General features: G+C 40.2%; 3 protein-coding genes across 3 annotated transcripts; 2 read left to right on the forward strand and 1 right to left on the reverse strand.

Annotated features, from left to right (window-relative positions):
• The first annotated feature begins 2,935 nt into the window (after window positions 1-2,935).
• On the forward strand, window positions 2,936-69,356 carry LOC124277767 (serine/threonine-protein kinase 38-like). The gene is given in 17 exon segments (XM_046713501.1): window positions 2,936-3,079; window positions 8,879-9,018; window positions 18,690-18,741; window positions 35,344-35,466; window positions 49,942-50,025; window positions 50,885-51,008; window positions 53,269-53,423; window positions 54,610-54,712; window positions 55,460-55,521; window positions 55,808-55,925; window positions 60,668-60,687; window positions 60,689-60,792; window positions 63,968-64,063; window positions 65,386-65,431; window positions 65,433-65,475; window positions 66,363-66,389; window positions 67,121-69,356. Coding segments are annotated over 17 exon segments (1,461 nt in total). The 5' UTR covers window positions 2,936-3,046; the 3' UTR covers window positions 67,252-69,356.
• Window positions 69,357-89,998: 20,642 nt separating this feature from the next.
• On the reverse strand, window positions 89,999-99,890 carry LOC124277768 (DNA-binding protein inhibitor ID-4-like). Its single transcript, XM_046713502.1, has 6 exons — window positions 99,804-99,890; window positions 96,319-96,474; window positions 96,131-96,209; window positions 91,549-91,706; window positions 90,951-91,194; window positions 89,999-90,539 (listed from the first exon to the last, which is right to left on the reverse strand). Exons 2-4 carry the CDS (start codon window positions 96,472-96,474, stop codon window positions 91,552-91,554), a joined length of 390 nt encoding a protein of 129 aa, XP_046569458.1. The 5' UTR covers window positions 99,804-99,890; the 3' UTR covers window positions 89,999-90,539; window positions 90,951-91,194; window positions 91,549-91,551.
• A 31,546-nt stretch (window positions 99,891-131,436) lies between these two features.
• On the forward strand, window positions 131,437-140,903 carry LOC124277769. The gene is made up of 5 exons (XM_046713503.1): window positions 131,437-131,529; window positions 133,173-133,325; window positions 136,283-136,361; window positions 140,035-140,222; window positions 140,501-140,903. The coding sequence occupies exons 2-4, from the start codon at window positions 133,182-133,184 to the stop codon at window positions 140,178-140,180; spliced, it is 369 nt and encodes a 122-aa protein (XP_046569459.1). The 5' UTR covers window positions 131,437-131,529; window positions 133,173-133,181; the 3' UTR covers window positions 140,181-140,222; window positions 140,501-140,903.
• Window positions 140,904-144,179: the final 3,276 nt, after the last annotated feature.

Consider the following 144,179-nt stretch of genomic DNA (forward strand, 5'->3'; position numbering starts at 1 on the left):
ATTAAGTTTTAGTCTTGGTGGTGTTTTTGCCTATCAGTTTACACAAGAAATTGGTTAAAGTCTCAAGGGTGCTGTTGTCAAGTGACGTATGTAAATACATGGAATATTTATGTGTTCATCATATTCTTCATTCTCATGTTTACTGGGCAACATAGAGAAATGGTTATGCATGTATATTTCCTACAGATATGTTTTTCAGTCTTCATCACAGTAGTGAAGCATGTGTGTGTAGGTGGGGGTGGGGTGGAGAGGACCTCACGAGAACACAGCAGTATTACTCTTCAGGTGATCAATCTCTAGTTGGTGTGTATGTGTGAAGCTCAATCATTTACAGGGTCTGTTAAAATTGTAGAATATTACTGACTGGATTCACTCTCTTTAACGCTTGTAATGTCACCTTTTCTCACCTGTAAAGTTAAACAAAAAATCTACAGTATGAAACTCAAAGTAAAATAATCAACAGGTAGGATATTCTGAGGATTAAGGTTGTTGTTTTTTTCATTTCAAGTTCACTGGCATATTTAGTGTACTTTATCTTGATGATAGATTTCATATGTCAGAAACATTGAGTAGTCCATGGCTCTCAATGGTTATACTGAAAATCAGGATGTGGGAGTGGACAGGTATTTGAGTTCATCCATTTAACATGTTTAGTAAGTACATTGTATGTGTAAGCCTTGCAAGCTGGTTATAAGGTTAGACATTATATGTTACCTTTACTCAGTCCTTGTTTGAGTAGACCTCTCACACTTGCACTGTTTTTAGCAAAATCAATGTGCGTGCGTTGTGGATCAACTGTGATTTCCTGATTGTTCCAGTGAAACAAATTCAAAGAAGATCTTTGTTGTGTAATCTTTGTCATTCGATTAATTTTCCTGTAGGTCATGTTTATTCAACAAAAGCGTTCAGCAGATTTGTCTTGTCAGATTATTTCTGTTGGATACGGAATAGATGATGACTTGCTGCTTGAGCTTCTCAATGCATAAATGTTTGCGATCAATTCATTTGAAAATCGTATCAGTAATTATGCAATCCATTTGACTTAACAAGGCGTCGGTGTTTGTAAGGCTTGTTAATCACCATAGCAACAAAAGATCTCTGGTCTTTGTCGTGGCTCTGGCAGGAAGTAGAGCTGGTAGCAAGATGAATCATTCATAGGACATCCTGGTATTGATGTACAACCAACACTGCCAGGTCACACATCATAAAAGGGAACGTAACACAGTGAATATTGAAACTTGACAAGCTGTCTCAGATAGTAGCTGACTTAACGGCAATCCTTGTGATCAGAATTTTGGTTGGACATCACAGGGTCAAAGTCCGGTTAAGAATATTATTTTTGAGGTGAACCTTAACTGAAATACTACAGGTAAAACTTCAAAGAATGAAAACCCCCATTTCAACCCCAACCCCATTTCAATTTTGGTCACTATATGGCTGAAATGTACAAACATTTAAATTGTCATTATTAGTGTAGAATCTGGTTTGAAAGGCTAGCAGGTTATTTGTTTATGTAAAGTTAATGGAGTTCTTCTGCAATTTCCAAAAGGTAAAGGAGGCAATAGAATGATGATTAGTCCTTTGCTTGCAGGTATTTGAAATGACAGACTTTATTCTCTTTGTTTTGATGTCTTAGGTATACCTTACTTAATGCCATTTTTAAATAGGGTGAAACTTACGGCTATCTGTGTGGTGTTATTTGCTACCAGGTGCTATGAACATTTGTTTAAAAATGTAACTGTACAGTTGGCCTTATGGCGGTGGGGTAGCCTAGTGGTTAAAGTGTTTGCTCGTCATGCCGAAGATCCGGGTTCAATTCCCCACATTGGTACAATGTGTGAAGCCCATTTCTGCCATGATTTTGTAAAGGGGGGCATAAAAGTAAGCTCACTCACCCTATGTTTGTACCTATGAATAAAACTTTCTGTCTGTCTATATTGCATATTATTGAGAATAGTCTAATGTGGGTAATGTTTGATTGTATTAAACACATCAGATTTAACATTGGTAATAGCAAGGTAGTAGTGATGTTGAGGTTGGTGCTAGGATCGCTGTGTTGGATGTTTGTCTCGCAGACAGCAGCAATGTACCAGACTCTGTGGAGTTCAAATGCACACAAAGGTATTGAAACTAGGAGATTATCCAGGAGATTTTGTTGTTGACAGAATCCTGGAAATGTTGACCATTGTTGACACAACTCCACTGTCCAACATAGTGACAATGGACATCAATATTGGTTGTTTTAGACAACAACATGAACAAACCACATGAAATAAAAGCATATCGAATAATTAGTACGAGTGACCAGAGAGTTTTTGTATTTCTGTCAGACCAGCGTGTGTATTGTTATTGTATCAAACAGTGGTAGATAGGCGTCCCTCTGACGTCCAAGGGCTCTCCACAGGGTCAACATTCTTTCAGGGCTTCAAGTGTTTTATCAGGTAATTTGGGCGGTGGTGCTACACCATATATCCACTGCTGTGATCTGCTGTGATCCCTTGTGGTCCTCAGGGAGCCCTGTGTGACATTCAGCTGCCTCCTGTGACAAGCCACAGGGGCTTCTCCTCAGGTATCTGGCGTGGTTTTCTGTGATGGATGGTGACATCAAGTCGCAGGTATTCACATTATAGATACAGCACTGCTGCTCTTGTTAAGCAGCTCACGCAGATCGCTCCTGGCATTAGTACTACCTGAGCCATACTGTCGTTATCTGCTATACTGTATTGAATTTCCAATTCATATAGGTAACAGGCGAGAGATTCCGTGCAAGTCGTGGGCCTATGAAAGCGAGTAACGACTGGTTTATTGGGTTAACATGTGACTGCCCTACAGGCGAGCTCCAGCTGCCGTGATGGGTGGATTCTTTGCAACAAGTTGACAAAAGAATTAATTGTGGGGTGTTTTGTTTGAGCCGGCCAGCAGGTGTGACGTGAAATTAGTTATGTGGTGATGAGGATTGAAGGTAGACGTGGAGGAGAGAGGAGGGATACTGTCGGGGTCACTACCATGACCATAGAAGAGGATATTATACACCAACCATGGGAATATGCATTCTTGTTTTGATTTCCTGAAGACTAAGGTAAAGTTTGTCAGTGGAGGACTGTATAGAGTGTCTCGCTACAGTCCCTGCCTCTTTTCAGTCAGCGTTGATGGGTTGGTTTCCAGGTGAGCTGTGACATGGCCGAGTTCAGGGACTGTTGGATGTTATGTATTGGTAGTGAAGATTCGGCCTGGAGTATGTGCTGTGTTAGTTTTCCTGAAATCGTTCTTGGAGTATTGTACTTTCAGTTAAATATTTAATGCCACTGTGGAATGTAAAGATATTTCTTTTATGTTCTCCATGTATTCCTTTGTAAACATATAATTGTGATTAGGATATCTTGAATTTCTGACTTATGACTTTAACGGTCATTTAGACGTCTTTTTGATTATCTAACAGGGATGGCAATTTTCCGCAGATTTCCCGGATTTTATTTCAAATTGTTCAATTGTGAATCGTCTAAATCCATTGAGAATTCTCAACTCGATGACACAATATTAAGTTTTCAGCTGAAAATAGATTTTCCTGTTGCCATCCCTGATCTAAGAAAAGTGCCTAATGACGATTATGGAGCAGTTAACAACTCATCTTTCTAAATGTAGGATGTTTGAAGATCAATGTAATAAATACATCAAAGATGTTCATGGTTAACCAGTGAATTGCTCAACATTAGAGATTTGATATGGGACATATGATATGATTATTTGATATCATGCCATGTTTGGAAATTAAGTGTATAAGTCAAGGCATCCTTGTCTTAACCCTAATGTTATGAGTAAAAGAATCAGCTATGCCCTGTATTCAAATAGTACAGCTGGACCCCAGAATCCCCTTATTGTGGAAAACTCGGGTGATATGAATTGTCACAATCTGATACAGATTCCGACATGATGTTGCCCTATACACAACTCCTTTACTGTGGCTGTAGCCCAGAGTTAGTGACTAGCTAATGCTTACAATAGGCTTTGAAAGGAATCATTAGTGAACTAACATGTCTTTCTCAACTACATTGGGCTTTTTCTTTCATGGACTGCCAGATCTAGGACTACAGTTCTCACAACTTAAGAGGCCTACAATCACAATATGATACAGTATTTATGTAACTTGAGCCAGCAAGGTGTATGGGTGATCTATGTGTTTAAGTTACAGCACTACTTACATCACAAAGGCATAGTAGAAACCTATGAACATGATTTCCAATCTGATGATTCACTCTAATTCAGTTATTATTACAGGGTTTAAGCACCATATCTATATATATATTTTTATTAAACCAGAGTGGTATATACTCACTCACTCACTCTTTCACTCGTAGCATGATTTGAGAACAGGTACAGAGAAACATTCCACCATATTGTTTATACACTTGTGATCCACTTGTCACTGAATATGTTGAATACTCCCCTCGTCTTTCTTTTTAGAAGGTGAAAAGGTGATATTCTATTTTGTTCTGACCTGGGTAATCTACCATCGAAACCACTGTCTCTCCTGCTGTGCGTGCGTGTGTGTAGTGCGTGTGTGTGTGTGTGAGTGTGTGTGTGTGTGTGTGTGTGTGTGTGTGTGTGTGTGTGTGTGTGTGTGTGTGTGTGTGTGTGTGTGTGTGTAGGTGCATGTGCATTTGCATATCTGTGTGCGTGCGTGTGTGTGTAGGTGCATGTGTGTGTCTGTCTGTGTGCATGTGCATCTGTGCGTGTGTACGTGTGTGTGTGCGACAGTTGCCCATCTCCATATGCATATACATACAGCCATTGAATTATTCATGACCTGTCCCAAGTTAGCATTGGTTACCAGCAACCTATGCAGGTCTCAAGAGACATGTTAATGGATCAGAGTTTCAGGCTTTCACACGAGCTGATATTGGGTGATCATACTCAAAGTGCATGGGATGTTGCTGCTCATTTCAAGGATTGTCTGGTCCATTGTCTGGTCCATACTTATAATAAAGTTATATTATTTACTGGTCACAATAAGATTGAAATATTGCCTAAGTGACTTTAAGTTTTAGCTCACTATTATTTACTCTCAGCTGGAATATTGCTGAGTGTGTTTGTAAAAGGAACAGTGTATTAACCTTTCACAAGACACTTTAGATCCAAATATATCACAATATGTATCACAATAACAGTACCTGAATCAAAATATGTTGCAATGCAGTTTATTTGCAAATACACAGCCCTAATAATGATAGGTGAGGTGCATGGCAATATGGTTTCACATCAAAGTAACCTCCTTGCTTGCTCTTTGCAGTCTTCAGTCACAGCACAATGGGGATTAAACACATGTAGAAATAGTTTTTCGGATATTAAACATTTCATGATGTATCTTGCATTGTTGGGGCTCTGGGGTTACCCCATTGGTTAAAGCGTACACTTGTCATGCCATAGACTTTGTTTAATTCTCCAGTGTGAAGCCCATTTCATGTGTCCCCCCGCCGTGATATTGATGGAATATTGCTAAAATTGGCGTAAAACTAAACTTACTCACTCACTCACTCTTGCCTTGTCAACTCTGCTGTGGGGAGCTCTGTTGTTTTGCTTTGAGAATTGAACTCAGCTTGAATTGGAGGTGTAACGTCACGCTTGGAAATTATCTGAAATAAAACCAAAGGACTATTGGAGTACTGTCCTTTTAAAGTACAAATCGGGTTGAAAGACAAGAACATGTCCTTCTTCCAAGGAAGATGGATGTTGTACAGCCATAGTGCATCTGCTGCTCAATGCCTGTAGCTAAACATTAGAAAGCTAGTCTATTTTTGATGATTCTAGTTCACTCTAAGTGCCTGAAGCAATGGTTGAGTTTGATCCTATCTTTACATATCTATTCTTCATTTTGTCATGCATATTCTGTTTGTTTTGCCAGCGGCAAATTACTCACGTTTTTCACTGAAATGCCTGTGGATTATGGAGAATGTATCACTTATTATTACCCTTCAGATAAATTAGAAGACTTTTGATTAGTTAATAGCCAGTGCTTATAAAACTGTACTCAAAAGAATCACACATAGTTTGAATCAATCTTACCCTGTTCCAACAGGTAGTATGGACGACCATGACAGTTTTCAACCTTAGATATTGCTACCTTTGACATTGAAATCCAATTGGCTTGGAGAATTCAACTATCATTATCACAAAAAGTTCTTATTATAAAATGTTTTTGAGAATATAAAGGAAACAGAATTGGCCTAAAGATAGATGGTTGTAATATTTCAAAGAACAAGTCCCTTTGAATGTCGTTCATGATGTTCGTCTGTGGCAACAATCATGGTGAGACTCATTGTGTACCATACTGTGACAGAAATAGAAGAGAGATGGATGAAAACGGTCCCGGAAAACACAAATAAAAGCACCTAAAATTCTAAAGGGTAATAAATTTGTTATACATCCATTTCCCAGGTAGTATGGGATGGTATGGGATGGTATGGCCTGTTTGAATCTGTGTTACTATGGCCTCGGGGAAATACAGGTCAACCGGACTCTACCATCCCATACTACCTGGCAAAGATCCTTGTAACTAATAATGTTACCCTAAAATTCATATGTCATAGTGTTAGTAAATTTCAGTGTCAGAATTTTAACAGAGATCTTCTTAGATTCCATGCAAAATTCTTTCTCAGCATATTGGGATTTTTGTCATGTTATGTACAGAGGCATTGTGACTGCGTATATTTATGTTTCATTTTTTGTTTCAAATTATGCATGAATGCCTCTTCCTTCAGGTACTGTTGTCAGTGAAATACAAGTTGGCTGGACCCTATCAGTTAATAGAATGAATTGAGAGATTTTGAATCATTATTGTGACACTTGTATATTTTTCTGACTGAATTACCCTCTGAGCAGGTCTGCATAAATTCCTGATTATTCAGTAAAAAATATGAAATCCAATTGGTTTGAGTTTGTGCATCATAGAAATGGAACTCGGAGATCACTATGCCATTACTTTACCTTATTAGACATGCAGTTCAAAGCCAGAGATAGTGTCAAGTGAATTCATATAGTATGCTTCATATTTTCATACACTACTAACCAAAATGATCTTTGATGAGATTGACTTTGATCTCTACAAGGTTCAAGCCATTGATGTCAGTATTCATAATCGCAAATATCCTTCATAGTATGTTGAGTTATGTACTAGCCAGGGCATTCATGCAGTGTCTAATTCAGTAGAGCTGATCAATTTGTGTAATCCATATCAATGCACATGCTGTGTATGCTGGTCGCTTAATGGTGGTTTGCATTTCAGCACTGAAGTCAATACAGTGCAATATGATATTAACAAAGCATGTCACTTTAGATCGATTTTGCTGTAATCAATTTCTGAAGGTTTGAATAGGTGGTGTGGACCTCACCACAGGACTTGGGCAAGTTACCGTCACGCTTGTCAGTCATACTGTCACATGATATGAAGTATGACGCCATAGTTGGTAGAATTCAGACTTTCATCTCTCAGTTTCATGTCTAAACTAACTACTCCTTTCACAGATGTCAACTGAGTCTCTGGAGAACATTGATTTGCTGAAAGATGTAATCAACTGTTTTGGGTTACTTCTGTTGATTGCTGAACATGGCCCTTTCATATCTGAACTGACAATTTGGATTGTGATTGATGAGATCCGTAATTGACGACTTGATTTATTTAGGGAAAAGTTAATGCATAATGTAAAATCACACAGTCAGAATGTATATGTCATATAGGGGCCAAACACTTGGTAGGCATGCAAAAAGAATGCGTGTGATTATATATATATATTTTTTTTGAATATGAATATTTCATGAATTTCAAACTTGGTTGACATGTATGTCATCGTATCCCAATTTCGAAGATCAATGCCCATGATGCTGATCACTGGATTGTCTGGTCCAGACTCAATTATTTACAGAAAGCCGCCATATAGCTTGAATATCGCTGAGTGTTGCGTTAAACAACACACAATGAAAGTATTTCAAACCATTCCTTGACACATTAACTTTGTAATTTGAAAGAATCTGGTCAGTCTTCAACTTCTTGTGAGGTGTGAACGGGTGTCAGTGGGTTGATTAAAGCTAACACAAGTTTTGAAGTAGTCAGGAGACAGCCGACAATATCATTAGTAGGGAGAGCTATAAGTGATCTGTACATCTGACATGTCCTTCATAGAAAATTTGTCAGTCATTAACGTTGCATGATGGTCCTGTTTTATAAAGCAGATCATAAACTACATTCTATCTGAGAAAATACGAAGAAGTTGATTGTTTATAGATGATGTTTATAGATGATGTAACAAAGGAAGGACAACAAAGAGGCGGAGTGGAGTTTCTCTCTGGCTATATTTCAGCATCTGCAGATAACAGAAATAGTGTACTGTCAAATGCTGTAGATTGCCAAGCTAACTGTATCATGGAAATGTGGAAATAGTCACGTGATGGGATTAGACACGGGATACTATGATACAACAGCGGCAACACTTTCAGGGGATGTCTGTTCTGTATACATTGTCTGGTGGATATGTTACATTATTCAATACGCTTCCATGCTTCTACTGCAAAAACAATGCCTAAAAGAAACTCACGACCTGATTTTTTCATATTGCTATAATCAATCTGCTTTTATAATGGCATTATTCGTTAAATTTTTCTTTATAATAGAATTACGTGATACTTCTTTTGAGAAGAATATGTATTGACCAAACATAGCCTTATGAAGTTGTGTTTAAGTCATGATATCTGTTTATAAAATTTATCTCTTGGCTACTTATATTGAAAAACTGCAGTAGGATGTATTAACCTTTGTCTTAATCGATTTGGTGACAAAACTGCTTTTTATTTATCATCAGTAATGATGTATTATGACATTTGATTTCAGAGTCGTCGCTCCAAGATGGCCACAGTAGGAGAACAAGTGCCTATCTCAAACCACACCATTGACAAGGTGACAAAAGCCAAGGTTACCTTGGAAAACTACTACTCAAATCTCATTTCTCAGGCTGAGGAACGGGAAACAAGGTAAGCTAGATGTAACCACCACTACAGTAGACCAGTTGTCCAGTGTTGAGTGGATATAGTTTGTACTGTTGTATGTTCAACCTGCTGTTCATCTCACTGGGGGAATGGGCGGTAGGGTGGCACAGTGGTTATAGTGTTCGCATGTCATGACAAAGACGCAGGCTTGATTCCCCACATGGGTACACTATGTGAAGCCCATTTCTGGAGTCCTCCACTGTGAAATTGCTGGAATATTGCTAAAAGCACCATAAAAAGTCACTTATTCACTCACTCACTCACTCACCCACCCAGTATCCCTCCCACTCGCCCACCCACCTACCCACCCAGTCTCCCTCCCACTCGCCCACCCACCCAGTCTCCCTCCCACCCACCCAATCTCCCTCCCACTCGCCCACCCACCCACTCAATCTCCCTCCCACTCACTCACCCACCCAATCTCCCACTCACTCACTCACTCACTCACTCACTCACTCACTCACTATGGGAATGTGAAAGGGATAGTATGATCTATTTGAACAATGGAACATTCATACTCTGTAATACTCAGATAAAAGGTACTGAGTTCAGCTCAGGTACTTCAGATTAACTTAAAATCTGTTTTATTTTGGAAGAAATTTGTCCTGCAGGAAAGTTTGTGATTACTTTGGAATGCCTTCTTTGAAAAGGTCTGTTTTGAACAAATTTAAAGAGGAAAATGATTGAATATCATTCCTTAGGGGGTGTTGTATTGCACCTTGACAGCAAAAAGCGTTATCTTGCCCGTTTTTATTGCTTACGTCAATGAAAACAGACTGCGTCAATACAGATCTGATAACGCATTCAGCTTTGTTTGATGGTTATTTTTGATCTGCTCAAATAATTTACAGTTGCATAGAAGTCAATATTTGATTATTACTGTCATTATCAGTGACACAATTTCCACCCATTGTTGAAGTAACAAGTTTTTAAGCAGACTTGCTATCAGTATAAATATGGCCAACGTCCCTTTCATCATCACTTAGTGCTAGAGTATGATGCATGATAGAAAATGGTGGAAATAACTCGCATATTCTGTGTATTTTAAGCAGAATGAAATATTGGAATGCAAGAGCACAAAGTTTATCGTTGATGTTACCCAGTGGATTACAATGTTGAAGCGTGCAAGAATTTCTGCACAGATAAGAGCTTGTGACTACTTGTTGGAGCCCATGTAAACAGGTGGGGGAGAGGAGACATGGATGTGTTGTACAAAAACACTTAACAAGTGACTGATTCAATTCTCTGTCAGCTTGACGTTCAGCAGATTGCACACCTTGTAAAATCTATTATTAATGTCGCAAGTCAAAGGTTCCTTGCCTCTGTTAAAATGCTTGGTTCTACCAACCAAAGGCAGTCCTGTTCTTTCAGTAGATGTTGCCTCTTTCATAGGTCATATACTAAGCAAGGTAAATATCCTAAATCCGCCTGATCTTTGGTTTTGACCCGTTTTTTGCTAACATTCAGCTTAAGCAGATGCTATACCTGGGATAACACTTTCTTAGTTTAGTACAAATTCCAGGAGTTTGTGGTTAAGTCCTTCCTAGGATGTGAAACCACACTCTCAGGGTGAGGCAGGCAGCTAATCTCCAGGTCACAAAGTCTGCGATCTGACTCACTCAGCTGGTGTCTCACCCTGATAGTGTGGATTCACATCCCAAATGGGACTTAACCCCCAACTCCTAGAGTTTGTACTTAAAAGATGTTATGCCCATTATGACATATGTTGCATTTGACCACTCGATGTAAAGGTGTATCTATTCAGTGTTAAGGGTTATGACAGGGACCTATTAACTTTACTGCTTAATATTCCTCTTCATTTTAAAATATATTTAGTGTTTGGTAACTGATAGTGTTGGGAATTGGATAAAATCTCATAATTGATGATTGGTTCATTACAACCGATCAATCATCGAAAATAATTGGTCAGCATCATTTATCAAATTTTTCTGGTTATGTTTGTTACTGCACAAAAAAACAAAGAAAAAACATGTAGTTCTTATGAGTCTTTTTGCAAATTCCACAAAATGCATGTGCAAATTTAACATCTTTAGAGGATGACTAGTATGTTAGGAACATAAATTTCCTGGAGTCTTTAAGATAAATTCAATCCTGACTTGGAACGAGCTTGTAATGTTTATGAAATGTAATAGACAAAACCAACCTTGTGAAAAATATTGTTAATGCAAACAAGTGTTCCAGAATTGTTTGTGTTCGATTATGAGAAATGATCGATTGCTTGGTCGTTTAGTCATTGCGACCAATCTTCGATTATTTCAATTAATCGGACCACCACTAATAACTGAAGTGTTATATGATAAATGTTTTTAACATTTTACCTTTATCTTGTGCAAATTTGGAGAGAATTGTGATTCAAACTTGACTTAACATTGGGTAAAGCGTTGGTCTTTCATTGCTATGATCAAAAGTGGAATTCGGCCTTTATATTGGATCATACATGTGTGCATACATACATTCAAAACAAGTAACCTTCAGTAGATTTTTGTGAGAACTTTTTCAGAAGAGAAATTTGTTTTGATGTATAGTGTTATGAGGCAGTGTGTCGTGTGGCATGTTCGTATGATTGGGTGCTCCTCTACATGTGGAGGATATTTTGATAGAGATCAGTGTGTGTGTATCATGACAAGCATACATATTGCATGCCGAATCAATACACACAGGAGAATACGAGTATAAAACATAACTAAACCAGCTATGCCACAATGTAAAGGTATTGACCAGGAGAAGAGCCAGCAAAGTTCTTTGTCTGCATTTATTGAGTAATTCTTTGTTATTGCAACCACCGACACCTTCAATAAAACCATTGTATGTTTAACTGACACACCCAAATGCATGTAGCAGCAGTTAACTGGTTCTGCTTCAATAACAGGCAATAATGACTAGGTGACATCAGGTATATTAACCCACTCATGAAGTAATTTTACATATCTACCCCTAAATAAGCCTAATGGTTGCCTTTTCAGTGTTTAAAGTTAAGTGTGATCCTTTTTGGTTTCCTTCTATAGGTTTTGAATCTTGGATCCTTGGATTCACTTGTAGCATCAAGTCATGTTCAGGACACCTTGACATTCAGCTTCATTTTGAAAACTACTTTCAGAAGAAAAATGTCATTTTTGATAGTTTGCCTACACCAACTCAAAATGATTACTAAAACATCTACTCTGTCAGTTGGTTAAGCTTGCATACTGAAACTGTTCTCGTTAATATTTGGGGGTTTCATTTATGTAGTTTCCATGTCCGCATCAATAAGTGAACACAAATCTATGTATTACCAATAGCAGTGTTAGTTAAAGACAGACAGACAGACTTGATACTCTGATGCTATGTTTGTTGAAGGTTCTCCTCGATCAGATGTAAAGTTTTGTATTTTAGTGGCACTGCAACCATTTTTGTGTCTTATATAAATATCTACTGATGGATGAAACAAAAAACATGGGCACCAAGGTATTTTTGATAAGTAATACCTCTTGATGAGTGGTGTTGATCTAGGTGCCAAATGTATGATCTAAATGCATTATAGCCCAATACGATGCTTCTTAGAATCTAACTTCTGTACTTCTTCAAGAAGCTCAGATATTTCTGAATGATGCATATATTGTGAAAGTCAAATTAATTTTGAGTTATTTTTAGGCCTCAGTGTGGAGTTTTCATGGGTTATCTTTCGGTGTGAAATACTTTTTTACTGAAATATTTACACTTGTCCAGCTAATTTTTGGACTTAATTTGTACACATTAATCTTAAATTATTTGTCCTTTTCTGTGGAAATATTTGTAGCAGACCAACAGTATTTGAAACATCAATGCCTGTCTCAGGCTGTCGTGTTTGTGTTGGAATGTGGTTGGTTAATGTGCTCCACCAGCTGATCAACAGTGGAAACAGCTGTTTCTACAGACACACATTAATCGACTGTTCACTAAATATGAGTAATATTCAATGATTGATAGCGATCTTATTATGCTGGCAGGTATGACATGTAACCAGGATTATCCCTTGCTTTGACGCGGGGGGTCATGTGATGGTTGTTCATGGTGGTACGCCTGTAAATCTGGGAAAAGCTGCTCAAAGGCTTTCAACATTCATCCTGCCTGATTACCTTTGGTTGGTTTGTTTGTGTGTTGTATAACACCACAACCAGTAATATTACAGCAGAGACCATATAATCTAATATATGGTCTCTCAGTGTTCACGAATAGTGTCTGACCCTCTGACAAATCCGGCAGATTTGCCAACGGTCTGATAGAAGTGTACAACCCGCCGGCCCCAGTGTCTGACTGTATATTTCACAATGACTTTGACTTAGGTTGTTATATCTGACATGTGACACTTGTTTGCTGTTTATATATCTTGTGTTTGTTAATAATTTCAGTGCCAGTTATAAGAAATGTTAATTCTGAAATGTATGTTTAATTTTATTCTGTGGGTCCTGTGAATTTTCAATGGGTCAGACAGACACCTGAAACTTGCAGGACCCAATGTCCTGTTACCTTAAAACACCATTCGTGAACACTGGTCTCTGATTACAGCTTTGGACTGCAGTCTGTAAATAACTAAGTCATGCTCAGAGAGTACATTGAATGTAGATCCATGCTTTTGGGCTGTGATAATAATTATTATTAATATGCATTTAACCAAGTTACTCAACATGTCCAGCTAATCCTTTTTGTCACTTCTCATGACGAGCATGGTTCCTTGTAGACTAACATCTACAGTCTGTTTGCAGTGAAAACGTACCGATGAATTTCACTTTAAACTAAAGAGTAAATCAAATAAAGTGAAATTAAGATTGCGAATCCTCATGATTTTACCTTGCCAATTGGACATATAAATCTCAGAATTTTATTTAACTTAGGATAAAATTTGTTTAACAAACGATCATAGTTTCAAATCGCTATTATTGGTTTGTATTACAAGGGGATATGCACATTAAATGAAACACCGAAAACAAGTAGGGCTGGTCTAAATTAACGCTCACCATGTCTGCACGTGCTTTTGTTTCACTGTTCCAACTACTGTGCTTACCCCTTGTAATACAAATCAATAATAGCGATTTGAATCTATGATCGTTTGTTAAACAGACGATAGTCTCTGTTTGACACATTCCAGATACTCATGTTGTCGATCACTGGATTGTTTGGTCCAGACTCATTTATTTACCGACCGCTGTCATATAGCTGGAATATTGCTGAGTGCGGCGTTTAACAACAAACCAACCAACCAATCTAGTTTATGAAATGAAAACATTTTTCAGAGAAACATTTCGTAACTTAACGTAATAAAAATAATAAAAAGGAACCAACTTTATTGGAAAATCCTAGAAGTGCAAGGGTTAACTCTAGAACTGTACATTTACCAGGGTGCGGAATTATTTTATTTTGTTTTAACTGTTTCGTAAAATGATGTCCCACTGAGGTGATTTGTATCTAATAGTAAAAGTGTAATCCTGAACCTGACTAGCCCAGAGACCATTCCACAGACCAGCTTATAAGCTAAGGTGATTGTAACATACTTGAACATAGACTTATATAACAGTCCTAGCACTGAGATCACTTTGTGGACTAGTAGACCTACCGTGCTTACTGTATTAAATGCACTGCTCCAATAAACACCCCAGACTAACCAGTCTATAAGTATTTTTGTAAGCGCCCTCTTACAAGACCGAATATGGACATGTCAGTCTACCCGTGAAGAGGCGACTAACTGGATCGGGTGGTCCGACTAGCTGACTTGGTTGACTCATGTCATCGTATCCCAATTGCGTAGATCGATGCTCATTCTGTTGATGACTGGATTATCTGGTCCAGACTCGATTATTTACAGATCGCCTCCATATAGCTGGAATAGTGCTGAGAGCAGGGTTCAACAATAAACCAACCAACCAACATGTCAGTCCCTACACTCTTGTTGTTGTGTCAGTTTTCTTTGTACCGACTGCATACTGCAGTGAATATGGTAAATTCCCATACCTGTGGAACAAAATATTGGATGATCTTTAAACATGTCTTTCTCCAGTCACCCACTAACATGAATATGTCTGATCAATGTTAAAGATCTATTACCTTTAAACCAATACTGAAAGTAGAAATAGGCCATAGAAAGTCAGGAAATATTGTAGGAAAACTAGTTTGTGTTAGCTGATGGAGAAGAATTTCATACTGATTGTTGTAACTGTTATTCCGTAAAGAGTGATTTTAGGTGTATCAAAACACCACACATCATGTTTCATGTTTGAACAATGTTTTTATCAATCAATGTTGATTATATTAGAATTTAGAGAAAACATGCTTGCAAAATATTTGTTTGTTATCTTTCTTTGGCCTCCAGTTGGCAGTGTCCCAAACAATGATAAAACAAAAAATAAACAATTTTCCAGGCCAACAAACTACAAAGTATCCCAAAGCCCTTCTTTATCTCCAAGTGTGTGGTAACACAATGCAACTTCCTTCATGGTGTGTCAGTATTTCCTTGTATCCCCGGCTATAGTCTGTCTCACAGTCCCTGAACCACATTATTTTCCCTACTGCCTAGTCCTTCCTGCAATGCTGAAGCCCTATATGAAGCAAGTCTAGATTTCCTCCCTGAATCTCTGGTCTCACTGGGGCTCCTTTTCAATTTAAATGGGTTTATTTGCTACTATCAAGATTATATGTATTCAGGGACTAAACGTTAGTCTACCCCGGCTAATGAACTGTGTGCTATGTATAGGTTAGACCACGAGGGCCCCCATGTTTAACCGTTGAAATGCTGAGTTAAATCCCTCAGCGCGTACGCGTAGCACTAAGGGATTTAACTCAGCATTTCAACGGTTAAACACAGGGGGCCCTTGTGGTCTAACCTATTTAAACCATGGCCATCTTTAGATGGTATTAACTTCATTGATTATTCTGTAAATTTAAGTTAAAATAGCGATCTACATTTGCTGTGTAGGTATGTTTTCCGTTCATGCTTGTGAACAGGCTTTCCCATCGAAGCAACTGACGTCAGACGCTGGATAGCATGTCTTGCATAACCTGCACGTGCATTTCAAACTACTTCAAATTCTTAACGAATACTTATTCCTGTTTCGGGCTACTATTGTTTTCGCATGGGCCATTTGACATGAGTGATTATTAGTTTTCTGAATACCTCAAGGCACATGCATGCGTATCGCCACTTTGGTCCGAGCACATGTACAGTATGGAAGCACACGTATTTGACATTGACATCGCCTCCATCTTCACAAATAGGACTGGATATGTACGTTATGATGAATTCAAGCAGTGATGAAGATGTAGCCAGTACCTGTGAGTACATTGAGAATACTTACGCCGGGTTGTGCAGGGTGTCCCGGCAAAATTTCTGAAAACTGTTACAACCGACATGTTATAACTCCATCGAGCACAGTGGCGGCTCCGTCTGACGGCAGTGTTCACCTCGTGTTAATATCTCCCTCAATATCCACTTCAAGTGAAAAAAACCTCTTGAAAATGTAAATTATTCCGGAAAAACTTTGTCGCAAATTCCTTGTTTGTTGTTTGGAAAGTAGTTCTGGCCCGGGGTTTAACTGGTTTGGCGGTCAGTTAAACCCTGGTCTGAAACAAATGAGCCATGGTTTAAATGTTGTTATCTCATGGGGACCAGGACAGCAACAGCTGATGTTGTGTCCGGCTATCCAGCCAGGTTTCTGGTGGTTACCGACAACGTAGGAAGTGGGATGGATCCTGTTGTAGGCAATACTGCTCATCTTCTGTCTCAGGCTTCAGATATTACAGGACAACATCTGTACTTATACTTCTGCTGAGAACATAAATTGTTGTTACATGGTCGCATCAAGGGAGCCAAAACAAAATCAACTTGTCATTGGCACAACGACATTTTCGTATTTTCAGTATAACTCCATTTTTATATGATAACTTGGAAATAGCATGTTATCTTGGAATAGAGTAGAAATATATACATCTTGGAGCTTTAGGTTTTTCAGAGCAGTACAGATCCAGTTAGAAAGTTTTGTCTTAAATGTCAACTCAATCATGAACTAAAAAACATACTATTTTTTCAGGCCTCTTCATATAGTTTACTGTGGTAGAAACACAAATGTGCACCATTTTGATTAAAAGCAGCATATAACCAGTTATGTTAGTTTTACTAAAGAAGTTCAGTTCAAAGTGTTTTAATGCAGAAATCTTATGTCACTATCATCAGTCAGCATTTAGTGAGGATTATTGACTTCAACTCAAGTTATTAAAGTAGTCACAAAAGGTAAACATTTCTAAGATGATGTTGAAATAATCTACCTCATGGTTTCAATTCCAAGTCTGTAAACATGAATTTCATATCCTTAGGGTCAAGGAGTTTCTAGGGAAAAAAAAATTCACTTGTTGTGGTGTGAGAACGTTATCCCAAATACTGACACAACTTTAAACTGTGGTCTTGTAATCTTCCATGGGCTGTATTTATTGAGATGAGATGCATAGTAGAACACCCATCTGCTCTGCAGCGAGGCTGAGCAAATAGTGTCAGTGTTGTCAGAAATGTTTGCAGAACAATATAATTTTTGAGAATTGCATCTCCTCACATTTCATGTGAATCTTTGTTGGGGTTATTGACGTTCTAATACACCTTCTGGTTCAATATTGACTCTCTAAATCAAAAGATCTTTACATGAGGACCATGTTGCTGCTTGGCAAGGATTACTTGTTGAAAGAAACCATTGTCCAAAATATGAACAGGATGACCCATTTAGACGAAGAAAACGTGACGTGTGGATTTGTTTTGGTTTATCCTCTTCAGTGGTAGTGATATCAGAAATAGGAAAACAGAAGTTCTGATTCACTAACAACAGCATTATTGCTTACACCCTCCCAAACCAAATAGTTTTCATTGTCATGCAGGCCATTTCAAACATAATATTTTTTTTTCCTGGTTTGGAATGGAGCCTTGCCTAATTTTCTACATTATAGAGTTTTGTCTTCAGGTAGAGTTATCTTTCCTTGACTGACTGTTTTGTGGTATACATTCTTGGACTATTAATCTTTGAATGTTTTCAAGTTCATAATATGTGCTTTAGCTCTTTCTTTGTAGGAACCCGTGAAGATCGGGTTAGAATTAACCTTCAGTAACCCATGCTTGTCGTAAAAGGCGACTAATAGGATCGGATGGTCAGGCTCGTTGACTGGGTTGACACATCATCATATAACATTTGCGTAGATTGATGTTCATGCTGATGATGCCTGGATTGTCTGGTCCAGATCCGATTATTAACAAACTGCCGCCATATAGTTGGAATATTGCTGAGTGCAACGTAAAACTAAACCCACTCACTCACTCACTTCTTTGTAGGAATTGAATACTCATATTTTAGAGTCACTGTTCATCTTCTTTCACAAAAATGAAGGAAAGGAGAGAAACATTTGGTTTTCTTACCTGTCTGTCTGTAGTTGGATGGTCATTGAGTAAGAAAAGTTCTAGTTCAGTAAAATGAATGAATATGTTTGTCTTGTCACCTAAGGAAATTGTGGAAATTTAGGCATTTTTTGACAATTTTAAAAATTGTTTTTGACTATCATGATGCATTCTGTATCTGTTGAGCTTGTGCAATGACCCTGACCCTGATTAAGCTTACCTTGACCTAGACTAAACAACTGACTTTTGCATTCAGGTACCGGCTTTTGGAACAATCAATGGAAGAGGAAGGACTTTCAGACGAACAGGTGAGTCTTTTTGTCTTTGAGATTTACACTGAACAGAGGAGCTAATATGCATATTATTTGATTAGTTTATCATCAGTGCCACCTTTCTTACTGATCGCCAAATTAGGCTCCAAGTGTATACGACCCAACAGTGCACATATAGAAATTGTTTTTCATCACCAATTATGTCTGACCATAAGTAAACCTGAGATATTAGAACTTTCTTGAAACATGTTAACAGTCTACATGCGTGACATGGCTATAGAAAGTATGCAGACAGCAGAAATGAAGTTCTCAGAGTTGCTCATCATGCCAAAGACTTGAGTCCGATTCCCCACATGGGTACATGTTGTCCCTGTCATAATATAGCTGGAATATTACTTAAAGCAGTGTAAAACTAAAACTCACTCATTCTTTGAGGACAAGGACTGATTGGCTCGGTGTCTGTGTACTGTAAACACATATCCCTGCTATTCTCATTCTTCAGTTGAAAATTACATGTTATGAGCAACAGGAATGAATACAACAAGACAACAGTACATGAGTGTATAAGAGACGCTCACGTCCTTTTGCCGCATGGTCTTATCGTTATTGGTAAAGGTCAATCTGTGGGCGTAAACAAGTATTGGATGAACATAAGCCAACAAGATGTTTTTTGCCGAAGATCTCCTTATTGTATAGAGATAGATATCTGTCGTCATGATTCATTGATTGTTTCTTATCAGATCATATGGTAAACAAGCCTTTGTATGGCAAACCTAGGGTTATTTGTAAACTAAGTCATCCTTTTCAATTTTGCAGGTAAATGAAGTTATTACTTGGGCTTAAGCCAGTATGACAAGCGCAGACAGAAGGCTATTCATCATTGTACATTCAGTACATACTCTTGTTAAGTTTAGGTGTATATATCTTACTTGCTCTGCCCATTCAGCAGGGTCATGTGGCTTCATTACCAGTCCAGGGGAACAAAGAGATAGTTTCATGCGGCTATTGAGAAATGGAGGGAGTGGGGATAGTAGAGTAATGGTTTGCTCACTGACGCCCTGTATAGGGATCAGATCCCTACAGAGGAACAAAATGTAAAATGGCTTTTTGTCCTGGCCAGCTTAGTGCTGAGATCTGGGTAATATTAGGCTTCTCTCGAGTATGTAGAATAAGGAGCTATGATTTACTGGAGCAGTATCTGTCTCTGTTAGACGTTCTACACTTAAAGCTGTCAGTTTGGTCTATCAAACTGGAAACATCTTAAGTGGAATTGTTTACACGGATATGTCAGAAAAAATATCAACTGTGGATAAGTTGAGATAATGTAGATGTTTCCATCTTTTGTGTTTTCACTTTTTTTGGTTTGGGTAAGAAAATACATGCCAATCTCAAAGTTTGTTAAATGTTTCTTTACATTTATCTTTGAAACGTGAAATTGAAAAAAATATCAGTTTGAAATAATTTTGGTTCCTTTCGTATTATGGACATGTTGCCCTGTTTCCTTGTAACTGGTTGCCATACAAATTGAAAACCATGTTGTGTTTGTATGAGATAAGTATGTTTGTGTGGGTATCCTAGTAGCAGAGGACTGTTTCATGATGCCACAGCTCCATGGTGTCACAACACTCAACTTGTAGCGGACTGTTATGGACAGTAGCTAGGTTAAACAGTCTGTGTGTATTGTGCTGTGGTGGTTGGTGGAAACTGTGTATACATACATAGCGATGAGTATTGTGTTATCTCAGCTTTAGTCCTCCCACCGAATCAATTTTTCGATATTTGTTCGAATCAGCGACAGGTGTTGTGTAGATTATGAATAGTGTTTGCTTTTGATCAATTTCCTATTTTCTGTTCAGGTTTGTGATGCACGTTCAGAAATATTGTTCAAAGTTGCTTAGTGGGGCCAGGAGGAATATCTGAAGCATTTGGCTAGTATGTAACCCTATAATTGTTCGAGATGATTTGAAGCATTGGGTTGTTGGTTTGTTGTGAAGGACTAATGTATAATAGAATTTGTTGGTCCTTTGAGAGGTGGAGACCAAATAGTCTTGTTATGAACAGCAGGTGCACATGGCAATAAGGACTTGGTGGTTACAGAGTGTCGTTGAATGACTGTTAGTATCATTCCATGGACAAACATACTGGGTCGCCCATCATACTGTCAACCACTTCTCTGTCATAAGACATAAGAGCAGTGGGGTTGTCTGGTGGTTAAAGCATGTCAGGTGAATACAGTATGTGAAGTCTATTTTTCAGGTCCTCTCCCATGATTATTGGTAAAACAAGTTTGAAACTATGCCCCGTCCCTAACTCCAAACCATCAAATATATCCAAACTTTTAAAATTCCTGCAAGAGACTGATTGCTTTGAGAGGTGTCTTTCAAGTGAAAGAATGTGAAACATTGTGAATACTTGTGGGATAAAGTGGAAGTGTGTTTATTTATCACTATGCAGCAGTCACTCAGTTCGTATCGTTAAGTGACATTATACAATAGTAACTGACTGGAAGTTATACTACTGCCACAGCTGCAGTTTAGTGCCATGACCTTTGCTAGAGGTCACCTGGTTCTTCACTTCCTGTTATGTTTGAATACTGTTTACATCATCAGCAGAGAAGGCCACTGGTTAAAGCATTGCCTCATCATGCAAGAGACCTTGGTTTGATTCTTAACATTTACTGATTTAGCTAAACTCAAGTTTTATCAAATTTGTTCATATTTGTTCCTGAGCTCAGTTAAAATAGTCCATATGTTGGATTAGATACTTATCTACGAAACACAAGTTTGCTAGCAGACTAAAATATGTTTTGGCTGAGACTGTATGGGTACAAAGTTTGAAGCCCATTCTTGGTGACCTCTGCTATGATCTGGCTGCAGTTGTAATAAAAGTGGCTGAATAAAGTAATGCCATCCTGGATCATTCATTGTCATTATTCAATGATGGCTATCTGTGTTGTATATTTTAGTTAAATTATATTCATTTGGTGAAAATGTGTTAATATGCTCATCAAAAATAGGAAAACCTCAATGCTGGTGGAGTAGCTATAACTTATTATTTGGCCGATAATGTTTATGCCTGACAAAAATAAGGAAAAAGGTTCCAAATATGAATGGGGAACTGCACCAATAAACTTATTTTGATTAAATCAGGAGAGTTTTTCTTATCTTTGAACATTCCTTCCATAAGTATTTTTCTGGTGCAGTTGAACCACTAAAATATGTTTGGACAAATTTCATATTTATTCTATATGATCATAAAGTTGTGTCTGTTTGGTAGATAATTCCTTTAGCCTTTTCATATATTCTTGTCATGCCTCCTCACAAGAAAATGCTCAGAGCCATGAAATTGGACAAAGAAAGTCCAGGTCATCTGTGATACAGAAGCAGAGACCCAAGCAGAGGTAAAACGGCCTCTGAGCAAATGTTTGATGTCCGCTGAGTCAAGAGAGTGTGGAGTTCCCCACCCTGTAGACAGATGACGATACACATTGCAGTTCTGTTGTTATAAATCGGTCAAGTATTGAAGACCTCTATTTGGAGGCACCAGCATGGAATGACTACTTGGATAATAGTTGTGTAATATTACATAACATACGACAACTCCTGTACTGCAGTACATAGATTACATAACATTACAAATACAAGTTATTTTGATGTGAAAACGTGAATAGTAACAGAGACCGTTCAAGAACAAATGTAAGCAGATTCTCTAGTCTTGCCTTGTTGGCTATAAATAGCATTATTTGCACAGTGTCATGTGTTTCTCCCTTACAATATCCAATCTTTGCTGACTAAAATTTAAAAATAAACAAGTCAGGGCTGTGATTCAACTGTGAAGAGGGAGTGAATATGAAGTTATGAATACGAATCGTATTGCACCCTTATTATTGGGGATACGTATTATATCACAGCCTCATCATATTGTTACACCTGTAGATAATTACTCTGTGAACTAACAAGTTCTTCCTTGTTGCTGTTCAATGTATGAAAGTAATTAAGGTTAATGGGACTGAGTAATTGGTATTTCCAGCTGACCATGAAGATGATAGTTTCCTTATGTGCTCATATTCCGTTTTATACCAGTCAAACCTGTTTTTCCTTCTGGTCTGACGCTGTGTGAAGATTGGTGTCTGGTGATATGTACAATTAGAGTAAACAATCTGCATGAATTGTGATAAGAGGAAAATTTCTTTAATTAGTTTAATTTCATCTCAGCATTGTAGATCAGAGCCAGATATTTTAATGCCAGGACCTTCCTAACCTGGCTTGGTTTAATGTAGGATAGAGCTTGGCTTGACGCTGCTACTTGTCTTGTAGTTTTGCAGGTTTTTAGTAGGACAGAGTTTAGTTAGACATTGCGGCTGGTCTTCTAGTCTAGTTGTCTGGGCCAGACATTGGGTCTTCGTGTCTAGCTTTGTGATGAAGGATAGAAGTGTACCAGACATTGCCATTTTTATGCTAGTCTAAGACTAGTGAAACTTTTTCTCCCCTTTGTTCAGTCACCAAATCTATCAGCAGAAGAGCTGTGGACTACATAGATTAATCTTGTGGTGTCTACCATTTTTCACAACTGCCTTGCCAGCACCAACTAAGTGTTTCAGGGGCTCAGTCCAAGCCTCCCACATTGAAGTGTCAGTATATATTATCACAGAGAGAGAAGTGTTTGCATGTTACACTTTGACTCGATTATTGTCATTCCTGCAAGATCTAACACACAGTTTGCTCCTCAAATAGAGCTCCAGAGTTTACCTAAATCCTGCTCGTTCGGCACAGGTGTTTTCTTCACCTTAGGCAGGTCAAGTCTTACCTGTAATTGCTCAAATTAGCATAGCTAATGCAGTTTGCAGGGCTCTGACAGTGAACTCAAGCTTAGCACATTTTCCCAGCAGGAGAAGCACAGGCATTTCAGGATCAAACTTGATTTGTTCAGCATGTGAACCTGATTTTGAGTAGAACTTTGATGTTAAAGATGAAATTAACACCAGTTAAATTCACAATACCAAACTGATGTGCAGTATAAACAATCACTTTGTCTAGTGTATATTTTTGTATTTGTGCAAACTGAGAGGACTTTGCATGAAATCTACATGAATGGAAGAGTCTTGTGTAGAAAGCCTGTAGTTGAACCTATTAACTGGGACGCTGAAGACCCAGGTTCGAATCCCCACATGGGTACAATGTGTGAAGCCCATTTCTGGTGTCCCCGGCCGTGATGTTGCTGGAATATTGCTAAAAGCGACGTAAACCCAAAACATAGTCAGTCAGTATTAACTGGGAACCACAATATCATGCACAGTAATATGATAAGTTTATGTAATTACTTTTTTGATTATTTGGTTTCCCATAACTACAACAGCTGTTCAACACCAGTGTTAGGTCAAATATTGAAACTGATCAATCATGTTGGTTTTGAAGTTGTGGAATACACAAAATACTTGGTGTAGATACAAACAGCTTGTGTTGTTTTTACTTTGAATAAAAATATTATTTCTGGAAATCATACCATGTATCGTAATGATTTATCATTTCTGACTTTAATTAAGGAACAAGTGTTTTACCCTGAATGTGTAGCTAGAGTTAACAAACGAGTTTCATGCATGGCGTGGTGGACGAGCTGGCTAAGGTGCCAGGCAAGTGATCCAGTGGGCATAAGGTGCCGGGGATCGAGCCCACCTATGACCGGGTGTAAAAACCTTGGAATCAACTTTGTGTGCAGACTCTTTCAGTGTTGTCACAACCCCTAGTGTACAGTACACAACCCTGTGCACTTAAAAGAATATGACCAGATGGTGGCCACATGAATATGTGCAAACACCTAGTTGCAGATACAGCAACGTGCAGTAAACTTGGACAAAGTATCGGACTATGTGTCCCAGTCCACCCAGCTGTGAATGGGTACCTCGTAAGGATAGGTAAGCCACAATAACTCGGTGCGCCTTGTGGCAGCAAGAGTTGTATGCTCCCCAGTGAGTTGATATTGATATAAGATGTGCTGTTGAGATTGACATCCAATGATCGAGGGAAAAAAATACCAGCGCCTTGAGCATGCACTAGTGTGCGCTATATAAATATCCAATGATGCATTAAAGGTAAATCTTGTAATGTTGTTTATGCCTTTCAGTAGCCATTCTTGTCAATTGCCAGATCTTGTCATGATGTATGTCTTGTATCAGGATATTTAACCACGGTCACAGAGGATAAACAGGGTCAGTTTTATAACATTTAGTACCTGAACTGCTTCAGTATCAATAGTTAGCTTCAGTCCACCTCTACTAAACAGCATGTGGCCACTGATGTCAATACATGACTGTAAGTTGCACACCTGCCTCAAGAGCAGTGTGTGTGTGTGTATGTGTGAAGCCCATTTCTGGTGTCCCCCGCCGTGATGTTGCTGGAATATTGCTAAAAGCGGCGTAAAACCAAACTCAGTTAGTCAGTCAGTCAAGAGCTGTGGGTCGCTATTACAGGTAATAGGGAACTAAACACCAGTTACACAGTGTGTTTGACCTCATTTCAGAAATGGTCCCTGGATTGGTTTCAAGGGGAGACAAGATGTGTTAACTCTGAATGTAATAAATGTCACAAGCAAATAATATGAAGTTTGAGTTTTGCCAGACACCACTACTGTCCCAATCACAGCATTTGATTTGACAATACATCCGATTATTAATCTTTTTAGCCAGCCTAAATGTGGGTAGCTGTTCAAGAAATCAAGTACTTGCTTTACTCGTTTCAGATTCTTAATCATTTGCAGGAGGAATAATGCTCCCTTATTTCCAGTCTCAGCTGAAAAGCCAATCTATGGATTTATTTATGTGAAATGTTATGTCATGATCAGTATTCAAAGGCAATAGGATGATTGCCAATACGTGTTTGTCAGGAAGTGTATATGAAGAATGATTGCCTTGTGACTTTCCTTGCTTTCAACGATTGCGATCCTGTCAATACCGTTAAGTACTAAGGCAAACTTTGTGATTGGCATATGGTATGGTGTAATTGTTTGCTGTGTGCGCCTGGCTAGGTGATGGATTATCTGCATTGACAGATATATTGATATCATAACCATACACACCCAAAATTAGATTTTTGAGTCCTAAAGGTCAAACACAACACAGAAAGTTAAATTGTCGTAAAGAAATATATGGCATTTAAGATTTCTTGTCATATATTTGGATATGCAGCAGGTGACAGCATACTGTCCAATATATTCTTTGACTGTAGATGAAAAGCTGTGGTACGACATATTTATGATCAAGCATTATGGGGGTAGTGGGGAAGCCTAGTGGTTAAAGCGTTAACTCGTCACGCTAAGGACCCGGGTTCAATTCCCCACATGGGTACAATGTGTCAAGCCCATTTCTGGTGGCCCTCGTCATGATATTGCTGGAATATTGCTAAAATTGCCGTAAAACCATACTCACTCAAGCTGTATATGTGGACAGCAGAACAAACACCAGGGCAGACAAAATTGGTCGTATCTATGGAGTCCATGCCTCATGTTGGTCAAGTGGTTTGTGTATTATAGCTTGTTTAGGGGAGAAATCAACCAGTCCCTAGACTGCACTAGTCTTGGACAAACAAACAAGTGGCAATGTCATAGGCGGACCCAGAGATAGGGTGCAGAGGTGCGCACCCCCCCTTTTGTCTGGAAAGTTTATTAAATGACCATTGAAACTCCCGTGAAAATGAAGTGTGCAAATGGCTTATTTCTTAATGTTCCTGGTGATATTTCTGAACAGAAATTGGAATTGAATTCTTTCAGCCACACACCACATGGCATGAAGTATTAGAGATTTTAAATTCGAAGTGTTGCAAGTTATTTTGTTACTATTTCATACCACTAAGCGGGAAGTGACTGTAAGTATTTTCGTCAAAACTTGTGAATCAGAAGTCAGAAAACTGAAGCTGATCAAGCATTAAGAATGATTTTCCTTGCTGACAGTAATGAATTTAGGAAAATACTTTCTGGGACAGCATATCATGCTAATATATTGATTTTCTTTGATGTGATTAGAGCTATGTAAATAATTGATCAGTGATGTTAATGTACGACATGAAGTTAATCCGCTCTCTGATGGATCAGCTGTGAGAGAATAAGTACATCCTGTGATCAGCTGGTGTGGTTGTCCATCTTGATTTAAGAGGGATATCACGTCAGGATTTCCTTCCACATGAAGCTGACATGCTGTGATATAACTGAAATACTGTCCCTCAAAGTGGAGTTCAAACCAAATACACTCATTCGCTCCCTCACTTGAGCCAAAAGAATAAGTATGGTTTTAGAAGTCAGTGCAGGTAATTGATCTTTCAAAGTGTTCAGTCACGCTGAAGACCCGGGTTCGATTCCCCACATGGGCACAATATGTGAAGCCCATTTCTGGTGTCCCCCGCCGTGATATTGCTGGAATATTGCTAAAAGCGGCGTAAAACTGAACTCAGTCAGTCAGTCATAGTGTTCATGTTCAAGGAGAATTGATGTGTAGGTGCCAACTTAGATACTGACATTTTTGTGAATTGAAAAGGACAGTCATTACACTGTTTTATGTTAATGTGAGAGTTTTGTTACTGGGTTTTGTTCTTGTCTGAGGTAGACTGGTCTCTAGTATCTTGTTGCTTGTCATTAGAGCCTACTCATTAGCAGAGATGCCAACTCATGCAAATTTATCGTATTCATTACGATAAAAAACAACACTAAATACGCGACTATGATAGCAGTAAAAATATACGAATTTTCAAAAAAAATACATTAAATTATGTTATCAATAGCATATGTACTATACACAATAAATTGCAACTCAGTATCAAGCAATATGTGGATCATTACTGATTTAGGTGAGTACAATGTTAATAACAAGTTCTTAGAAGATCTATATATTCTGTATTAAATATGAAAATTCTTTGGAAAGGTTAATACTAATTTTTGCATCAGTTTTTGACCAAAATACTACTTGAGCTAAATTAGGGTTGGCATCTCTGCATTAGGATTTGGTAGTACCATCATGAGCTGGCTGAGAGATGCTGACACCATCCACACTGGTTCAGACCAGGATTAAATATTGCAGTGATATAGCCGTAAAATATTACATTAAATGTTCACCTTTTACTTAGTGAGGTTGAGATCTCCCTTGGTTGGTATCAGTGTGTAAACAACACAACATATTAGTTGTTATTTATCTCTTGTGCTAGAATAATGTAGGCATGTTTGGAGCAAATACTACAGCAGGTCGAGGTAATGTATTAATGTGTGGGGGTTTCCATAAGGCTAATGTTTTTCAGTCAATGAAGACCTCAACAAATGTATGCTGCCTATTTTAAGTCCGAGGAATTTTCACATCAATATTTGAAACCCCAATTCTAGTAATGCATGCCATGAAATTTGTATTTCTAGTATGTTTGCATTCTTGTTTAAATATTGATTACAGCTGTATTGTTCCCCAGTGTAATGGCATGTATGTATAGTATGCAGCAGGTTGTAGCTTCACTCTGGTATTATCAGGAAATGAGGTGAGTCTGCAGCCTCATTGTTTCCATCTTAGGGACCGTGTCATCAGTATTCAGTGCGTTTTTCATTTAGTGTCCCGGTGTGGTGTTATGTGTTTAAAAGGGATTAACTTTTAGATGTAGAAGGTATGTGTTGATTTTCAATGAAATTGGAAGAGTTTTATTGGCCTAAAATATTTATGATCCTGAATACAGTTTTCGTTCTTGATTCCAGGTAGTTTTAAATAATACAATTGTATAAATGAACAACTGTAAAGTAACCTGTTTGATTAGCGTTTTAGAAGTTGGTGAGTAATAAGAAAGTAAGATACTTTAGGTTGACAACTTCTTTATTATATATGATGCAATTTTTTGGTATAGATTCTTGATTGAAAACAGTATAAGAATCTATACCAAAACGTCGCATCATTTTTAGTAAAGAAGTTGTCATCCATAAAGTATCTTACTTTCTTGTAAAGTAACGAACGCACATATTTCATGTTATTATCATAACACACTTTACCTGTACTAAAGTCACTGCATCTAGTTTGAAGAGCTCCTGTCTATATCTGTTAGGTATGAAGTGGAATCAGCATCGAGTCACCCATGCATTTGTAGTGGTATATCAGTGTTCTGTTCCAAGGTTTAACACAGCTGACATAATGGTTCTGTTAAGTTCCCAGTGCCAGGCACTTGTTAAAGTCAAGTTTGTTCCATAATAAAACTTTCATAAAACCTCTTTTTGTGTCAAAACTAGTGGTAAGGGTTGTACATGTCAATAGGCTTAGTGTTGAGTGATTCACAAGAAACATTTTGGTGTTCAGCAATGAAAATGTCCCAAAATATATACTGCTTATCTGGCTTTTGTGAAGTGATATACAGTATAGAAAAAATTATCTACATTTGGAGGTTTGGATACAGCCCACATGTCATTGTTTTGAGGAAATGCTGAAGTATGAACAGTGAAGTACAATGTCATTGTGATGTTGAACAATGTTGACTAAAAACAATGCTGTGTAACACCTGGTGAACATACTGCTTGTAACAATCCTAGAAACTTCCATACGTTAGTACAGTTTTCAGGGTTGACTGTTCGTGGTTTGAACTGATCTTTACTATTGTAAGAAGACCTGAAGTACTGTCAAATTCTTACAGGAGACATGTTCAGGAAAACCCACTGATCTCACTCACTTTGTGCTATTGTAGTTTTGCTTGCGTGTGTCATGGTATGTGCACAAGGAAGATACTGGACACTTGCCGAAACTATCTGGCCGATGTTAATTAACAGGGATGGATATCCACACTGGCAGGCTATCCAGAGCTATTTTGTCAGATGTTAAAGTATCGCCAAGACTAATTGAATAGTAAGCTGTTCATGGGATATCTTCTATACAGACTAGTAATTACATTTCAGGTACATTTCAACTGGTGCTGAAGGTATCTCTCGGGCCAAAAGACTTTTCATTTTAACGACCTTAGTTCTCATTTGTTTTAAGGCAGGTGCTGAATAAAATATGTTTTTTTCCATGTGTGAGGCCTGTTGAATTTGTGACAACTAGACAGGCATTGATATGAACCTAAATAACACCCTTTTATGTTATTTCTGCTCATTAACTCCAGTGTCAGTTCACAGATTCTCACAGCATTGTTTCGCCCTACACAAGTTCACTGTCTTCAACATGTGTATTGGGCCTGAATCTGACCTACACAAATTGGCTGTCATGATGTGTTAACTCGGACCAGAGATAAGCCTTTATCAGCAAATATTTGTCACGAGAGGTTTGCACAAGGCTTGTTAATTACCTGATACAGGTTGCATAAACCTTTGGTTGCTTGGCACCAAACATGCGCAGGACACAGGGCACCTGTCAGAAAGAACTCTGTAAATATGGGTTTATAAATATTTCAGGAAAAGGAGGAGTGTTTGTTTCCTCATAAGCAAGTTTATTGATTTATGTATTATAATGTTATGTGATGTTAGTCATGGAAGTTTGAAATGTCTGAATAGGATATGGTAAGGTGTATTTCAATGACCAACAGAAATGCATCCATGTTTGTTTTGCATGAGTCCCTAATAATCTATAAACATTAAAAAAACTCTAAAATATATGTAGACATTTTTAAAACAATGATTTTTTTTTTAAATTTGAAATTATGAATTATAGTTGTAGATTCTTTGTACAAGGATTTTCGAGCCCATGGTGTTGAAATTGGGAAAAATGGTGTCACTTGTTGCTTCAATCTGTGTAGTGTGATACTAAACCGATTGTCAAAATCCTCCACTTTTACAGTCATGTTATCTATGAAATAAGTCGACCCGTGAAGGTCCGGGTTAGAATGAACCTTCAGTAAGCCATGCTTGTCGTAAGAGGTGACTAAAGGGATCGGGTGGTCAGGCTTGCTGACTTGGTTGGCACATGTCATCGGTTCCCAATTGCGCAGGTCGATGCTGATGTTGTTGATCACTGGATTGTCTGGTCCAGACTCGATTATTTACAAAGCACCGCCATATAGCTGGACTATTGCTGAGTGTGGCGTAAAACTGAACTCACTCTCTATGAAATAAGTCATTTTATAAAAAAACCTGAAGCAAATGCTTGAACTGTGATTGCCTAAATGGTGAAATTTGCTTTCTAATTTGGGAATTACAGACTGTTGCTGTGGACTTGTGGTTGAACATCAGCCTCAGAGAATGTCCAGATGATCCCTGTTGTGTTGCTGAAGTGTCTCATTAGTGATGAACAATGGACACTAAGAGTCAAAATTGACCCTGTACAGCCACATGCCTGTAAATGTCAGGAGCAGTAGGTCCAAGGTGGCCCTTGACTGATCCTCATGGGAATGCCAGAATGATAGAGTTTGAAGGAAATTTACAGGATAAAGTTGCTCAGATGTTTCTTGGTTGATTAGGACAGTTGCAGACCTTTTGGTAGCACTCTATTATTTGTTATCTCGAAGGGGTGATGGGGTAGCCTTGTGGTAAAGCATTCACTTGGCACACTGAAAGCCCCAGTCAGATTTCCCTACATGGGTACAATGGGCCTATTCCTGGAGCCCCTGCCTTCCTTTACTTGGTACAATGCTAAAAGTGGCCTAAAACCCAACTCACTTACACATTCCCCCTGCCTTAAGTCATGAGAATCCCTGTACAGAGTTACCCAATACATCCCAGTGTTACTTTGTGTATGTTCGTTGGTCACCTCTAACACTGTGTTTGAGGGGGTAATCTGCAGAGTACACAACTCAAGCTGTGTTTACAAGGCCAGGCAGCAGGGTAAACAACCACTTCTTGCTTGTGTGCTCAAAATTGGGCGACCACATCACTGTAAACGATAATTTTCGAAGTGTGAAACTCATTTTGCTTTGTAGGTTAAGAGATTGAAGCCACGCTGCTAATTGAGGTGGTCTGTACCTTTTGAGCATTTGATTTCAACTATGAGACACAGCTTAAGACAAGACTTTATTTTTGGTTTACAAATACACTGACTACAAAAGTTTGAGGCTTGAAAACAAAAACTGTTGACAGTTTTATAATTCTGTCGAGTAAAATTAAAAAGACCCTCAGATATTGTCTCTTGCAATTGACGTAAAGTGTCAGGTATACCATAATTAAAGCCTTTTGAAAACTTATCTAAATAATTTCAAAATATAACTTTTTTTTATCAAATCATATGTAACGCTCTTACATATCAAACTCACTCATTTCCAATTATTTGGCACAGTCTGCATGTTGGTGATTCTATGGCATGTTTCAGTGTAACATTTGACATAAATTTAAATACAATTTCAAGTTTCAAACCATTCTTCAAATGTCATTTGCGAGGATTCTTCTCTCATTTTCTTTGTCAAGTGCAGAAAAAAAAGAACAAATAAATTCATACACCTAAAGTCCACTTGGAAACAAGTTGACATCATCCTGCTTGTTGAGGTACTTTTACCACCTTCTAATTTACGGCATGTCCAATGTCATGGAGCAAGTCTTCTTTGCGTGTGTATTAATAGCGAGGGCTCTGTTCGATCATGTTGACAAAGGGTTCACTAAACAATTACGTTTACTGATAGGGTTCTCAGGGTTATCAGTATTGCAGCGTATCTACTGACAGAGGGGCTCCGTCCTGTATTGTGGCTCTGGTATTAGTGAATATGTAATGCGCACACCATGTTATTGCCCTTGGCCGGTTCCACAAATCTGTCTTAGCACTCAAGTGTTCTCACTCCCATGCTCTTCGATAGCTGATCCTGGATTGTGGAGGGGCGGTGGGGTAGGCTAGTGTTTGCTTGTCACGCTGAAGAACCAGGTTCGAGTCCCCAGAGGGGCACAATGTGTGAAGCTCATTTCTGGTGTCCCCCGCCGTGATATTGCTGGAATATTGCCAAAAGCGGCGTAAAACTAAACTCACTCACTGGATTGTGGAACGGGCCCTTGGACAAGAAACACACTACAATTCTGAAATGATAGCAGTTGAAGTGTATTTTAATCTCATCTATGTCCGTTACGACTGTTTGAGCACAGGTTTACTTTCAACTTGATGTCTACTTTGACCCCGTCACTGAGCTACGCAATCTGATAATCTGAAACCAGGGAGACTAGTGTGATAAAAGTGATAACAATAGACCTGTGTCGCAAGTATAGATATTTTTATCCTTATGTACCGGTAGTCTATTTTGTGTAGGGTAGATTTTGTAAACAGCCTTATATCTGACCTCTTGTGTTCAGGTTTACAAAGGCGTGTGGAATATCTGGTAGGAAAAATGTCTTGTGTTTGCCATTACATAGACATGTGACTTCATAAAAAGGTGAAAGGACATGGGTGTTGTGGCTGTCTAAGGCACTGCGATTCACATCCCTTACATCTGCCACCAGTTGGATATAGCTCGTGATGTTGACACCTTTTCCTTTATTCATTAACTTGTGAAATATTCTAACATATACGCTGGTCTTACAACCCATCCTCATTGGTGACACATGGCTTTGTTCCCGAAAACTGTGGTGGATTTCCTTATGTAAACATTTGTAATTAACGTCTTTTGGGGAAACTGTCCTGGACCAGCAAAGATTGGCTTGTGTGCAATTAGACAGGACATTAGCAGAGGAATGGCAAGACGACACGACAAGAATAAATCCATCAGCTCCTTAACCACCTGAAATACCTCATTTAACTCCGAGGACAGAGTATTTTTGTGATCTCAATGGAGTTTGAAAAGCCTAAATAGCAGACATTGTTGAACCAAAATGGTGTAAATTGATCCAAACAATGTTTCGAAGCCTGGTTATAATGGTATAATTCAAGTTAGAGAGCCACCTTGGTTCTATGATTGAGTGTCTCGTTAGGTTGACCACACATTTAGGTGCATGTTAAATAGTAATACATGTACCTGACTATGCTTTAGTAGGAATAGGAACAGCTAATTGGTTACGGCCTGACTCACAGGACTCGGTTGTTTCAGAATTGTAGTCATGATGTTATCTCATGTTTTAAATTAAATGACCAAGTTTATTATCCCTTTTTCATTTAGCTGAATTCACTGAAGGCATACGATGAAGGTTTTTTATTGCACATAATCCTTTTGCCATAGATGGTTGTGCAGTGTGCTATGGTGTGCTGCGCTGTACAGAAGGAAGAATGGTACTCGTTAGCTAAGCCCAAAACAGGCCTCAAATTAAGGGAAGTAAACAGAAATGGATTGACTGACAAATCCAATGTTGGAAAACAGGTTAGGTAAATATGAATCTTCGGACTATGACTTGCTTCTCGTGGTGGTCATAGATTTCAAGCCTAAATCAACTTGTCAATAGTTTCCATTTCCCTCAGGATCCTTCGAGGCCTGCACGCTGAGAGAAATACGGTCACCGTAATTGTTGTATTGAAGAATAAAACAAACTAAACTTTACTGCTATGATTCAGCTGAAATGTGTTTGCTGAAATTGATTGGTCAGTCTAGACTTTTGATGACATAATTGATAAATATCATCCACTCGCAAGCTGTTTCGTCAGAACCTATGACTACACAAATGTTAATGTACATCATCGTTAGGTAGGTGTTACAGGAAGAGGGTTCCCTTGCATATGGTGCCTAAAGGCTTGTATAGAATTTATCTGAGTGGTTTGTGAGAATGGCTGAACATTTTAATAACTGATGCACAGCTGGACAAAGAACTTGTAGACTGGTAGTTGAGCACTAAAATGAAATATTGATTTCAATGAATACTTCTTTGTTTCATACCTCCTCTGAAGTGAAATGGTCTGAAAAAGCTTGTTTATATAACAAACACATGCTAACAAAGAAACGTGTTGCTGTCTTGCATGTGCTTATTGAATTTACAACCACTACAACTGAAGAAAAGTGCTGCTGGCTCTTTGTTTCAAAACGGCCAATTTTATGTTCGATATATTTTCATATGCCAATGCTTACAAGCTTCCTAAACTTCTCTTTTGTGTAAACGTGAATTTGTGTAATGTTTTAGATAATGTTCTATGTATGAATTCTAACTTGGAAGTTTTAGTGTATTGAAGGTCCTCATAGGACAGTGGGGTAGTCTAGTGGTTAAAGCGTTGGCTCGTCACGCTGAAGACCTGGGTTCGAATCCCTAAATGGGTACAACGTGTGAAGCCCATTTCTGGTGTCCCCTGCCGTGATGTTGCTGGAATATTGCTAAAAGCGGCGTAAAACCAAACTCAGTCAGTCAGTCAGTCATAGGACAGGGTACAAGAGTAGAAAATGTAACATATCTGGCACCATAAAACACCGTATATTGGTACATAGAAAACTGTTCACAATCAGTTCAAATGTAAACAAGCGTAAAAGAGTGTTAGGAACTTTACACAGATTATATTGAAAATGTAAAAATAAACATTTGGTATTTGGTTGAGTGAGTGTGTTTTGTTTTACGCCGCTTTAAGCAATATCTGTTGCTTTTATGGAATCCTATGCAATAAATCTCCTAACTTATCTTATCAGGGACACCAGAAATGGTCTTCACACATATTGTACCTGTGTGGGGAATCGAACCAATGTCGTTGGCATGATGAGCAAACGCTTTAACCACTAGGCTACCCCACCCCCTTGGGTACATGGCATTGTAAATACTTTTTAATCAGAATCAAATAGAAATGTCTGGAGAGAAGTTGAAAACTATTAAGTATTCTTGTTTTCGCAGAAATCGGAGCGACGACAACAACATGCCACCAAAGAAACCGAGTTTCTTCGACTCAAGCGATCTCGCCTTGGTGTGGATGACTTTGAACCCCTCAAGGTTATCGGCAGAGGTGCTTTTGGCGAGGTAAGTGTCCTATATTAAGAGGACCATTTTTCTTTGTTCCAAGTAGGTTCTTATCTGCAGCTTGTTCCAGTTGAGATTTTGCAGCCATGGCTATACTGTTAAACTATAGACTACAGTAACTAATCTCGACTGACCATGTGTATTGCCCTCCTTGTATAGCCATGTGTGTGTCCTTTAACCCACACAGGCAGAGCTTGCCCTGGCACGAATGCTAATGAGCAGTATTATAACCACAGTTTCGTATATATGTTGACACTAAACAAGCAGGGTTATAGCCACAGTTTCGTATATATGTTGACACTAAACAAGCAGGGTTATAGCCACAGTTTCGTATATATGTTGACACTAAACAAGCAGGGTTATAGCCACAGTTTCGTATATATGTTGACACTAAACAAGCAGGGTTATAGCCACAGTTTCGTATATATGTTGACACTAAACAAGCAGGGTTATAGCCACAGTTTCGTATATATGTTGACACTAAACAAGCAGGGTTATAGCCACAGTTTCGTATATATGTTGACACTAAACAAGCAGGGTTATAGCCACAGTTTCGTATATATGTTGACACTAAACAAGCAGGGTTATAGCCACAGTTTCGTATATATGTTGACACTAAACAAGCAGGGTCATAGCCACAGTTTCGTATATATGTTGACACTAAACAAGCAGGGTTATAGCCACAGTTTTGTATATATGTTGACACTAAACAAGCAGGGTCATAGCCACAGTTTCGTATATATGTTGACACTAAACAAGCAGGGTTATAGCCACAGTTTCGTATATATGTTGACACTAAACAAGCAGGGTCATAGCCACAGTTGCATATAAATATTAACGCTTAAGACCCAATAAGCAGGATTATAGCTACGGTTTTGTATAAATATAATCACTTAACAGGGATAAATACGCCCCTCATCCATTAGCCACTGTCAAGAGGGACTCGTTGTTTCCCTCCAGAATCAAGTTCCTTGATCCACAAGTTCGAAATGAGCTGCAGTCTAGTGTATGTTTACATTTGTGTCTGTAATTAGGCTGATCCATAAGCCAACTGCACCCAGATCCTGCTGCCTAATCAAGATGTATTCACTATTTCACTGGACTAGTCACATGCCATCAATTGACTTACTATAATGTTCCCTGTGGAGAACTGAACCTGTAGGCTCTGCTCATCAGCTGGGCGAAGGCCTGGAGTAGTGAGCAGCATGGTGTAACACTGCTTAAGAGCGTAGATGAATAGGTTGTGATTCTACTGTTAACTGTTTGTGTGTACGATCATGATTTGGGAAAACTGATTAGTTCTTATGTAATTTACAATCTGCCCATACTGATTCTAGGGTAGTAGAGGTTCCTATTGCCATGTTGTATGCATCAACTGTTGAATATTAATGACAGCATAATATGATCTAGATGGTTATGTGTCATTATACCCCAGCTTTTGGATTCACTATTTCCCAGGACAAATGGTGACACTCACTCACTCACTCACTCACTCACTCACTCACTCACTCACTCACTCACACTCACTCACTCACTCACTCACTCACTCACTCACTCACTCACTCACTCACCTCACCCACCCACCTGCCACTCACTCCACTCACTCACTCACTCACTCACTCACTCACTCCACACCACTCACTCACTCACCCACCCACCTGTCACTCACTCACTCACTCACTCACTCACCCACCCACCCACCTGTCACCACTCACTCACCCACCCTCCCACTCACTCACTCACTCACTCACACATTTGACAACCACAATATACGCTACATGTAACTGCCACCTGCCCGTGTTGTTCTACCCGGAAGAATACACTATGCTCCAGCAAGTTAAATATCTGTGTGCAATTCAGCGTGATTCAGACGGTCTTGTATCAATCGGATGTGTAAATACAGGGCTGCATGATGGTGTTTGTGTAGTCCATGTGTACGTCCTTGCAAGCCAGTGAATAGCGGCATGGCTTGTCGAGTCACGCTGAGCTGCTCCAGTATCAACAATGAAGCCTTTTAAGCTTTGCAGATACAACTGGGCATGTCACTGCATCAGTTAGTGTACGCCACTGTTAGTGGCTGCTACCAGGACCATGTCAGTGGTCTGTTGGGGCAGTGGGGTAGCCTAGTGGTTAATGCATTTGCTCATCACACCAAAGGCCCGGTTCGATTCCCCACATGGGTACAATGTGTGAAGCCTGTTTCTGGTGTCCATCGCTGTGATGTTGCTGGAATATTGCTAAAAGCTATATAAAACAATACTCACTCACTGTTGGAAATAGACCCCAGTGAGCAGAAAGAGGTTCAGTCCTTTGAAACATCATAGCAAAAGGAGTTAAATATGGTAGTTATTGTTTCCTTGGCTGGTGCTCGGCAACAAGGACTGGTCAGCTCGATGTCAGTATCCTATATACCATTAATTCGCAACTAACAGGAAAATTTGATTTCTTGGTCAACTGAGCAAGATTGAAATCTTTAATACCAGGGTGATACTAGCTCCCTCACTGAAGATAATGTGCCATGTTTCAGCCAGGCAAAGATGTCTTCCAGGCAGCCATTATTAAGCTTTTAAATAAACCCTTATAAATGGAAAGAGAAATCTGTCCATTATCCTGTCCACACAGTCCCATGTGGTATTTATCTTGCTCTCCAGTCAGAGTGCAAAGTTCTTTAACTACTTTGTGCAGTTTTCATTTGATGACATGGTTACCGCTAACTCTTTTCAAAGGTTGACTCCAAAATTCTTTATCCTTCATTTTCATGTCATGGTTTCTTCAGTGTCAAGAGTTTGTTTGTACCATTGTTCAGTATTTCCGGCCTTGAAAGAGTAGGACAGATTTTATAGGTTGTTCAGCGGTTGGTCGGACCACCTGAAAATTCACCAACAGTCTTCTTTGATTGGATGATTTACTCATAAATCTCTCCCTGTTCGAATTCTTGAGTGATATTTCATAAATCTCTTGGAGCATTTGTGCAGGTGTTTCTGTATCATCTTGCTGTAATTGCCTGCTTGAAACCCTTCAAGATTTATTGCTCAAAGTGTCAGAATAGTGCCCTAGCTTGATGAGTTGTGAAATTCCAAGCTTTTTTTATACAACAGGTGTCTTAGCTTGTGACGAACCAGTTGCACATTGACAGTCATTGCAGGGACGTTTGTCAACTCAGATCTTATTGCTTTTTGAAAAGAATAAACGTATGACGTAACAAGATTTTTTTGTCAATTACAAACCTGTTATACAGTTTCATCTACGTCACTATAATGATATTTATATCTAGGCGGTTCCTTTTGCACCTTAGTTAGAAAGGCATTGAGTTTTCCCACCTGCCCATATATGCAGAATATAGTCATACATTTGACAGACATTTTGGACAGGTGTTTGGCATATGATGTTTTGTGAACTTTTCTTTTTCTGCTTCCATTATTTATCAATTCTATTATTTTTCCTTATCCTGACTCATGAGGTCAGCAATAAGCATGAGTCAGGATAAGTATAACATATCAATTTTATTCAGAAAATTACATATTTTTCCTTATCATGACTCATGCTTATTGCTTACCTCATGAGTCAGGATAAGTATAAAATATCAATTTTATTCAGAAAATTACATATTTAGGGATCGTAATTAACCAAGAGGTCTTCTCGGCTGAATACTGATATAATATAGAGATACTCGCTTTTAGGATACCTTGAACATTAGCAAAACTGGTCTGGACTAGTAGGCTTGTACTTATTTCCATCCCTGTTTATCACCTAGAAACCTGTTTCCTGTACATTCCCTAGGATATTACCTATGTCTGATAATCAACAATATGGATATAAAAGTAAGGCAATGTAAACTACATGGCTGGGACGGTATTTACTTTCACGCACTGATGAAATAAACAACAGCTTAATCACAATGTCAATGAAGGCTTCATGATCATATTTCATGACATTGACAGTTTGTGTTGTATATATCGCATGGCATGGCTATGTATCGCATATCGCATGTGATATGAACACGGCCTGTTTTATATGTTGACAATGGGATAAATGCAATAGGAAGGTTACTTTAGCCAATGGGAAGGAAGAAGGGAATTACAGCTCATTGCTGATTGTATATGGTGGTGTGTATATTTCACATTATTTCCTGATGTTACATGATGTATGTGCAGCGTGTCATGGACTGATACTAATTTGCAGAGGGCAGGGAAGTATAGGGAAGGGAGGGGCATGTTTTCCAAGCAACATACGTTTTAGTGTTTCTGTAATTAGATGCACTGTGCAAGATATATTGTATACATTTACCTATTGTTACTGAATATGAGACTGAAGACAATGGAGGATGCCCTTATATCCAGAACATCATCTTGTTGTTCAGATCGTCTGGAAGAATGGGTGGTGTGGTGGCCTAGTGGTAAACGCAAATGCTCATCACCCCAAAGACCAGGGTTCACTCACTTGCTCACTCACTCACTCACTCACTCACCTGTTTGTCCCTAGTTTGTTTCCGCCCCCTAACCCCTCCCCTTCCCAGAAGACCACAAATTTCACTTATTTCGCTCTCTATAAAGATGTGACTGGCACAATGTACATAATCCAGGTCTTTGGCTTGACAAGCAAATGCTTTAGCCAAAAGGCTACCTAATCACTCTTGTCTTGTGTGAAAGGAGAGAGTTATGGATATGAGATAATTGTGGGGTGAAAGGAGAAAGTTGTTTGGTTGAAGAAAATACTTGTTGGATGCAAGAAATTTGAAAAAGTGATTATGTTAAGGGAGCTTTCATTTTTAGTTTAAGATAGGTGCACTCAGCTTGTAGCTGGGAAAAGAGAGTTATCATTTAAAGGGAGGTAGCCTAAGGAGATTTAATGGCCAGGAATATCTTTGGACTAAAGCTGCATCTGGTGAAAACGTTATGGTATTTACTGGTGAGGGGCTAAAGGTGGGGAGAATGTACATAGTTCCTGCTAGTCAGTAGGTATGGGTGGAAGGAAAGGGGAGAATGTGATGGAAGGATTATGGAGGTCAGTCATCGTATTTGTCAGCTGGTTCCCACATGCCCCCACAAGACAGTACTGGCAGAATTTAACCCTCCCGGTGTTAAGCTGTTTGATTCAGATGGAGATAACTCACCCAAAGACTGACTGACTAAGTTTGGTTTTAAGCCGCTTTTAGCAATATTCCAGCAATATCACAGCGGGGGACACCAGAAATGGGCTTCACTCATTGTACTCATGTGGGGATTCGAACCCGGGTCTTTGGCGTGACGAGCCAACGCTTTAACCACTAGACTACGCCACCGCCCCACTCACCCAAAGACATATATTCATTGTTACAAGATACAGGTTATTTACTGTGCAAACGTACCATTCAGAGACAGTGACAATATTCGGGAAAACTAGATAAACCCGATACATATATAACAGAAACAATACATATACTAATAGAAATATTTATAATGACCTTGGATTTTCTAGAGATCTTTTAACTTTGGGTGAAGTTGTATATATGATAGAAGATTATTTCTATGCTATCCAGCTCATGATTTTTAAAAAGGAGGCTTAATTTGACTGTGAAGGGAAAGGGAATAAGGAGTGTCTTACATCTGAATATATAGTTCAAGACATGAAATAGAGTTTTTCATCCTCAAGGACTGAGCATTGATCACAGACGGTCCTCCAAAGATGTAGGTGGTCTTGTTCTTCACCCAGTCCAACTTTTGGTCTGTGATCACTCTGTCTTAGGTTAGTGAAGTGGGTACAATGTGTTTTATTTTATCATGCTGTATTCTATACATTCAAGTTGGAGGTGCTGTTTTACTGGGCTTTTTATCATTAGATGAAACACCTAGAACAAGCGGGGTTGGTCTAAGTTAACGCTCATCACATACCGCACGTGCATTTGTTTCCATCTACTGCGCTTATCCCCTTGTAATACAAACCAATAATAGCGATTTGAATCTATGATCGTTTGTTAAACAACTTTTATCCTAAGTTGAATAAAATTCTGAGATTTAAATGTTCATTTGGCAAGGTAAAATTATGAGGATTCACAATCTTAATTTCACTAAATTTGATTTACTTTTTTGTTTAAAGTGAAATTCATCGGTACGTTTTCACTGCAAACAGACTATAGTATTAGGCTCCGTCTGTCCGTCCATCCGTCCGAATTGGAATATCTTAAGAACCGTTGACTGGATTCTTTTCATATTTGGTACCTAGGTTCATGACAGTAAAAGAAAGGTCCCAGTTAGGTTTGGTGACCTTGACCTTCATTTCAAGGTCACAAGGGGACTTTAACGTTTTACCCTTGTCAGCGAGATATCTCAAGAACAGTTCACTGGATTTTCTTCATATTTAACACCAAGCTTTATCTAGGGAAGGCACAGGGCCCAGTCTATTTTGGTGACCTTCACCTTTTTTTAAAAGTCATGGCGACACTCTGAAGATTTCAGCATGTTAAGCTGCATGTTAAGCTTGCCAGCGAGATATCTCAAGAACCATTCACTAGAGTTTCTTCATATATGACACCAAGCTTCATCTGGGGAAGGTGCAATGCCCAGTCGATTTTGGTGACCTTCACCTAATTTTCAAGGTCACGGCAACACTTTGAAGACTTCAGCATGTTAACCTGCATGTAAAGATTGTCAGCGAGATATCTCAAGAACCATTCACTGGACTTTCTTCATATATGACACCAGGCTCTATCTAGGGAAGGCATAGAGCCCAGTCAATTTTGGTGACCATCACTCAATTTTCAAGGTCATGGCGACACTTTGCATGTTAAGCTGTATGTTAAGCTTGTCAGCGAGATATCTCAAGAACCATAAACTGGACTTTCTTCATATTTGACACCAAGCTTCATCTGGGGAAGGTGCAAGGTCCAGTCGATTTTGGTGACCTTCACGTAATTTTCAAGGTCACGGCGACACTTTGAAGATTTCAGCATGTTAGACTGCATGTTAAGATTTTCAGCGAGATATCTCATGAACAGTTCACTGGATTTTCTTCATAGACTTTCAAGACTTCCCTTGAATGTTTTTCAATAAGCAATTTCTTTCTTACTATTTTTGCATATTTCATACACTAAGACATTCATGTCAAGGTCAAAGTGAGTCTTGAAAATATTTGTACGTTTGAATAACTACAGATCAAGATATCAAGAGAGGTTGACTGGTCATGTTTTTGTTTACGTTTAACTTCATCTTAAATTATTACCTTCACTTTCATTACTTTTAAGTTTGATTTGATAATTTGTGGCGGGGGATTATGTCACCCTAGTGACAATGCTTGTTTGGTTTGTCTTAAATTTGTAAACGTTGTTGTTTTGGGCTGGAACTAAGCCCAGACAAGTTTTGTTTATGTTGATGGTATCCCTAGGGGTATCCTCAGGGCTGGTAGAATTTCAAACGTTTTAGATGGATATTGATGTCTGGTATCACTGTTCCATCTTGTGGACATTTTTGGTTAATTACGTTCATTGATTATTACGTTCTTAAAGATCGTCTGTTGGAACAAGCAGTTCAACTAACATAGGTCTTATCCTATCTTCATGATCTTGGAGAGTAGACTCTTTTCTCAAATCAGTAGTTCAACTCCCTGATCCCCTTAGTACGAGGTTTCAATTACTTTTGCAAAACCAGATAATGGTAGTTTAGTCATCAGAGATTTCATGCTGTTAACTCCACCAGCCCCCACTCTGGATGAAGAGTATGTCAACCAGTACTGCAAGAGATATCTCAATGCAATCTATATAAGCCATTGGCCACATGTGAGTACTGGTTATGTTTATCAGTAACATGTTGGTCAACAGATCATCTCTCCACAAACCACAGACTGATTCACCCCAAAATAAAGCAGTGAAGAACAGCCAGGTTGCTTGGAGGATGCTGTCTTGGCTAACCTACCAGTACAGCCACACAAATCTTAGACTTTAAAAGTCATGTGTATACCAGGGGGGATGGTGTGATGTTAGGACTGTACTACAGCTCAGTGAATTATGGTGTAGGATTTAGTTGGTGTGCGTGTGCATGTATGCCTGTGTGTGAGACAGACAGACAGACAGACGGAGACTGAGATATTTTCTATGGGACATGGCTTTGACTGAGGATGACTATTTTGGCCTTTAAAACATGTTGCGTAACAGAGGTACAGATAAGCTGCATATCTGCGTAAATTACGCAAATGTTTATGTGAAAACTCAATTCCTCAATTCAAGTACGCTTGAACTTTTGTAAATACTCAATAAGTTTGATCTTACATGCGTACACACAAAAATGTGATACAGATTACCAAGGACAGATCCAATAACTGACTGAGGTATATTGAAAGATTCTATTTCCGCACATGAACTTGGCAACTTGCAGTCTTTCTTATTGTTTCTCATATTACAGATCAAATATATATAACAAACACGTAAACCAACATTTAAACTTGATTATATTTTTACAATTAATGAAAAATGGCAAAATACCCAAATGAGTTTGAGTGAGGTGGGTACAATCTATTTATTTACTCAAAAGAAAATTAGGATACCCAATTGAGATGAACACAAGCGAGTACTCGACTCAATGACCCAAAACGTTATCTGTAGCTCTGGAGTAACATAACTATAGTGCAACAAATTTACATGATATTTTACAGGTCAAATCAACTAATGTAAGGGAGTATAATGTATATGTACTATGAGATTTGTAGTATTCATAAACACATATTGTACGTTGAACAGAGATTTCTAATGATTACTCAAAATATTTTATTGCCTGCCTTTAGAGAATGTGGTGTTTCAATACATTTAGTTCCAATGAATTATTTAAGTGGTTGATTCTGGGTACGTCATATTTCTTAGTAGTCATGGAAACCTTTAATAAGCCCTGTCAGTTACTTCCTTTCGCGATTGTGAGATATTTGAGTTGCCAATTGTTGAATGTTGACACTCGTAACCTGCCAGTTAACTCCCAATGTATTTTTTCTGTTAGTCATGCATGACTCACTGATCTCTTCCTAATTTGTTAAGCTGTCAGGTTATGGACTCAATTTATCACATGTATGGTTGCCAGTGTGCGTGGTTGCCAGGGTTCTAGAAGTCATGTTAAACAGGCAAATTGATCTAATTACAGCGTCTATTTGTCTTGTATGTACCAAATAACATAAAATATTTTGTATTCTGGTGCCAAATGTGAGGATGTTATTGCTGGCTCAGGATTCCACCCCGTGATCAACACTTGTATAGTGTATGATGTGTACAGGAAGTGAGGCTCCTCCACTTAGTAGCAGTATGAAGAAAACTCCCCTACGGTTCATCACTGAGACTGATACAGCTAACCTGGGTTATTCATTTCCTTAAAAAATTAATCTTAATCGAAGGCTTCAGACATTACTTTACAGGAGCTGCTGGCGGTGAACCATACTGGTTTGATCCATTCCCAAGAGTTATACAGTATTCAGAACAGTAATTGAGTAACTACAGGGAATATTAGATGGTGTAGGAGGAAGGCACGTAGTAATTAGTTATAGACATTTGAAAGATCAAGGATCATAATCAGCAAATCTGGGATTCAAACCTACAATCATAGGGCAAAATTAACTTATGGCTTAGACTAATGAGTTGATGACGATGGTAGTATTGATGATACTGGTGGTTGTCATAATGAGATGATGATGACATTGGTGTTTGTCATAATGAGATAATAATGATACTGGAGGTTGTCATAATGAGATAATAATGATACTGGTGGTTGTCATAATGAGATAATAATGATACTGGTGGTTGTCATAATGAGATAATAATGATACTGGTGGTTGTCATAATGAGATAATAATGATACTGGTGGTTGTCATAATGAGATGATAATGATACTGGTACTGGTGGTTGTCATCATAATTAGATAATAATGATACTGGTGGTTGTCATAATGAGATAATAATGAGATAATAATGATACTGGTGGTTGTCATAATGATATAATAATGAATGGAGGTTGATGAGATAATAATGATACTGGTGGTTGTCATAATGAGATGATAATGATACTGGTGGTTGTCATAATTAGATAATAATGATACTGGTGGTTGTCATAATGAGATAATAACGTTACTGGTGGTTGTCATAATTAGATAATAATGATACTGGTGGTTGTCATAATGAGATAATAACGTTACTGGTGGTTGTCATAATTAGATAATAATGATACTGGTGGTTGTCATAATGAGATAATAATGATACTGGTGGTTGTCATAATGAGATGATGATGACGACGACGATGATGATGACGACGGTAATTATATTGGTGGTTGTCATAATGAGATGATGATGATGACGATGACTATGATGATGACGGTAATTATATTGGTGGTTGCCATAATGAGATAAAGAGTGTGATGATAATGATGTTGATAGGGGTGATGTGGTCTTAAGTAATGTGATGGTCTGAAGATTCAATCCAGTCATCGACCTGGAACCCCCCTTGTTGTTGCCATGCTGATTGTTCTGCTGCTCCTGTAGTTAACATATTGATCCGTATCAAGCTCTGGTTTACTGCCTGGTGGATCTATCAAATGGCAGATGACATTTCATAAAATGCACCCTCTTCAGTAATTACATCTTCCACATCTCAATCAAATGTAGTTCACCTCAAAACAACAAAGACGTAATGTATTACTTTGTGAACAGCCCATTCTTGACAGAATTGCCTGATGGTCACCATTTCATGAATAATTTAACCTCGTTATCTACATTAACCTGCTTCATGCTTCCGGGTGAGCTGGTTGTAATGAGGCTTGGAACTTCTCTGCTGGATGCAGGAAGCTGATGATGTAATGCTGTCATTAGTGTATACTGTTGCTATGGCAACTACACCAGCCTATCACAAGCACCTGCTACTTGATAAAAGCCACCAGTAGTATTCATTAACAAAATAGGAAGAAAACTGTGTTGAGATCATGCCAGGCAATGGTTCTGGTGTGACGGGAAGTCAGTGGTTTCAATGCATCAGTCATGGCAAACTGTTGTCAAGACAATAGGAAATATGCAGACTAGAGTTATGGCTTTCTTTTGTTGCAGATATTGATTGATCAGGGAAGTGGTTTGAATGGAATTGGCGATTCCTTCATGGAACTTTCACAAGCCCAGGCTGGCCATATGGGGTCACTTAAAGGATTGGGTTGTATAGACTGTCTGACTTGGCTACCCGTGAAGGTCCGGGTTAGAATATTGATCTTCAGTAACCCATGCTTGTCGAAGAGGCGACTAACGGGATCGGGTGGTCAGGCTCGCTGACTTGGTTAACAAATGTCATTGTTTCCCAATTGCGCAGATCGATGCTCATGCTGTTGATCACTGGATTGACTGGTCCAGACTCGATTATTTACAGACTGTCGCTATATAGCTGACATATGGCTGAGTGCGGCGTAAAACTATACTCATTCACTCTAACTTGGTTGAGTGTGTGTCATTGTACCATTACTGTGAATCGTTACTCATAAGATCAATCACCAGATTGTCCGATACAGAAGGGATATTGCTGAGTGTGGCATCATAGAAACAAATGTTTTTGTGTTTCGGTTTATCTTCATGTTTTGATAGCGTAGATTGTCGGTCAAACCATTAACCACTGGTTTGCCAGAGACTAGTTGTACGTGATATAGACTGGTTATTAAGCTAGCAACTAGTTATAGAAACTATAGGCTTGTTATACACGCTACAGACTGGTTATTAAGCTAGCGACTAGTTATAGAACCTATAGGCTGGTTATACTAGCTATGGACTAGTTATACAAGCTATGGACTAGTTATGACACTAGAGATTAAGTTATACAGGCTGTAGACAGGTTTTAAAGGTAGAGACTAGTTATTCAAACTATAGTCTAGTTATTCAAGCTATAGACTGGTTATACATGCTATAGAATGGTTATAAAGGTAGAGACTAGTTATACAGGCTGTAGATTGGTTTTAATGCTAGAGACTAGTTATTCAAACTATCGTCTTGTTATTTAAGCTATAGACTGGTTATACATGCTATAGACTATTTGTACCAGCTGCCATGGTATAGCTCATAATAGCCGCATCTTTGGTGGAATACAGACATATTTTTCTCCCGCAACATGTTGCTGAGATTTACATGAGGCAGATAGGTTGAAGTCGCAGTGTGATATATGGGATAAGTTGCTGTAAATCAGTTGACCTTCCCGGATATTATATTGTTATGTGGGCACTTCAGTGTCCAGTGTATGTGACTACAGTCCAGGGGAAACCACAAGAGGGGTAATCAACCAGCATCACTTTTATGGCTTTATGTGTTTATAGTGGATGCTGTCAGTAGGATTATCCATAATTTATGGTTTTATAATGGATAAGATACAAACAGAGTTCAGCCACCTCTGGTGGTTGTAGCTCCGCCTGTGTTAACCTGGGGTCAGCTATAACAAGCCTTGTTAATCATCCGTGGGATCTGAGGAAGCCAGGGATAAAGAACTGTACAGGATGCTTACAGGGGGAGGGGGACTTCGGTTAACCCTTGCTGTGATTCCGCTCAATATTTCTCTTCTAAATATGCGGGCGGTGGGGTAGCCTAATGGTTAAAGCGTTGGCTCATCAAGCCGAAGACCCGGGTTCGAATCCCCCCATGGGTACAATGTGTGAAGCCCATTTCTGGTGTCCCCCGCCGTGATGTTGCTGGAATATTGCTAAAAGCGGCGTAAAACCAAACTCAGTCAGTCAGTCAGTCAGTCTTCTAAATATGCACATACTAGTTAACTTTTAGTTGAATCCTTAGAAGCAGTTTATTTTTTGTTGTTGACACTTTTAATTAATTGAAATGTTTTCATTTTTATATTCTTTAAACATTACTGAATTGTAATCTCTCATAATGTCAGTATTAATGGTGGAAGATTTTACCTCTGGAGTGACCTGGGCCCCGTTTCACAAAGCTCTCGTAGCACTACAACTATCTTAAGTCAGTGTTACAGTATAGGAGGTACAAATGCTACAAGAAAAGTTACGAGATCTTCGGCTTATGAGAGCTTTGTGAAACAGGGCCCAGGAAGCTACTCCTTTGAATGGAATCAGGGAATCGTGCAGTGAAGAGTAATATATAGTTTTAAATATATTTATTTAAGTTTACACAAAGAGTTGGTTAGAAAGACTTCTTAGTCTTCTTGTCCAATTTGGGCTCTTCATATCATTGTTAGTAGACTTTGGTGTTATTCTCTGGACTACTATCAGCAGAACTTATTACTATTAGACTAGGGGCGGTGGGGTAGCCTAGTGGTTAAAGCGTTGGCCCATCACGCCGAAGACCCGGGTTCGAATCCCCACATGGGTACATTGTGTGAAGCTCATTTCTGGTGTCCCCCGCTGTGATATTGCTGGAATATTGCTAAAAGCGGCGTAAAACCAAACTCACTCACTCACTATTAGACTAAACAGAGTTTTACTAAACTCTGGCTGGCTTCATCCTTGTGGCTTAAGTCACAGACAGCATAGGATGATTCTATAGAAGAGAATTAAGGAACACTGAAGCCTCTTAAATTAGAGCTCAAAGGGGAATGTGTATGGGCTGTTAGAGCTGAGAATGGAATAATGGTGATTGTTTTGTAGAATAATAAGCTGCAGGGTCTGTAAGTGAGACAACACATCAACATTACAGCAAGGGTTAACATGATAGTGGGAAGCCTCCAGCCTCTTGGAACTAATGCTCCCCCAGGATCAGACTAAACACTGTGGTCAGTTTGTGTGTGCGAGGTGGCCAAGTGTTACTGATGACTTGACCAGCTGACTAGATACTAATAGGGGGAACACTTGCTCACATGTTTACATGTGGTCTGGGGCAGCAGTTGGATGCATGATAGGCTTGAAGTGGCCAGACAACAGGAACAGAACAATACACACGGGGCATTCAGGGAATAATACACTTAGGATGATGGTCTTGAAGTAGATTGCTGCCACTTTGAAGAAGATGATAACGTCTTCATGGCATCTGTGAAGATTGGGTGGCATTATGGAAACAATTTGAACTTAAAGAGAGACAATGCTTGTTGACCTGCTTCCACGCTAGATCTTGATGTTGAACATAGTTCCATGTGTGAAGCGACATTGCCAGTCCAATTAATGTTGTTTAGTGCTGCCTTTAAATGGTCAATAAAATTTGGAACAAAAACACCAGGTGTGGACATCATTGGTAAAATCCAACTAGTCTGCTGTACATGTAAATTTTTTTGTGGTCCTGGGCCTAGATTTTCGAAGCTCTCTTAGCGCTAAGATAGTTGTAGGTTAATGTTAATGTATGTCACTTACGACAATCTTAGCGCTAAGAGAGCTTCGAAAATCTAGGCCCAGATAAGCACGGTTCCACTGTATTAGCAAAACCCACATTCCTCTCCAGTTCTGAAATACAGTATAGGTTATGAGAAGCACCTATGTTTTAGAGACTTCTAGAGACTGATGTGTTATTCCTGGAGTGCACTATTCAGTGTAATAAATGCCTTTGTCCCTGTTTCAGGTACGCTTGGTTCAGAAGAAGGACACTGGTCATGTCTATGCAATGAAGATTCTTCGCAAGATAGATATGTTGGAGAAAGACCAGGTACGGAGATTCTGACAAGTCTTGACATCATACAGACAGGGAATTGGGGGAAAAGTGTATAATGTGTACCGTGACGAAACTGGGTATATATCAACGCTGAAATATTTTGAAATAACCTGTTTGCATTATTTCCTCATGTTGTGGGATTTAGTAATGGGTAGGAATTGTTAGCAATGAATGGGACTTGTTAGCAAGGAATGTGACGTGTTAGCAATGAATGAGACTTGTTAGCAATGAATGAGACTTGTTAGCAATGAATGTGACGTGTTAGCAATGAATGAGACTTGTTAGCAATGAATGTGACGTGTTAGCAATTGAATGAGACTTGTTAGCAATGAATGTGACGTGTTAGCAATGAATGAGATGTGTTAGCAATGAATGTGACGTTGTTAGCAATGAATGAGACTTGTTAGCAATGAATGTGACGTGTTAGCAATGAATGAGACTGGTTAGCAATGAATGTGACATGTTAGCAATGAATGAGACTGGTTAGCAATGAATGTGACGTGTTAGCAATGAATGTGACTTGTTAGCTATGAATAGGACTTTAGCAATTGACAACTTCTTTTAAATGAGTTTGACTTGTTAGCAATTTGTATGAGTATGTAGCAATGTGTAGAACTAGTTAGCCATTAGTTGGGCTTGTTAGCAATGTGTAGGCCAAGTTAGCAATGAGTATGACTTAAGGGTAGGACTAGGGTAGGACTTGGGAAGAGCTTGCTAGCATGAATAGCAGTGGATAAGTGATTTATTGGTAATATGTAAAATTGCTTCTGATATGTAACACTAGTTTGATGTAATGTTGTTCAGGAAACAATGATTCTTGGACATTGTTTTGATGGCAAACCTTGTGTTGCAGGTGGCACATGTCCGGGCTGAGAGGGACATTCTCGTGGAAGCTGATCACCAGTGGGTGGTGAAGATGTACTACTCCTTTCAGGATGGCCTGAATCTCTATCTCATCATGGAGTTCCTTCCTGGAGGTAGGCCAAGGACCACACGACCAACAGTGTCCACAGTGATGAAAATAGATATGAAAATAGATATGAAAGGGGTCCTTGTTTGTTACTAATAGCCACAATGATTAACATTTACTCTATGATGGCGCACTGTCAGAGAGAGCCTAGAGATAATATTATGACTGACAAATCCATGTACAATGACATGCAAGCAGCAGAGTAACTGAACCTGGCCACCTGAGGCAACTTACAGCCATCATGGTTTGCTGGGCATCTTTTCTAACCCAAAGTCCTCATAGGAAGTCAATGTCATCACCCTAATCTAAAATATTAAAAGATTTGAATTAGTCACCAGAATCCTATGTGAAAGCAACAAATTCCAAAGACCCCGAATACCACATGATTTGAAACTCTGCATTCCTGTAAGAAGCCTTTATCAGTGTTGTGATGGACCATGTCTTGGGGTGTTTTAGTGTTTCGTGTCCAGTGGACTTTTAATGTTTTCTTGGATAAGATTTATTGTGCTGTTTAGGTCGGACCCGGAAGCCTGTTATCATTAATGTATGGTGGGGTGATAGTACTTGTATAAACTGCTTGTACTTGATGTTAGGCAAGGACCAACAGATTTACACTACACAGGACCAAAAATTGGGAAATCGTAGTTGTTTGAAGTGTTCTGTGGTATTTGAATCTAGGGACCCCTAAATCTTGTAAGTTTAACATAGGGGCAGCAGGGATTGGGAAAGGCAGGGGCCATGGGCCATTTTGCACATTAGAATAAAAAATGGACCCTTAAGATTTTGAAGTTTACTACTGATACAAGGGCAGTGGCTCATTCTGAATTTAGAAAATGGCTAATAATCCTGAAAATGGCCCATTGTCAAAGTTCTCTATCCCAATCCCTGGGTCAGGTAGAGGGACTGTGCATATTTCAAACACTGCTATGCTTGGTAGTGTATAAATCATACTGATATGTCTCCAGTAGTCCTGCCAGACACAGGAATGTCTATACTCTGGTGTCTGCTGATTGCTATGATAGTCATGTCACGTCATGGGTAGGATGCCTTCATTCATGTCATGTGAGAATAGATGGCCTGCTGCAGTAAGTATTATAAATAGTCCGGACTCGGACGGTTTCAGTCCCTGCAATGTTTAGACATTGCTTATTCATACTGTAATATGTGTTCTCAGCATTCAAAATAGAGCATGGAAGTCCAGGGGTCCATGTCATTGTCCTCATGCTTGAAGTTAAACATTTATGGTTCCCTTGATACGAAAACATACCTCATGCTGTAAAAATCATGTTAGTGTGGAAAGTGTCCTGAGGACACCACTCTGTCAGTAGTATCAGTAATATGAGTACAGCGAGACCCTGCTAAACCAGGGTACTCTGCAGTGGAATCTTGCATCTAGATGAGTTGTTTGTCTGAAGTTGTGGCCTCACTATGCGTGTAGAGGTGTCTAGCAATCTGTATCCAGATAGATATGATTCCAGATCTATGGGGTCAAGACAACCAGGCTTTAGGCGTAAAAAAAATAATGTTGTGGTTCTGATTGCCCGACCGACCCTTGGATTCTGGTGCCGACCCTATCTTTTTTAGGCAGTATGAATGAAATAAGCTTTCAGATACCATTTGTTTTTTCCCATCACCGACGGACATCGGTCACTCTGATAGAGAAAGTCGACATGATGGCCGCAAGCTTGATTGAATAAACAATTGCACATTGATAAATGTGTTGTTAGTTTGTACTTTACTTCTTAAAAAAATGTTTAACAAAAAAAAAATCCTACCTACCCTAAAATTCAAAGAGGTGTAATCGGAACCACAACATTTTTTTATTTGGCCTTAGCTGTGTGTGTTTGTCGTCTCCCTTAAAGTTCTTGTCTTCCTAAATTGAGAGGATATTTAACATTGTATTTTAACTATAATGCAACTTTAACTATAATGTAAGGCAAGCATTGAATGAGCTTTATCTACAAAGCAATAACTTTACTTATAATTTTATGTGATAGCATGGGTTCGTAATTTCCATTCACAGCTGTGTTTCTGTGTATGACTAGATAAAACCTTGTTAGAGTAGGCTCTCATGAGAAGGAAAGTATCGCAATGAGGTAATCTAGTTATAAAGCATTCACTGAAAGCCCTGGTTCAATTTCCTATATTTGTATAATGTGTTAAGCCTACTTTTTTTTGTCCTGCTGTGAATTTGCCAGTATATGCTTAAAAACAGCATAAAACCTGACTGACTCACTCACTCAGAAGTGGTGACTTTGTTGTTGCAGGTGACATGATGACACTGTTGATGAAGAGAGACACACTGACAGAGGAGCAGACCCAGTTCTATGTCGCAGAATCTGTGCTGGCTATAGATTCTATACACAAGCTCGGCTTTATACACCGAGATATTAAACCAGATAATCTTTTAATGGATGCTAAGGTAATATATCGAACATAACATTATTATTCAGACCAATGAAACGTGAAAGGTTTTATGAGGCACATGTTGAAATATCATGTCCATTTTTGTGTAGAATGTTGTAATGGGGAGGACACATTTTGGAGATTTCAGTTGTAGTAACAATGAATATCTGAATCCGTAAAAGGATGTAAATGTTTTGAAAACTTGTTTCCTCACTTCGAAAACATCCTTAACAAACACATTGTAAGCTGGTATGACTTAACCAAGCGTGCAAGGGGCATGATGTGTCCTTTGTTGGTTAAATTATATGTCTGAAATGTCAGCCATATCCCATTTAGTGTGTTCAGTGGACTTGCATGGACTTCCTTCTTCATGGTCATGTATGTTTCGTGTCAATCAATATTCATGAGGGTAGGTCCAGAAGGTTACTTTTTGAACATGCAAGCTAGGCAGCAGAACACTGACAGACATATCCACTGCAGTGAGCAGAACATTCAGATGTACAATGTAGTGGCTTGTATTATCTAGGTGTGGTCCTGTTTGGAGGCATGTTCATTAGAGTGTGACATAGGGGCACCTGTTTCCTTATGTGTTTATGTACCACCTGGATGAATCAAAACACAATTTAAACTCAAGCTATCTCGGTTGTCTTTATGTCCTAATGTCAGACTTGATCTTCAGTGTGAAAGATATCATCATAGAGTGGGTTTAGTGAAATAAATTGTTGGCAACAGAAATGTTTGTAGTGTCTGATCATCCCTGAATGAACCTCCGATGTAAGACATGCCTTGTTCTCTCCATGCTGGTTCTATCTGATAGTTGGATAGCCTAGTGGTTGAAGCATTCACTTGTCACTCCAAAGACCCAGGTTCAATTCCCCATATGTGTACAATGTGTGAATCCCATGGTGGCATGACATTGCTAAAAGCAACTTGAAGAAACTAAACTCACACACTCATTCTATCTGATTGTGAGGACCTTAGTTGTTTGAAACAAAATCAACACATTTCTCAGTCAGAGATTAGGCATGCTCTTAGGCACATCACAGATGTTAGCTGTCTGGCTTTATTTGCTCTGCTTGTAGGGCAAGTTTAGTTGTTTTTTTCTCTGTGACATATCAGTTTTTAGGCTGACATAAGGTTAAAGTTGTGTTCAATATGAAATGAAAGTTCCAAGACTTCTTCATTTCTGTCTTTTCTTTCAGGGACATATCAAACTTTCAGACTTTGGATTGTGTACAGGATTGAAGAAGTCGCACCGAACAGACTTTTACAAAGATCTCTCACAAGCCAAAGCAGGGGATTTTAGTGAGTTCAACTTGCATCAAGACTAACTGTGTATTGTTTTGATTCTTTGACTGTTTCCTCCATTTACAACATAGCAAGAATCTTGTGATAGTTCTTCAGATCAGGTATATTTAACCCACGATAATCCATACGCCAAGACGTGAAGCTGTTACAAAGAGTAATGTTGTGACTGCTTGATAGCAGTGGCACCCAGAGTCAGTGTTTGCAATACTTTATTTTGCCAGTTGGCCATCAGGGCAGCAGGCTTTAAAATCTACAGGCCCTGAATGAAATCTGCAGGCCCATTTTGTTAAAGTCAAAACAATATAGACTACACTGTACACAGTTTCACACTGTATCTACAAAATCAATTAGCGAAGCCTATGGCGCAGAGAGAAGTTTTTATTTGTTGAAGACTGGTGCTGACATTCCTATGCGCAAAGCGCTGAAATACCAGGAAATGAAACTATAAGTTATCGGAACATGATGGATCATGAATGATTCCCGAACGTTAATAAAGAAGAAAATATGGGAAAGATTCCAGTTGAAAAAAACCCACCAACAAATGACAGATAAGTTACTGAAGGCCACAAGGGCCGGTAAATATTTGAAACTGCCAGCCCGATGCAGTAACAACCGGCGATGGGTTTCGGGCCGGCGATTATTTTGAATGCTGCCCAGAGTGCTGCTTTAATTGTGTTGATAATAATGTTGTGTCTCAAGTCCTTCTCTCAATAACTACCTGCTAAACAGTGTTGAATGTTTCAGATGGGAATCCTATGGATTCAAAAAGAAGAGCAGAAAGCTGGAAGAGAAATCGAAGGGCATTGGTAAGAAGATTATGTGGCAATATTCTTAAATAATTCAAAGTAAATATTGACTCATAATTCAAAGTCATCATTCCTATATTGACATAAGACAGCATGCTGCTCACATTGGTAAGACGTTGAAGAGACTTAACTTGTTTCTACAGACATGTTTAGATTCCACCCAATCTGTGAGCCTATTGCAATATATTTGAAGATGTTCATACGAAAACAAAGACTTTATTCCTAAGTGCTTTGAATTTGGCTGGTATGTTGCAGTAAGGTGTCATTATGTGATGTTCTTTTCCAGGCCTATTCCACAGTAGGAACGCCTGACTACATCGCGCCTGAAGTATTTATGCAGAATGGCTACATGAGCACCTGTGATTGGTGGTCTCTCGGGGTCATCATGTACGAGATGCTTATAGGTCAGTATAGGTCACATTCTTCACTATGTTGACACAAGGCCAAAAGATAATGTGGTCTCAATCCAAGCAGGGTTAGAAAGTAGGACTTGTCCCATGGCCTTGAACAAATTACGATGATTAGGGTATCTAAACATCTATAAGAAATATGGTGGAGGTGTAGACACGTATAGATCCCACAGTGTCTGTCCGTCCATGCCGTCCATGGGGCTCTCCCACCCCACTTCCCCCATCCCCTGTCCCCAACCCCCTGTTCTTGGTTCAAGACACTCAACATTCCGCTCTCCTACCCAGGATGGGTACAGTTCAAAATTATGGGGATTCCCCTGAGGTTTGCATTACATGTAGTTGAATCCAGGGCCTTGCTAGGTCTTTAACTGTTGGCATGAGAGTAGCCTTACTCCAGGGCTGTGCTGTTGCTAAGCCCATGATATTGGCAGTCTGTTAGTTGGACAACATGTTCTTTTCATTTATATTTTCTAGAAATTAGCATTTAAACAATTATTGAATTAAAGACTAGCATTAGGGTTATAACTTGGATCCCCGGTGGTAATTTAGGGTTAGAATATGTCCTCAACAAGCTATGCTTGTATGGTTGTTATATCCTCAAGTGATTTTGTTTGGTTGTAAGAAGCTACTTAATGGATTGGTTGCTACATTCAGTGACTTTGTTGATTACATTTCACCCCACCTTGACTGCATGGACAATTGCTCATCATATTAGTCACAGGATTGTCTGGTCAAGACTTGATTATTTAAGTCTTGCCATCATATATTAATGATATCAATCACAGTATTGTCTGGTCAATACTGGATTATTTATATCTTGCCATCATTTACTAATAATATTAATCAAAAGATTGTATGGTCAAGATTTGATTATTTAAGTCTTGCCATCATATTGATAATATTAATCACAGGATTGTCTGGTCAAGACTTGATTAATTAAATCTTGCCATTGTGCTCTAATATCACTGAGGCTGACATTAAACAACAAACGTGACCCCCTTCACAATAATGCTTAACATTATTAACGAGGACATTCTCAGCCTTGTGGTCCTTGACCTGCCTCCAGGAAATATCTGTGTTATGAGATAGAGATTCGGGCATGAATGCAGTCTGTCCAAAAAATATGAAGATATCAGGACAAACTGGCGTAAGTTCTGTATGTACAAAAATGGATTAAAGCTGCATCTCCACATGTGATTGTGTAGTTTTAATGAATCACCTTTCATATGTAATTGACATACATGTATTCTAAAGATATCCTGCCAGACAGGTTTTCATGAAATGCTTTATAATAGCAGATTATGACAGTGAAAAAGTGTAAACACAGTACTGGTAGTTGAAAGCAACGTAGGCCACCCATGGTTTCAAGTTTGAGTGCCCTCCTGCTGAGGAGCAGTTGGTTTAGAATACACTAAGGCTGGATACAACAGTTCATCACTGTCAGTTGGTTTAGAGTACACTAGGCTGGTTACAACAGTTCATCACTGTCAGTTGGTTTAGAATACACTAAGGCTGGTTACAACAGTTCATCACTGTCAGTTGGTTTAGAATACACTAAGGCTGGTTACAACAGTTCATCACTGTCAGTTGGTTTAGAATACACTAAGGCTGGTTACAACAGTTCATCACTGTCAGTTGGTTCAGAATACACTAAGGCTGGTTACAACAGTTCATCACTGTCAGTTGGTTTAGAATACACTAAGGCTGTGGGCTGGTTACAACAGTTCATCACTGTCAGTTGGTTTAGAATACACTAAGGCTGGTTACAACAGTTCATCACTGTCAGTTGGTTTAGAATACACTAAGGCTGGTTACAACAGTTCATCACTGTCAGTTGGTTTAGAATACACTAAGGCTGGTTACAACAGTTCATCACTGTCAGTTGGTTTAGAATACACTAAGGCTGGTTACAACAGTTCATCACTGTCAGTTGGTTTAGAATACACTAAGGCTGGTTACAACAGTTCATCACTGTCAGTTGGTTTAGAATACACTAAGGCTGGTTACAACAGTTCATCACTGTCAGTTGGTTTAGAATACACTAAGGGTGGTTACAACAGTTCATCACTGTCAGTTGGTTTAGAATACACTAAGGCTGGTTACAACAGTTCATCACTGTCAGTTGGTTTAGAATACACTAGGGTGGTTACAACAGTCCATCACTGTCAGTTGGTTTAGAATACACTAAGACTGGTTACAACAGTTCATCACTGTCAGTTGGTTTAGAATACACTGGTACAAAGTTCATCACTGGTTGGTTTACACAACAGTTCATCACTGTCAGTTGGTTTTAGAATACACTAAGGCTGGTTACAACAGTTCATCACTGTCAGTTGGTTTAGAATACACTAAGACTGGTTACAACAGTTCATCACTGTCAGTTGGTTTAGACTACTAAGGCTGGTTACAACAGTTCATCACTGTCAGTTGGTTTAGAATACACTAAGACTGGTTACAACAGTTCATCACTGTCAGTTGGTTTAGAATACACTAAGGCTGGTTACAACAGTTCATCACTGTCAGTTGGTTTAGAATACACTAAGGCTGGTTACAACAGTTCATCACTGTCAGTTGGTTTAGAATACACTAAGGCTGGTTACAACAGTTCATCACTGTCAGTTGGTTTTAGAATACACTAAGGCTGGTTACAACAGTTCATCACTGTCAGTTGGTTTAGAATACACTAAGGCTGGTTACAACAGTTCATCACTGTCAGTTGGTTTAGAATACACTAAGGCTGGTTACAACAGTTCATCACTGTCAGTTGGTTTAGAATACACTAAGGCTGGTTACAACAGTTCATCACTGTCAGTTGGTTTAGAATACACTAAAGGTGGTTGGTTACAACAGTTCATCACTGTCAGTTGGTTTTAGAATACAGTAAGGCTGGTTACAACAGTTCATCACTGTCAGTTGGTTTAGGCTGGTTACAACAGTTCATCACTGTCAGTTGGTTTAGAATACACTAAGGCTGGTTACAACAGTTCATCACTGTCAGTTGGTTTAGAATACACTAAGGGTGGTTACAACAGTTCATCACTGTCAGTTGGTTTAGAATACACTAAGGCTGGTTACAACAGTTCATCATTGTCAGTTGGTGCCTGGTATGGCATGAAGAGTCCATCCCAGGATCGCTGACTTGGTTGATGCATATTACTATTTTCCAGTTGTGTAGATCAGTGTTCATGACTTCAATCACTGGATTGTCAGGTCCAGAGGTATTTATTTATATTACGGAGTGCAATAGTAAACAAGAAATCAAACCTGTCTTTTTATCACCAGGCTGGAGTGGAAACTTTCATACAAATCTGAAATTCTATTGATTTAGAAATATTGAGGCGTCAGCCCCCAGTATACGTGTTTTATCCCCAATAAAAGGACAACCAAAACACCACGACAATCCCTGAAGCAGAAAATGTGAGCTTATGTATGCAAACAGACACAAAAGGATAACGCTTCAAAAGCTGTATGATGTTTGTCAAAACCTGAAGCAGGAGTCTTTTTCCTGAGGAAGTTATAGAGTATTGAGCTAAGCCTTGAGTAATGAAGTGACCGTGACTCCACTGTATTTCTTAACAAAGCAAATATTGAATGAAGTATGACTGGACTTTGAAACCATGGCTGCTTTCTTCCTTTGACATGGGTGTGGCTGCTGTTTGGGCGTCAACAGAGGAAAAACTGACATTTGTATTAAATCTGAAAGACTCTTCTTTGGAAAGATCAGATGCTCCATTGTTTGGCCTTTATGACAAGAAAAGGTCGGAGGTCAGAGAGAGGAGATTATAAACATACTGCCAGTGTTGGTAGTTATGAGGTTAGGGAGACTGGGAGGTCAAGGCTTAATGTCAGAGGTCACGTTTTGTTGGGGATCTGATGAGGAAGTGAAGTGAGGGTTAATGTAAGCTGCCTGCTGATGTTAGCAAACTGTCATGACCTGTTGAGGAAGAGGGATAAAGCAGTGTTGACTATGTCACTTGGATCTGCACAGGAGCTGCTAACTGTCCTGTGTACTCAGAGGAAGAAAGTAACCTATAGATTCAGTGCTGGTTGATATATATTGTGATGATTTAGATAAGGTCTGTGACGTTAACTTTTGTGTACACAACAAACTAGTTTTCATGAAGGACATCGTAGGACAGCTATGATATCTTTCACTTTGAATGGGTTTTTGATCAAATAATTGTGTTCTAGGACAATGACAGATTGTAATCATTTGAACTCAAAATGTCCTGGTAAAAAATATGCCTGTCAAAAGTTTTTAAAACCATCAAAATGCCATTTGCCTCCACAAAACTCTGTGTATGGGATCCAAATCAAACTGCTGCATGTTTCTCTTGAGAAACGAAACCTAACATGTGCCAGAAGTTGAATAAAGAACAAAAATCTCAAACAGAATTGAAATTTGAATTGACTTTAACTTTGAATATGTTTGAGATTTTAGTCCCTTCTTCATCTCAAATACCCTCATATCACATACAAGGCACTCAAAAGTACAAGTGTGTTATTATTGTGCTTTTTATATATTATCAAGACTGACGCTGGGAATGGGTGGGCACCATGGATAATCCTTGTTACGAGCAATGTATTGACTTGTGAGGCAAATGGTGTAGCCACTGACATACATGATACAAGTAATACCGATATCATTTCTTGTTTTCCAGCACTGAGTTGCTTATAGCCATACAACACCTACTCACCAACTCTGTGTTGAACCTAGAATGTCCTTGACCTTGCAGGTTACCCGCCATTTTGTTCAGGAGAACCCCCAGGAGACATACAGGAAGGTGATGAACTGGCGAGAAACACTCATCTTCCCGCCAGAAGTGCCTATCTCTGAGGAAGCCAGGGATCTCATTCAAAGGTATGATATGGGGACCCCTTGTTGTTGACATGGTTCAGGTGTTTGCAAAAAATGTTATAAATTGGCAGAGTACGGTCTGTGCACCTTCTTGAATGGCTGAAATACATCAAATTTGGTTACATCCTTGTTTAAAATAGACTGTCAAGTTCTACCATGAAATGTGCAATAGACCTGAATCTTGGAAGCTGTGAGTTAGTCATATCATTGGTAGAATCTTATGTATCTTGTATAATATATATCTTTTATGATTCAAATTTGTGGAACCCGTGAAGGTCCGGGTTAGAATGAACCTTCAGTAACCCATGCTTGTCGTAAGAGGCGACTAACAGGATCGGGGGGTCAGGCTCACTGGCTTGGTTGACACATGTCATCGGTTCCCAATTGCGCAGGTCAATACTCATACTGTTGATCACTGGATTGTCTGGTCCAGACTCGAGTATTTACAGACCGCCGCCATATAGCTGGAATATTGCTGAGTGCGGCGTAAAACTAAATTCACTCACTCACTCACTCAAATTTGTTGATGTTATTCATCAAGCCAAGATGTTCTGCTAATTACGATAACCAAATTGCACTAAAGCCAAACGATTAAGAAATAATATTACTCTAGTGTGCACATAGCTGAAGAGACACTTAGATTTAAGGTGGGCTCAAAACCTTCAGAATGTCACAGTCTATAGTTACTGTATACAGTAAAGGTGTGATTATAGGCTCAGCTTAAGGTTATTGTCCAAGATATAATTAGTTGTACGTTCTCAGGATCCAGACATTTGATCCATGTTGTGACACCACAAACTGACTTGCACATCATGCTGAATGTGTACATGAGCGGGGTGTAGAGTTACTGTCACAGAGGTCAGTTGCTTGATATCCAGATTATAGCTGTGTGCAGTCTAGTAGTAGTGATGGCCGATTAATTTAGCTTTCTTTCTTCTCCTACCAGTGCAAAATATATGAAGGCAATAGAAGTGTGAAAAATAAAATATTTGGCCTCAAAACAATGTCGATAATTGCTTAAAATATGTATTGTTCTTTAATTTTGAAAGGAAAATGTTTAAAGTGGAACAGGGAAGAATATAATTGTTATTTACTCTAGTGTATAGAAATATGATGCCTGCTATCATTGATAAAGGGGACTCCACAAGGAAATACATGCATTACTTTTTCCTTCCTGAAAATTTGTCTTGAATTAGCAAACTTAACTGTGAGAGCTCTAGGAAAACTGGAAAGAGCTATTTGCATAATTATGGAAGAAAGATAAACTAAATGTAACAGAACCACATTTATCTGAATCTGTATTGACTAATAACAAATACACACTGAGGTATGTGATGGCCATAGAAGCAGAAAGTGCCGTGTTACTATCACTTAGTCATTGAAAACCCAACACCATTTGTCTACTCATGTATATGAATCTTGTGACTCAAAGCCTGGCTTGTAAATGATGCTCTACCATGGAAAACAGACCCTTAACGACTTCCCTAGTATGTAGCAGTACCTCCCTGACAGGACAAATTCTGTGTTACCAATGGGGCCAATGAAACATGATCATGAAATGTTCCAGGATATGTGGCCTGTCTTACGTTTATCGGTTGTGGAGCGGCCATGATGCCAGGCGTGTTTGCAGCGGTGGTCGAACCTGAGCTCACATATCACTGTTTTCATGACTTGTGAATTATAGAAAGGGAGATAAGAATAATTAGGTTGGATGATTGTATGACCCAGATAAGATTTTGCATTGTGTGGTTTTCCAATATGATCGTTCAGGAAATGATATATATAGTAGAAAATCATAACAGTTTAGAAACAACCAAGTTATGCAGAATATCCTCAGCATTTAGGCTACAAACACCACAAAGCCTACAGGTGGCAACATCAATAGAATTCAAATGAACAGAGATCAAAGTGAGTCAGGTTTGTGAAGCTGTAAGTCCATTGGCTCTGTGAGCAGATACATGGCTATATTTGGCACTTGAGAAGATCCGTGTATTCTCCTGTGTTGAAGGCATCATTGAGCATTTAACCTTTTTCTGATGTTTTGATCATTTTGTATAACATCTTAAGCTGGAGGTAAATGTTTCAGGAACTTGTAATGTTTCAATGTTAGAGGTGGCATGAAGAATTATTCAGGCAGATGGTCTTTTGAATTATGTTCCTTGAAGCATTAAGGTATTGGTTGCTTCTGAATAAAACTCTGTATGAAATATTGCATAAGACATCTTCAAATATACAAACAGTATTTGTTGCCAGACTGGCAAATACAGATACAACTGCTGCAAATGATGGAAGGCTCCAGTGTAAATAGTTCCATGGTGAAGCTGTCTCACACTGTTGACTGGGAAGAACTATAGTTTCATCAAATATTTATTTTGGATAACAACAATCATATTTCTGGCAGGTTTGCAAAGTAGAAAATCCTAAGAAACGACAGACTGTTTTGTCAATTCCTTTTTCTGTAAAAGCGAAATGTATAGCTGTTATAAACACTGGCTGTGTAGACAGAATGCACTTCTTTCAACAAGTTGGAATGCTGCTATGTGGGAACAAATCTATTGAAACCAAGAGGTGGTACATGGGAATCTTTATGGACCCAGACCTGTTGTCAGTCCTTTCTGATGTTCTCTCAGTAGTGATTAGTGCTAGTAATTAGGGATTAAAGTTATGGAGTCTTTGCTATTCCTGATGTTAAAAATGAAATACTTAGTGTTGGGGTTAGGGATTATTCATAGGAAGAAATCACTCACAAGTTGATTCTTCTTCAAGATCCAAGTCATATTTCTGATTTAGATCATGTTGCAAACGTCACACTCATTGCAATAAAGAAGTTGACTATCCATAGAACTTGGTTTTCCTTCATCTTTACAACTTCTAAAATGCCACCCAAAGAGTGAGTGAGTGAGTTATTAGTTAACATCACATCGGCAATATTTCAGCCATATCATGACGAGAACACTTGACATTGAAATAGAATATATATAGATAGTGTAAAAACCTGCCGACAAAGGACAGTAAAGCAACTAGAGTATCACAGATATACATGTAAAACTAGTAATTGAATCTAAAACATTTTAACTATAGGGGACAACACAATATAAAAATAGGCTATAGATCACCAACAACTGAAGCCACCCAAAGAAATCCTTGGCTAGTTGTTATGTTGTTTGATATGCTGCAGGTTCTGTTGTGACGGAGAGCATCGGATCGGTGCCCACGGTATAGAGGAGATCAAAACTCACCCATTCTTCAAGATGGTAGACTGGGAACATATCAGGTGGGTCACATGTTCTTGACTTCTTTTGTGTAGTATATATACAGGGGCGGTGGGGTAGCCTAGTGGTTAAAGCGTTGGCTCGTCACGCCGAAGACCGAAGACCGGTTCGATTCCCACATGGGCACAATGTGTTAAGCCCATTTCTTGTACAAAGCGGCATAAAACTAAACTCAGTCAGTCAGTCAGTATATATACAATGTCTATAACCTGAGACTGTTTGATATTCCCAGGACATTCATATCAATGAGGATTCAGAAATTATGAATAATCTGTTCTTGATTATACAGGAAAACATTATGTATTGGCAAAACTTAATTGATTTGATTTTACATTTGGCTGGTGTGTACCCAGTTCATCTGTATAGCTACGTGGTCTATGTCATAATGACAACTTTCCGTCATCAAAAAACTGTAGGATTAGTTGGTTGTAGCCTTTAATGTATTTATGTTTTTCATGAAATCGTTTCCTTATATAGAAGTCCAAGGTTGTGATGTTGAATGATTTACACTGAATCTCTGAAAGGCACACTATCATGCCACACTTCTCTAAAAATCAATATTGCATTTCTCTCATTATACTAACTATCAGCCCCCAGCGAAGCTACCATATAATTTAACCCCATAGAGTTATGTCCCTTGGAATGCTCTTTACAATATTATCCAATAACGCAACTTGTGATTGAGGCCAGTTCGGCAAACACCGATAACAACGCATGCGACAGTTTTCGATGTACGGAGCAATCGTTTACATTCCCTATATGGCATCTGTTATCTGTTTGGAAGCTGTTCGCCTCAAAGTTTCGATTATAGATTTCAGTCAAGTCGTAAGGGATAACAAGTCTTTTATTGTATTAATAGGAAGCTGAAGTGAGTGCATATGCCCCAATATATATATATATTATAGACCAAAATATTGTCGAAAAAGTGTGACATTGTGCCTTTAAGCCATAATGAAGCCATTGCTATGAATATGTCTTGCATTAACAGTTGTAGAGTTATTATGTCCCTTGAGCTGACAGATTTACAAATGTTCTCTCCTTTGGGTTTTTGAAACTTCTTGGATTGTTTTGATAGTGAATCAGTATAGTTTTACACAACTTTTAGCTTTATCACAGCCACATTACAAACAGGGATACCAGAAATAGGTTCAACACACTTTATATATGTGGGGATTTGAATCAGTGTTTTCAGTGTGACGAGTTGATGCTTTACCAATAGACTACCAACCAACCCTATTATTTTGGTTCATAACTGATCTATTGTAATGAGGATTCTTCTTACAACAACAGTCCAGTCATGCTATAAACATCTGATTTTGTTCAGGGAGCGTCCGGCAGCCATTCCAATAGAAGTGAAGGGGATCGATGATAACGTCCAATTTTGATGATTTCCCTGAAATAGACCTCAAATGGCGTAAGTTCCAGAGAAAGCTCTTCTGTGTTATCTACATGTGTTCTGTCATTTCTACAATCTGACTGATGAAAACATTAGAATTCTTTTCTGCCGGAGAGCGGAAGGTCACGGGTTTGGTCCCCGACCGCGTCATACCAAAAGACGTTAAAATATGGCACTTGTTGGTCCCTGCCTAGCACTCGGCATTAATGGGTACAACAAGGACTGGTCGGCTCGGAGTCAGTATACTGTGTCTGAGTGGGCTATTCATGCTTCACTGCGGCATGGTATCTCAGTGGGCTAGCACTATAAAACCAGCTTCAGTCTGGGCTAGTACAAGCAGCCGCACATACATACACATACACTTGCATGCACGTCGTCATATGAGCGCAATATTCTTAAGCACGACGTTAAACCAAATTTCACCTCACCTTAGGAAGTGAGGCCAGGGGTGTAGGAACAGGGTTGTCTGTCAATCCTTCTTGATGGCAACAAATGTTCTTAAACACTGTTCATGTTAGTGAAAAGAATTTTACACCCTGCTGTATTTAAAATGAGTGCGAAACCTGAGTATCAACAATTTCATACAGTATTCTCCATGCCTTGCAACTTTGGGCATATTGTGGCATAAAATGGGGACATGTATTCTCAAAACTAATTTAGAGAGGAAATTTCGGACCAGACAAAGCCTCAACCATTTCCCAAGTCGGAGGGGTCACTGACCAACATTTATTATAGAATATAATCTCTTGCATTTTTTATGAGACCTGTAGTCCACTAGCCTTTTAAGATTTATTTTTGTCCTAACATAAAGATTATCATTATCCGAGTACAGAAGACAACTATGTGTTCAAGTCGTTGCTTGCAGAGGACAGATTGTTTACGAGAATACTTTTTTCTCTTTTCAGCAACATCTCCGCAGCAGCAACAAGAAGGTAATTTATTCATGTTCAGGGAGACTGAATATATACCTTTCATAGACATGCATGCATTATCATTCACTTATACTAGTATTTGGTACACCTCCTGTGGGTTTTTCCTAATCTGACATCTGTAGTTATGTTCAGTGTTGCATTTTTCACTTATACTAGTATTTGTATGTCTAAAATTTAGTTCAGTGTCAAATTTAGCAGTGTCTTGAACCCACTGTCAAAGGGGCATAACTCTGTTTCTCATCTTGTTAGGATCTCAGCCAGCACTGGCAGGAATTCACACTGGAGCAAACATTATGCATGTGATTATCACATGACCTGTTGAGAAACTTATTTAATTTGTTAGTTTCTTTCTGTTAGCCTTTCTTTTAAGGGTGCGGTGGGTTAGCCTAGTGGTTAAAGCATGTCGAAGGCCTGGGCTCAATTTCCCACATGTGTGAAGCCCATTTCTGGTGTCCCCCGCTGTGATGTATCTGGAATATTGCTCAAAGCGGCGAAAAACATACTGACTCACTCACTTTCTTTTAAGATTACTGTGATCCAGTCTGGGTATGTTGTCAGTAGAGAGATACACAACTATTTCACAAAGGATGGAAAATTATGTGTTTTGCTCTGTGTTGTAGAAATTACAATTTTCATTCTAGTTCCAGTTACAATAATGAAGAGCCATTGATGATGATTTCATTAAAGGAATATTTTTGTACAATGAATACAACTTAGTGTCTTTCTTCCAGCCACAAACATGACTGCCGAGGGCAGTGAGAAGGACCCTAAATACAAGGACTGGGTGTTCATCAACTACACATTCAAGAGGTTTGAGGGGCTCACACAGCGAGGAGCTCGACCGCCTCTCTCCAAAAGTTAGAATATGGTCCCCAGAAGCGGACATGTTGTGCAGGGAGTGAAGATGGAGACAGCTTGTGTGATATGTTGCATCCTCCTGTAACCTGGCCTGCCTGTCTGTCTGCCTGCCGCCAGGAGTCTCTTATGCTCTCTGTGTATCCAGAGTATACGGTGTTGTTTTGAGTAGTGCTGGAAGAATGATGTGATTTTGCAAAAAGTTTCTGGTTTCTTTTAGGTGATCCAGTATGAAAGACAATAGTGTCTGTGTGATCAGTGTTGGTTCTTTGAGTTCGTGAATGACAGACAGACTGAAAGAAACATTGCAGTACCTAGGAGAATATATTTCAGTTACGAAACCTGAACAGAATTTGAGTGTCCAGTTTATCCTGCTCTAATCTTTCAGCTTCATAGAACACCAGGATTTTAGCTAAGGAGAGCAGACGACAGGTCAAGGTCAGGCAGGTCAAAAGTCAGAGTTCTCCTCAAAGTGATTCCTTAAGATGACTATGGGGTTCCTGTGAGCCAGTCTCTGAGTGGTTTCTGTGTTTGGTTTGATCTTTGGCTCTTGGGTTGTTTGTTTGAATGATACCAGTCATCCTAATTGCGATATATTCAGGTATTTGCATGGTAACCATTAGTGTCCACTGGCGTCGTATTTATAGCTAGCCGATTGTGCAAAAACAACATTTCCTTTTATTTATTTATTACAGTTTCGTTTCCATTTCGTCCCAAATGAATATTTAAAAGCTAAAAAAGAGAGAAAAAATACCAGGGAACTGTTTGTTCTGACATTATGCTGTGAAATTTGTGATTCCTCTGCTTCTAGAACACAAAGCTTAAATGGAGTGAATATGTCCATATGATGTTGAGTTATTTAATGTACGACAAAGAGAAAGCCATGCTTGCTTCTCGTGTGTAACAACATTCCAACTCTGTGTATATAATCCATGTGATTCAGAACATTGTGAGGAAAGTGTAGTTAGTAGGAGGGTTATTATGTCCGGGTTAGTCTTTCGTAGATATAGTGTTGACCTTTAACAAGCAGTTTGTTACATGTGTGTTCTCACTCTGGGATGACAGTGAGATGTAGTGCCGGCGTTCTGGGCAATGTGGATGGTACAGGTGCGACAGTTTAGACCGATCTTCAGTCTAGAAAAAATGGTAGATGGCCAGTTGGGAAATAAAATGAGTCATTTTTATGTCATCATCTACTTTTGAACATTGCAATACCCACCCTAGACTTGACATTATTCCAAACAGGTCGAGCCAGAAGAAATGTTGTAGGTCCTGTTAAGTACAAGGGTTTATTCATGTTTCAGTTTCATTACTATCAGCCAGTCTACATCAGGAGATGGCTGGCCTTTACCCGAGTTTGATCATACACCCAAATTTCTTATAAATACAACAGCTCAGCCCACCTGAAGGTTCGCGTGAAAGTGTATCAGTGTGGCTGTATCAGCCCAGTAAACACACAGTGGTATCCATTCTTGCCTCAGATGCCATGCAACTAGTGATGGTTTTAAGTGTTGCTTACTCGAGATGTTATACATTTAATGCTGTTAAGTTATTAGCCAGAAGTGCTGAAAGCAGTCCGGTGCCAAGTTTACGTCACTGTAGTCATACATAGTCATGTCGAACAACACAGACATCTTCCAGCTCATACTGATCATAGGCAACATTCATCACACGAGAATCGGTGCTGGGTTGTCCACTCCATCGGGTGATCAATTGACAAAGGATATGAAAAGATGAAACGGCTCCTGGTCAAGTGATCTAAATCATTATCCACAGTTTCTTGAATCATAAGGAATACAAAATCTACGTCCCCTTATAACCAGTTCAGACAACAGGAATTAAGAGGTGTACAGACGTCTTGAAATGTCTTGTCAGATAGCATGTCCTGTGTGATTCATTTTGCAGCCATCAGAACTGTGCGAGACCTCATGGACTGTGGACGTCCCTCAAATAAGTCTCTGTGTTGTGTCTTAAGTCAGCCATACTGTAAACAAGGGAGACAACCCATGCAGATCAGTAAACTAGCAGTTGTGGGGGCTCTTTCATCAGCTGATTATTGTATCTTGTCATATCTTTGTGGTGCTAAGAATACATAAATAATGAGTATTTTGATTTGATTTTTGGTTGTCTTTCCACAAAATGTTAAAACAGTTTGATTAATATTGACATGCAGCTTTAGAAACTACTCCTTTTAAAAAAATTGTCTGCTGATAGATGAAGGAGAAAGATCAGAAAGTAACAATTTTCTTTTTTACCAATTTGCATATTTGGTGGCCTTCACTGTGTACATTCACCATTTCTGTGTCGTTGCTGGCTGAATGCTGCATCATGTCCTTCCTCATCAGATTTGGTGTGAGCTGGAAGCCTGTGATCTCAAGACCACTGTCGTACATAGCCTGTTGCTGTAGGCCCCTCTAGATTTGTTGTAAGGATGCCCAGGTAGCCAGCTGTTCAACAAGCTAATGCACCTCAAACTTAGATGTCATTCCAGCACAGAGATCCATGCAAGGTTGTTGGTCATTTTGTAGGAAACTTTGAGCTGTTTTGTAGTTTTGAAACTTAATTACTTGGTTGTACGTAAATTTAACTGCAGTGAGGTATTGTTCGATACGTTTTCAGCTGGCTTGTTACACGTCTAGCCCCGTGGCAATTTTGTTAATATTTCCTACCTATAAAGTGTTCAGAACTGATTTGTGGGCATCAGCTTGGTGTGTTGTCTATATATTGTATGTGTATGTGTTGATAACGTCGAGGGGAAGACTGTCCGCTTGGGGTGTTCAGCCTCGTCTTGCTGGGAGGCCTGGGTTTCCCCAGCACACTTATGCCATCTATATACTTGATCATTGTCATCATGTTACTGCGGATATTGAGATGTTTTAGGAAGTGCTTGTTGTGGATGCTGTTGTTGTAAGGGGCAGTGTGTTGAGTGAAGGAACAGACTTGAAATATTGTGACGTATCTACACAGTTTCCTTAATCACTTTGTGTAAGTGTGCATGATATTCAAACATGTTTCTAAAAATTACAGTCCAGACAAGAATAATTGTCATTCAGGTATGCTCAAATAAATATCGAACTCCGATTCAAATTTGATGTGAAGAGGTTTTGAAATTGTAATTTTTCTGGATTAAAAATCAACATAAATTCATGTTAATGTAGAACATTCTGCAAGAAAACTATGTTTAATTTGAATAAATACCATGACAATTTGATACATTATGCAAATCTTATGAAATGTTTTTTTGCCATGTTCTCTGAAGTGATACAGTATTCCCCACGATGGTTGTATGGCTACACATTACAAGTGTCCAGATTGGAGTCTGAGCTGTTGTCAATGAATGATTGTGGTTCACTATTGTGTAGACTGTATATTATTCTACTGATATGTACATAGTGTGTCTAATTAAGTGCTAATCCATTGTGATCAATACTTGTAATAGTCTGGAATGATTTCAGTTCCGTCTGTCCAATCAGTGAGTAGATATATAAATCTGTATATCAATTATTCAAATGAAGCGGTCAATAATCATACTGTGTATGTTAGCTGAAATGTCTTGTTCAGCAGCTTGGTTGACATTTACGAGGAATTTTAGCAGTTTTATCAAGTTTAGATTCCACCCTTCTCCCATTGTAATAAGGGTGTCAATTATATGCCTACCTCATATTTCAAAACATTTCATATTAACTGGCTCACGGTTATTAATTTGCGCTGTTTTTGCATTGATGACCAGTTCAAAAGTTTAATTGAGTAAAACATTGAATTACTTTAATTCAAATATGCCATCCGTGCCCCTCTATGTATACACCCCTACCCCTACCCCTACCCCTACCCCTAGCCCTAGCCCTAGCCCTAGCCCTAGCCCCTACCCCCCACCACCTGACTCTACACATGGTAAAGATTGGCTTGGTGAATAAGAATCAGATTTGTTGCTATTCATAGCCAAGATTCCATACAGAACATGAGACATGAGATAAGTTGATATATGATATAATCCGAGGGAACTGTTCACCCAGCAGTGAGTGTGTACCGGATATGATGGGATGGTCATATGAATGTATAAGCATGCACCTTGTGTGTGGATGTAAGCGTAATATGAGTACTCTCATTACTATTATTAATGGGTACAACAAGGACTGGTTGGCTCGAGTCAGTATAATGTGTCCAGTGGGGTATTCATGCTTCACTGCGGCATGGTATCTCAGTGGGCTAGCACTATAAAACCAGCTTAAGTTTGGGCTAGCACAAGCAGCCACACCTACACATACACATGCATGCATGTCGTCATATGAGCGAAATATTCTCAAGCACGACGTAAAACCCAATTTCACCTCACCTCATTACTATTATTTATTATATAACCTTCCCCCAACCAGTTCTTGCATGGGCAATATTTAGCCTGGGCAATTTCTTCCCTCGGGGGAAAAAATATGCTTAGGCCAAGCTATGAAAGCTGGGCCAGCCCTCATTGCTCTCTAAATATAAAGTTTTACAACCGATCGGGCTTACACCAAACGAATGGCTTGCTACGCGCCTGTCAGTGGTTGTTTTGACTTGTTACACAAGGATATTGAAAAACTGCGTAAATATTACATTTTGAAAAGTGATACAGAATTGTGAAATGAATTGATACATGGGTAGGCATATAATAAGTTGTAGGGTCAGGTGTAATTCTGTATTGAGTCAATATGCGGGTGACTGTGGCACCTGAGTTGTTCAGCTTAGGTGTTAGATGTGATCAATAAAAATTAATGTTTTATTTTAGGATATCAGATTTGCTAAGACATTTTGGACATAATTCTATGTGTAGTCAGATGTACAATATTTGACAACATTCAAATATCCAGACTGACAGCGTTTTCAAACAAGTCCATTTTTTTCTAGGTAGGAGGGTTTTGTCTACATAGGCTGCCTATTACCAGTTTCATTAAATCAAGTACCTTGCATTAAAATCTGAAGGCATACTAATGGTTAAATAAAATTATGAATGTTTTTCAAGTGTAATTAACTTTCAAGTACTCTTTAAAAATGTTGCACAGTTGGGGCACAGTAATTTTATGTACATGACAAGCTTGTTTTTTGTTGTCGAAAATTCATTGATAATATCCTATGATTAAGTTATTTCAACGTAACCAACACATCCAACTTGGTTGAAGCTATTTTTGTTCCAAAACTCATTCTTTGTATATTCCAAATGTTTTTCTTTCATCTGAATAAAAATTCAGTCATATCATATTTTGTTTCATAGAAATTCCCTTCCCTACATTATTTGTCATAACATAATTTTTTATTTCATTTATCATAATTTTTGCTCCCTTCCCTTAGAAGGAGATTGAAGATATTATCTCAATGTTCATCAATGCTTTTGTGTATAGTTTTCATTGTATTTCACAGTTTCAACCTCACATCTTTGAATTATCTTATCAAGCAAATAGAAGTGATTCTTGTTCATAAAGTCTCTTCATTTCAGTGGAGTTGTTTTAAAGAGTTTTTCAATCTTCTATTTTTGTCAGTATGACGTTAGAATATGTGGCTTGTGGTTTTAAGATTGTATGGGATTATGTGGTTCAAGACTCTTTGCAAATAGGTATCCAGCTACTTTACCACTGACCTATAATAGTGAATGTTTTAGAAAGAAGTTTGCATGAAATTGGTTTAGAACATCTGATGATCAGTGAATGTATCAGTGCTTTTCATGAATTATTCAACAGTTTGTTGTTTGATTTTCAAGATATCTTTTTTAAATTCAACAGCCTTGTTACATAGTTAACTAGGTGACTATAGAGACAGATGGTGGTTTTGTTGGGTTACATTTTGGGATGACTTGAAATAATCCATATAATAAGTGCACTGTCAAGGAATATAAAATACAGGTATTCCTACTTTTTACTGCTTTTCTCTTATGCATGCACAAACAGTTGCAAATCATAGCACTAAATGTAATTAGTCCTGAGAATATGTCCTTACCAAAATCAACTTGAGACATGCAATGTCTTTATCAGGCACCGTAGGAAGAGGGCACCTGCCACCTTGATTGGCCTCGTCAGAATTGTTTTACATTATTTTCCAGAATCTAAGAAGTTTTAATTTTTACCTTTCCACATTTTCTGAATGTGCAATTAGAATGACCTTTATGTTTATAAATAAGTTCTTATTTGCTATTGGTAACGTGAGGAAGCTAGTCTACCCGTTTCTTCCTCGTTCGAACAAATGTTCTTTTTGAATTAGTGTATTCCCTTATACCATAGTGTCCCTGCAGTTTAGGAATCTACCGCACAAATCTATCTTCTATGCTAAAAGTATTTCATTGTGTTTTTCTGATTCAGCTTTCCCTTTGACCCCTATTTCATTAATGAAATAGTCCGCAAACAGTAAGTACACAGCACCATTCTTACTTCTAAGGGTAGTGCAAGTTAGTAAGGGCGAAGGTCTTCCACTTTGTCAATAAAAAGGCTGCTGAATTGATTGGATGAATAGAGTGTTGTCAGAATTGTCCACACACCCTGGTTGGTAAATGTTAACATGAGTAAAGCAAGAGGTCTTAAAATCACCACTTGCCTTTCTCTCGAGTTTCTCGTCTTTGTCAACTTCTGTGATATGCTGACTTCTGAGAAGAAATTGTCTCATGTAAAAATGTCTTCAGCCAATAAAATTGTTATCACGAAATATCGAGTTATTTGTTCCTGTTTATGGTCCGAGAGATTTGAAATGGAGATTATAGGGCTGCTTCAAGTAGTCCATTGATGACGCACATAATGCAGATGAAGAGCAGGTTTTCTACAGCAGCTCTACAGCTGACTTTACATAAGACCACACGTCGTGACCTCATGTATAAACATACTTAACAGAATCAAGTAAACTTACACAACGAATAGGCAAGGAATTCATATCAAAAGTGTACCCAAACCATGAAAACCACGATACGACCGAACTCCGACCATTTGGTCGTTTTAGGGGAGATAACTCGTGGTGTCTTCAATGGGAAGTTGCTTCTCCAGCAACTCAACTGATGAGGTTGTGTATCCTCATATTATCCCTTGGCAACTTTCATTAGAATGAATTTATATTTCCTTGCTCGGAATCTACAAGGCGCAGAATAAAGAATTGATATGTTCTTAAAATTGGACAACCAAATATTTTATGGCCTCGGATGATTCGAGAAAAGTTATTCTGAAAGTATGGGTAGATGTTACTAAATTTCACTCATGTCATTGTGGCTCGTGTCGATCATGATGTAAAATGCTTAAAGAAACTGCAGTATCCCACACGATCTTCATACTCACATGCGGATTTGTTTTTGTTAATCTAATTAAAGGGATGGTAGGGTAGCCGTGTGGTTATAGCGTTTGTTCGTCACGCCGAAGGTCCGGGTTCGATTCCTCACATGGGTACAATGTGTAGAGCCCATTTCTGGTGTCCCCCGCCGCGATATTGCTGGAATATTGCTAAACGCGGCGTAAAACTAAACGTGTTCGGTCTTAATTTAAGATTTAATCTAACAGATCATATTACACAGCTGGTTCAAATATATACGTTGAACATGTCACTTTCCTTCCCTGGAATCTTTCAGCTGTGAATGTGCTGTGTGCTGGCGTCTTTTTATTTATTGAATATCTCGAGGCTTTGAACTGATATGGACAACCACATATTCTCCGGAGAGTGACTGGCCCGGAATATCGGGAGGTAGCGACACGTGAAACGCTCGTACAATCACTCTGTATACCTTTGGTACTATACTTCAGAGAATAATTGGTCCATTATGTGCGGAAACATAATATTGGGCGCCCAAGCTGTTCAAACCCCGTCTCTCACTCGAGATTTTGAGGCAAACTGTTTTGAAAGCCGGAAGTAGAGTGTGATGACGACGACACACTCTCGTCAACCTGAAGCCCGTGATCAGCTTTTACATGGAGAATAGGTTATCCCTGTTTTTTCACTGTACTCACAACCACTCCAGATCCGATTCCTGCAGTGCCGGGCACCATGGGGTGTTTTGAGAATGGCGTACATCCTCATGTATTCAGCCAGACCTGGTCAAACTAGATATAAAGCTATCATTAAATGTTTTTCTACCTGTGCATTAGGTACGTTAGATACGCTACTCACTAAGTTCCAAGTATACATATGTAACGTGAAATCCGGTTGGAATAAAATGGTCAGCTTAGACACAATGCTGACATCACTGGTGCCCGTTTTGATAGATCTGCGGACAACACACGCAAACACCTCATATGTCTATTTTGCCAGGATGTTTCACAACTCCGATTTCAGCTTACACCGAATGTCCGTGAGTCACGATTAAAATCAGGATATAAAGTGCATGTGCTGAATGTCCGTGAGTCACGATTAATATCAGGATTTAAAGTGCCTGTGTGTGAGTTTGGCTTTACGCCGCACCCAGCAATATGCCAGCTATATGGCGGCGGTCTGTAAATAATCGAGTCTGGACCAGATAATCCAGTGATCAACAACATGAGCATCGATCTGCGCAATTGGGAACCGATGACGTGTCAAAGTCAGCGTGCATGTATGTGTGTTTGTGTGTGTATTGGGAGGATGGGAAGGGAAAGGTTGTCAGCAAAATATAGTCATAAAATTACCTTCACCCAGCCGCCTTAAATAAACGACCAGTCCCTTATAGTGAGTGAGTGGGTATGGTTTTACGCCGCTTTTAGCAATATTCCAGCAACATCACAGCGGGATGCATCAGAAATTTGCTTCACATATTGTACCCTGTGGGGAATCGAACCTGGGTCTTCGGCGTGACGAGCGAACGCTTTAACCACTAGGCTATCCCACTCCCCTCCCTTATATACTAGTAGGATTCATACAGTGCCACAACTTCACCTATTGATCTCGCCGAAAATCCGGGTTCGATTGCCCTTATGGGTACAATGCGTGAAGCTCATTTTTTTTGGTGTGCCCTGTCGTGATATTGCTGCAAGATTTACGGCGTAAAACCATACTCACTCACTCACTCCATGGTCTTTGACTGGGACACATGGGCCTCCAGTAGGGAGGCGGATACGACTGGAGGTTTAAACAAACAAGGCTGCCAGGAAATTGTCCCCATATTCAGCATCGTTAGTATAGACTTTAGTACCATTTCCATCATCTGTTCTTGGTTTCGTAATAATATGAAATATAGATGCATCCTTATTGAAAGTTGAGTAGCACAGCTTCGACACTTGATGTTATTGGGGTATTCAGGAATGCAATGATATGTCATTTTACATGAGCCACTATCACGTGCTTGACTGAAGGATTTACTCGCGGCATGTCTCTCCGCCCGGACCTTTACTTGAATGCCTGATGTGAGTCATGAGGTCTATACGTTCATACGACCCATTACGCAATGAGGCAACGGGGCTGTTAAACTTAATATTGTATTTCTACATACGGAAATAGAAGAGATTATTTCTCCTCTAGATATTCCGACAGTTATGTAATTTGAAAACAAGTATAGATTGTTAATGTTAGCAAGTTCACATGGCAGAAAGTGACGAACTCATGTGCGCGTTGTCAGTCGACTTATTGTCTCACTGAATACATTGGAATGGCATAATGGGGACACTGTGTGGCCGATGTTTGGTGTCCTCCGTCGTGATATTGCTTGAATATATAAACAGCGGAAACCATATTCAATCACTCACTCACTCACTCGATCACCCATGTACTACCTCACATACTCACCAACCCTCCCACTCACTCACTTACCAGAAAGCTCAAACGCCAACCCTTCCACTCCCCACCACCCTTCCGAAAGCTCACACACCAACCGTTCTACACGGGACTGTGTGTGTGTGTGTGAGAGAGAGAGAGAGAGAGAGAGAGAGAGAGAGAGAGAGAGAGAGAGAGAGAGAGAGAGAGAGAGAGAGAGAGAGAGAGAGAGAGAGAGAGAGAGAGAGAGAGAGAGAGAGAGAGAGAGAGAGAGAGAGAGAGAGAGAGAGAGAGAGAGAGATGACAAGACAGGTACTCACAAGCTTTATTGAACTTTTTCGCCCCAAAAATGATTCGCTGCCCGAGTTACATGTATGTGTGTGTGTGTGTGTGTGTGCGTGCGGGCGTGTGTGTGTGTGTATTCCTGACAATGTTTAATTATATGTTAAACACGATTCATAGTTTCGTATTAGAACAGAATACTTTGAACTTCTCATCAGCAAGTAAGATTGTTTATGGATAACAACTTCTTTTATTATACATGTATATGATGCGACGTTTCGGTATGGATTCTTATACCGTTGTCAAGCAAGAGTGAAGTACTACAGCACAGAACAGACTTACAAATGTATATACATCAACAGGGATTAAGTAATAACAACATGTAGGTATGAATCAAGGGGATTAACAACAACAACAAGGCACGGTGGTAATAATGTAGTGACGAGGAAGCCAATGGTCCTAGAGGCAGAAACAAAATATACATGGCTGATGAGATTAATTAGCGGTGATAGCTGGAGTGCTCTAATCTGTTGTGTTTATCAGTTCATTGTATGCAGAAGGGATGAGATATCCCTGGTCTCTGTTGATTGAGGGCTTTTGTCTCCGGATTTGAACTGCTTCTGCAAGTTTTCTTTTGATGAAGTCCTGGTGGTTTTTCGATAATATCTCTACATTATCCCAAATTATGTCGTGATTGGGACAGTTGATGATGTGGTCTGATAGTGCTGATTTTCTGTCAGATTTAGTGGTAGATGATAAGTGTTCTTTGATTCTGATATTTATGGGCCGGGAGGTTTCGCCCACATAGGCCTCGCCACAATCACAATTGATTTTATAGACAACACCTTTGGGTTGATGTCGTTTAGAGGTGTTCCTGCCATTAGCTTTCAGTAGGGTTTTCAGTGGTGTAGAGCTGGTAAAGTAGGTTTCGATGCCTGCTTGTCGCTTCAGGAGACGGCTGATGTGGAAGGAGGTCTTCCCTATGAAGGGGAGAGAGATACGAATAGGTGCTGGTTCAGGTTTGTTGGAGGCCGGTTTTCTTGTTGGGTGGAGTGAGGAGCTGATAATTTCATCGACTAGCTCTGACGGGTAGTGGTTGAACTTGGTGAAAACATGGCGGAGGTGCTGTATTTCTGTAGTGGGACTGGTGGAGGAGAGGTTGATGGCTCGTCTGGTGAGGGTGGAGATAATGCCAGTTTTGGTTCTCAAGGGGTGGTTGGAGTCAAAATGAATGTATTGGTCGGAGTGGGTTGGCTTTCTATAGACACTGGTTTGGATCTTGTTAGCTGGGGTTCTGGTTACGAGGACATCTAGAAAGGGAAGTTGACCACTGGATTCTGTTTCTACGGTGAACTGGACCCGGGGGTGCTGTTGGTTGAGGTGTTGCAGGAGGGCTGCTGGGTCTTGGTCTAGACGAAGAATGACAAACGTGTCATCGACCTTCCTGTACCAGCAGGTTGGTTTGATGGTTGAGGTGCTAAGTGCTTGCTGTTCGAAGGAGGTCATGTAGACTTCTGTGAGTATTGGGGACAGAGGGGAGCCCATGGGCAGGCCGTGGATTTGTTCATAGTAGTCGTCTCCCCAGGTGAAAGTAAGTGGAGGTGAGGTCAGGGCAATAATGGAGTCAGTGGTGAGGTTGGTGTCAAGGGGGGTTTCTAATTCAGAGATGCGTCGGCGGAGGATTTGGAGAGTTTCATCTATGGGGACACTTGTGAAGAGGTCCACAACATTGTAACTCAGGATCTGGTCTGCTTCGGTTATTTTCAGGAGTTTGGTACAGAAATCCGTGGAGTCAGAGATGAAGGAGTCCGCTGTTTTTTCCGAGTGGGGCAAGGATTTCCGTTAGGTGTTGGGCGGTGCTGTAGAACACAGTGTCTCTAGAGCACACGAGTAGTCTGGCCTTGGGTGGGGTCTTGTGGATTTTTATCGTGGCTCTGGCATACGGTGGCTGTGGGTTGGATGTTGATAAAAACAACAGATAAGTGCACTCCAGCTATCATTGCTAATTAATCTCATCAGCCATGTATATTTTGTTTCTGCCTCTAGGACCATTGGCTTCCTCCTATTGTCACTACATTATTACCACCGTGCCTTGTTGTTGTTGTTAATCCCCTTGATTCATACCTACATGTTGTTATTACTTAATCCCTGTTCATGTATATAAGTCTGTTCTGTGCTGTAGTACTTCACTCTTGCTTGACAACGGTATAAGAATCCATACCGAAACGTCGCATCATATATAATAAAAGAAGTTGTTATCCATAAACAATCTTACTTTCTTATTAGTCACCAACTTCTAAATGCCAATCAAACAGATCATTTGAACTTCTCATCCTTCATGTCCAATATACCCTCGCTGTAGCACAGTTTCATTATAACACTTCTTCGCTGTAACGCAGTTTTAGTAATATAATTCGCTGAAACACAGTTAGCAATTCAATTCACTTCTTCGCTGTCGAAAAGGCAGGGTTTCAATTCAATACTTATGCAATCCGAACGTTCCAACCTGTTATATGTCGGGTTAGTGTTCCAATCCGAACGGTCCAACCTGTTTATATGTGTGAGTGCAATCCGAACGTTCCAACCTGTTATATGTCGGGTGAGTGCAATCCGAACGTTCCAGGGTGTTATACAAATGTGTATATGGCATGAGTGCAATCCGAACGTTCCAACCTGTTATATGTCGGGTGAGTGCAATCCGAACGTTCCAGGGTGTTATACAAATGTGTATATGGCATGAGTGCAATCCGAACGTTCCAACCTGTTATATGTCGGGTGAGTGCAATCCGAACGTTCCAACCTGTTATATGTCGGGTGAGTGCAATCCGAACGGTCCAACCTGTTATATGTCGGGTGAGTGCAATGCGTATATGGCATGAGTGCAATCCGAACGTTCCAACCTGTTATATGTCGGGTGAGTGCAATCCGAACGTTCCAGGGTGTTATACAAATGTGTATATGGCATGAGTGCAATCCGAACGTTCCAACCTGTTATATGTCGGGTGAGTGCAATCCGAACGTTCCAACCTGTTATATGTCGCGTCAGTGCAATCCGAACGTTCCAACTTGTTATATATATGTCGGGTCAGTGCAATCCGAATGCATGAACTCGGTGGCCGAAACGATTACCAGTGTCTGAGGAGAAACGTTTACGCTACTTACGCTCCGCATGTCTTGTTTTAGTGTGGTAGCAGCGAGAAGTATTGCTGCAGTCAGAAGGAACATGCCTTGCTGCTGTGTGGTGGAACGCTGTCGTCCACCTGCTGGCCGCTGGGTAGTAGATGTTGGATAATGTTTTGGCATACACAAAACTTGATCCTAAGCAATTTTTGAGTAGTATAACATAACTGCATACGTCGAATGGATTTATATGGGGTTTGAAAATAACTCAAAGACAATCACTTGCTCTTTTTACCTCCCGCCTGACGCAGGTTCATTTCAATCGTAAAATTTAAGTATTCTGACTTACGCAGGCGCTTCTCTTATCGATCTCCTAAATCCAATTGGTATATAACTGGCTGTCGAACTGAACACTCCAGTAGCGGTTATTCCGCATCCCGCCGTTAGAAATTGATGATGTTGCAAATTTAGATTTTAGTTACGTGGATCAAAGCATGAAGCAGATTAACGTCTTCAGCTCAGAAAGACGTGAACGTCTTTTCCAGCACCAGGCACCTGTCATCGTGTGGTAGATGTATAGTTATTCCATACCAGAATACCAGCCTCTGTTGTGAAGTCTTTTCCATCGAGAAGGCTCACACGTTCTTATAGTTGTGCACAACAACATAATAATCTGACTTGTTTGTTTGATATTTCAGAATTAGCTTCAGAGTTCCACAAAATGTCCAGTAAATGTCACCACCACGGGAGGGTATCTTTGATAGGTTGTGCAGACTCTCGGCAGGTAAATCACCTGCAGCTTTCGAAATGGAGCTACGCACTTTATGTACGTTGTCAACAATCAACCTAAATATACATATGGCCACGTAATAGGACGTGGATAGATACTGGGTACTAGCGATTATGATTCACATTTGTCAGGAGCATTCTTTACATATGGGTAAGTCAACATGGGACTTCCTTGTAAGAATATGGTCCCCGCTACACTAAGATGGGTTTTGTTTTAGGGGGAGGGGGGCTTACGTTATTGGGTGGTCAGGCCCTGAAGATCCGGGTAAGAATTGTTTTTCTGCTACACATGCTTGTCGTAAGAGGCGACTAACGGTATTGGGTGGTCAGGCCCTGAAGATCCGGGTAAGAATTGTTTTTCTGCAACACATGCTTGTCGTAAGAGGCGACTAATGGGACTGGGTGGTCAGGCTCGCTGACTTGGTTGACACAAGTCATCATAACGTTGATCAATGCTCATGGTGTCAATCACTGGGTTGTCTGGTCCAGACTCGGGTATTAACAGAGGGCCGTCATACGGCTGGAATATTGCCGTGTGCAACAGCCAAACCTAAATAACCATTGAACAACAAACTTCACTGGATTGACGCCTTTCCGGAATAAGGAACCGAGGACATGTATGGTATGGCCTTTGTGTGTATAGATATTGTCATTCTTAAAGTAAGATCTCTGGAAAAAGGATTTCAGGATCAACAGGATTGGCCGTACGGGGTCTCTTATTGTCCTATACTTAGGGGAGGAACAATCAATAAAGGGTGAGTGGAGCGTATACAGATGTGAAAACTCGTGCAGACATAATTTTTGGGTAAATATATTTATACATACACATCTTTCCGTTTGTAATTTATTTCACACATTTTATCCTATTTTATGTCACTATGTACTTATTTTTTTGTCTGATATAACAAGTAGTTTCGATTCTACATATGACACCGGTCGATTATTGAGCTGATCAGACACTCACAATGGTTTCTATATTTGTGGAAGAAAAAAACGAAAAATGAAAATAAAATCAATTTTACATAATTTAAAACATTAAAAGCACGTTTTAAAAATCCAATGAGTAAGCCATGCGATCTAGTTACGAGAGCAACTGACATTGTGTTCATTTTTCAGCAATTGTGTTCTCAACACAAAGAAAAACCACAAGTACCTGACGAAGAATATGTAGTGGTACTTGAGATAATAGTTCCCATTGTGACCGACAATTTCCGTGAGGGTAGCGAGCTAACAAAGCTTCAGCTACAAAGACTGATTTTGATACACTTTCAGATTAAATGAATTCATGAACTAATAATTTAGTCGCGTGTTTAATATGTTTCTGAGCTTTCTGAGCAACTCAAAACTACAATATCCATGGCCGACAAAAGATACCCGTATTTGTGAAATTTGAACATGGCTAATATTCATAAAAAAAATTAATTAGCTTCTCATACAATGGTCACCGACATTGAAACACTGGAATCATGGGCTTTAAGACGCATTTCTTTTACGAATCAAGTTTTCCTTGTCTGTCCTCTTTGAGTAGGGGTCAGTATATTTAAAAGGGTCACCAACGTCCGAGAATGGACAAAGAAAGCCATCAGAATTACCCTGCCACGGGTCGCAGATGATTTCTACTTCATTAAACTCGAAGCGTACAGTTTGGTGTCAGCCCAGGACAGGAAAGGCCTCCTACAACGTCTATTCACAGTTTGCAATTTAGAAATTGTGCACATAAATTTAGCCAAAGTGAGGCTTTAATAGTCGCGGGGGGTCGATTCGGTCACGTGAATATCTTCGCGTGTGGGTTTCTGAAGTGACGAGCGCACGTGCAACACTGGTTTGATGGATATTTCTTTGACCCAGAGTCAACCGTAATGAACTTCCCGATGTGTAATTACTGTTAATGAACAAAAGCGGAACTGGACAGCACGTGCAATGCACGTGCATCTTAAAACAGCAGCGACAGTTGCAGTCGTCAGACCACTAATGACACCGAATCCTCTGCGCCACCAAGTCAATGTACGAAACTCATAAGTGTGTACACGGGAGGCCATTAAAGTTCAAGAGGAAATCGTTCTGAAATATCCCCTCTGATAATTTTTATGACTATGAAAATGATGCAGTAAATCTCGCCGCTAGCCATACGAGAAACGACGAGACTATAACAAGGGTGTAATTTTACAACAATGGCGCATGGATCCCAATAACACATCAACATTCTTTATCGTCTTTTTGTGACACTCACTAAATGTGAAGCGTTCAATAGTAACACAATCCGAAGTTAATACCATATTCAAACCTAGACACGCTCATTCACATTAATTTTATAGACGACGGGTGTCTGTCATCCAGTGCCTTTCAACACGGACATCCATCTATGAAAGCAACACTACCTTTGTCCAGCACTGGCCGTTGTTCGGACAGCCATGTCCTATTGAAAGTTTAAACCCTCCTTATCGAGGATACATCGCACTTGTGTGCAGACAACGTGATGTTTTATTTCTTCTGACAATGTGTTTGGGTATCAACACTTGCGGTGGCTCCAAATGGCATGATGGTATAAGGTAGTCACCAAATGTTCTGATGGGCGGTCAAGAGGCACGGAGGGATTAAGGCCAACAGTGTTCAAGTGGACATTCAGCTACAGGTATTAAAGACAGACACAGGTGACACTTCTAACCGGGTCGTCCCAAGGACACTTTTATTGGGGCAGTGGTTTCAATCATTCACAAAAAGGCTTTATTTTTTGTACTGTTAGGCGAGAAGCGTGTTCTTTATGTGCACTGGGTGACATTGTTATTATCAACGCTATAGCTATCCCACAGTTTCAGCACACTGTCAAACGTCTAAAGACTTGGGGGCCACACTCCAGCATGACACGCCGTCATACGACAGGAATACTGTTCAGATCGACCCTAAGACCCAACGCGTCAATCGCCAGAACAACCTCCGGCATCAGCTATTTAATGACACATGTGAAACTTTGACGACAACAGCGGGTTCACTGAGGGGGTTGACGCGTAATATAGCTAAACTAAAATGTGACAAAAATACAATATTTGATAGTGTGCACTGACCAGCCATACGGCACGTACAGCAGCATTGACCATCAGGAACGGTCTCCACATGTTGTATCCATGATAGGGATTCGAACCTCAGAATTAGCCATAACTCTACCCTATCGCTCCCAAATACTGCTGAAAGAAGCATTGTGACCCAAGTCACCCCACCACCATTACAGCGTTGACGACACATTGCAAGGGTGCAGGGAAGAACATTCGTTGAACGCTTGCATGTTTTGCTAGATATTTCATATTTTCGTGCATCCACGTGTGGTAATTGTTACCGTAGGGGGCGGTGGGGTAGTCTAGTGGTTAAAGACTAGACTAGACTGACACTCAGTCAGTGTGTACTATAGCAGACCCGGATAGATAGAATTTGTCTTCAGCAACATATGCTTGTCGTACGAGGGATTACGGGACTGGAAGGTCAGTCTCACTGACTTGGCTGATACATGTCATTTTATAGCGTAAATCGGTGCTCATTATGTTAACCACTGGATTGACTGGGTCAGACCCGATTATTTACAGACCACTGCCACATAGGTGGAGTATTGTTGGGTTTGTCGTTCAGCAAACGACCATCCAACAAACAAATTCGTGCTTGTGAGTTTCGGTGATGTATTTGTCTACAATCAGCGTCATCCATACACTACGCTAACGAGCCTTTGCGTGGCTGTGTTTCTGCTGAGTTGTTCAAAGCGGCATTTATACCCCATCAAAATATTACCTGAATTGACGACAAAGAGTTGTCTCCTCTATAAAGAGTTATCTCCTCTATAAACACCAGCCATGCCAAAGGCGTGATACGTGTCCACTTCCTGGCTGGAGATCGACAAACAGCTCCGTAGATATTACGTTGTATGTCTGTGTTTCCATTGTAATTCATTTGGGACTATTTCATTTCATTTGGGATTATTAGACCGGTGAACAATTACTGTGCAAATCCAATTGATTTTCCAACCATAAAGCATGTTCTGTTTGGAAGCAATAAATAGACTATGCTCCAGCTGGAATAACCGGATCCATTGAACATGGACATACCCTGTTCGTTATCTGCATTTATTGCATTGTGCCATGGATACTTTATTAAAAAAACAAAACCAATAAATAACATCTTGACAATGAACGTACATTGAATGAATGCATTATGTACATGTCAATAAACTGGATCAGCTGATGCAACCATTGTTCCCGCCGTACTGTAATCTTCTCAGTACTGCCTCAGATGGGTCTCAAACGATTCGAACAAACACACCATATAACTGGAACAGTTAAACTAAGCGATGGTAGCCTAGTGGTAAAAGCGTTCACTCGTTACGCCGAAGACCCGAGTTCTATTCCCCACGTGCAATATGTGAAGCCAATTTCTGGTGTCCCCTGGCCTGATATTGCTGGAATATTGCCAAAGGCGGCGTAAATCCATACTCACTCACTCACTAAAGCGATGCAAACAGCTGTTCGTCCCTTTACCGTGCTAGGTTCCCCTGCCGTTTATAGGGTCGAATCCACCAATATGAATCAATGTCTTCCTGTACCAGTCCCGTGCTCGCTGGGTTCATCAAAGTGAAGTGAGTCCTATGTTACCTCGGGCTTTCCTCCCACCTTTAGCAGAGCGCATTCATGCAACTGAAATACTGTTAAATACGTTACATCCCAAATATCAACTCAAAATGTATAGGAAATACCATTTAACTACGGAAGTGGTATGTCATTCAAATACTACAAACACACAGAGAATGAGTTAATACATAACCGAGCTGAACATTACGTTTCATCAGCACAACAGGCGAGCTGATTCTAAAGCCATGTTCTCCATGTAAAAGAATGTATCTCTAGAGGCTACAAGGAACAAATGCCATATAGACGTGTATATACTAATACAATTATCAAGTCACCATGTCCCGTGGGGTCGCATAAGTTGCACGCTTGTAGACAGAGTTAGGTCATCATCGATACCTCAAAAGATCCTTTCTCCAATTATGTGTTGTTATTCGATTAGTTGTCCAAACAAATTCTTTTAACATTTGTGAACGTATTTCAGAACAGAGACAAAACGTCGACTTTCTTCTGAACTTAATGTAATTCTACTGCTCGCTACTCCCCAGGAACGGTTTCTTCTACTGCAGCTGCGATACAACATCTTGCAGGATATATATCGCTCCTCATTTCCACTTCGTCAACCCGCAGTGTAGTCGTAGAACCAGTCACGTACATTAGGGCTGGTTATTCATTGATGTAAGACGGAGACGCCACAGCGTCATTGATGTTCTGGTTTCTTTAACGCCCAGATAATACATGTCTCCAGCGTTTTGTAAGTGTCATCATGTTCCGAAGCGACGATTGTTTGTTGGTTTCCCTGGGCGTAGGTGGGGTAGCCTAGTGGTTAAAGCGTTCGCTCGTCAGGCCGAAGGCCCGGGTTCGATTCCCCACATGGGTACAATGTGTGAAGCCCATTTCGGGTGTCCCCCGCCGTGATATTCCTGGAATATTTCTAAAAGCGGCGTAAAACCATACTCACTTACTGACTCTATCCCAGGGTGAAAGCCATCTATCCATGATCTAACCTAGGGTGAAAGCCATCTATCCATGATCTAACCTAGGGTGAAAGCCATCTATCCATGATCTAACCTAGGGTGAAAGCCATCTATCCATGATCTAACCTAGGGTGAAAGCCATCTATCCATGATCTAACCTAGGGTGATAGTCACCTATCCATGATCTAACCTAGGGTAGTAGTCACCTATCCATGATCTAACCTAGGGTGAAAGCCATCTATCCATGATCTAACCTAGGGTGATAGTCACCTATCCATGATCTAACCTAGGGTGATAGTCACCTATCCATGATCTAACCTAGGGTGATAGTCACCTATCCATGATCTAACCTAGGGTGATAGTCACCTATCCATGATCTAACCTAGGGTGATGCCTATCCATGATCTAACCTACGGTGATAGTCACCTATCCATGATCTAACCTAGGGTGATAGTCACCTATCCATGATCTAACCTAGGGTGATAGTCACCTATCCATGATCTAACCTAGGGTGATAGTCACCTATCCATGATCTAACCTAGGGTGATAGTCACCTATCCATGATCTAACCTAGGGTGATAGTCACCTATCCATGATCTAACCTAGGGTGATAGTCACCTATCCATGATCTAACCTAGGGTGATAGTCACCTATCCATGATCTAACCTAGGGTGATAGTCACCTATCCATGATCTAACCTACCTATCCATGATCTAACCTAGGGTGATAGTCACCTATCCATGATCTAACTAGGGTGATAGTCACCTATCCATGATCTAACCTAGGGTGATAGTCACCTATCCATGTCACTAGGGTGATAGTCACCTATCCATGATCTAACCTAGGGTGATAGTCACCTATCCATGATCTAACCTAGGGTGATAGTCACCTATCCATGATCTAACCTAGGGTGATAGTCACCTATCCATGATCTAACCTAGGGTGATAGTCACCTATCCATGATCTAACCTAGGGTGAGTCACCTATCCATGATCTAACCTAGGGTGATAGTCCATGATCTAACCTAGGGTGATAGTCACCTATCCATGATCCATGATCTAACCTAGGGTGATAGTCACCTATCCATGATCTAACCTAGGGTGATAGTCACCTATCCATGATCTAACCTAGGGTGATAGTCACCTATCCATGATCTAACCTAGGGTGAGTCATCTATCCATGATCTAACCTAGGGTGATAGTCACCTATCCATGATCTAACCTAGGTAGAGTCACCTATCCATGATCTAACCTAGGGTGATAGTCACCTATCCATGATCTAACCTAGGGTGATAGTCACCTATCCATGATCTAACCTAGGGTATATCACCTATCCATGATCTAACCTAGGGTGATAGTCACCTATCCATGATCTAACCTAGTCACCTATCCATGGGTGATAGTCACCTATCCATGATCTAACCTAGGGGATAGTACCTATCCATGATCTAACCTAGGTAGTAGTCACCATAATGATCTAACCTAGGTAGTCACCTATCCATGATCTAACCTATGATAGTGATACCTATCCATGATCTAACCTAGGGTGATAGTCACCTATCCATGATCTAACCTAGGGTGATAGTCACCAATCCATGCAAGGTTCATTCAAAAGAATAACACGACTGCTTATTACGACGTGCATACATACAGTATAGAGAGATTTCCATAATTCCCTGTGGTGAGTTACAGGCCTTTGTTATGTCAGTATCCGCTGGTCGTGGGTTCCAGTCCCTAATTTGCTTTGATCATTGGTTTGCCACAACCATATGCGTCGACTTCAGCAGATGTCTCTACGACCAAGGCACTTGAGGTAAATATTGTTCCTCTCATGTTCAACTGACGCCCTTCGTAATGAGAGCTCTCCCTGTACAACAAGTCTATATATAACGTACACTTGTCGTCCGAGGCTGACCATGATGACTTTCTATTGTGTCAAACGTTAGGCAGAATAATGTAAACAGTTAGGCAAGACATTGCCGACTCTCGGGACAGCCGTGGCTTTGTAATAACTGCTGTCAAGAGATGAGAAACGCACCTATTGTTCTTGAAACGTTAACACCCTATGTCAAAATATTCTTGTTTGTTTAATGTTACATACACAGTTAAAGACACATTCTAGCGTGACTGCAGTAAATACTGGATTGTGACTACTTCTTTGAGATACATTTAGAAGTTAGAGCAGTAAGGAAGGATAACAATATATGGATGAACAGCTTCTATATTTCTGTGAGAGCGACGTTTCGGTGTAGGTTCTAACACCGTTATCTCACACCAATAAAGAAGTTGTTCATCCATATATTGTTATCCTTCCATACTGGATTGTGATTCGTTACTTAAAGTCATTCAGAGGTATACGACCACGTTATATACCTCTGATTTTCCAACACAGTATGTTTAACTCGTAATTCTTGTTTCAATTGATACATCTCAGGAGATGTATGTAATAAGGTGACCGTTTCGAGACTAATGATCTACTCCCTGAGTACGTCCTGGGTTTATTATAGACTATTTAATCTATCTAATATTATCTTGATGATAAACAACTTGGTACAGTAGGCCATCATAGCTTTAATTGGATAATGACGTCACCATCCCAATCTCTCGTATCACTCACTCAAGACGGCGTGTCTCTCATGTAGAGGTGTAACTGTACTCAGTTGCCATTAATACAGCACTGGACCTCAAACCCAAGATATCCTGAAAACCATAGCGATCTGCCATTTCACACATTCAATTACACGGATATACTGACTGTGAAAGTCATGTCTCTCAGCTATAACTATCAAGTGCAGCGCTTGCCAGAAGAGATGCCATATGAAAGGACCACTTGGAAACCTTGTCTTCAAAGTGAGATCCAGGTTCGATTCCCGCAATTGCTTCTACCCTTTCAATACTCAGGCGGTGCTGCCACGTTGCAGTGTTCCCCCAGGATCCAGTATTGAAACTTTGTGTGTGTGTGTGTGTGTGACATCCGCAACATCATAGCCATACACCCATTTGAAACATAAGCGTTCGCGGGTTCGATTCTCCGCACGTGCGAAACCCATTTCCGGTGCCCGCCGTGATATTGCTGGAATATTGCTCAAAGCGGCGTAAAACCACACTCACTCACTTAACTGTATTTTCTCTGCAGGTTAGTGAATGTCCAGGTGACTCATATCTTGGACGATTACGAGCATTGGTGTGGTACGGACAAACCTAAATGCGTAAACAGGGCGATGCGAACCTATGATCATAGGATCCTGCCGCCCAAAGGGGCGCAACTCGATCTCCACTGCGCCACCCTGGCACCAGTGCTTGAAGAAGGAATGAGCGTGAGGTTGTTTCAGATATATAAACAATTTATTAAGAACACAGCAGGTACAATATCAAAACAAACGGAATAGCAGTCAGTGTGACAACATGAAATCATAATAAACGCGGAGTGCAAGGTCCAACTTGTTCATATAGTACAGAAGACACCAACTTAACATAGTCAACAGAGTGTAGATTAACAATTACATAACAAGAGACGTAATATATATATTTGTATTGTATTGACAGTTTAAGGTAGTGAAGCCGCGGTTTCCTCAAACAGGTGTTTTAATCACGCTGTTTACTCATATACAATGAAAATGTCGATGGAGCTGAAAGAATCACTTAAAATCACTCTTCAAACGCAGTCCAGTCGTACTTCCGGGTTCGTGCCCCAGGGATGGTGACAAAATAGAAGTGTGTTTGTGAGTCCGTCGTTTGTAAGACAACCATGGCTTGTGCGATGGGGTGGGGGTTTCAGCCAACAATCAGATCCCGGAATAAGACCGCCACTGATGTGCAGGTATTATGATTGGACAGAGCCCAGTCTAGTATTCTCTTCCGGTTAAGCTGAAAAGGAAATTGAAATATTTAAAAGTCTGTATAAGTGGAGTAAACATCGTAATTACAAATATTCAATTCCAAAACATTTAAGAGAGATTGAATTTGGCCTAACGCCGCATTGAAAAGAATTTCGGTTTCATCATGGCGTTTCCGCTTGGAAGTCCGATGTGTGGAGGTATTAGACAGAGGCTTACTACTCTAATGAAAGCCACAGACAGGGGCACAGGTCGACAAACCTAGAAACATAGTGAAGGCAGACTGGGACTCTAGCACCTCAAAATACTCAACTCTGCACAGAAACCAGTATCCTTCAAGAAGTCGAATCATTGTTAGGTATGCCAAGTATCATACAACCCAAAGATTAATGTTACTTCTGTGAACGTTTGTCATTGTGCTGATCATAAGAACTGCCCTTACCTATGAATTGAAATGACATGTTGATCATGGTTCGCGTTGAGTAACATCATGGCTGCAGTGACCCCTGACCTCATGACCTTGACGAGGCGATGATGGATGGGAGATGTAGGATGAGATATGTCGTCTGTCTGTATATCTGTCTGTCTTGAACATGTGTGTCGAGTTGAAGTTGAGCAAGATCCTTGCTTCGTTAGCACCATCAGCATATCACAGTCAGGCTTTTTTGTATATACAGGCGAAATAGCTGTAACAAAACCAAACATCATAAGCAAGGGCGAAAGATCCATAAGTTCTTGAAAGACATTTAGAAGCTGGAAATGGATACATGAGGGTTTATGGAAAAAAACTTCACCTGATGAAGAGGCAAGAATTAGCTCTGAAACGTCGGGTAAAGAATAAAAGACGTTGTTATCCATAAAACGAGTCATGTATTCATGAAAGATCCTTGTTTCAAAACAAATTAGTTGATATTTCAAAATAAATCAGTTTACAGATCAAGCTTGCTATGTATTCGTTGAAGATTAAACCAAACTTGAGACCAGCACGTGTCTCCATGTCAGGTACATGAATCAAGCTTGTACATTACAGGTTCACGTACCTCCTAGTGTGAGCCTTTTCTTCTCTTCATGAGCAGGAAACTAGGTCTGCTCTGGCGCTTCTCAAAGTTCACAAGGGGTGAAGATGTTGGAGATACAGGCATCAGCTGCCTTACGAAGTTCCTCATGGTCTCCTCAGCTAACTCGTCTCCGTGTGAGCCTGCAAGAGAGATAGACGTTAGTCACGGTTCTCGGGGAAGGTATTCAGAACCAGTCGTGCTTCTCGTCAAGCGGCAGGAGCTCTGGTCACGATTGGGTTGAGGGTAAAGGTTCGACTTATTTCATTTTCTTGATTGTTTTTTGATTCAGTGAATATGATGTCTATTTTAACTCGAGTTGTTTAATCCCTGCATTTCATATTCATGCAGCAAGTTATATTGGGACACGCTGCATTTCGCGGTTGGCGTGAAGTAGGCATTCCAGGAGTAGAGTGGAATGCTTAATGGCGCTGAACAAATGATCAGTTTCTCTCTCGTGTACAAATGTGAGAAGACGTGGAAGTTGAAGATAATAAATTAGCTTATTGACATCATTAAAATAACCATTAATGTTAAGTAGAGTTACACGAAACCTGTTCTTAATAGTTTTGCCTCTTCCTTTCATAGTGTAGATGGTGAATTTAATGGAAAGCCCATCATGATTTATTCCCCCAAAGACGCAAAACGACAACCGAAGCGTTATTAATGGCTCTCAAGAGTGAGCGACATGTTGAAATTAATGTGAAAATGTGTGTCATTCAGTTAACCAGTCGTAATCAAAAGGTAAAAGGTGACATTATCAAATCTGGATGAGTCATGATCATTATATGAAATTCACGTCCATTCAGCAATGAACTACAAAAAACCTTTCGATCCAAGATGATGGAATTACTCGTTTTATTATCCAAAATTCACGTGGCAAGCGTGACGCTAATTCGTTTTAACTCAGTCCACCGATTTTGTATACAACCCGAATCGTCAACACTGGCATAACTCCCAATTTGAATTGAGGGTAAAATCCCCAAATGAGCAATCGTCTCAATATTGCCAGCTTAGCCACCTTTATTGAGAACAAGTAAAACCTTTTAAGAAATCAATTTCTCGCACCTACAATAAAAACACGGAACAATTTTTGTGCATGGCCGCTTGTTCTGATAGCCTGGCGGAGGTATACAAATATTTGTGAACGGCCCTGGGGTATTGTCGGTCTATTTTCGGGGTATTATTGTGTTCCCTGAATGGCCCTGTGGCCACAGCTGAGCTAGGAACTATTTTCTCAGGTTAATTAAGACATGCCTGAAACCACGAGAGTAGGTCTATTTTCATAGGTGTGCTAGTTCATTTCGAACGCACGTCACATTTCGCCGAACGAAATTCCAAATAAGAGGTTTAGCGTGAGCCATGATTAGAATATCAAGCAAAGCTTACTCGCTAGATCAGAATATCATCTGTCATTACAACACCTCGTGCCAGTGACCTCTGGCTAGCGGTACTCAAACTGGCATGGTTTGAAGTGATAATTATAATCGCAGAACAAGCGTCAACGCCGAAATCGCCATGACGGTCCTGTCATTGTGGACGGCCTAATGAGTAACTTTTGGTTAATTTTGAACAGACGGTTGGTGCGGCCAGAAGGAAATTGGCATTTACAAAACTGTCAAATGAACGTCAGAGGGGACGTGACAGGGCCGAATACTCCTTACTCGTGATGACCGCATCTGGCAAAATGCTGTCACGCGATGTACTGTATGCACGTGTCACGCGACTGTCGTGGACACAACGCCACGCGCTGTCACGGCTCGCACTTGGCATGGCTGACCACCTGCCGCAGATCGACTCGGCTGTCCCCGTGACGGAAATCAATCGGAACAAGCCGGGGGTAGAGGAACATCTGGGGACTCGAGATAATCCTGTACCGATAAATCACTGCGCGAGGGGTAAATCACGACTGGGTTTGAAACGATCGGGGTCGTGGTAGTTTCATCGTAGGAAGTGACTGAAGCGTCTTGACCACGTGCACTGAACGTCGCGGTGGACATATATCAGGGAGGGGCGGCGGGGTAGCCCGCAGTGGTTAAAGCGTTCGCTCGTCGAAGACCCGGGTTGGATTCCCCACATTGTAACATTGTGTGGATCCCATTTCTGGTGTTCCCCGCCGTTATATTGCTGGAATATTGCTGAAAGCGGCGTTAAACCCAACTCACTCACTCACTATATGGAGGTTTGTGAATATGGCTGAATTTCTCAACATATTGTCGCTTGTAAACGAGAAGTTATCTATTGTGAACTAATGTGGAATTAGAACACACTGCCTTTAATGAAATCAAACAAACGTCAACTAGTTGGCAAACCAGGAGAGACCAGGTTAGACAGCACGTGCAGGATGACACCCCGTTGAACGAATATAGACACAGCAGGACAACAGAAAACCCGTTGTACGATTTCCGACAACAGTGTCCAAGCGGTGATCAATCAGTGTCAATGGGGACTCGGTCGAGTATCATGTCAACACCGCTTGACCATATGCTCAACGGGACAATTAGACCACTGTCAGGAGTCCCACGATCGCTTGACCATTGATGACCTGTGCTGACATGCAAGCATCTGTCGGGGTGACGTCATAAGGTTTGTTGACCGGTGTAACTCGTTACAATTACGAAGCGTAGTCGGCTGATAATTAATATAATCGCCCACCCAGCTGACAGTTATGAAGCGCGTCCTGATGACAATGGCTGGCGTTGATGAGGTACGAGTTCAGGTTAATTAATCAACGTTCGCAACATTTTTACCTGGCAGGTGCCACTCAGGTGTGTGAGTTTGTAATGAACGCCCCGAACACTATGCCGTCACTCGCCTTTTGGAAATGTTTTATACAAACATGACCTTAACACATACATATATAGAAACATCAAATAATAAGAAACACATTGTGGATCCTACGAGAATAAACGTAACCAACATAAATATGATCAAAACCCCTTTAGGATAATTTTCGATGGCAGGCCTTTATATTTTATGACCCCATAGGGCTGATACATTCTCGGAGTCACCTGACATTAAACAGCATTTACCGCAATACATGCTTACACATAATACCTAACTTCAGCTGCAAAGGTTTTCATGGTGGCATAAACAGATTTTATGCAAGATCATATCTAAGGTAGCGTCTTAAATAACAAATAAAATAAACGGGTTTACATGATTTCAAATATTTGAAAGCAACGTCTATGGGCTATGGCAAGTCAAGAGATCATGGGGCCAACAAAGTTATTTGGCGACATCTGCCGCTGTGGTATGTCTTCCCAGATCGGTGTCCCGCGTTCCCACGGTCCCCCACGGCCCTTAGATCGAACCATACAGTAAAGGGGACAGGTAGAAGACAGGTAGAAGACAGCTAGCGAAGGGGGACAGACGCGCTTGAGTGGACCGGACGCAACAGATGGCCAATTACGTTCCATTGCGGGGACAGTGCTTCGGTAGGATTGTGTGGGAAAGTCAGGTATATGAATACAGAGCGAAGGAATACGGTCTGTTTCAAATGACAATTGGATCTTATTACAATGTTTGGGCGACTTTTATTTGGAGATTTGAACAGAATGGGAGCAACCGTTCTAGGTTTTATTGACTGTAAGATTTCAATCTTTTACCTAATTTGAAAGGTAAAAAGTAGTCATACAAATGAAAAATGTTCATTCTGAAACAATCTAACGTTACATTAAATCAGGACCAAATGAAAGGTTTAACATTTTCCTCTTTTCCACAGTTTTTGTCAGTTGAATCCGAACCCGATGCCACAATATAGTCTGTGCAGCTCATCCGTTATGCAACTTTCCCACGAAATCAGTACTCGGCTCTTTCAACCGTTCTTGCCAACACAAGAGGCTGATGATCATAGGAACACACCTACAGCTAATCCGGTTTTACTTAGATCCTCAACATATTCTTTCTCATGCCCTTTACGTGACCGTCTCTACGTGTAAGGCCGAAGGACAACTGTTTGAAGTCATCCATACCTTCCCAGGCTTTCTCTTCACGTAGCAATGTCGGACACCCGACACGGTGGGCGGTCTGTGCACACTAAGAAACACTTTCCCATTGCCGTGTGGTCGGTTGCATGCCTTCATTGACTACAAGGCCGCATGGTACCACCCCGCCCTGTTCACCTTTCCTACATATTGTTTTACGGGACATACAATCTGACGATGACACAACAAGGACACAATGTAACCTGATGATGCTTGCTGATGGTTAAAGTGTCACTGAAGGTCCTATGTAACAGGTGTCTTGGCGCGTTGTTAACTTCTCCTATTATTCACCCTTACCCTAACACGATTACGTTCATGCAAATGACTGTCAACGACACTGTTAACCGCTTCGCCTGTACATACCATACGACGTATCATGTCACAAAAGCATTAGGCTTGGTGGTTAATGCATCCGTCTGAGGTCACTGGTAGATTGCATTACGCAAGTGGAAGGGAGAAGTCTGTCCGCGGATATCGGAATTGCAGTTTTTAAGTGTTCTGAATTTCAAGATCACGACTCGTGGTGTTTAGCCCGTAAATCTCTCGAACATAATACTCTGTAATCAACTTTGTGTACTCACCATGTTTTTGTCGAAATCTCTCGAGAAGGGCATCTTGGAGTTCCTCGATATAACGTACTGCTTCTTCAATGACCTCCACCTGTGAAGCATACAATGAGCAACATTACAAAAGCGTCAACAGCACCATTACAGGGTCTCTCGGTGGTGTTTGCGACGTATCAGGAAGACAGTGAAGACACTCTACGTACCTTGGAGACCTTCTTCTTATCAGCGACTGATGGAACAAGTGCGCGGAGCTTGGAATATTCCCGATCCCTGATTCTCTTGATGTGCAGCTTCAATGTCTTTCTGGCCGCAATCTGGGACTGTGAGCAGGTAGCTGGTACTGAGGTTAGGCGAACCATCTGCAGAAGAAAGGGTGACATAAGATATATGGACAGCCACAGTGTTCACATAAGAGTGAGTGAGTGAGTTTAGTTTTACGCCGCACTCGGCAATATTGCAGCAATATGGCGGGCTTACATAAGACGCGAGGAGTACATTTTATTACCGAATCACGCTAATGCATGTGATTCCGACCAGTCTGACGCAGGCAGTAACGTTGACAACACCAACAGCTGTCTACGTTTTGTGGCTTTAACATGACAGAGAGTGTTTTTTTACGCTGATTTCAGCAATATTCCACCAATTCCATCTGCTTCACACACTGTACCCATGCGGAATCAAACCGGGGTCATGGATGTGAATTTACCATATTCACGGTAAAGGACATCTGAAATGGTTTTCATACACTGGAATCGAACCCGGGGTCCTCAGCGTAACGAATGATCACTTTAACCACTAGACTACCAAACCAAAACTTCATATTCCAAGTGTGCTCTCTGTCGACCGAGTTAAGATGTTTCCATCATACAAGTTGACCGTAACAATCTAGTCAGGCCCAACATGCCACGAATAGATACGACATCGTCGACGGGTAATAATCTAGTTATCCCCAACATGCCACGAATAGATACAGCGACATCGCCGACATGAGTCATTATGAAGCATGTACAGGTGCGGGTTCAGTATCATAAGTCATGGCGAGTTAATGTGTTTTAGTGAACTTCGGCTCGGCAGTGTCATACTGTATAACAATGATAAATAACACCTATTCATAAACAACACTACCGGTGATAAAGCCAGTTATCACATGTCGACATGTTTCATATGACACGTTATTACCCTATAAGACGCTTGCAACCCAGCAACGCTTGGTATGTCGAATGAACAAAAACTCTTGTAATCAGAGTTGAGTGAGATAGGTATCGGTCCAAGAGATGGATTACACATCCCGTTGTGAGTTATTAAACCTGTGTATTAGGAATTACTTGTATCAAGGGGAGATAACTGATAACGGGCACAGGGGAAACGGGCGGGATTCACTGAAGCTGAACTTACCTCCGAGTGAAACGTAAAATTAACGGTACAAAGTCCTATTGTCACACAGCGTCAATTACAAGTGGGGTTTCGCCTTACTCCGGCGGGGGGAACGCCAGATTTTCCAGCGAGTGATTCACGTTAATCGTTAGAGGACTGGGGGTATATATCAAAGCTCATGAAAGCCCGAGGGAGTAAATTTATTTTGACCTCGTCACAAAGCCGAACAAATCCACGTGCCCCCCTAAAGGTCGGACCATAACTCTGTACACCCATCTTGCAGGCCTCCGTTAAGTTACCGAGTCAGTTTCCAACGACCCCTACGCGCAGGCAGTGAGCCATATCCCTCTTCATTAAGGCCCAACTGTAGTATCAGATGGCCGATCGTCTCACAACCCAAAGGCAGGTAGATAAAAGCTAAGTCGAAAGCATACCCTTACTACTGTGATTTATATCACAAGTAACTACTACCCACGGAGGTTCCGCGGTGTGATCCCCATCTCACGACCAGTTGCCGGAAGATAAACCAGCGCACAAGAAAGATACTGGTTCCGGACATGCGAAGGTGACATTATGGATGAGGCGGTAGAGGACCTTCTAACCTTGAGGTGAAGACGCTCGGGACAATTATGTTAGGTCTAAGTAGAAACCGCGGGGAGGTACATACGCCATGTGTTGTTGCTACACGACCCGGGGGGAGCGAGACAATGTCGGCCTGGGGGTAAGGGTTAATGAAGACCTCATAATGACATGCCCCTCGGGTGAAACCGACATTCTCAAGAATTCATAACCTCCGACCAGCGTTATTGGCTTCTCTAAGTTCACCCTATGCTATACCGATAACCATCGTTGCCAGTAGGTGACAAACTTGATTACATAAAAATATATAAGATTGGGAACCTATATGCTGAGCCTATCATGTACTGATAAGTCAGACGAAAAGAATTGTGTCTAAATTGAATAAAGGTTTTAAAAAAAATCTAGACAACTTATTGTAAAAATAGTTTACAAATAAAATAAGCATAACGCGGAATGCCGCTGATGTACTCATAAAATAGTTAAAAGGGCTGAAATCATAATAAAAATACATTAAAACTGGCCTTAAATAGCTCTTTAATTACCTATGTAAAGAAATTCCCCCAAAATGTTTGGCTTGTACACCACTGGTCTAGAACTCACAGCCCGATCCAGCACCATGTGGTAAAAGCGCGCGTAATATTTCGTGTTCTGACTCGCGGGGCATTCGACTGAGGTCACATGACCAACTAATCGTCTGCACCATATGGTGGCGCGAAAACTAATCCTTGTCGTCTGCTCTCCTATCATCGGGATGTAGAAACGTCATGAGTTGCAAATATTACATAAATGATACAAAATACTGTAAGAATCTGCAAAACTGTGACCATGTCAAACACCGTTCCCATGCGTGTCAAATGTAAACACGATTAATCACATGACTAAGCTGAAAGCATAGCCACCATATGGCGACCAACGCATTCAATAATATTTGTTCTAAAAATAATTCACGACAAATATTTATTGTTTTCTTGATAAACCTATCATAGCAAACGGTTTCCATTCTGTTTTATCTGCAGTTGTCAATTAAACGTGAGTAAAACGCTACGTATGGCAACACCCTTTTGGTGACAAATAGACGAAGCACCCCAGATGGGCTTGGCTTGTCACTCACCGCGAACCCCGCGCAACAGCAAAAGTTACTTTTATACATATTTTGTATATTACATGTAAATTTAGCTTTGGTTGCAGGTGGTCTGGGAAAAAATATTTGACATTACATGAAGCTGATCTCATCCTTTACATAACTAATTGACATAAGGTATTAACAAAATGATTCGTCAATTAAATATAAGCTGGCACCTTTTCATAATTTGGGGAAATATTCAACGACACAGACATACTGGGACTTAATTCACTCGATCTATCATAAAAACATACAGGCACAAATTGGGAGGGAGTTTCCAGAGAAACATATGTTATTTCTAGCGAAAGGTAGGACGACAGCAGAAATGATACAAAAACCACCAAACTGAAATATAAATGGAAACTTTTGTGTAGAGCCTTAATTCGTAAATTGACGCACGAAATATTACAGAATAGTGTCACTGGATCATTGGCACTTGGCTCTGTCACATCTCCAGCAACCCGGAACAGTCTAAATAGCGAAGCAAACATCTGCTCGCGCTCTGACCGATATGTGATTGTATATGCAAAGGTATTATGACACAAAACACACCGACACAGAGGAGATATTTGAGGAAAACATTTTCATAGTTGAGTATAAAAAAATACGTACCTTCACAACTGTCAATTAGATCCGTGTTTCAAATTAAAGCTTCCAATATGCTCGTACCGCTAGTACACATGTGTTTGATTCGAATGAAGTCACTGTGCTATATATAGAGCAGTCGAATTGCACAGCGGTTTGATATCATGCCACGTTGAGAAAATAGTTCCCATGTAAATACATAACTGTGGAGCCTATGCCCACCAATATTTTTCTTAACTACAATATATAACGTAAACATGTTCTATAGGCTTGGTGCTGGGTTTATTAATTTCTATGCAAACGGATTTTGTGTTTATAGACCTGGCGCAAGGATATCCGTCAGTAAACGGGAGCTATCAGGTGTGATAAAGATTGCCGGTCGCGTGGGAAAGGCTCACGAAGCGAGTAGCTAGTGTTCGCTTAACAACTTCCACCATTGTCATCCAGCCGGCTGTCACCAAGCACACATACTCACAACAACTGTCGCGATTTTTGTGATTTGCGCTCACAAATTTCCCTTATTTTTTCCCCAGTACGTTTTACAGTTTAATCAAGCCAGGATAATTTCCACGCGACGTTTATTTCTCCTCGGATACCATAGTCATGACGAAGTTTTTCAACGAATGTTAACAGATTGTTGGTTTCGGAAGAACATCCGCTCGACATAGACCTAGCAATGACATTCTGTTATGTTACTCACTCTAAACAAACCTGTCTGAGTTGCCTGCAACACTTTTCTGATAATTAGAGACAAAATACACGACCCAGTCAATTGTCGCAACTCACCTTTCAAGCTTAGCTCAGACAGTGTTAGGAATCCTGAAAGCCTCTCTTTGTCATGGCTATCTTTAACACCTGACTTAACAAATTGGAATAATTCATGCTTAAAATACAATTTGCGTGTATGACTTCGATTGATGGTGGTATTATAAGAGAATAAAACGGATGTTCAAACAACCTTTATTACATCTTTCAACTAAGAAAGAAAATCTTGTGGTCCTTAAACATCCGTTGCTTCTAACATCTAGCGATTAGGGAACAAAACGCTACGCTTGGTAAATTTGAAACAAAATTTTAAAAACCCAGCGCATTTGCTGTAAAGAAAGCTCACATTCTGGCTAACAATGTTTGTCATTTGAAACGAACATACAAGCGGGTTTGTTAATAAAAAAATAACTCCTTTTGTTTGTTAAAATGTTGGCAAACCGGTTAAACTATAAGGCTTTTCTTACTTAAAGTACATGCGTGTAATTCAGACGGATCATACAGAACGATGTATTCCGGAAGGCATCAAACGAGCCATTCCGTGTAGTGTTACGGGGCTATAATATTATATTTATTTTGTAATGTGAGGCCATTTGTACGAAATATAAGGTTAAACAAAACCCCGAAAAAATCCAAAGTACTATTGCCACTCAAGGGCGGATGATAAGAGATAGATGATGAGGGAATATACACAATAGTATAGTTTCTTTCGTCATAAACGATGCCCAAATACTTGTCGACTTTTACAAAACATGTTCATCCATGTGTAGAGTTGCGCCCCTTTGTCAGCCCGTGCTTGCAATGCTTGCATTGAAGTGTTAGTCGTCTGAGAACTGTATCAGGTAGGATGGCGCTCTGTGATTAACTGTAATACTGATGAAATTCCTCACTCACTCAAATACACACGCACACAGGCACGCGCGCATACACGTACATGTGGAGACGCTGCTACAGTAATCGTCCTGTAAGTGCAGTGTTCTGAGTAGCCGAGTGCAGGTTTAACCTGGTTTAACTACACTTTAAATCTGTGCACAGTTTTGTTACAGTACAGACGTTTTCGGGGAAGTAAGTGATATGAAAGGAGACATGAAATATTTGCGATAACAGCAAGTCTATACAACTTAGATGATATCAACAGCACATCTTGCTTGATAACGGTGTTAGTACCTACGCCGAAACGTCGCACTCATTGCAATAAAGAAGTTGACTATCCATAGAACTTAGGTGATATAACTGATAACTGATGGCGTTATTACAAATGAATCCATATGTCAATTATTTATGAGTTATAGCAAACGTCTTATTTGACGCATAAACAGTCATCATTGTTTGATGTTTCCTGATAAGAATAATCATAATAATACAGTTAAACACACACACACACCCCACCCCCCATTGTCTGATGCTATATGTACTACAAAAAAGAAGGCCAACCGATTCATGACACATAATTTATGTCAATATTAAAGAATCGGATGACCCTTAACTTCTGTGTGTAGTATATATAGTTTCATCCTGATATCGTCAGTGGTATCGAGTATAGGTAGGTATAGAGCATCTCACTCAAGTGTCTACTGATATCAATTATATCAGCACGAGATGATAAAGGTACAAATATCAGGGGCTCGCCGAGGGTGCGATTTATCATCACAAATCACTCTTCATAAGCTTTCAATTAAAAATGTACATCTCTAAACACGGTACTACCATTAGACTTGGAGTGCAGCGATGTAATAGCATTGTGACGTCATCAATTTTATGACGCCATAGCATTGACAGGACATTGCACAGAATCTATTGTCAAAACGATAAGATGTGTTGATCTCAAACAAGCAATATCTCCTGTGGAACACAGTTTTGGAGGATGAATGTTATTTAGACATTATCATCACCAGGCCTCAGTTGATATCATTATCAATAATATGTGGCCCGAATCTCCATTGTTCTTGTGTTAACTGCACTGTATTTGTGTTAACATAAATATTGTTTCAACCAATGTCACCACACAGACATACTTATATTCTTCTTTGTGTGGCATTAAGGAGCTGGCGTGATGAAGAGGAACACTATTTATGGATAGACAACCTTTCTTGCAATAGATGCGACGTTTCGGTTCAGATGTAAACATTTGCTTGATAACAGTGTTAGCATCTACATCGAAACGTCGGATCTATTGCAATAAAATTGTCTATCCATAAAAAGTGTTCCTCTCAGGCTTATATACATTGTATTTGTCACCAGCCAACTGATCCTGCTTTAGTGCCAACACAATTCAGTAATGGAAACACGGATTCCTAGAGAGATGAAGGATGGTCATTAGTTAAATGTCAATTTGGCCTAATCCTTCCATTTGAAACGTGTATATTCCACGTGATAAACAGCCTCATTGTTTACTGTTTCTGTGACAGCAAGACGCATGTTGTTCTGTATCCCAGTAAAACTGCAGAACAACAGTGGTTGTTAGGTATGTATATCCCGTCTGTTGTCAATGTTCTCTTCAATTTGGGTAATTACCTATTCTATTGTTGATTTGACACTTAGATTGTTTCCATCACGCAAGTTTACAGGCTTTTAATGAATCATCACAGTGGGCCGTCAATGAAAGTGCCAGCTAGCTAGTTAAATTCGTGCGAAGCGCATTCACCGTTTTACAATAGCTAAACTATTGCCGGGACACTCGTAAAACTGTTCCCATAATCACTCGGCGATGTGTTAGCAAGTTTACAATGGCAAGAACGGTACTCGTCACGCATTCAGTCCAATGACATGTGTTTGGGCTATTGTCAAGATAGTTAAGATACTTTACGTCTTGTCGGACCGGTCAGTTAAAGTGGCCAGTCTTCGCTGGCCATTGTCTCCGCGTTACGAAAATTATCGATCAATTTTTGACAGCCGAGACCGATCAGGTGCGATCTGGCGGGAACGAGTGTCACGCCGTCCGTCCAGCGCGTGGCACGTGGCACTCGGGAATTACAAACTGACCTTCTGTGCTCATTTCATTTACAAGTTTGACCAACGAGATAGGACTTTGGTCAGAGAGACTTATGTCGGAGTTGACATGTCATTCTGAAATGACCTGAAGTCAATTACCTTTGAAATTTCCCCTTTTCTGGCTGACGTTAATAGTGCTCAGAGTGATATTGAAATCATCAAACCACCCTTGACAATGTCGCCTGAGTTGACATCATTATTGACTGAAATGATACTCAGAGTGTATGGCAAACAAAACGACATGTCGAAAGGATTTTCTTAATCTTTTTACAAGAAGTGGAACTCATTGCGCGATAGAGTGCATCCATGAGTGCTGGCGACTCTCATGAATACATTGTATTCATTGTTTGTGCTTGCAACCTTGAAGCAGTGTCAGATGGGACTTTACATATAAAACCAGATAAATTAGGTAAACAACACGTAAACAAACATCTATGTAACTCAGTGAATGATGGATTTACGTCGCGGTGATTTAATCGTATTTTAACTTAATAAATCAATAGGTATTGATGGACAAGCTGTTATAGCTGATATTAACACTGCTCCCATGCTGCATATTATATAATGCAAATTGTAAGGTATAATGATATACATTATCATACAAGTTAACAACTGCATGCTAAACAACGCATTCAGCAATATTCCAGTAGTATGGGGCGGCGGGGTAGCCTGATGGTCCACTCGTCACGCTGAAGACCCGGGTTCGATTCTCCACAGGGGCACAATGTGTGAAGCCCTTTTCTTTTCTGGTGTCCCCCGCCGTGATATTGCTGGAATATTGCTAATAGCGACGTAAAACGATAGTTACTCACTCACTCCAGTTAGACACCAGCGGACACCAGCGATAGGTCTCACACTTTGCACCCATTACAGCTATTATCATTAAAAGTAACAAAAGTAATATAAAGATTATGAATTTATTAGTTACCACATCACCATACATAAACCGCCTGACCCATTGGGGGATCTAAGTGTGTGTGTGTGTGTGTGTTCAATGGGTTCGACCTTAATACCCATAACGAAAGTGTATTAAAGTATCACGTGAGTTTACAGTATTTATTACAACACAACAATTTTGCATTTTTTTTCACCAAATAACGGGAAAAATAATTCCCAAAATTTGAAAAACGCATGAAATAAGTCTGTTTTGTTTTTGTTTATTGTTTAAAAAGAAACATCGATGTCGATTCAAGAAGCTAAACTGTGAAAATTAACATCTTACAAAGGTGTGGCACGTGTTTCGGCGTTCTTATAACAACGGAATCACCTGTCAAGATGGATCCACACGTTTGGCAGATGCCGGTTAGATAAAGCTAGCTACAAAAACAACAACAACAACTCTAGCAGGTAGTGCTATAAACTGTGAACACTATATTCACTGTTATGTGTTGTGAAACCACTGATTGGAAACACCTGTCAAAACACCTTTTTTTAAGAATCCCGGGATTCCTGTAACATGGCAACCATGATGTCCCACGAGCATGATTGATTTGTTAAGCATTCATGGTACAAAAAACTACGTCATCAACCGTTTAAATACGAAACTGAAGTGGACTGTTGGATAAAAGAACACATATGAGTGAAAACTGGATTTGACAACAAGAAAAAACAAGCCAAACAAAAGGGACACAGCGTTACCAGGCTGAGAACATTTACCGAAACACCGTCCTCGCTGACAAATAGCCATTTTAGGTTGTTTCATTTTTTATCCACCATAAAGCATGTTGTATATAGTTTCTCTTGGCTGGCAGTTTAGAGGGAGCGGTCATATTTTAAGCTGCGGTTTCACAATTATGTTCCAAACATGTAAGGGAGAGCGCGTTATAACTCCACAAACTCGGCAGTGGAGACCCTTGATGGCTGTCTACCTGCACAGGTGTCTCTGTGCCATGTAAAAAATTATGTGCAAAAGTTTTAATATCGGGATGAACACTGGCTAGAAGTTAACGGCTGTATGGCCCCATTACAGAATGGAAATGAAAATATACACTCGGAAACTATTAAAACTGTCCACTCAGGTAGAGACTGTTGATGTGGCTCTAAGTCAATATGAGAGGCTTACTGTGGCAAAATGCAACAGTTTTGACACCAAGCCTATTCCTTGAGAGCCAAGCCGGTGTTTAGAGAATAAAAGAAAGAATGCCAGATAATATTTCATTCAAATATCCAGCGATATTTGCATGTAAACATGGATTGCATATCACTGATTTTGTATACATCGCCCAACCGACTTGGGCCTAAGGTACTTATAACCATGATTTGGTTAAAAATCCTATAAGCGCTATGAAACGAGCAGCCATTGTTATTTTGAGGAGGGACAACCTTGGGTCATCACGGGATATAGCTTTAATGAAAAGTATGTTTTTTCAGAAGTAGATGAGTTGTTGAGTTGAGTTAAAACCCAACTTAGCTCAAATCAACAACTCATCAACTTCTGAAAAAGAGGATATTATTTTTCAGTATAACTATGTCCCGTGAAGATATGGCCAAGAATCGGTTTTCAGCAACCCATGTTTGTCGTAAGAGGTGACTACATCAATGGGATGGTCAGACTCGCTGACTTGGTTGACACATGTCATCACATCAGAGTTAAGTATATCTATGCTCATAATTTCAATCACTGGATTGTCTGATTCAGACTCAATCAATTACAGAACGATGTCATATAGCTGTAACATTGCTCAGTGCGACACAATCAAAACTGTGAGCCTAAGTATATTTGTTATAAACATTCATCTAGCAACGTTTCGTGACAATGTATTTTAACAGTCTGAACCAAATTATGTTTTTTCATGCTTTTTCGGGTACAATATGATTAAATCAGAGCACACCTACCGGTAATGTTACAAACATACCGTGTGACACTCAGAGTAGATGTCCGCAATCGCCATGTCCCTAACTTATGACTATATTTCTTACTGTTTGTTTGATTATTGTGTTCTGTTCTTAATTTATTATCATACTTATTGCTAGCGCTAACACAGTTGAGACACAGAAAACTAAAAAGGACATTTGAATCTCAAAATGCACCCCCTCCCAGCCCTAGACAAGGCGGAATCATACCAGCCTCAATGCAGTGTGGAACCGTGCCGAGCTGGGATTTGTGTCACAGTTAGTGTTGCTCTTTGTGTGTGTGTTTGTTTGTTTTTGGGGTTGTGTGTGTGTGCGTGCGCGCGCGTGTGTGCGTAAAGCCTTATTTGCAGAAACAGTGTAAGGGTCTGCGTAAAACTATATGTTTATCTGAGTGCAAGCGTGTGTATCGGAAGCGTTGTAAAGGTAGGTTTGATGAAATATACAAGGGTGTATGTAAGTGTTGTGCAAGGGCGTATGTACGAGATGGTACACGGGCATGTGCAAGAGTTGTGCAAGGTGGTGTATAACAGAACAAGAATACTAGTATGTTATTATTGTGTCACATGCTAATACACGGTACATAATGACACGATTAAAACATTCACATAGCATCCGGCCATTTGGCCTATGGGACACATAACACAGTAAAACATTTAAGATAAATAATGTATATTGCACCTATATCACACGTGCAACATCATATCAATCCTTGCACACATACATACATACGTACATTCATGCATGCGTCCGAATCACCCACACACTCGCCAATCTTTCCTCACACCCACCCACACTCACAACCACCCACCCAGACCCAGACCCACACGCACCCCCACCCCACCTATAGTCTGTTGCAGTGAAAACGTACCGATGAATGTCACTTTAAACCAAAAAGTAAAACAAATAAAGTGATATTAATACTGCGAATCCTCTTGATTTTACCTTGCTAATTGAACATTTAAATCTCAGAATTTTACTCGAATTAGGATAAAAGTTGTTTAACAAACGATCATAGTTTCACATGGCTATTATTGGTTTGTATTACAAAGGGGTATGCACATCAAATGAAACACCGAAAACGACAAGGGTTGTTATAAGTTAATGCTCTTCACATACCGCACGTGCATTTGTTTCACTGTTCCAACTACTGCGCTTACCCCATTGTAATACAAACCAGTAATAGCGATTTGAATCCATGTACGATTGTTAAACAACTTTTATCCTAATTTGAATACATTTTTGAGATTTAAATGTTCAATTGGCAAGGTAAAATTATGAGGATTCGCAATCTTAATTTCACTTTATTTGATTTACCTTTTTGTTTAAAGGGAAATTCACCGGTACGTTTTCACTGCAAACAGACTATACGTACTAAGAGATATACAGTAACGTGGTGCAAGGATGTGTATAACAGTTGTGCAAGGTGTGTATTTCAGCTAAATCGTCTGTCGCACATGTACAAAACATCACAAAGTCCATTACTCATAACTCATATACTACAGGAAAAACATTAAGTCCCAGTCATCTTCATATCATAGTTTCCGAAATTCCTACCTGCGATATTGATCTCGTTTCCTAAGTGTCATGCGACAGAGACTTCTGAAAGCCCAGTACAAGTAAACTGTAGTGTCATGTACTTCATGTAATAAGAGGGGCGGGGCGGTACCCTAGTGGTTAAAGCGTTCGCTCGTCACGCCGAAGACCCGGGTTCGATTCCCCAAATGGGTACAATGTGTGAAGCCCATTTCTAGTGTCCCCCCGCCTTGATAATGCTGGAATATTGCTAAACCCGAAGTCAAAACTCACTCACTCACTCATACAATAAGATCCACATAAATGGGGGATCAAATATATCGGATGTCAACTATTTCCACAGTTACAAAACGCATCATCGATTTTGTTTTTTGACTGCAATATGAGTAGGTCCATTTGTGAAATATAAGTATTTGAGGAACACAGTGATGCTAGGTCTTAAAATAGCAAATTGATATTGAAGTACGTAGTAAGTGGTACTTGATTCTTTGCCAGCAGACAGACAGTTTTAAACGTAAACGCACTTTGTAGTCCAAGTATTTAAATATACCACATTTCACTGTTGCTTATAAAGCTGTGGAATCTTTTTCACTACTATTTCTTTTAGGTATAATGTAGTGTCTTGTGTCTCATAGGCCATATGGCCGGATGTTATATTTTATTGAGTGTTCGAAAGTGTCAATGTATGTTTTATATATAACATGTGACACACAAATAAATATATTTCTTCTTCTTCCACTTCTTCTTCTTCTATGTTTTAAACTGAACGGCCGCCAGCATATTTTGGTTTCCTATGAGTGAGTGAGTTGGGTTTGACGCCGTTTTAAGCAACATCCCTGCAGTATAACGACAGAGACACCTCAAATTGTACCCATGTGGGAAATGAAACCCGAGCTTTAGGCGTGACGAGCGAACGCTTTAGCCAAAAAGCTAAATCACCAAACTTAATTCAAAGAAGAAAAGGCAGCATGGCTGTTAGTATGCATGTACTGAGAAATGTTTTCTAATCTGCACAGCTTACACGGGCATCACGCAAGGATACTTCGTGACGGATCATTGGCTTTGGGGGGGGATTTTAGTGTCCCCAGAATTACTTCCAAACTGCTAAAAAGGAAATGCCCCGTCGAAAAAAAGATGATCGATTGAAGGGTGTGCATTAAGTAAAAGTATACATGGACTCAAGACACTGGTAGAGTACAGTCAGACTTATTGCATGAGGATGTGTGGTTTACAGCATATGAATACAGCATGTGGGACTATCATTCACTATACAAGTGCCTTTATCAGAAAGATGGCCACAAGTTTCTGTGTTAAGGGATATGATGATAGTTTATGGGTAACACCATTTCTCTGCCTGACATATACTGAGGAGACACTCATACAAAATAATACCCGTCCTCGATCGCCATCAAGTTACACTTATCGCAGATTAGGCATTTTGGATAATACCGTCCACTAAAGCTTTTCATCTGTGTTTTTAAACCATGGGATAAACATCGGAACTTGGCTAAAGATCATAAGATCTTTGTAAATGGAACAAAAATGAAATAATGTATAATTTAGGTTCTAGTGATGATTTAAATTATCCTTTGTGTCTAAGAAATACCGAAGTATTTCTTTTTGGCCCCGAGTTTGGATTTGGATGTCAACCCATCTGTTACGAAACATGTTCATGAAATATAACTCACCCCTAAATTCCAATACATATGAAATATGCCAATATACCAATACATATGAAAATCCAGTTTGAAGCAATAACAGTTTAACATGTGTCACAGAGTAGTTCTCCGTGTACAGGTACAGCTGTAGGATGTCATAGCAGGCCCGGGAATAACGATTCGGGTCTATATGCAAGTATTCAAGTTTTACTTGAACAACATCGGCTTTTGCAGCTGTACATCAACTGGTATCCATATAAAATCCTTGACTTTGACATTATAGAACATGTGCGTCTCATTTGTATGAGTGAGTGAGTGAGTTTAGTTTTACGCCGCTTTTAGCAATATTCCAGCGATATCACGGCGGGGGACACCAGAAATGGGCTTCACACGTGTGGGATTCGAACCCGGGTCTTCGGCGTGACGAGCGAACGCTTTAACCACAAGGCGAACCCACCTCCCCTCATTTGTATTAAGTTAAGGTCTCTTTATACATTAATATGTATTAAGGGTCAGGTGAGATAATAATGAGGTTTAAACATTTGGTGCTCTTGACAGTAACACTGTACAGTAAATCTCCTATTTATGGATTTCCTACAACAGACTGACGCATTTACCGTGTTCCATTGGAATATCGACTTAAGAGGCAGCTTTGAATGTCGCAGCAAATTTATGATACAAAATATTTAATTATGTCTGAAAGTGTACATTGAAGTCTAATTTTGAGATGATTATGTTGAATTATCTCTGGCAAGTAAATACTGTGTAACAAATATATTGCATCTAAGTCCACACTTGTTCGTTTATTTAACGATTTAACAGTTAAAAAAGATTTCCCACACGTGCCAAAAAGAGTAACATCTCGAGATATTGAAATTAAAAAAGAAAATATTTTAAAAATGTGTTTTACCAAAATGCTCCCACGGTTAAACGTAGTGTAATGTTGTAAAATATAATGAACAACCTGCGTGCAGGACAAAAGCCCAGTGTCAACACACAAGTTTCTACAACTTTGTTTAAACCGTTCGATCCTGTCACTTTTTCAAAATATGCATTTTTATTGGTTATTTTAACCCGTATGAAATTAATCACACATCTGAATAGATCCACGGGCGACTCAACATTATACCTTTTGACATTGGGAAAAAAGTCCGGTGGGAAGTTTTTTTGCGTATCGATCTTTTAGTACCGCCTGAAGGAAACCGACACTGCGTGTTTCTATTAACACTCTGTTATCCAACTCCGTTCATCGATCAATGACGTATCACTAACACTCCCAGGGTCGTGGGAAAGTGGAGCATAACGCCAAATAACTGGTATTAACAACATATTGGTTAATATACACAACATAGCCAGTCAGTATTAAATGACATTTGGGTTTTAACCTGTGAAGGATGAAAGAGAGTGACTGAATACAGCTTTCCTCGAGCCTGTTTAACGCCCGCCGTTCGAGAGGGGTCGCTATGCGTCAGATGGAACTCAGGTAAAGGTGGCAGGGCGAGGGGTGGGGAGAAAGGGGTAGGGGTGGTATGGTCACAGATCGGTGGAAGTCAAGGTGTGTACAGAAAACTCGCTCGCGATGTCATGTGAAAGGTCAAGTGAAACATGTAACATCCGCTGTTATTATGCTTTTAAGTCTTTTGTTTGGTAATGAATACATGTTGTTCGGAAACCAGTACCGCAGCACGTGGGAATCAGAAACAGGGGTCGGATTTCAAATTATCACGTGACTATGTTAGAATTTCGGCGCTTTTCAGAAAACTGTTTGTCACCAAGATCACACGATATGTACGTCCATAACGGTCCCGAGGGTCAAACAGATCAACCATTTTAACCCGAAGGTGTGAAAAGGGTTGATGTGATAAGCTCAGGCTTATCGTATAAACGATTGCTTAACACCTCCTGATAAACTGTTGTATATCCCGCTATATGCACACGTTCTGTTCAGATCGCGAGATAAAAGACACACCGCCAAATAGCACGCCCTAGAGAACACTTTGGTAATTGTGGTAGGCAAAAGTGAAATGACCCCCCAAATATAGGTAACTTGCGCTCGCGAGGTGCAACTGTGTCAATAATTAGTTTATAAGTCTATGATATAATCATTTTGAGATGTTTGTTGGTGTAGGTGGATATTTTACAACTCTGTGATCAAAGGCTGGGTTTGACGTAGAGAGGATAGCCCCGGGCCAGGTGTGTGTTATTGTAACTCAGGTGTATTATGTACAGGAGGGAACAATAGTGTAGGTATGTACGTGTGTTATGTCGTAATGGTCCCACTCAGGTCCAGCTGAAACATACACTGAAATATACTCATGCCAATAATGGTTGTCACCCCCCTCCCCACACGCACACCCCACACCCCCTATCCAATAAAAAAGATTGAAGGGGGTGACAACCATTATTGGCATGAGTATATAAACTGAAATATAAACTGAAATATAAACTGAAATATATACTGAAATATATGCTGAAATATATCCTGAAATATATACTGAAATATATGCTAAAATATAAACTGAAACATACACTGAAATATATACTGAAATATATGCTGAAATATAAACTGAAATATATACTGAAATATGTGCTGAAATATAAACTGAAATATATACTGAAATATATACTGAAGTATAAACTGAAATATATACTGAAATATAAACTGAAATATATGCTGAAATATAAACTGAAATATATACTGAAATATGTGCTGAAATATAAACTGAAATATATACTGATATATGTGCTGATATATAAACTGAAATATATACTGAAATATATGCTGAAATATAAGCTGAAATATATACTGAAATATAAACTGAAATATATACTGAAATATAAACTGAAATATATGCTGAAATATATGCTGAAATATAAACTGAAATATATACTGTAAGCCTGTGTGGCTTGTTTGAAGTGAAATGTCGCTTACACGTCTATTTGAATCAGCCATTATGTTATAATAAATAACGTGTTTCAAGGACTTATTTTGTGCATATGAAAAAAGTAAATAAATTAAATAAAACCACATATATATTACTTGTGTTTTTTAAAATAAATTGTTCCAAATGAATATAATCTTTCCTCAGATTTAACAGGAGAATTTATTCGTAAGACATGCTAAGTGCAAGAGATATATGAGAGAAGACAACAGGATGTTTACAATCAGTGACCGAATAAATAATCCGTTTTCACACACATGTATCTACATACTTTGAGGTACGTAGGCTATTGAAATCTGATTTCCATTTTGAATTAGCTTCTCTTACGTGTTTAATGCGTATGATTATATCGTCATCGTCATCAATATCGGTACGAATTTGAACGATCTGTGACAAACGTAAGTGCCACATCTCCGTCAACACATGGACAGGACACCGTCACTGATATCGCACCAATATAGTCTGACGATGTTGTCGGTGGTACGACAACATGTATGTAAGTTCTACAAGTTGCGTCCAAGCAGTTTGTCTCCAAAAGGCACCAAGTGACATTACAACACAAAGACATACGGTAATCGGACAAAGGTCACGGAAAAACAACATGATAACCAATTTTATCAATGTCATATACATATTACATATACATAGTAGTTATGTTAATATCATCATGATCATAAACCCTACATTTATAATGAAATAAAACCTACATGTATAGAGCTATAACCTTAACGCCACGTTACACTTCCAACCATATGGGCCATGTTTGTACAGGCAAACTTTGAAGGGTAATGGACGCGCCGTGGTATTTACATGTATTTACATAATGTATTATCACCAATGTGGAGTTTAACTCTGTATGTATCCGATCCCCATCTGTCCGCAATGACCAGTACACGCAGCTTCAACAAACACTGGACGCCACCTGTGAGATGACCAAAGTCAAAGACTACAGATAATAGCAATGTTTACACACTACATTCTACCCAGGTAAACAGATAAGTCGATCAGAGATCAAAGATCCGCCCCTTAAAGCCAGGCTGTGAACAAACCGCTTATGTAAGGATTATGTGATCGAACAACCGAAGCCGTTATATGATATGGCGAGAAAGTTGTCGTCGCGGTGTTGATGAAGTGCCCCAGGCTGGGGACGTCTTTACCGCCGGACTTCAATGTTCTAGTCACCGACAACATCCTCACAACATGAGACATCACACACTGGCTGTGAAATTCATGGTTACTGAACATTAAATTGAAGGATTAGCGATTACCTTTTGAAAGTAGAGTCAAGGACCTTTGTTCCTATAGTCTAGTTGAGTGGATGGAAATTACCGTGCAAAAGAAATGATAAAGTTTACCAAAATTTGATTTCACTAAAAAATGTAAAGCTCAACAAACGCTGGGCTGATATAGTCGCCGACAGACTGATGACGTAAGACCGAGAACACAACTATGCTACCATTACCAAACGCATCACTATCCGTTAACAATTGTTTGTTTCACTTTAAACCACTCTTAAACGAGGGTGTGAGTTTTCTTGTACCCAGCAGCTCCTCTTATACAACTTTAAATGGACTCGGAAAGTACATCACCACGAAATGTTTGCTATCACCCGAATTACATGAATGTGTTTCATATACCTGTTTGCCCCAGGTATATACTCATATCATTGTTACACTTTCCATCCGTGCAGGACCTTTATGTCAAGTTCACCCGTTTCTACGCTGATAATGCATGTATTGTGTTTAGCAGTGCATTGTTTATTCATAAAAAAATAATATTCATTTATAGTTAAGTCGGACGAAATTTCAATTACTATCAATAGTATAATTAAATGAATAGTGTACGCATTCAATACAAAGCCAGTTGGAACATATTTTATCTACAAAACAACCAATCATTAATGCATAAATATCAATATTCAATATAAGGAATATGTTGATAAAAAATTTCAGTAATGACGATATGTGTAATAAAAATAAAACATAATAAAAAATAAAACAACCCAAGTAATTATTATCCGAAGGTGAAGTATTTGACCTGAGTGTCATGAATGGTATTGGGCCTTCAGTTCGCCCTGTTCTGGCTACTTTTTACACCCTAATAACATTTTTGGTCAGATCCGGTTTTCAAGCGGATACATTGTGTTGCCCGTTTGTTTATGTCACATGAGTAACTTGATGTGTGACGTAGTTTTATCAAAGATTTACTCCTGAGAAAATCCTGTTCAACATCCACCCCGGAACAGTAATCACTCAAGATTTAACCTTATCACGCCTTATCTCACTTCTAAGAAGAATATAATGTATTCCGCTAAACTACGTTGAAATGTGTAGGGTACATACTAAATAGCAGACTCCGTTATCCGCTCACAAAGAGGCTTACATCGGACCTGTACCAGGTGCTACGAGAACCTAGTGTTCTACACATCAAACACAGAGGTTTATGCATAACTTATCTCACTGCTGTTATAGACTTTGTTCAATCTTTTCAGGATGTTTTCTAAACCAGAAAACGGCCAACGTCCGGCTTGGCTAAAGTGCCACCCTTCTAGGATACGGTGCACGTTCAGCTTTTTATACCCTTTTGGAAAAACTGGGAACTTTGTGTGGACATGCGTGGAGCGAAACACTGGCTTCGTGAGCGCTTTGTAAAGGGGAAGGCTGTTAAAATGATCCGGATAATTTCCTTTCTTATTTAATAAAGGTAAATCACGTGTTTAAATTGGAACGACCCATGCTTAAAATAAGGGGTTCCCAACTTTATGGACGTGTACAAAGGAGTACAAAGAGCGTTAAACACCCATCACATACTACCCTTCCCACACACTGTCCTGCATTGTTGAAGTGCGTATACTAGATGACACTACCCGACTTCATGTTAGAGTTTAGTGCAATACGAAAGCAGTTTGTGCGTGTGAGTTTGGTTTAACGCCGCTTTGGACAGAATTACTGTTACATAACGGAGCGTCAGTCTTGGGTTCAGTTGAGTTTTACGTCAAATCGGCATTATTCCAGCCATATAGCGACAATATGAGTCCAAATGAGTTTCTAGAAAAGGGGAGATGAAGAGACCGAATGTTTTCCACTTTAGTAAAATCAACAATGGATCTGTGATAGGAACTTCTGACCTTCGTCGTTTCAGACCGAAAGCGACTAAATGAAAATATCGTAAATCTACACTACCGCTACAACCCACCCAACACTGCGACTACACCCCACTACCAACACTGCCGCTACACCCCTACCAACACTGCCGCCACCACCCCACTCCCGCTACACCCCACTACCAACACTGCCGCTACACCCCACTACCAACACTGCCGCTACACCCCACTACCAACACTCCCGCTACACCCCACTACCAACACTGCCGCTACACCCCACTACCAACACTGCCGCTACACCCCACTACCAACACTGCCGCTACACCCCACTACCAACACTGCCTACACCCACTACCAACACTGCTGCTGCCGCAACACTGTCGCTACACTCCACTACCAACACTGCCGCTACACCCCATTACCAACACTGCCGCTACATCCCCACCACCGCTACACCCCATTACCAACAACACTCCCGCTACATCCCACTACCAACACTGCCGCTACACCCCACTAACACTGCCGCTACACCCCACTACCAACACTACCGCGCTGCACCCCACTACCAACACTGCCGCTACACCCCACTACCAACAACTGCCCGCTACACCCCATTACCAACACTGCCGCTACACCCCACTACCAACACTGCTGCAACACTGCCGCTACCCCACTACCAACACTGCCGCACTACCAACACATCCCCACTACCAACACTGCCGCTACACCCCACACCAACCCACTACCAACACTGCTGCTACACCCCACTACCAACACTGCCGCTACACCCCACTACCAACACTGCCGCTACACCCACTACCAACACTGCCGCTACACCCCACTACCAACACTGCCGCTACACACTGCCGCCACTACCAACACTGCCGCTACATCCCACTACCAACACTGCTGCTACACCCCACTACCAACACTGCCGCTACACTCCACTACCAACACTGCCGCTACACACTACCAACACTGCTGCTACACACCACTACCAACACTGCTGCTACACCCGCTACCAACTGCCGCCACTACCAACACTGCCGCTACACCCCACTACCAACACTGCTACCAACGCTACACCCCACTACCAACACTGCCGCTACACCCCACTACCAACACTGCTGCTACACTGCTGCTACACTCCACTACCAAACACCGCTACACCCCATTACCAACACTGCCGCTACACCCCACTACCAACACTGCTGCTACACCCACTACCAACACTGCCGCTACACACCACTACCAACACTGCCGCTACACCCACTACCAACACTGCCGCTACACCCCACTACCAACACTGCCGCTACACCCCACTACCAACACTGCCGCTACACCCCACTACCAACACTGCCGCTACACCCCACTACCAACACTGCTGCTACACCCCACTACCAACACTGCCACCGCTACACCCCACTACACCTACCAACACTGCCGCTACACCCCACTACCAACACTGCCGCTACACCCCACTACCAACACTGCCGCTACACCCCACTACCAACACTGCCGCTACACCCCACTACCAACACTGCCGCTACACCCCACTACCAACACTGCCGCTACATCCCACTACCAACACTGCCGCTACACCCCACTACCAACACCAACACCCCACTACCAACACTGCCGCTGAACTCACTATAAAACACTGTCCACACCCCACTACCAACACTGCCGCTACACCCCACTACCAACACTGCTGCTACACCCCACTACCAACACTGCCACTACACCCCACTACAACTGCCGCTACACCCCACTACCTGCTACACCCCACTACCAACACTGCCAAGCTACACCCCACTACCAACACTGCTGCTACACCCCACTACCAACACTGCTGCTACACTCCACTACCAACACTGCCGCTACACCCCACTACCACTACACTACTGCCACTGCCCCTCCACTACCAACACTCTGCTACACCCCACTACCAACACTCCTGCTACACCCCACTACCAACACTGCCAACATCCCACTACCAACACTGCTACAACTACTGACTACCAACACTACCTACTGCCAAACCTACTACTACTACTCCTAACAACCACCACTACACACTACCCGGCCACTGTCTACTACCACTACACCACTCTACACACTACCCACTACTACTACTACTACACTACTACTACACACCACTACTACTACCACTACTACTACAACTACACCACTGGCTACTGTCTATACCACTACTACTACTACTACACTACTACTACACTACTACTACACCACTACTACTACTACACCACTACTACTACTAACAATCACTACTACTACTACTACTACTACTACTACTACTACACCACCAAGGCTACTACCACAACTACTACAACCACCACTACTACTACTACTACTACCACTACTACTACTACTACTACTACTACTACTACAACTACACCACTAAGGCTACTACCACTACTACTACAACCACCACTACTACTACGTATAACGCTACAGTCTACATGTGTTTCTGTGTTGAGATATTCTACTGCCGACAACGACGACAGAGACAATGGCAATCGCATGTGCCCTTGTCCTGCGTTACAATTAAGCGTGACTCTAAGCGACCTGCACAGCTGCTGAACAAACACATCAAACTATAGTAGGTCTTACAATGTTAAGTGCTGTGTTCCAACTACCGGTCTGACTATGTTGTACATGCAGGTGATTCGGCCTGAACAGTAAACAGCTATCTCTCAGTATTGTATCCCGGTCTTGTATGGTAGTTCCCAGATGACCTCTGATCCCTACCTACAATTACCGGTTCCTACTTCCAGCGATTGGCACAATTACCCCTATATCAAATGAAAATGGTAAATGCTTGGCTTTTACAAAACGTCCAATATCCTGGAATAGTTGTTGTGTTTTTGTAAAAAGCTTTGCACGCAAACCCCACGTTGTCTAATAACAGGTTATTCGAGCCATTTTGATAAAATGAAAACGCGCAGTTAAACCAATTGTTCTAGGCTGTTAAAGAGACCAAAATTACAACTCTGAGATTGAATTATATTGCTTTAAAAGCAGCTAAAGTTGTGTCACTTGAGGTACTAATTACATATTACACTCCCCGACAATGCCCACTCCCTAGGTACGGCCAAACTTCCCCAATACGTCTCTATTCACATCCATGCATATGAGAAGGCTACGAAACATATGTTTAAATCAATTTCCCCCCACCTTTGCAAATTTAGTTTTTGAGTAAAAGCTTGTGCCTGAATTGACTTGTTTATGAAAGTTCATTTCACGGCATATGACTCCGCTGGGCGAACTTGTAACCCAATCAAGAAGCACGTGCGGCGTTTCCGCGCTGCCGACGATGCGTAGCGATGTCTTTTGAGAGCCAGACTCTGTTCTAGGCGATTGATGTAAACACTTGAAATTCGAAGTAAATCATTATCTGTATTAGTCGATTACTTTAGTTCTTTGTACCGGATTGGGTCGGGTTAAAGTGTCTGGTTCGAATCGCCGCCCGTCACCGTGATTGATGATTGGTTTTCAGTATTAAATATTATGGACTCTGTATAAACTTCACTTTCTCTTTGGCATAAATATGACGTCATTAGTGAGTTTCTCTTCCATCAAGCCCTGTCACACAGTTCAGGTAGAGAAAATTGTTGAGATGCGTAATGACGCCGAACTGGCACCGTTTCCTACTCTAATTGGAGAACGCGTTCGCTCGCCACACCTCAGTTCCGGGTTCAGTTCTCTGCATGTACAAGGGCGGTGGGTAGCCTAGTGGTTAAAGCGTTCGCTCGTCACGTCGAAAACCCGGGTTCGATTCCGCACATGGGTACAATGTGTGAAGCCCATTTCTGGTGTCCACAGCCGTGATATTGCTGGAATATTGCTAAAAGCGGCGTAAAACTCACTCACTCACTCATGTACAATGAGTGACGCCTATAGGTTGGTATCTCCCCATGGAAAGATGCAAATCCATGTCATTATACACCAGGTCACAATACACCAGGTCACAATACACCAGGTCACAATACACCAGGTCACAATGCACCAGGTCACAATACACCAGGTCACAATACACCAGGTCACAATGCACCAGGTCACAATGCACCAGGTCACAATACACCAGGTCACGATACACCAGGTCACAATGCACCAGGTCACAATGCACCAGGCTACAATACACCAGGTCACAATACACCAGGTCACAATACACCAGGTCACGATACACCAGGTCACGATACACCAGGTCACAATACACCAGGTCACGATACACCAGGTCACGATACACCAGGTCACAATACACAGGTCACGATACACCAGGTCACGATACACCAGGTCACAATACACCAGGTCACAATGCACCAGGTCACAATACACCAGGTCACAATACACCATGTCACGATACACCAGGTCACAATACACCAGGTCACGATACACCAGGTCACGATACACCAGGTCACAATACACCAGGTCACAATACACCAGGTCACAATACACCAGGTCACAATACACCAGGTCACAATACACCAGGTCACAAAGCCCAGCCAACCCAGCTCGGAACCCCATGGCAGACACGACAGCGCTACAGAATGTTGTCCGTCTAAATCATCAAGTCTTCGACATTTTGCAGACCGATAGTCACGGCCATGATTGTGACAACGGTCAATGAAATTCGTAATCGTTCTAACGCTAATTTGTTTCATATACTGTCGATGCCATATGCTATCTGACAACGGTTCGGACACGCGGTTTGGTCAGTCCATTTGTCCCGTTTGAATAGGCAAGTAGGTGGTGGAGCGGCCTAGTGGTTGAATATTTTGGTCGTCATGCCGAAGGCTAGTCATAATATAGCTGAAAATACACTGTCCGATGTGATTGTACATGTGAACCCACTCACATACTCACGCCAAAGGCTCCGATTTAAATCGCAACACATGTTGAAAGTTTTTATTCAATTTCCTTGTCTCCCCGGTGGTGATATTCATAAAAAGGTTGCCAAAAAAATTCACTCACTCTCAGTAGTTACCGAACTCCCCCATATATACATCACTGATAAGTTTGTGGAAGTCATGACGTCATTAAGAAGTATCTCGTGCAAGACGTGACCTTCCGAGAGTTAGGAGGGAAGCCCAGTTACGGGTACACAAAGCCACCTGGATCAGGCCAAGTATGACCTGGTCGTGTAAGCCACAGATTGCCATCCCCTAGTTGTGCCAAGAACCGATAACCGTAGTTTGAATCCCGATTGGTCTTGACTAGACGATTTTTATTCCCAGAACCATATCCGTGCACCAAGCTTATAAACGTCACCAACAACTATCTTAACGTACAACTCCACCGTGGGGTAGGACACGATATCTTAATGTACACCTCCACCGTGGGGCAGGACACGATATCTTAATGTACACCTCCACCGTGGGTAGGACACGATATCTTAACGTACAACTCCACCGTGTGGTAGGACACGATATCTTAATGTACACCTCCACCGTGGGGCAGGACACGATATCTTAACGTACAACTCCACCGTGGGGCAGGACACGATATCTTAATGTACACCTCCACCGTGGGGTAGGACACGATATCTCCACCGTACAACTCCAGGACAGGACACGATATATGTACATTATCACCTCCACCGTGGGGCAGGACACGATATCTTAACGTACAACTCCACCGTGGGTAGGACACGATATCTTAACGTACAACTCCACCGTAGGACATCTTAACGATATCGATATCTTAACGTACAACTCCACCGTGGGGAGGACACGATATCTTAACGTACAACTCCACCGTGGGCAGGACACGATATCTTAACGTACAACTCCACCGTGGGGTAGGACACGATATCTTAACGTACAACTCCACCGTGGGGTAGGACACGATATCTTAACGTACAACTCCACCGTGGGGTAGGACACGATATCTTAACGTACAACTCCACCGTGGGCAGGACACGATATCTTAACGTACAACTCCACCGTGGGGTAGGACACGATATCTTAACGTACAACTCCACCGTGGGTAGGACACGATATCTTAACGTACAACTCCACCGTGGGGCAGGACACGATATCTTAACGTACAACTCCACCGTGGGCAGGACACGATATCTTAACGTACAACTCCACCGTGGGTAGGACACGATATCTTAACGTACATAACTCCACCGTGGGGCAGGACACGATATCTTAACCACGATATCGTACAACTCCACCGTGTGGCAGGACACGATATCTTAATGTACACCTCCACCGTGGGGTAGGACACGCCATACTGGTATCCACAATATGTGATGCAACACGTGTTATATTTGGGCTTGCTCTCTGTCAGTAAAGTAAATCATTTTGGGGCTTTAAACCGGGATTCGAACATTCTCAGAGTAAGACACCTTGTCGCCAGCACATAATTATAGCGTTAATGTTACTTTTTACCACTCTCTGAAAGGCATTTTCTCTTCGCTCACTGACGTCAATATATCAACGCTTTGATCTTACAGATCTTACAGAATCTTACAGAATCTTACCATGCGGTTGGCCTGTCGTCTTCACTTGCTTGTGACGTCCATCTGACCCTGGCGATCATGGCCGTCAGCAAATACATCCTACATTCTTATAATAATATGTCAGAGAATTAATTTCAAACGAGCAATGAAACATTCATTTTTTCAGTGAGTGGTTGAGTGAGTGGTTGACGCCGTCTTGTTCCAGCAATATCACAGCCCAGGACAGAAAAATGTACACATGTAAGGAAATTGAACCCGGGCCTTTGATGTGATGTGCGAGCGCATCAGCCACTAGGCTACACCAGCGTCCTAATTATATTAGTTGAATAGGCAACCCCGACACATCCAGCACATATTAAACGAATTTGTCATTATGATTGCTGAACTGTATTTACAAAATCACAACCCAAGGTTGACCCAATCCACTGGCGCTGTGTCATGTCGGGATTTAACAATGAACCTAAAACGAACGTGTTTCCCTATATCATACCATACACTTAAATATCAGTAAGAAATGAATTTATGACACGAGAACGCTTGTTTAAGAGACATGGAGATTGGTTTCCCCTCTTGTTGCTGGGATATTTACAGTGTTCTTTGTGCCTTTTTGCACGTTCAAGTCACATTAAGCCTGACAAGACTGAAATTTCATCATCAATATCTCATTTTCTACATAAGATCTTTACACGGAAATAAGAAGCTATCGCTTAAATCAACGTTCAAATTTCCACATTTACACTAGGAAGTTGTTTATTCATGCTCCATCAGATTTGTGACATACCGTTACATTATAAATCACCATCAATGTGTCACGCCACGAGAAAAAACACCAAAGCTTTTCATCCAGAAAGTGTGCCGTCCCCAAAAATACGAACAAATTGCATGTTTGAGGGCGATCTCAGCTTAGCTTATAGCAGACGGAGCTGCAGCGTCGACTGCGCCATAAATCGGTCGTATCTTTCATTTTTCTGATTACTTGGGAGTTTGGATTTAAGTTGAAATCAGTCTGACATCAAGTCAGCACCGCGGCGTATCCTGAGCACGACACGGGCCACGATTTTCCATGATTTAGAGTCAGTGTACCGCGAACGACACACGTAGGCTGGGCCATTTACGGCGCATGTGCGAGCGCCGCCATATTGCACGTGGACGTTGCACGTGCATGACGTTGTTGATGTGACGGGACCAATTCCTTGCACGCTATTGGCGCCTGCGGTTGCGTCGAGGTACATTGACTACAGTCTTGTAAGACTGATGTTTAGAGAGCAGTGTTAATGCTGATATGATCTTACAAAATAGCATACGCATTAAACACCGACGACAGTCTGGTGTTCTGATATTGGCTTACCCTTTTTCTTACAGTCTTCGACGTCTGTTGCACGAGATGGTCTCGTGCTCTGTCAGCGCCACCTAGCTGTCGGTGTGTGAAGTTGTTTTGTACAAACTTTCGTTACAATTCAGATATCGTTTATCTATCATCTGCATCGTATTAATAGGAAAAGAATATCTGGACTGTCTTCGGCCATTATTAACCAAATACGACATATGTTACCGAATAGCCTCTTTAAGAAAGTATTCAAAACGTATCTTGATCAGTATATTTAACACATGCCAGGAACAATTCAACTTGTATCTATCGTTACGATAAGTGGAAATTAAAAATGAGAGTAGGTGATATCGTAGTATTTAATTTTGAGCCTCATTAAATATCGAAGTAACAACATGCATTTTTGATAAAATCAACTGTTTCATAAATAGCGACCTCAAAGGTAATGTAGGCTTGTTCAAAGTAATTGCTTCCAAATTAACATGGGTTTCTGAAGATCAGTTCTACCCCGGATCTTCACGGGTTTATAAATATGCACGTGGCTGAAATAGTGCAGATGTGTCTCTGTAGTGTATGCCACAAGACAGCCAGGCAGTGAGTGAGTGAGTGAGTAAGTGTGTCCCTTGGGCAACTGTAACAACTGCGACGTGTCTCAAGACGTGGGGAAGGCGCTCCGGCTCTCTGTAATTGAGGTCACACACCCGGGACGGATTCCGATAATCCTGGATTCGATTCCGTGGTTCAGTCCAAATTATGATTCTTGGTATGTCAGCTCTGACTGCTAGACGTCGAAATAACTATGTGCCCCGTGGCTTGCATTTCATAACCCGCCGCGCTGAAACAAACGATGATGACATATTTCACGTGCATCACACATGGGCGACTCATGTAGGCTACTATTTTAATACCCGAGGGCAGAGCACGTATCTTTTAAATGATTACAGAAACGAGGTCTGTTCAAAAGTTCAGGTGCTTTGATTCTTTGTTTTTTTGTCATGACTTCGAAATTAGGATCTAACCGTGAATACTAAATTAAACCTAGCCAACGTTTTTAAAGTAGAATATATTTTCATCTAAAATGTCGCACATTTGACAAAACAGAATGACATATTGATACCGCGTGGATACCAACCAGGCATCAGATCAGTACACAAGGCAACAGTCCACATCAATTATCTTTATCGGTGTTAATGTGAATCAATTTGAAGCCAGGTGTTTTTACCAGCAAAAGAAGTGAACTGGAGCAGTATGAAAATGGTCCTTTTTTAAAGGACAAAGTCTTTTTATGCTAAAAAACTACGCATGTGTTATCCATTGTTATTTGCATAATTGATTAGATTTTGCGCCTTGGATACACCTGTAATTAGTACGACGTGTCTGACGCAGGTGAGCTGTCAACCAGCAGGTGCTGACTGTAACTGCAGTCACCTGTTATCGCCGGAAGTAAGGGAATGTAATCTATTGTCATGTATAGGCATGTGATGGTCTCCGGAAGTGGTCATTAGTTTAAGCCGCCTACAGTCACTATAACCGGCTGTTACATACATCTTAAGAAATTGCGCCATCTTGCCGTTACAATAACGACATTGTTCAGGTAACGATGGAATCCCTGTTAAGCGGTGAAACATGTGACATTATATCCCAACCAAAAATGATTTACAGCTGCAAACGCCATTGCTAACATTAAAAACGATGAGCTGGTATTATCATATCCAAGGAAATTGTTATCAATAAAGTCTATCCTTAAACTGAATGCATGATCATTTCTGAAAAATTCTTGAAAGAAGATTGCGCGAACTTAACATCTGCCTTTTGTTATACAACAAACACTGTGAGTGTGTAAATCATTATACTTTATCAAGGGATGACGAGTGAACGCTTTAACCACTAGGATACCCCACCGCCCCCGAAACAGGTATGGGGCTGACAGACCCAGAGCCATATTCACGGGAGTGTTATACGAGGCTCGGACTCACGACCACATGAATGCAACACGCCAAAGGGACACAGATCGACGACACTGACTACTTGGCCATTGGTGTACCCGTAGCGTCGTCAGAGCTTTGGGCGACAGTGTTGTTACCGTTAGCTGCATGTTACCCTATACTCCCACGACGTCGACACTATAAAACCACGAGTAGTAAAAGACGAATAGTGCCCAAAATATCCTGGATAGTATATTCGCAATTAAGGCCCGAGTAAAACAACAAAATGCTCTCAATAAGAAGAACCGCCTTAACGATTCACAGAAAATAGTAAAAAAAACAACGTAGCCTCATTTAAAACATATTTAATTTGAGTTTGGGGTACTGGGTACTTTTTTGGTTGGGGAAACACGGATTGGTGTACCCTCTCTTGTGACCTCCCTGTGTGATCTCTCTATGACCCCTGTGTCACGTCCCTGTGCCACCCCCTGTGTATACTCTCTGTGGCCTGTCAGAACGTTGTGTACCCCTCTGTGACTTCTCTATGTGAGTTCTCTGTCATCCCCGTCTTTAAATAAAAAAATGAATTCTTGGCCAAACTTCTAATGTATTTCATGATTTTAATACTTATGCTATAATAAAGTTTCCCCTTCAGCGTGCCTACATCGAATGATAATAAATGTCTATATTCAAGAAACCCAAAGCAAATATCACCGATTCCATGTTAGTCATTATGAGTACGTGAGTGAATACAGTTTGTCTCTGTTTAGAATATTTTCACTACTGTGACTACTTTTTTCGCCAAAACAGGTGGTGAATTGTTTCGTGTTAAAAAACGACATTTCAGAAGCCGTATTACTATAAGCAACTGCACCTTTTAAGTTACAGATCGATTATGAAAACAAGCGGTGTTATGACAGAAACAGTGTCAGCTGCCACCAAAATGGGGTGCACAGAGGGCTGACTCGCCACGGGGTGCTGGCGCTTTGCAACACCTCCCCCGCAATATGCAAATGTTCTGTCAGTGGAACTTACACATGCTGTAAACTGTTTTTAGTCTTTGCCTTTTTTTAGGGGCAGCCGATAATGTTTCCCACTCCTTCGTCGAATCACGTGTTGTTCTGTAGCGGAAACCTGCTCTTGTTCTCGTTAAGTGCATGTAACCGCTGTGTACGGTTTCGTAGATGATACTGGTGTTGTCGAAGATGTAACTGTTGTAGTATATGATGTTATAAATGCAACTGTTGCTGTATGTGATGTTGCATACGATGTTATAGATGTAAATGTTGTATATGATGATATACATGATGTTATAGATGTAAATGGTGTACATGTATATGATGATATACATGATGTTATAGATATAAATGGTGTATATGATGATATACATGATGTTATAGATGTAAATGTTGTATATGATGATATACATGATGTTATAGATGTAAATGTTGTATATGATGATATACATGATGTTATAGATGTAAATGTTGTATATGATGATATACATGATGTTATAGATGTAAATGTTGTATATGATGATATACATGATGTTATAGATGTAAATGTTGTATACATGTGATGTTATAGATGTAAATGTTGTACATGATGTTATAGATGTAAATGATGTAAAAATGTTGTATATGATGATATACATGATGTTATAGATGTAAATGTTGTATATGATGATATACATGCTGCTATAGATGTAAATGTTGTATATGATGATATACATATATGATGATATACATGATGTTATAGATGTAAATGTTGTTGTAGATGATGTTATAGATGATATATGATGTTATATGATGATAAATGTTGTACATGATGTTATATGTAAAAATGATGTAAATGTAGATGTAAATATATGATGTTATAGATGTAAATGTTGTATATGATGATATAGATGATAAATGTGTATATGATGTATATGATGATATATATAGATGTTATGATGTTAGATGTAAATGTTGTACATGATGTTATAGATGTAAATGTTGTATGATGTTATAGATGTAAATGTTGTATACATGATGTTATAGATGTAAAAATGATGTATGTTATATGTAAATGTTTATATGATGTATACATGTTGTTATATGATGTAATAGATGTAAATGATGATATACATGATGTTATAGATGTAAATGTTGTATATATGTTATAGATGTAAATGTTGCATATGATGATGTTGCACATGATGTTATAGATGTAAATGTTGTACATGATGTTATAGATGTAAATGTTGTACATGATGTTATAGATGTAAATGTTGATGTACATGATGTTATAGATGTAAATGTTGTATATGATGTTATAGATGTAAATGTTGTACATGATGTTATAGATGTAAATGTTGTACATGATGTTATAGATGTAAATGTTGTATATGATGTTATAGATGTAAATGTTATATGATGTTATAGATGTAAATGTTGTATATGATGTTATAGATATACACATGATGTTATAGATGTAAATGTTGTGATATGATGTAAATGTTATATGATGTTATAGATGTAAAACATGATGTTATAGATGTAAATGTTGTACATGATGTTATAGATGTAAATGTTGTACATGATGTTATAGATGTAAATGTTGTACATGATGTTATAGATGTAAATGTTGTATATGATGTTATAGATGTAAATGTTGTATACATGATGTTATAGATGTAAATGTTGTATATGATGTTATAGATGTAAATGTTGTACATGATGTTATAGATGTAAATGTTGTACATGATGTTATACATGATGATTATAGATGTAAATGTTGTACATGATGTTATAGATGTAAATGTTGTATGATGTTATAGATGTAAATGTTATATGATGTTATAGATGTAAATGTTGTACATGATGTTATAGATGTAAATGTTGTACATGATGTTATAGATGTAAATGTTGCACATGATGTTATAGATGTAAATGTTGTACATGATGTTATAGATGTAAATGTTGTACATGATGTTATAGATGTAAATGTTGTACATGATGTTATAGATGTAAAAATAAATGTTTATATGATGATGTAAATGTTGTACATGATGTTATAGATGTAAATGTTGTACATGATGTTATAGATGTAAATGTTGTACATGATGTTATAGATGTAAATGTTGTACATGATGTTATAGATGTAAATGTTGTACATGATGTTATAGATGTAAATGTTGTACATGATGTTGTAAATATGATGTTATAGATGTAAATGTTGTACATGATGTTATAGATGTAAATGTTGTACATGATGTTATAGATGTAAATGTTATAGATGTAATGTTACATGATGTTATAGATGTAAATGTTGTACATGATGTTATAGATGTAAATGTTGTACATGATGTTATAGATGTAAATGTTGTACATGATGTTATAGATGTAAATGTTGCACATGATGTTATAGATGATGTGTACATGATATAGATGTAAATGTTGTACATGATGTTATGATATGATGTTATATGATGTTATAGATGTAAATGTTGTACATGATGTTATAGATGTAAATGATGATGTTATAGATGTAAATGTTGTACATGATGTTATAGATGTAAATAAATGATGTAAATGTTGTATATGATGTTATAGATGTAAATGTTGTACATGATGTTATAGATGTAAATGTTGTACATGATGTTATAGATGTAAATGTTGTACATGATGTTATAGATGTAAATGTTGTACATGATGTTATAGATGTAAATGTTGTACATGATGTTATAGATGTAAATGTTGTACATGATGTTATAGATGTAAATGTTGTACATGATGTTATAGATGTAAATGTTGTACATGATGTTATAGATGTAACTGTTGCACATGATGTTATAGATGTAACTGTGGTCACCCACAGGAGTGGGTGGAGATCATTCAAAGGAGCAGTGGTGACGCTGTTACCCCCTCACGTAATGTCTTCACGCTCATACCTATTCCTGAAGCAGATAAACACATAGCATGAGGAGTAGATGAATACAACGTTCTTGTTTACACGAAATTTCCGAGCTTACTCCTTTTTCACCAGAGGGCGGTCGAACAGTAAACGGGTGCAGAGTGGTGGTGGGCCGGTAAAGGGATGCAGAGGGGTGGTTGGTCGGTAAAGGGATGCAGAGGGGTGGTGGGTCGGTAAAGGGATGCAGAGGGGTGGTGGGTCAGTAAAGGGATGCAGAGGGGGTGGTGGATGCAGAGAGGGTGGTGGGCCAGTAAAGGGATGCAGAGGGTGGTGGGTCGGTAAAGGGATGCAGAGGGTGGTGGGTCGGTAAAGGGATGCAGAGAGGGTGGTGGGTCAGGAAAGGGATGCAGAGGGTGGTGGGCCGGTAAAAGGGATGCAGAGGGTGGTGGGTCAGTAAAAGGGATGCAGAGGGGTGGTGGGCCGGTAAAAGGGATGCAGAGGGTGGTGGGTCAGTAAAAGGGATGCAGAGGGTGATGGGCCAGTAAAAGGGATGCAGAGGGTGGTGGGCCAGTAAAGGGATGGAGACAGGTGGTGGGCCAGTAAAGGGATGCAGAGGGGTGGTGGGTCTGTAAAAGGGATGCAGAGGGTGGTGGGTCTGTAAAGGGATGCAGAGGGGTGGTGGGTCAGTAAAAAGGGATGCAGAGGGTGGTGGGTCAGTAAAAGGGATGCAGAGGGGTGGTGGGCCAGTAAAGGGATGCAGAGCGGGTGGTGGGCCGGTAAAAGGATGGAGAGTGGTGGTGGGCCATTGAAGGGATGCAGAGCGGTGGTGGGCCAGTAAAGGGATGCAGAGGGGTGATGGGCCAGTAAAGGGATGCAGAGGGGTGGTGGGCCAGTAAAGGGATGGAGACGGGTGGTGGGCCGGTAAAGGGATGCAGAGGGGTGGTGGGTCTGTAAAGGGATGCAGAGGGGCGGTGGGACAGTAAAGGGATGCAGAGGGTGGTGGGACAGTAAAGGGTTGGAGAGGGGTGGTGGGCCGGTAAAAGGGATGCAGAGGGTGGAGGGTCCGTTAAGGGATGCAGAGGGGTGGTGGACTAGTAAAGGGTTGGAGAGGGGTGGTGGGGTCGGAGAGGGGTGGTGAGCCAGTAAAGGGATGCAGACGGGTGGTGGGCCAGTAAAGGGATGCAGAGGGGTGGAGGGCCGGTAAAGGGATGCAGAAGGGTGGTGGGGAGGTTAAACAAAATGCATAAATTGAAGATGTCAGTGACGACAGACAGACAGACAGAATCTGGTCAAGGAAAACCATTACACTTTATGGTGTTATGGCAGTGTGAGTGCTGGATGTTTGCTCCCCTGAGGACAGAAGAAACCTTAACTGAAGGATGTATGGCATGAACCATCTGTCTAAATGATGTATCAGCATCAGGAATAGAAAAAAAAGTAAACGTTCTTATCTTGAAATGTTTTCTCACGCTCGCGTGTGTATAGAATTTGATGCGATGATATCAAATTGTGCAATCATCCTTTATTGGAAATACATGAAAGCTTATGAATAAAAGTCCACATTGTTCAGTTTCATTCACTTGAATCCACGTAGAATCATTCACAAACCGTCTATTTGTTGAATCCCCGAAAACTGAGCCTGGGCAATCGACCACGTGCGTAAAATTTGCCTACTCGCCACCTGTCAATCGGACGAGTTGTTTCCGGTGTGAGATAAAGGGCTTGAGATTTTATATCAACCTTGAAGGCACCCGTTCCCTTCGGAGGCTCCGTATGAACTAAAGGGGACCCGGCCTACACCTAGTACTTGGTTTCCTAGCGTGCCGCCTCGCGCTGGTCTCGCGTCAGCTGGCCCTCGCGAGATACGAAGCGTGTCGCCAGCGTGCCCATTCACAGCCTGTGTGTGAATGGAGAAAGTAGTTCTCAGCGCAAAATTTCCCACGCATGAATACATGAAACTCGACAAATGTCACCAGTCTAACTTTTAAAAACTAGATGCATATCAAAACCTATAGAAATCTATAATCGAGCAAAATATGTGTTCATTGTGGTTCCTGAAGTGAATCCATGTCGATGACTTCCCTCATGCACCATCAAACAAAACATCTTATCGATTTACATCAAGGAACTACTTCGTTTCGGCGGAGTGTGTGTTAACCGGACAGGTATAAAGGTGCCGGTCGTGTTGTCAATTATTTATAAGGACTGACAGTAGTCGAAGAGTATTTACGAAAATCACTAGAACGGACTTGTTTACCCATCACTTCAGGTAAGGGAGACATTTGATTCAGTTTAATAGTGACTGCTTCATGCTCGAATTACTCACTTACTGTAGTCATAAGAGCAAATATTATTAGTTGTTTATGTACAAATGTATTATTTTATCGCTGTTGTTGTGTCGTATATGACATGTTCGTACGTGACCACTTCGGCGATAATTGCACCCTGTCTGTTACATCCTGGAACTGTAGCGCTAGACCACCAGAGATGTCGTCAGTACTCGAGCTCCGTTGCATACTCTTAATTAATTTTTTGTTTACTTTAATTCTGATATCACCTTAGGTGATGTCTATTTCAAAAGGTTTGTATTTGGCTGTAGATTAATTGTCATGTGTCACGGACTTCTTCCTTGATTTTATGAATATTTTTATGATTAACACGGCCACTGCATTAAGAGGAGTTTAAACATAGTCAGATGCAGATGCATTTGTTTATTCGTCTCGATACAGCATTTGTTGTATTGAACACCTTGAACACATAACACTTCACGATGAAATTGCATTCAGCGATTCTTTCTGCAATAACTGGCCGCAAACCACTTTTCAGTCAAGTCATACACCACTAAACCCGCCTTCACAGCACATCACCCAATGTCATTTAGTCACTGCGACAAGGCGATAATTTCCGTCTATCGCTTTTCAACCTTTTCAAAGGTAGCCCCCTTTCACGTATACCTCTCATTCAGAGAGCCTTAGTCATCGACTGTCAGATCGAGAGCGATATAGACAAGTCTCTCTCTACAGTGTCTGGCTTGTCCGGGACTGGGAACAAGATCGTGCATTAGTAAAAGAACGATGTACAAGTACAGTGAACTATGTATGGGCCCTGTCACTGATATTCTTGAACTGTCTCCCCATTGTGTGATCATTGTCGAAACTCGACCTTCTCTCTCGGTTGCTAGATCCTCAGTTTGTATATATGTGAATGTATGGATGATGGACGGATCAAATACTAGACTTGGAGACTTGTTCAGATTACTCACCACAAAGAGGCGACGTTTAGAAACTGGTCTGGGTGACTTTGAGACTTGTCTACAGTTTGCTCAACAATCTTCTCATGTCACTGAGATGAAGACCGACAGTGAAATACCTCCTCTTCAAACATTTGGAGTGTACTTGGGAAAACATACAACGTTACTGTTTTGGCTAAGTAAGGAAACAGAATGAACATACAATACACGGAAACGGTATCTGTTCTCCCGCCTGTTCTGATCTTAATCAATTGGATATTATGAAGAAATAGTACAATGGCGGTCTGCTTCCACTTCAACAACATGACGCTTTTGATTACTTTGAATTTCGACAGCATATGCTTAATATTTCATCTGATAAAACATCCGTTTTATTCATATCTGAACTTTTGCAGAATTTCTGTCCATGGGCTTTCACACTAAGAAGTCCATTTATTGCCACAATACAAGAACAAAAAACGTTCATAATGAAATAATAATTATTTTTTATCGATAGACTTGCCCTTAATGAATTTGAGTTTACCGAAATATGTTCCGTGTCCAATATTCCCATGGCAAATAATACAGAGTATGGGAAGGCACAGAAGTTGAATCAGCCCCATCCAGCAGCAGTGGGAACCGCGCAGCTCTGTCCTGTTTAATGAGTAAATTGTCTTTCACAGATCTCTGCAATGAAGGCGATTTCCCACGGCTCCAACAGCTGCGTGTACGCCAGGAGGTGTGTGCGGCGATACAGACGATGGCAGAGAAATAAGGCTTATACAAGGCTCAGAGCGATGGTCCCATCTGTAGCAGAGCAGCAGAAAGTATCAAAGGTACTGATTATAGAAATATATTAGTTTATATAGTAAAGATGAATCTGTGAGACTTTCCTACATTACAGAACTTCAACGCGGATGATAAGAAATGATTTGTGTAGCGATGTTTGAGGTTGCATGTATTACGTTTACCATAGGCGTTCTGAGATTTGTCTGCAGAATCACTGTTACAAGGGCGGGGACGTGGTCATGAAACCTATATTGATAGTGGCGGTAATAGCTATACTAAAGCGGATAACGGTGGCTCGTGTGTAGTGGGTGGAGTGTGCTGTATTCTGACGACCAGTCTCTTGTCGCTAACATGTTTAGATATAACCCCGGACATTGTTCGGGTCTGTTTTGACCTGCCTGGCCTGTTTTGACCGTGATGTGATGGTCTAGTGGTTGAAGCGTTGGCTCATAACGCAGAAGGCCCGGTTCGATTCTTCACATAGCTACTATGTGTGAGTCCATTGCTGGTGTCCCCGTCGCTTGAATACTGTGTATCGAGGCGAACAACCCAACTTACTGATTCTGAGGATTATTGTTTCGTCATGACGTCGCCAAAGTCTCGGTCGAGGTGTATGATGGTTTCATTTTAATGCTACTAAGTTCTTCAGTTCTGCTGAGTGGGTAAAGGGATTATTGAACCCATGAAGTTTGTCGGGGATCAGAGCAGGTGAAATAGTATCCTTAAACGCCGCTTTGAAGATTAATGCACTCAAGATTATAACTACGTTTGTGCGTGAGCGTGTGTGTGTACGTGTGACTAATGTTAGTTAGTTTTATAGTACTAGTCTACTGCGATCAAATGTCGCGGCCCCTTACGCCGTACGTCAGGCACGGTACAAGAAGTACCACCGTGTAAATGAAATATGTGTGCCACAATCAACTAGAGAAAAGAATAGGTGACTTAAAGGATTATCATCGTCTCGCAGTGTTCAAATTACTGGTTGTAAAATAGAAATTAATAAGGAAATCTAATCTAATTGGGATTTATTAAAACCCGAAACAGACTTTAAGGTATCAGAGTGAAGGGTAGCAAGAGGCGACCTAACATGTGTTGATTGGGGATTATTGATGAAATCTGCGCATGCTCCACAACGGCGTTCGGGAAATTACATACGGGTCACCCGAGGAGGGTATTTCCCGAGCGTGTTTTAGTCTCTAATCATTACAATTAAATGGTCAGTTTTCAAAATAGCTCAGAAGTGAGTTGCTCATATATACCCCTATCCCGTATCTCATCCAGTAGAGATTGTGTTAACAAATGATAGTCGATGTTAATTTATGCAATCCTAATCCAGTCATGTGTCAGATCCAGCAAGTAAGGGCGAGCAAATATAAGTCGGGGCAATATTTCGTTTCCGAGATGAAGGTGCGGACATTCGTCTTCTTAATCAAACGAAATGTCGTCTGCTGCGCGGTGTCAATGCGCGTGACAGCTAAGAAGACAATCAGTGCTTCTTGGCGCCCCCTGGTGAAGGGTTTGTCAAGCCAACACAAGACAATGAAGGAAACCATGCGCGTGCTGTGTTTGTGACGTCTCCATGGGATGGCCTTCGTGAAATTACGAAGTTAATTATGACCGGCTTTGTGCCCCGACTGGGCCCGGCGACTCAGCTCCACCGATATGATGACGCCCTGTGAGGTTCTCTCCGCGGACTATGTTTTGACAGATCAATGCGTCTGTGAACGAACCATCTGATTCGAGTCCAATATCCGCTCCAACCCTGGTAAACTGCGACAAAAGATAAAAGTGATTAAATAAATAATGTCGTGATTATATGTTTTATAGGCCCCCGTTACAAAGCCAGTCCTTAGTGCTAAGCATTCTTAGTTGCCGGACAAATGTGCCCAATAGTTAACGAAACCCACCCAGCTGCTGCTTATTAGGGCCCAGTCATTATTTCCTGGTCCTGACACAGAAGAGCTTAAGGGCAAAGTCCGATCTCTAAAGATATCATCTGCTATATTGGCGGATATAGGTGATCTGTATGTTTATCGTTGGGAATTATGTCAGCGGGATTCCGCGAAGTAACGTCTGTTACTGTCAACACACTGACACCGGTTGACAACTTCATGGGTGTTTGGGGGCGGTATAATAACTCATTTAGCTGACAGCCGTAGATTAGACTTCTCGTTATGCTATCATGAAAATATGGTTTTCTGATCGCAAACCTCACGCATAAGGAAATTACAGGGACTGTGTCATTATGTGAGAGATTTCAACAGAGCTACGCCGTGTCTTTATTACGTTGATAATTAATATGTCGTGCTCAATATAACAACGACGGAAACAAAATAGAAACCACGTTCATATCTAGGACATGCAGAAATTCCATTTTCTGTCAGTCGTTCTATTCCAACAGATCATAAATCAAGGTTTTTGTTACTTCATATAAACATCCCTTTTTCCAGGGTAATATATAAATAGGTTCCTATATATTGGGTGCATTATTGTATACTGAACCCTGCATGACTGGAGATGGTTTGAACTGAGTGTACCTTAGATACGCTGATTTCGTGTTATGCATAAGTATACATTTTGATAATATGCTCCTTCGTGATATAAGCCTTCAGTCGGGTCATTAGAGGGGGAAAATACGGAAGAGTTAATACAAGTAATTATAAAAAAATAATTATTTTTCTGCTTCCTCAAAATGAAAATTATGTGTAAACATCTACCTAGTAACAATATCTCAGCTCCACACAGTCTGGTAATTAAAGTGTTAGGCTGTAAATCAGATTAGGGATCAGAGTTCCCGTTAAGATCCCGGGAGAACCGGATACTTGTGTCATTAAATGTGTTGGCCCTTCATGGTTATCTCTTTACACAACTACAAACCGGTCACGTGACCCCGGTCCTTTATGCACTCCGTAAAACCAGCCCTTGATAAGCATTGTTATGAACCTTATTAATGGAGGTTCATGTGGGCCCGTTCATGTTGTCTCACAATGTTTTTCTTTTACAGGTGACAATCGTGGAAGAAGCTGTTAAATATATTGACGTTCTCCATGAACGATTCATGAAGAGATTTGGCGACTCAGAAGGTAACTTGGATCCTGCCATTCCTGATAGAGACGTCTATTTGAACGTTATTCAATACAAAAATATAAATTTGTGTATATAATGTCATATAACTTAAATAATGGGAATTTTCAGAATTCAATTCAAACCGAATTATGACAATGAAAATTGTGCCCCTCCGAACCATCATCTCTGCATAAACGCTTGTCTTTGGCTCAGCAATGATGTCCTCCCTCTTCGAAATTTCAGTGGGGGCGGTGGGGTAGTCTTGTGGTTAAAGCGTTGGCTCGTCACGCCGCAGACCCGGGTTCGAATCCCCACATGGGTACACTGAGTGAAGCCCATTTCTGGTGTCCCCCGCCGTGATATTGCTGGAATATTGCTAAAAGCGGCGTAAAACCAAACTCAGTCAGTCCAAATGTCAGTGAAGATGTTTTTAAAACCTTACTGCAGATCTTGACTTGTATAGACCAGGGTCAGCCTTTGTGGACATACTAAAACAGCTTCACTGTCGTATATCTCTATTATAGACATAAAACCCTCCACATGATCTTTGGTGCTAAAGCGCGGTTCAGTTGCAGTTGTTTAGTCAGGTGTAAGAAAAAACATGTCACAGGTGTGTTTTTATACCTACATCAGCATAAAACAGTGTACCTGTGCAGTGGTAACGCCTACCCTAATCCCCTACACCTACACCCCCAGCGTGGGAAGTATCGTCTTCTCCCCAGCTCCTCGACAAGGGGTTGGGTTTAATGCCATTTAAAAAGCCCAATCATCAGGTGTATTGGACATCGGTCATAAAGCTGTCTACATTAGTCACCCAGGAACATGTTTTGACCGTAAAAGAATCGCATACCATCGGGACGATTCGCTCGGTGGATCTTTTGTTATGGGGAGAGAAAAGGGCCAACCGAACGCTGGAAGTCGACGGGAAAGGCTTGCGACAGCAGATGGTAGTGCGTCTAAAACCGTGGACTGAGATTCGTTCCCACGCTGTTCCCACCAAGCGTGACACCTGTGCGGACGCTCAGGTAGACGAGACCTTGATTACTCAGGTAGTGTCTCCACATGGGGAAACCTGTAATAGGGGAAGCGCGGGGGGATCGCGAGGGGGATCGCCTCCACACATCTGGCTCGTCGATCAGAAGCTATACATGCTGTATATATCAGAACAGATCATTCAATGTCGTGTATGGTAGATTTAAGTTGAAATATAAGAAAATGGTGAAGATAAATTGTTAACACTGCAAGCATGTAGACATAGGGGCAAATTAGCAGTGTGTATACGTCAGGTGTGGAGTGTCTCACCTCGTCAATCTGGTGTCACTTTTAGATCTCTAAGTCAAGATTTGGCAAAATTTCTTCAATGACGCTCAATCTAAATCTAAGAAGCAATAAATCATCGAAAAACCCAATAATAAATGCAAAAACACGTACCTATAAGAGGAAGAAGAGCAATAAAAGTGTGAACCTTAACAGGAATATTTTTTGTACAAATTCTCTTGTATATTATGTATGTGATACAGAACTAAACAGAAACTGATTACATTAGGAATACACCAACACCTGTTCTGAGAAAAGATGAGCAAATTACACTGATTATCCGAGGTATTAACTATAGTCTACTGAAGTCCGCGCCATACAACATGTGTTACACACTCCATAGCTCCGACTCAATACGGAATATGTGTTCACACAAAGTCTTTCATTTGGGTGGTCCCCCACATACGTCTGTACGCAAGCGTGGAAGGATGGTGGTCGTTCGAATTCGGCTGACTTTTTGGTTTCAAATTTATCTATTTTATATAAACAACAGCGTTAACCTGTTTGTTTCTTTAAAATACTTCTTTTCACGGAAATAAAGTAAGTAAACTGCACCATCGAAACGGTTGCTGGCGGTTTTAGGTTACATGTGTGTGTACAGTAGTCCAACGTGCGTCAGTTCACAGGTTCTACAGGGATTTGATAGGCATGTTCATTGTTTGCTTTTAACGGTTTTTTAACATTTTTAAAAGGTTTACGCGTCCGTGACATGATATTTTATCGTTGTTTATTTTAGCAGAACAAATGTGTGGAAACATGTGCTTATTGTTTACATATGTGTAAGCCAGGGGTCACTTAGAACATCTCTGGGAATGTCTTCAATAAGCCTATAAGTGGATAATAACAATCCCTACACTACTACAATCTCTCCCACTAATTCTGGAAACTGTCTATATCTCGATATTTTGTTACTGTGGTGATCCGTTGTGAAGTATTCAGGCAAGAAATATGTAATATGGACAATTAGAAGACAACAAGAGAATTCAACATATTGATGCCATGAACTACTAACAGGTGTTACGTTAATACAGAGATAATCTACAGTCTTCTATTCTCCCTGGTTAATACGAACGTTTTGAACCGCCCTAAATTGTATCTTCTCCGTGCCATCCAATGCATTAATTTACGTTGGAAATTTAACAGACGGGTGATTTTATTGTGAAATCGAAAACCGAACTCTACACTATAACAACATACCGATTAAAAATATAGTATTACAAAATTCTTCTCATATCTTACCCAAAAGTTCTAAACTGCATTATTCAAGGTCCTCGGATGATTATAATAAGAAAGAGATGAGGTTATTGAATTATTTTCAGCTGTTAACCAACCCTCTTATCCTCACGCGCTCGTGCCGTGGCCCGGGCAAGCCGTGAACGTACTCCGGGCACCACGCCAGACCGCAGACAACACCGTCAGTATATCTTAAGTACCCCGATCAAAGAATATGTAATGCGGTTGAATGTATCAATGCGCCGTGACCTCTCACACCGGGTAACTCTTTATACTTCCGAGGTATGGATGATGACGGCTCGACAAAAGAAGTAGATAGCTGAATCACGAGATCAAAAGAGTACGACCAGAGTGGGAGAGGGCGTGGGGGATAGTGAGTCGAGAGGGTGGGAGAAAAATAGAGTGAAGGAAGGGGAAACGAACTCATTGACCCAGGAGATCGTCGTTTAGAAAAGAAAGTACATAAGCAAATGATAAACCGTAACGTTGAATTAGATATTTCGTTTAGCTGTTTTATGACTATGATAAAACGAGTTTTTGGCCTTGTTAGGGTTGTTCCTAAATATGTTAATTTTACACACTTACTAATACGGGCGCACCAACATGTGGGTGGCCAGTTTACCCCGAGGTGACAGAGAGTAACCTAGGCTGCACTGAATAATTTACCATTAAGACCATTCTCACCTCACCTAGTGCGTCATGTCACCTTCTCACGTGACACAAATCACGTGAGGTCCAGTCAACATAGTGCAGAGAACAGTTTATGAGTCGATGGCATGATGTACACAGTAAATACAGCGTTCACGGATTTCACATTCCATACCGTTGTTGCAAGGTTCAAGCACCAACCACTAATGACTCTTTAGCATGACTAATAATATCTCTAATTTTAAGCATTAGCGTGTAAAGGAAAGGACAAGAATATCTTCAAAGGCAAAAACGTTATTGATCTAAATTTGTAAAGAAAACCGTCGATTTGCATTAAATACAGTCATTTATCGAAAGATAATTGATATTAATAATAACATTTTAATGAAATTTCTCTTTTTTCGAAATGTAACAAATTATTCTGAAACATATTATTTCAAATAGTTTGAATCCCACGTTTTCTTTTGTTAATGTCCTTTGTTTTGGTTGCAGACATGGACCACATCAAACAGATGATTGTAACGTTAATGGCTCAGAAAGCAGCAGAGGACTCAACGCAGGACCAAGCGCATTACTCACTTCCGGTTCAGACACCTGCACCCAAGGATGTACTTCCGGTTGACAAGCGAGCACAATAAGACAGGATCTGCATTATTTCGAGGAACAAAGCTCATCTCGTGGTTAGTGGAAATTATTCCCATCATTTCGAGTCAGCGTTATTTCTCTTAATTACCCAGTCTTTGTGTGTTCTGACAGTGTTGCAATATCATGAAGTAACAACCGCAGATGTTCCTGACATTAATAGTGCAACGTCTGTTAAACTTAAATTAATTGTGAAAACTGGAAGATAATGTTATCGAAAGAAGACCCAAAGTTCAACCACAAATTTAATTAAAACATCTTTTGATGCTTGAGTAATGAAAAGTTTCACATAGTCCATTGTTCTCTATTATTTCAGATTTGCTCGATCGTCTCAGCTCAAGAAGATGAACCAAAGATGAATCTTCTTATACTGTGCCATATTCAAGGTCAATCCTCGCCCGCATACTGCCAGTTTGATGATTCGTTTGGGTATTTGTGGTCTTCTTCTAGAACTGACATTACGTCGCTTGATTAACAACGACGTTAATATTGACACCACAGTGTTCCAGAAGTGTGCAATATGACCGGAAATGACGGAATCGTGCCAAGGGCAGATAACTGCAGAGGACAAGGCTTAACACCACCAAGAACAGCTTTACACCTTTGTGATTTGGCTTTCTACCGCATTATTGTGATATTGTAAATAGCAAGATTTTATACCACGATTGTACATGTTTACATATTTATGATACCTTGATAATAAAACTTGTGTGCAAATACCAGTTGTGTTGGTTGTAACTTAAGTCGCTTGTTGCAGGTATTCCTGCCTTAGTGAGACGGGCTGTATATAATGACACATTGTCAGCAGCGACCCATAGCGTCAGGATACGATGACACCCAGTTAACCATGTCACGGAACGTGGACACCCGGTGTCATCATTGTTTTGATAGTGTTTCATAAAGATATGCTCATTATATAGTCAGAATCGTACTATCGATTTCTGATGGATATTGAAAGGGTTTCGGCGATTCTGTTTCCATGAAGACGCTTCTTTCTACAATCATAGGTTGTTGGCGGACATGATGGTATCCGGAATTTCCACGGTGTCATTGTTCAGATATATACTTGACAAATGTAGCACTGAAACACAAATGAACACTCTGCTTTTACATAAAATAACATACGGGGAAATTTATGCAAGATATTAAAACCTTTCCATATTCAGAAGAAATCTCTGTAAAAGCAACGTTCTGAAAACAGAAAGGTATCTGCTGACATCTTTTCCACACAACATGTGGAGAGAACACGAAACACTCTACATCTTGTATCTCTTTAAAATATATGAACACAAAACACAGGTGTCTCAACAAACATCTGACTGTCGAATAAAATGTACTTTTCAGCCATAACAGATTACGTTTACATAGCTGTAAAATAAACTTAAAACCCCATACGTATGTATATTTATGAAACATGATAGGGTATGTGTGTTGAACTCGTTACACAGTGGGAGCTACAATGGAGGTCTTTTGCCACCGAGCCATACTTTCAGGAGAATGGACACTTCCGAATGATATGGGTTTATTATGACATAAATCCACCACCCTAGCGGGTAGCAGGGGTATATATTACTCGGAAGACGCCATGTGCTCATCAGTCAATGATTTATGTCACATTCCGAAAACGTTCCCAGCACGCAATCTTGTCAGAAAGGGTCGTGAAGAACCGAGGAGTCGGATTCACACAATGATGAGGTCCGTTAGATGGCGGCTGGATGTATGATGGTCATGAAACTAACCAGGGATTGTGAATATGTATCTCGCAACTCAAGCAGGTATATTTTTGTGACAAATAAGACCCCATATCTCTACATACATGTACACACGCAGCCGACGCAAAAAGAATGAATTAACGATTCCAATACGATGTACCAGTGACAGCATATTTAGGCAGAGGATAAATATCTCACAAAACCATTTTGACAAATATAAGCGAAAGCTGAAACTCTCTTTCCACAAACATGTGTTTATGAAATCATTAAAGCAAAGCTGAGTGTTCGCGATAACGTGGGTGTATGCTGCTTCACCGGTGGCACCTGTCATTAACATATGCAGTCATTGTTAACCTGAAACAAATCGGCAACATATGGTACAAGTCAAAATATGAAATTGCATCGGATATCATTTTTGTCACTGACGGAAATTCTATCCACATATCTGTCATAAAACTTTAGAAAGCTTTAGTCTTGAATGAGTCCAGTATTGTGCGCTAATTACATTTCCCGCCTGTTATATTATGACGTGTTTCCTTGAATTTTCATAATAAAACGTAAAACGTCATCCATGGAAATCTACTTCTTTGTGAGGCATTTAGAAGTTGGTGTGATCACTTGCTTGATAACGGTGCGAGCATCTACACCGAAACGTTGCATATATTATAATAAAGAATTTATATATCCATAGAACTATCTTCCATGTTTATGGAAATCTATGTTCCTAACCTCCCTTTGGCAGACGAATAGAGGAACGATTCTGCTTTATGTGTAATTCTTTCCTTTAATCTATACAGGATTTAAACGTGATATAAAAGATTATCCCATATTAAAAAGCTGCAAGGGATGGTGTACGGTAATATAACGTTGTATTCGAGACTGGCATCATGTGGTACAACTTGAGAATGGTAACATTGTACGTACATATTCATCACCTTTATTCCAGTAAACCCTATGAACCGAAAACACTCCTTGTGGTACACAGATTCCCCGTAAAGCCGGTGGGGTAGAAAATGTAATTTCTTCTCATTCAAAGGGGTGTTATTGGATTAGAGAGAAATTTCATAGACGTGAACAGACCAGCAATGGATTTTAGGGCGATTGACGTTCAGTCCCGCCTGGAGCTTAATATCATTTTACAACCTGTGTGAATGACCCCAGTAGACGGGCTTGTAATAGCAGGTCACTTCCATGATGATAAACACTCTTGTATAACACAAGATTTTATGTACTGAAGAAGCCAATTGATGACACGCCCTTTCTTCTGTCAAGAGTCCCATGGAACAACAGCGGGGGCTAAGTACCTCTTAGTCTCAAAATAAGATCTGGTGAGAAGTTGAGTTTAATGGTTTTCTTAGATATTTCTACAATAGATATATGAAAAGGGTAATTTACTGCGTTATATACGGACGGTTTGGGGCAAAAAATAGTTTTATTGCTTTACCGTCAAATCATCTCGGTTTGAAAAAGTATGCCTTGGGTAAATGAGCAGATATATATTTTCAAAAAGGCTTTACTTAAAGACTAATATTTTGTTATATTTGAGGTACTTCAAATAATCAAATACTGAACGTGCAAGATTTTGTTCAAACGTTTTGTCAACTCCAGATGAGTTTCCATGTAAGATAATTTTAATATATTGTCAAAGTTGATATATTGCAGGATATGATGTAGTTCCATAAGCATGAATGAGTGAGTGAGTGAGTAAGTGAGTGAGTGAGTGAGTCTGGCTCTACGTCGCGTTTTCAAATATTCCACGAATATAACGATGGAGGACACCCAAAAGGGCTGCACACATTCAGCCTATATGGAAAATCGAACTCGGGCCTTAGGTGTGACGAACGAACGCTTTAACCACGCTCCCCGCGACCATATATATTTTATAAAGTACAGGTTCATCCATACCTCATGCAAATGGAACAGATAGCAGTCAGTATCTTATTATGACAATACATAAATCATATGTACATGTATCGATGAAATAGATCAGGACACCCTATTGGACAATGGAGAAGACACGAACAGATAATTTTGAACAAAACCCGTGGATGAGAACAAACAGGAACTTGGGTGTCTACATAATTTTATAAATGCACATTGGAAACCGGCACTGCTGTAAATGTCGGACCATCGTTATTGCTCCGAGTGTTTTAGCTATAAATCAAGATTTTATCTAAACTATAGTATGTCAGCGTTGAGCTTAATCTTAAAACTACCTCTTTGTGTTTTCAAATAATCTGGTGGCTGGAAATTACATTTGAAACTGCACGAGCAAGTCTGAAG

Source organism: Haliotis rubra, unplaced genomic scaffold (genome assembly GCF_003918875.1).
Source record: "Haliotis rubra isolate DU_JTF1 unplaced genomic scaffold, ASM391887v1 Scf227, whole genome shotgun sequence".
Taxonomy (NCBI): Eukaryota; Metazoa; Mollusca; class Gastropoda; order Lepetellida; family Haliotidae; genus Haliotis; species Haliotis rubra.

Excerpts from the sequence above, each read along its gene's own strand:
- LOC124277768 (XM_046713502.1), bottom strand. The coding sequence starts at position 96,474 with ATGGTTCGCCTAACCTCAGTACCAGCTACCTGCTCACAGTCCCAGATT. Across the intron at positions 96,210-96,318 it reads ATAAGAAGAAGGTCTCCAAG|GTGGAGGTCATTGAAGAAGC; the intron begins GTACGTAGAGTG and ends TATGCTTCACAG. Across the intron at positions 91,707-96,130 it reads GAGATTTCGACAAAAACATG|GCTCACACGGAGACGAGTTA; the intron begins GTGAGTACACAA and ends TCTCTCTTGCAG.
- LOC124277769 (XM_046713503.1), top strand. The coding sequence starts at position 133,182 with ATGAAGGCGATTTCCCACGGCTCCAACAGCTGCGTGTACGCCAGGAGG. Across the intron at positions 133,326-136,282 it reads AGCAGCAGAAAGTATCAAAG|GTGACAATCGTGGAAGAAGC; the intron begins GTACTGATTATA and ends TTTCTTTTACAG. Across the intron at positions 136,362-140,034 it reads GAGATTTGGCGACTCAGAAG|ACATGGACCACATCAAACAG; the intron begins GTAACTTGGATC and ends TTTTGGTTGCAG.